Genomic DNA, 144,179 nt, shown 5'->3' with positions numbered 1-144,179 from the left:
AACACAATTTACTTAAGTCGAGGTATATTAAAAACAATCTCTCTACCCACAAAGGTAAGGGTATGTTCTACGTCCACCACCTTGTTCAGACTTCACTTGCGAGAATATAGTGAATATGTTTTTTTTTTTTTAATTGTTTTTTTAATTACGTAGGAGGTAGGGAAAAGGGAAATGGAGGAGGAGATTATAACGTGGGGATTCAAACATTCACCAATAAGATGAAAGTTCAGATAGCCAATCAACTGAGCTACTAGATCCCTACCTATAGTGGGTATGTTGTTATTGTTGTTATCACACGTGGTGAAAGCACACCCTACCACAAAATAGTGCCACGTCGACGGTTGTAGATATTGTCGGGGACAGTTGAATCCCGAATATCGTGGCCTTTTATTATTCGTAGAACCTTTATCTCCTAAGTCGGTTACATTCATAGTATATTATGATTCACAGTTTTGACACATCGCAATTGTCACCAGTGAAATATAAAAGACATGGTGGGTCCTGCTAGCTGACGTGGAACATCGTTACTCTCAAATCCAACATTAGCTTCCACTTGTCTAAATCCATCCCTCCATTTTCCATTTTTCTGTAAGAATAAAGAGGAGGATATTATGTTGAATTGGAGATTTTCTCTTTTGATGAGAGTTAAGTGGACCCCATGGAAATGAAATTACAACTTTTCAATCTGATAGCACTGAAATTGGTCACATTTGGGACATTTTTGGGCCTTGGATAATTCATTTCGTTTAGGTGCATTTCATTGTTCCCGTATTTTAGGGGAAGTTGCTCCATTTTTAGGTCTTCCAGTTTTTTTTTTTTTGATAATTTCTCATCCGATATCCAATATTCATTTTGGGGATTCGATGCTAATTTGAATTTGCGCCGTGTTAGGTTCATTCAAGAAGAAAGTGCTTCCTATTATAATTTTTTTCATTTTTAGGCTTTGAACGCAAAGTTTTTTATTATGAGTGGAAAAATTATTTACATCTCATCAAAATCTTTGATGGTCAATCTTTAGATCCATTGTCTGCATCAAGAAGCACACACTTTTTGCTCTCTCAAACCTAATAAAATAGACACATTTAATTTAGCGAAGTTCAAGAATAAAAACCCAAATTTTTGGTTTTCCCTTTTAAATTTGACACTAATTTGATGTAAGTCTGAACCGTGATATATAATAGTCTATATAAAATTTTATGGTTTAAAGCAGGAAAAATTGTTACTTAAAAATAATGGGTATGATTAAGAATTGGCAAACAAAAAAAGGGATATATATTTTAAAAAGAAAAAGGGTAGTCTATTTAATTTATGGCATTTGCATTGCAACCTAATAAGACGTACAACAAATTATTTTTCCTGATACTTATTAATCATTTCCGGCAAAGGTACATCATTAAATGAAAATCAAGTTCTTTCGTACAACATTATTGATGATGTAATTGGTCCTCAGCATTGAAAATAATGTGCTTTCTAACTAAGGATTATTTGTTCAAAGAATTAGTTGCAATTATTGTTTTAGAAGAAGTGAGCGTGAGCCTTATAGACTCTGGTGGGACATTTTACCTGGTGTAGGACAAGACTTGAGCTTTGAGATATGTTGTGAAATCCCATAAGTAATTTATAACCTTTACTATTTTATATAAATAATTAAAATAGCGGAATAACACAAATTAAAATATGTGAAACAAACTATTAGTCTTAGAAAATATAAAAAAGTAGTTGTTGGAATTTTACCTAAATTATTGCGAATTAATTTTAATATAAACAATACAATGAAATAAAAATTATCATTAAAATATATGAATCAACTACTTTGTCCTAAACAATACGAAAAATAAAAAGCAAAAACATCAAAATCTATTTTAAAGTATTATCAAGTTACATATTGCGCACACACAACACACGCATATTATATTATATAATTCCCTTATTTTATTTTATGTGATTCTATTTGATGGGCGTGAAATTTGACTATCTATATTTAGAAGAAAGGTTCTAATTAAGAGAAGCTATGTTCACATGATATTAGGGCTAATCTTCTCAAACTTCATATTTTGAGACACGTAAAGAGGAATTTTGAGTTCTCTAGAGTAGCTAGTAAAAGTCTTTTTTTTTTTTTTTGAAGATTAATAATTCTACTAAAAATATCTGCGCATGATTTTATTAGAAATTAGCTGGATGATCTTCGAGGGATGGGGCTCCTTTCCATTTTCACTCTCTCCATTTTTCCCAAATTTCTATTTGGATGAAAGACACATGTCATAATTAATAATTAATGGTTGAGATTTAATTGCCCAAATCAAGGTCCTAACTTTTGTTTATTTACTCTAAAAAGATTTGACAATCCCAAAATTCTAGCTAAAACATTATCTCGTCTATAAATTAATACTAAAATTTTCTTTCTTTCCTATTTATTACGTGTCATATAAATGACTTATAAATTTTCTTTTCTTGAATTAAAATTAAAGCACGAAGTATACAAAAATAAATAAATATGGGGACATATCCAGATGGACATAGGGGGGGAAATTAAGAAAAACTGTACAAAAAAAAATGGAAGAGCACGTAATAAATAGGAAAAGATTTTTTTTAGGATTAATTTATAGGTGAGATAATGTTTTAGTTAGAATTTTGGGATTTTCAATTTCTTTTAGAGTAAATAAAGAAAAATTGTTATTGTAACTATGGTTAGGACCTTGATTTGGACAATTAGATCTCAACCATTAATTATTAACTATGACATGTGTCTTTCATCCAAGTAGGAACTTGGGGAAAATGGAGAGAGTGGAAATGGAGAGGAGCTCCATCCATTTTCGAGCGTTTGCACTTGGAGCGTAAGTTTAGCGTGACAAATGCATCCTACACGTGCCATGAGTTATTTTCCAACCGCTTCGCTTGGTTGGACTAAACCATTTAAAGATACACTCAACATAATGTTATATTGTCGTTTATGGATCAAGCGCGCATGGTGCATAAATTTTCTCAACATGTCTCACATTGTTAAGAGTACCGGTCCACCTTATATTATATAGTATGTAATTACTCGCTATCAATGATTCAATATAGGGCACACCCAACAATGCCCCGCATCGAGTCCAAGGCAAGTTTTAAGAATTAATGCCGTCTAAACCTCTGGTTACATACTTACATGTCGAAATCAAGATCAATGTGAAATCATTGACCATTGCTGTCCATGAATTCTTAGTTAGTTAAGAGTGTTGTTTTGTTAATTCAGGATAGTTTGGTAGAAGGTATAAGCTGGGATATCCCAGTACTAATATTTATACCATGTTTGATAGAAGGTATAAATTTATCCTGGGATAAATTTATACCTTGTACCAAACATGGTATAAAAATTAGTGCTGGGATATCCCAGCTTATACCTTCTTATCCCACTTATACTGGGATTATTTTATACTATCTTTTAGATGGTATAAAATAATCTCAATAGATGAAATAAATTAGTCCCGAAATTATAATCCCGAGATAATTTCGACTATCTACCAAACGACCCCACAAAGTCTTGCGATAGATGTTGATTACATAGAATGAACAAAAAGACGTGTAACTTACAAGTGTTGTACATTGAATTCGGAGCGATTGTTACCACTGCACTAATTACAAACATTATGAAAACTTAATTAAATAAGTGAGGCCCGGGGCGGATCTATGTAGTGGCGTGAGAGTGCCACGCCACCCGGTCGCCTTGGTGGAAACTATGTATGCGTATGTATATATCTACAAGAAAAGGTATAAATAAGAAGTATGTCACCCGGAGTAAAACTGTAGCCCATGGTGCCAGTGGTTAGGCACCACTTTTTCCGCCCCAAGAGATGCCAGTTCGAATCTTGCTGGTGTCTTTCTTTTTCTTCCTCCTTTTTTTGTTTCCTGACACGTAATGTGATATCCTTAACATATGAATAAGGTTTTTTATTTATCTTCTCTCAACTTGTACTATCTTTCTTCCTTTTTATTTTAACCATAATAAATCACCTAAAATCTTCTACCCTCTCTTCGTCAAAATTTTAGTAAAAATTTTCCCTGCCATCCAACTTCTCTTCGTTGCTGTTCTTATCTTTAATTTTCATATTAATTTATTTTATTTAAATGGTTTAACACAATACAAAAGAAAAGGCTATGTTGAGTCTTTGTTCACGCTGATTTAAAAGAGAAATTTTCTTTATGTTGTGCTCCCTTCATCTCAATTTATGTGGCACCTTTCGGATTTCGAGATTCAACCGAGTGTTACTTTGACTGCAATTTTTTCATGTATCTTTTAAATATTTTGAATTGTCAATTATATTGACTATAGTACTTTTTCCGAGTTCATGGTCAAAATTAAAAGATTTGAATCTCAAAATCTAAACTACGCCACATAAATTGGGATAACTTGTAAGCTTGAGTTTATATAATATTTGGAATAATATTTGTCTATGTAACTCAAACAAATAACCCGAACCGCAATTCAAAGTTGATCAAACCGATCAATTGCTTACTTTATTTGGACCATGTAAATTACAATACGTCTACATTTATATCAGAATGGCACCCGGAACCTCTAAATTCTGAATCCGCCTCTGAGTGAGGCTGATCTGGCGCATTTTCTTTATGAAGGGAAGCGATGTGACAATTATTTAAAAGACTAAAAAATAATTTCCAGAAATTGTTCAAAATAAATACAAAAAGATGTGAAAGATGTATAAGTGACGTTGCGTTAAAATGGAGTTGATATATATGTGTGACCCCCGCTGTCCCTTTCATGATCTTCATATTTTGGTCAAACAGGAAAATTCCACCTACCCCACCCCCCTTGAACTGTCACATTTGTTACTGACTACTCTCAATATTGTATGTATTTTCCATGTTTTGTGTAGAGAAAATACCACGATATTTAAGTTGGGGCTTAACGGTCCAAAGATACTCTTAATATGATGTGATATTGTCTGTTTTGGGTCAAACCCACACGATTTTCCTCAAAAGGCCTCATATCATTAAGAGTATCCAACTATTTATAAGTAGCTTTTTTTTCTTTCCAGCGACCAATGTGGTACTTTGTTCGCACACCCAACTGTCACGACCCGACTAGGGGCCATGACGGGTACACGGGGCTAACCACCGAGCATCGCTCATACTACTATTCATCATACTTATCCTGCGCTCATTCATCAATCTCATGCTTCTAATCATAGAGAAACCATTTTCCACTTTGAAACATAATTACCTTTATATACATAAGCCGTTTGGCTACCAAAAGAATATACATATACAAATGGGAAATCGTGAGACCATATTACCCACACATACATATCTATGAGTCTCTACTAGAGTACTAGACATATGGACGGGACAGGACTCCGTCGTGCCAAATATATATATATATATATATATATATATATATATAAACACACACACACACACACACACACAAAATGATAATCGATGGCACCTCCGGAACGATGGAGTGCTCTCAAAGTCTGTTAATAGCTCCTACGAATCTGGATCACCTCCCTGTCTACCTGTGGGCATGAACACAACGTCCAAAGAAAAGGGCGTCAGTACGAACATTGTACTGAGTACGTAAGGCATGAAAAGAAACTGGCATAATAAAGAAATCATGAACATGAGGTAAAGATATAACTTGCTTAGCCTTTTAAAAGTAAATGCCTTTTATACATATCCCATGTACCATCGTCGTTAACCCGCGTCCGGGGTAACTATCATACGCCGCCTACTAGTGGTGTCATGTCCGGCCCTCTAGGCACGGTATAGTCATAAGCAGCCCGCATTAGCGGTGACATGTCCAGCCATCTAGGCACGATAGAATCATATGCAGCTCGCCTCCGCGGTGACATGTCCGGCCATCTAGGCACGGTAGAATCGTATCATCGCATACATCTCATAAACTCATCATAAAACATATATTAGAATCCCAAGATAATCTATAACCATATCGGGGTAACGTAAGGTCGAGAACCCCCGATTCTATTATGGGAAAAAAATCACAATCATCATACCTCACCTTGAAGCAACTAGTATCATAAGGCGGGTCTAGCAATAATAATTAACGTCATATCATAGGCTTTAGAATCTCCAGGCTTAGGCTCCTCATTACCATTATCGGATTCATAACGCATCTCTTATTCTTTGTCTCAAAAGGAGCTTTATATAACGTTGACTCATATTTTTCGGAATGTAAGAAAGTCATGGAAAGAAAAGGGAATTCATTTCATGAGAATCATGCCTTAGAAAGAAGGGACTAGCCTTACATACCTTTTCGTTTCGCTACTCTATCGCTTGAACGTTCTCTTCCAATGCTCACGTCTTTACCTTCAAGAGAGTCCATATTAACATTAGCTAATCGATCATATGAACATGCTTAACTAAGGCTAGAGAAAATTGGGCAGCATTTCCTCTGTTTATACATCTTTCTCCATATCATATATCAATTCCCAGGCGTCTATAATAACATTCACAATATCCTAAGTAATAATCTCCATTCACTTACATTATCCACATTTCCCAATTACATTATCGATGCTGACTGGTGTCAGCAGTTTCCCGAACTGCTTCGTCTTGCTCCGATTCGATTCGTTTCACTTCCAGTTTCCTCGAAATGTCAAGAATACATACTTATACACTTGTACACGTACCAAACAGAATATCCCATGACCAAAACTCTGGTGCGGACTACCGTACCGAAGGTATACACCACCAATAAGTCGAAATCTCTTTGAAATAAAATGGGAGGTGGAACAGCAACAATCTGCCCCTCGAACTAAGTTCCACATAACTCATTACCATAACTCACTAGTCAGCGATTCAACATGTCTGTGTGTCACCCACATCGTCAAAGTATTTACGATCACCGAAGCCCAAAGGCTGTGTATGCGTCTTCAAAGCTATGGGTAAATGTCGTAAACCAGCTCATAGACTGGCAAAGGCACTAAGCCGGGCCCCACGCTACACTCCACCGTGTTCATACTCGTCCCGCCAAACCATTAGCTCTGATACCAGTTGTTGGGCTTAACGGTCTAAAGATACTCTTAACATGATGCGATATTGTCCGCTTTGAGCCAAACCTGCACGGTTTTCCTTAAGAGTATCCAACTCCTTATAAATAGCTCATTTTTCTTTTCAGCTACCAATGTGGTACTTTGTTCGCACACCCAACAGTTTCATCTCAACTAACTCAACAGAATGATTCCCAAAAAAATGATAAGAGTGATTTTGGGTTCACCACATATTTAAATCCATGACTAAATTCAAAACAAAAAGAAATTAAGAAAATGGATGCAAGAATACTTAGATGCAGAGAAAAAGAAAGAGCTGTCGTAAGAGTTGTTGTGGTTCTCCCATGTGTATTTAAGATTGTATGACGACAAGTAGCAGAAATGAATTTTGTGAGTCGAAATAAATTTATTCCATTTGAATCAAATTATGTATGGATGCGTGAATATCAAAATGGGGTGTTGTTGGGTCCAAAAATAGGCGGTATTAAGGGCCGACTCCAGGACAATAGTTGATATATAGTTCATTGTCTATAAGACATTTGTACACTACCTCTGATTTCTGACATGGCCATACAGTCTACGTACACCTTTTCTTTACATGCACAACACTGTAACGTATACACCAGCATAGTTAAACACGCTGTTACGTTGGGATAAAGTTTGGTCAGTTCTTATCCGATTATCATATCATCAGCATTCAGCAAATTCAGTCGGTATAGTACTCCCTCCGTCTCATAATAAGTGTCACCTTAATAAAAAAACACACATATTAAGAAATCAATAATACAATGTGAAGTTTACGAAATTACTCCTATATAATAAAAATAAATTATTTTTACCTTTTGATTAGAGCATGCACAAGAAGTAAACTTTTTGACATTGAGAATCTAACAATACCAAGTTACTACGTGACTTTTTCAATCATCATTTAGATGTTACTTTATTGTCTAAGGGTAGAATTGAAAAAAAACTAGTCAATTTATGTTTTAGTTTTCTAAAATGACACTTATTATGAATTTTTTTTTTGACTTAAATGACATTTATTATGGGACGGAGAAAGTACTATATAGTTAGTAGTTTTATTATTCATTTATATGAAATACACAAATAGTATAGTTCCGTGCTTGCATGTGCAACAGCAGGTGTTTTAGACAAAATTGGTAACTATTGTGGTGACATTAATTTGGTGCTCACCCGGCCCCACTCCGCCCCCAACTACCTTGTCCGCGGATTTAGAGCATAACTTACGGGTTTGCAAAATTCACTAGCTTTTATCCAAATGTCATTAAAAAATACTTCTACACTAGATATTTATGAACACATGACCATGAATTCGATTATTATTGGCTGACTTAATTTACACAAAAGTCCCCTTTTGAGGTCACCAATAATTAGTTTTAGGGAAAAGGGTCAAAAATACCCTTCTACTTTGGAAAAAGTGTTAAAAATATTCTCCAAACTTATTTTGGGTAAAAAATACCCCTCCACCCTTGCTTTGACGGAAATTATCCACCAAATTAACCCGAAATTATTTTTAAACCCGCTCCATCATTTAAAACCGACCCAACTAAATAATAACCCATAAGATCCCCTTATTCTCTCAAACTTCATACCTACGTATTGGGGGAATAAGAGAATCTTATGGGTTATTATTTAGTTGAGTCGGGTTTAAATGATGAAGCAGGTTTAAAAAATGATTTCGGGTTATTTTGGCGGATAATTTCCATCAAGACAGGGGTATATTTGAAAACTTTAAGGACGGGAGGGGTATTTTTGACCCAAAATAAGTTCGGAGGATATTTTTAGCTCTTTTTTCAAAGTAGAGGGGTATTTTTGACCCTTTTCCCTTAGATTTAGTCCCCATTTTAAAAAGTTATGCAAAGATGACCTTTGAAAAATTATCCTTCCGGATAATATTAGATTCGGATTTATTTTTGCTCATATGTTTCTCAATCTTACAGAAAAAAATACTATTAATTTGTTGTCTAACTTTAGAAACTACAAAATTTTAGGTCATGGTATAACGTTTTCTCATACGATTTTTAGTTTGTTCGAAAAGTTAAAAATAGGGTCATTTGTTAAATAGATGTGTCCAAAAGTATATATTAACTCGTGGTTATTATAGAACTCATAAACTTTAGATCCTGAATCTGCCCCTACCAATCACTCATGCACAAAACCACTCTCCTTTTTGGTAAAAATTTATCCGCTCCAGTGTTTATAGTAAATCAATAGATATATAACGTGGGTGTTTGCACAAAGATCCCTATCGCTAAATAGTTAACAAATAAATGGATCTTGAACTTAATTAATTCAACCACAAAAGCTAGCTAGCTTATTAGGCGAGAATTTCTCAAAGCATGTAAAGAAATCATTCATCCTAAAGAGCCGACATCATGATAACGAAATAGACTTTTGGCCTAATTCAACAACATAAGCTTGTTCATGAAGTGAGGACCGCCCAAAATCATATAAAAAGACCATCGATCTCACCTCTAAAGAATTGATGTGGGAACTCAACAATCATGATTAATTGATTTATATTCTAACCTCACTAAATCACTTAACCCCACTAATTGTAAATACCAAGTATAGATAAATGTTTACCACGTTCTTTTCTTTGGGCACTAAAGTGTTTTTAGAAGAGGATAAGAAGAGAGTCCAATCTGAAATCCTTGCAAGTTGCACTGAGATTGCTAGCTAGGTTTCTTCCCTAGAGTAAAAAAGAGAGCTCTCAATTGTTACCCAAAAATAGGAAGAAATTAAAGACAACTTCTGCGAAACGTCGTGATCCAGTTGGTGAAGTGTTCTAGAGGGTGTTTGATTGGCTTATTTTAAGTGTTTTTTTTTACTTTTAAACTCTTTTTAATTTATTGTGGTGTTTGAGAATAATAAAAAATGTTTTTGAGCACTTACATTTAGGCTAAAAAGGGGCAAGAATAAGTCAAAATCCCAAAGTTGAATATTCCCAAACTAATGACTTTTAGCTTATAAGTCATTTTTTAAAAAAGCTAATCCAAACACCCTCCTAATCCAATCTATATCCACAGTATGACAAGAGAGATCGAAGATTACACTTTGATCAAATAATTTGCACGAAAAATTAGTGTTTGGATAAGAGGGAATCACATGTTTGATACGATGTGCACTTTCAAAATCTAGTGGTGTCTAATACGCATCCCAGGTTAATGGTTATCCTCAAATCCCTTGCCTTTAAGATTGATTTAATTCTTTTACACTGATAGTGTAAAGAAATTGTCATTTAAAATTCTCTATAGAAAATGTGATTAATTAAAGAAAATGGAAAATAAAGTTGAATACCTTCTAAAAAAAGTTAGAATAAATTAATAGCATAAAACTTCTTTACATTATTATATATACAAGATAAATCTACAAAATAGCTTACTTTTTTCTTAAAGAAACTCTGGCAATAGTACTGTTTCTCACATTTCTCAACTTGTTGAAAATTCAGTTCCACTGGGAATATAGAATGGAGAAAAAAATAATGGTCTTATCCAAAACACAGAATGAAATATTTTTAAAATCCTAGGACCCTAAACATTTTCATGCTAGCAATTCGGAAAAAAAGAAGAGAAACTATAATTGTAGAAATATAAGGTGCAGAGATGCTCTAATCACCGATCCAACACTTACTAATATTACTAATATACTACTATTATATAAAGTTGTATTTAAAACAGTTACTAATTCTGCATTTGATCACCTATCTTTCATGATAAATTAGCTAAATAACTCATAAAAATGAGAAAATAAAAATAAACATCCAAATCGAATTTTATTGATCAATTAATCAGCTGAATTGTCTTCCCCACAAGTGTCTCAAAATGTCCAATGTTCCGGTGGTCCTAAAAAATCTCTTTCTGATTATGTATACAGGAAAAAAGTGCGGTACAAAATATATAGTTTATGGGGACGATATGCAACAAGTATTAGAGCCAGGGGCAGAGTCAGCCCTTCAGATGTGGGTTCGGCCGAACCCAGTAGCTTTTGTCCGAATCATATATTTGTATTAAATTTTTTATTAAATATGTACAAATTATTAATTAAGAACTCAATAACTTTAAAGAATTAAAACCCCGAACCCACGAGCTTTAAATCCTGACTCCGCCTCTGATTAGAGCTCGATTAAAACAAATGCAGTGGCATATCTCTAATTTTAGTTGCCGTGGCATTATGGGCATGGACCTTTTTTGATGTGATGCTACCCTTCTGACTGGTGACGTGCATGCACCTTTTTAGTAGTAGTGTTACAATTGAAGAGCCCCTTCTCTAATAAAAGGTTTGCAAGTTTCAAACAACTTGGTCAAACTAAAAAGTTCAGAACTTGGTTGACGTTGAAAGTCTTTAGCTGAGCATGATGTTCTTGTGACATAATGCAATATGGAACAAATGACGGATCTAGAATTTACACGGTGTAAATTCTAAGTTGAAATAGTAATGTATGAAAGTATATTTATTTCTATTTACACAGAATACATAGTTTACCCCTTGACGGCTTGACCTTGAGACCAAATCTCTCTGGCGCTCTCTCCAACTACGAGTAACCCGCACTCAATCTTTTAAAATGTGCCTAATGTAACACGTGTAGTGGTTTGACTGGGTTGGCACGTATGTATCGGTAGGGGAGGGGGATTCTCCTATTGTTTTTTTTTAAATGTTAATTATTGAGATATAAATTCAGTATTTTTTTTTCTCGAGTTATGACATGTGTAACAATGATTGGTGAGCGTGATACAATCTCCAAGAAGAAGTGGTTAAGCACAAAAGTGGTATATCTTAGACATTTGACCAAGTTTTTGAGTGTGTTTATTTTTCTTAAAAGTGTTTATTTAAAGAAAAAACAGACACATTTTGAAAATGTTGAATGTGTAAAGGCTTACCCATGTTAAAGAGGTTTGCCACATTAATTTAACGTCAAAGACAGAGTTAACTAACTATATATTCTGCCTTCTGCTATACTAAACTTTTTGCACATCTATATGGTTCAAATCCTAATGCTGGTTCTATCGAACACTACACGAGAACCCATGATTGAATTTACTACTAACATAAAATTGAACTTCAGCAATAATATTCGTACATATACAATTTAACGTGAATTTTCAAGAAGCTATGTAGCTAACATCTCCAAGCCAATAACATACTCTGTTTTTTTTCATTCTCAAAAACAGAACCAGAGAACATGTTGCATGTGTTGATAAATAGTACGAATGGGTCGCACCTACCTTTTTACGTGTACCTGTAAAATGTTCTAAGACTCCCCTTTTCCAGAGAAGTAATTGTACAAGTAGAAAGGTTTCGGTTTTCTGTTCTTTCAATGATATGAGAAAAGTAGGAATCCACCTTATTTAACTTTGCAAGAAATAAGATGATTTTCTAGCAACAAGCTGTGTTAATAGTCTATTTGGTCAAATTTTTGGAAAATAGTTTACCTTTTTTGTGCCTAACTTTTAGGAAAAACAATTGTTTTTAATTAGTAGAAGAAGTTGTTTTTTCAAACATGAAAAAAGTATAATTTTTTTCGGAGAACACTTTTGAAACCTGGCCAAAAACAAACTCCTGCTCTAGTTAAAAGTACCTTTCAAATTAATAAGCTAAAAATAATTTTCAGAATAAATAGATTATGAAAGTTTTGGTCAAGTAAAGCTAGAGTTGTAATTTTAAAAGAGAGGACATGTTCATGATGTAGTTATCCGATTTGTCTTCCACTAATGCCCGAAGAAATAATAGTACTGATTTGACTTTATGGCAAATTCTTGTGACACGCCTATTGGATTAGTCCCCTTATAATACAACTCTGAGACAATTGTGTCCTATTATTCCAAAGAGATGAACTGAAATTATAATTGGAAGTCTGTACTAATTCATTCTGTTGTGTAGTGTTGGTCTATTGCGATTAGAGAAAGATTTACAATTATATCCGATATAAGGTTATCTTTTCGAAGAAATCTTTTAGTGATATAAAAGTAGCTCTACATTTCAGGATTAATTTTTATTTATAAAAGAGGCCTTCTCACAATGATCCATGCGATGACATGTAATATAATGTCTTGACCCGCTCATTTGTCATCCCTATGTCTTGTGCCTAGACTTTTGATGCCATTTTCGCAATGGCCAAGCGATGCAAGACCCTTAGATCCAGCAACTTAATTCTTCCGCGATGTCTAGCGTGCCAGAGGGGCGGGTCTGTAGGCCCAATTCCATTTTCCAGATTTTGCCTAATTCACTTTTAAACCTCAAAACTCAATAGATTTATAAAGATTCATTTTTCTTATATGTAATATAATATTTTACATACTGATATATCGTTTTCGAGCAATGTACGCGGTACGCCCAAGAAAAAAAAAATATATGTGTTGGCTAGGTAAGCGTCCGTAATAAGCGGAGTAGCTTTGAACCCTATTCATAGTGAAGTTAGAACCATGATTGGTAGGGGGAAAAAACCACAACCACTGGGGGTTAATTTAAGTACAACAGATAATAATGACTTTGAACTACTCCTACTATTATTAGCAAGAGATGTGTCTTGTAACATCATTCTAAGTTATAACATCTTGACAACAAATCCTTCCAAAAGAGTTGGATGCATGCACTAAAACAAGAAAAATAATTACGAGGTTACTATTTTCTCAAGAGTTCAAACTATATACATCATCATTGTAATCCTTATTGTAAGTTTTTCTCAAATAGGACCAACCTATTATCAGCCAGCCTGCTCTTGTACGCAGATTTTTTGTACTCAAACCACGTAAACTCTTTGTACAAGCTGTCTTTTCCTTCTATTAGTGATGGCAAAGGTGCTATCTTTTCAGTCAAGGGTGGTCCTCCAAAATATATCATTGATAGTCTTGATTTCACACTGTTTGCCAATACCCTATGCTTCACACTCTTAAACCTTCCATTAGTCATCACCTGCAGGCAAATTAAGAATTTTTGGTTTATCAATTCATTTTGCTTACTGAATGCTGAATAGGTTATTTATGCATATTAAACGAAACTTTCAATATAAATAGTAGTACAAGGTTTGAGTCGGAACTACTAAGTTCTGCCGAGCCCGTAACTATAAAGCTTCCACTGTTCCATAAGACAAGTAGAAAAATGATGAGTGTTGTTGTGTACCTGCAATGAGTCACCAACATTGACGAAAAAAGAACTCTGATCAGGTGGGACAGAAATCCAGTGGCCATTTTTTAGTAAAATTTGAAGGCCGGAAGTGTTGTTGGATCTTAATACAGATATGATTTGTGGGTCAGTATGCTCTCCAAATCCAATCATATTTTTTCCATTGAATTCTTCAATCTCAGGACATGGTGGATAGTGATTGAGCCTGAAAACAGAGTCACTTTTTTGGTCCATTAATAGCTTACTGAAAACATTCTTAGGATGAATCTTTAATCCCTCTGTCAGCATTTCAAGAATCTCGCACGACATTTTCTTCACCGCTGACACATAATCATTTACTGCAGCCCTGCAATAAAAATGACAAAATCAATAAAAGATAAATAAAAATCAAGATATTAAGACATTACTTTGTTTTAATATCTTACCGAATGTTTTCTGGATTTACACCTAATATAGATGCGAATTTGAGGTAATTGAATTCAGAGTTTGTTGAAAGGAGAATGTATTCGACCCAACCAATATCGCCATTCTGTCCAATCTTTTTGTTGCCATAGCCAAAAGGGTCAGCAGGACCTGTTTTTAGTTTTTCAGAGAGGGGAAATGAGAAGAATTTGATGGCTTCAGATTCAAGTTTACTTATGAATTCAATAGGGACATCATGATTTATCACTTTGAAGAATCCAAATTCTTCACAGGCCTTAACAATGAGGTTTTTTGAGTCGGGTTTAGAGAGGTCTATCACTGGAATATCATTCAAGAATGAGGGGGCTTTGCAGTTGATTATGGGAAAGTGCTCAATGGTAGGTTTTGTTAAGACCACCATTGTTGTTTGGTGAAATTACAATGGTGCAAGAATAACTATATGTTGAAAATGGAATGACAAGATCAAAACTTGGGGTGTTATTATCAAGGACAAGTATTTGCTGGTATTTCTTGTTTCTAATTACAACTGCAGGAGTTTAGCTGTATCTGTAGGGGCTTCGCAATTTATAGGGAAATCCGTGTAACTACTCCCCCCCACCCCTCGCGCACTCCCCCTCCTTCCACACAGACACATACACCCGCACACACCTCAACCCTATACCCCAAAAGATATTAGCAGCAGGATTGGCCTAATATTCCCAGTCTCTTTAATTATTATGACTTGGTGGCCAAGTTTTTCACTGTATTAATTAATTTTAGTTATTTCTGTTAAGGAAAATTAAAAGTTCATTAATATTCCCTAGACTTGCATCATAGAGTCAATGCATCTAATTCTCACTTACAATTATTTTTTTCAATATCATCGTTGGCATTGTTAGAGTAAGCATGTATTGCAGACATGGCGGCTTTTGAGTGAAGCATCTGAAGCTTAGGTTTTGGGCCCCTCATTTTTGGGGACCCCATTTTTCATCGATATATGTTTGTTTTTGGAAAATTATAAGTATTTTGAGTATTTTTTGTCATTAAAAGAAAATAGTTAATTAATTGATAGAAAGGCCTCTAAATCAGTAAGTAACTAATAGTATACAAAATGTTCGATCAATATTTAGTATATTGATGAAAAAGATGGGCCCTGATTGACATGATTTCTCTACAATACTCAATCTACTTTGATCTTTCTTTAAACTTTAATATACTTCAACGCTTTTACATTCTTCTTTGTTTCTTCAAGAGAGTCTTTGATTATATATTTCTATAAAAGACAAGAGCTACAACGTATGAATAGCAATTTGCTATCTTTGTCTTTTCTCGGGCACCAAATATTGCAAGAGGTGTATTGAAGCATCAAATAAGTATTCTCAAATCAAGTTATCAACCTCTTGAATCAGGTTATATTATTTCAATTTTCTTAGTATTGTTTTCATCTAAAATTTGCTTGTTTTTGATATTTTACTACGTAATAGATATTGTCTTTTTAACTATTTATTAAAATATAAAATATGTCAATTAGAAAATATGAATCCGATTGTTCAAAACTCAAAAAAGAAGAATTGAGTCTTTGATACAATATCAAAAAAAGGCTCTTGAGGAAATTAGTGAGACATCTGGCATAGATCCTCAAAAAGTAGACTTTAAATGAAATAATAAATATGAATTTTTTTCTATTCTCATTTTTGTGATTAAAAAAAATTAAGGCTCTTCATTGAAGTTTGACTTTAAGCCTCGACAATATTGAGCTACCTGATTGGAGAGGGATTAGTGCAGTGAAAGATCAAAGGATAAATGAAAATAAAGTGGTCAAATAACTCTGATGGTTAATGAATAAACGGGCGTGTAAAAGGATCATACGACCAGAGAGACTATATTATATAAGCTACATAAAAACACCTCTAACACAAAGTTGTAGTAATACTTAAAAAGGAATTTAAAATCTCTAATCAGTGACGAGTACCAAAAATACTTGAACTCTTATGAAAAAAAAAAAAAATAGTTACAACTCCCTTCTGTCCAGAGTATATGGTATTTTTACTTTTATATTTAGTCCAAAATAAATGAGCTTTTACATAATTAAAAGATATTAATTTTTTTTTCAAATCTACCCTTACTTAGATAATGGAATTTATACATATAACTAAAAGGCAAGAAATCATATTAAATAGGTACTATTTAATTTGGGGTAATTAATTTATTGAAAACACCTCTTATTTTCTAGGAGTGCTCGGAATTTTTAAACGGTATACCCAAACTAAAAGCACGGTATAATATATATGGACCAGAGGGAGTAACAATTTTTCTTAGATTTACATAGTGCTTGTATATTTTTTCAGAAAAATATAAGTACCCCTAAACTAAGACCATCTATTCCAGTAACACACCTTATTTTTGCAGCGGACCTTTTCCCTATTATTCTTTTCAATTAAAAGATTACTAATTATATTATGTTGTTTTAGTCTTCAAAAAAGTTTTCTCGTGATCATTATTTTTCTAGATAGCCTTTGTGTTTGTACATGGACGGATCGAGCTAGTGTTTCACGTATGGCTTTGAACGTAATAATTTATGTCTAAATTTTGTATTTGCTTAAGAAATTGATTTAATATACACTACAAGTTATTAATTTCGAATTGAATAATTTAAAAGGACTAAATTCTTGAACGCATCAACTTCAAATACTCCACAATCTATTTGTACTACTAGAATATCAAATCTTTTGTCATCAAGATTACAAGACCTCTCATAGACATGAACAATCAAGGGTATGGAATGACTAATGAACTCAGCATCAGAATAATCGTTATTTTTTTAATTTAGAAATTGCTCTCAATATCTTTTTCCGACATTGATAGGTCATTGAATAGGGAAACAAACATTGACAAGGATTCTCTTCTTTCAAGGAACACATAGTTGTAAGGCAATTTTCACTATGTGCGGTTGTTGCCCATTGATGTTTGTGTTTATCCCAACTGCTCCTTCCGTTCCTTTTTAAATTTGTAAGTTTACCTCTTTTCACGCTTATTAAAAAAAAACACAAGATACAATTTATTAAATTACTTCTATTTATGAGTAGATATTATTTGAAAATTAAGTAGTAACATAAAAAAATTTAATTTTGAGAGTAGAATTAGAAATAATTGACAATTTTAATTTTGAAATAATTTTTTAAAGTAAGGATTTTACTTTTTAAAACTTGAACACTTGTAAAGTTTGGGCATTGGCAGCATTTTTGGCCAAAACAGGATGTAATATACGTATTTGTTTTTTTGATTTTCCACTCGGTGTCTATTAATTATAGCCCGATTATATTTGAATTTGCGCCGCATAGAACCCATTTTTGAGGGGAAGCACTCACTGACACATTTATATTTTTCCACAATATACGTATTTGTTGATCATAAAGAGAACACCATTCTTTGTTGCAGGTGAACTTTAGCCAGAGTGACGTGGCTCCTTATTTTTCGTTGGCCAGCTTCATAGTATTCTTATCGGACGTACCCAACTTGGAACATCGTTATTCTCGAATAAACGCAGTCTTCAAGTAACTTCCACTTCTGCTAAATCCACCTCTTTAATCTTCCAGCCGAGGGTTAATGCTGTAAATTCATTATGAATTTGGATTCAATAATTATGATTCAATTTTTATACTCCCTCCGTTTTATTTTACTTAGCCTTTATACGAAAAATAGATTTTCTTTTTATTTATCCATTTTAACAAATCAAGAGAGTTTTATTACTTTTCCGGTACTACCTTGAGTATTAAATAACAACATAAAGTATAATAGTTAAATTTAGAGTTCCAAAACATCATTAATAAGATTGGCTTAGTAAAATATATCCCTAATAAAGCTTTCTCAAGGAATGTGCGGAGTTGGCATGGGCCAAGTAAAATTAAACGGAGGGAATATGTGATAAAAATCTCATTAATTAAATAAGAGAATAGATTTTGTATTTGAACTTATAAAATTCAAATTGTATTGAGTCTCTGGAGAGCAAATTATGTTGAGGTGGAGTTAGCCTCTGTTAACGAGAGTCGACCTCTTCGAGATGAAAATTAATTCTGAAAATGATAGAACATAAAAACTGGTCCTCTTAGATCATAATTGGGTTGGCGACTTGGTGTAGGTGCATTTCATTGTTCCCATAATTTAGGGGAGGTTTGCTCCATTATTTGCTCTGTTACTCTAGGTGTACCTATACTCGTCCTAGTGTCCTTGTTTGCTCCATTATTTGCTCTGTTACTCTAGGTGTACCTATACTCGTCCTAATGTCCTTTTTCTAGCAGCATACTCCAACCTGAAGGAGCAATTACTCATATTTTTCATACTCTGCAACCTAAATAGATAGACACAATTCTTTTCTTATCGGAATTAAGACCGAAATCTTGAATAAATAAATTGGAACGTTCGACAAAAGAACGTTCTATCATGTTTGAAACAATATAATTTAGCTCTAGTAGTTTAAAATTAGTTTGAAATGTTTAATGGTACGAAACTGTTGCGAAATATTAGTGTAGTAGTACATAATCACACACAAAGAAATAAAAAAAATAAAAAAGAAGAATAAAACATAGTAAGAAATTAACGAAGTTTGGCCAAGCTTTTTTTCCTGGGACCAGAAGCAAGCAGAGATAGTTTCTACAATGAATGAGAAGAAACAATACATTACTTTACAGAATTTTTAAATTCAACGTGATTTCAATAGTCATTATAAATAATTTCAGCTATTTGTGTATCCCCACGGGCCAGTAAAAGTACATTATAAAGACTAAAATCATGCATCTTACGACAACATTATTGAAGGGACTAGAGTTTTTATTTAAATCTTCAGAATGTGCAGTGTGCTCTCTACCTTACAATTATAGTATGAACTGTTGTTTCCATGTGGAAATCAACGTCAACGACAGGTGCCAATGAATTTTCAGTTAGTTGAGAGTCTTGTTAGAAGTGTTCCGTTATTTTAAACTAAGGAAAAACTATTTGCAACTCATATATGCATAAAGAAGAATGAAGAAATAGACGTGTAACTGACAGTTAATTTTAGGAGTCACAGCAATGATAACTGTAAAAATTTGGAAACCTTACTTAATGTAGCGATTAAAATGAAGCATTTATAGTGTACAAGGCGTAAAAGGCGCATATAATAATTCAATTGATTTGTTCTCCCACTTGTACCCCAAAGTCTTTTTTTTTTTTTTAATTTTCCATTCGGTGTACGGCATATGTTTAGCTCGATTAATCCGAATTTGCATCACGTAATTAAAAGGATTGAAGAATCGCTCATACCACAAAAAAGAAAATCATTCACAGAGTTGAATCCCATATCTCCTATTAATGATATAATTTTTTTATTCATTTCACCACAATCTTTTATTGTCGTACTTTAGTTATGACAATTCACAATCACCCACTCCATGCCCACAGCCCATACAAACACTTTCTCAGTCTTTATCTGTTCCTACATCAACTACCTAGACTAATTATATTTGAAGTTAAGAACGTGCAACAATAACAAACTCATATTTTACTTGTAACATGGGTCGGTAATATTATGATTGAAGAAACTTGATCTTGAGAAAGTTTTTCTAAAAATGCGTTGAGAAATTAATTTGAGCAAAGAAAAACGTGTTTGGATAATACTAGATATTTATGAGTGGAAGAAGATTTTTAATTGAGTTCTGATTCTTCTTAGGAATAAAGCTTTTGAAACTTTGTTAAAAGGAGTTATCGAAGAAATTTACCCGTTTGGCCATGAGACTCACTTTTTTTTTTTTTTTTTCGCTTTTTTCGCCTCATAGTGTTTGGCCATAAAAGTTTCAAATACAACTTGAAATTTGAAAAACAAGCAAAACCTTATTTTTCACTTTTTTCATTTTCTGTTTTGGACCTTTACTTTTATTTTTCTGTTGTCAATTTTTACCCCAAAATTTTTTATATTGCTCAATTTTTACCCTAAAAGTTCATACAACTTTTTTCACTGGTCTGAGACAACTTATGTTACTCAATTGATCTCCACTCCAACAAACATTGAACATCATGTGCCAAAAAGCCTTTTAAAGAAAAGAAGCAGGTGGGAATTTTGCAACAAAGTCATATTTAGAAATGATTTATTTTCTATGTACGCCAGTAAGCTTCCCAGTTGTAGCCTTTTGATGGAAAGAAACGATCAATCTTGAGCACTCAAAAGCTGATCTCGAGTATGGTTGCTATATTTCACGCACTGATTATTTTTATTAATTGTTTTGGGTGATTTTGCTAGTTTTTAGAAATTCGGGGGGTACAAATCATATTTCATGTTTTTTTAAAAAGTACATTTCAACAACCAAATATTATTTGCAAAAACTATGGCCAAATACAACTCCAACTCCAAATCCAACTTCAAAATTCCATAAAAAGTTTTTTTTTTTTTTGGTTTCTATGGCCAAACGCCTACTTTTCTATTATATACAAGTGCCAAAGGAGGACCAACACAACATTACAAATTGTACATAGAGGATTCCATATTATACCCTATTTAACTGGTGAAGGACACGTTAGATTGTACAATAAATTTTGCCAATTTCATTAATGATGACTGGACACGTGTTTGTACAAAAAGTTTAGTAAATTGTACACTTTAACCAAAAAAAAATTTCATTCCACTTGGATATATGTCATGGTACTGAATATTTATTCTCTTGACCTATATACACGTGTATGAACTTCATTCTAATCCTCCTCTTTTGAGTGACACATATTTACACTCTCCGATTCGAAATGATTGTTTACTTAACCTTTTTCACGACTCTTAAAAAAACATTAGCTTCTACAAAAAAAATAGGTATTTTGACTAAACTATCCTTAATTAATAAAATTCTTGCTTATTTATTGTCTTCAGTAAATAGAAGCAAATCTGGAAGAATACAATTAATTCCTTGATTATGTAAGTTAACACTTACTTTGAACTACAGTAAAAAAGTTAATTGGACACTTATTTTGAACAGAGTACCTTTTTATTCCCTTTTTCCTTCTTTGACATTACGACAAGTTGTACCAAAAGTCTTATAGATTGTACTATAAATTTTGTCAATTTCATTAATGATGAATGGACACGTGTTGGTACCAAAAGTTTAGTAAATTGTATATTTTGACCAAATTTCTTTTTCATCCCACTTGGATATATGTCATGGTACTGAATATTTATTCTCTTGTCTTATATACACGTGTATGCACTTCATTCTAATCCTCCTCTTTTGAGTGACACATGTTTACACTCTCCGATTCAAAATAATTATTTACTTAGCATTTTTCACATCTCTTAAGAAAATACTAGCTTCTAGAAAGAAATGAGTATTTTGACTAATCTATTTTTAATTAATAAAATTCTTGCTTAGTTACTGTCTTGAGTAAATTGAGGCAAAGCTGGAAGAATACAATTAATTCCTTGACTATGTAAGCTAACGCTTATTTTGAACCGCAGTAAAAAGGCTAAGTGGATACTTATTTTGAATGGAGTACGTTTTTATTCCCTTTTTCCTTTTTTTGACATTACTTTACTTATTTTTATTCTCCTATGTGTTCTCTGATTATTGTTTCTTTACATTTATAAAATTTAAAATTTATTACTTTATATTTTCATTTAGGAGTTTGATAATTTTACTTATGGATTATGTTACACCCCGTACTTCCATATGAACGTTCGCTAAGTTTAAGTACAACTACGTGGAATTATGATCAAGATGAGCCGTCTTTCGGGTTTACGGAATGGTATAATTATTAGGTATACTTATGGATAAAGTGATATATGAGGAGTACCGAGAAGTCTCACGACCAAATAGAGTTGAAGAAATAAGCTATTAAGAGCTTGGATTTTATGAAAAATATGAGGGGCAATTTTTGGTCCAACTAATACAGGAAACATGAGTTACAGTTTGGTTCACTTGGTTCCCGTAGGGTGCCGAGTGCCAGTCACGCCTTACCAAGGTTGGGGTGTGACAGATTAAAACTATATATTTTCATTTGAACCACAGTAAAAAGGTTAAGCGGACATTTATTTTGAACGAAGTACCTTTTTATTTCCTTTTTCCTTCTTTGACATTATGACAAATTATACCAAAAGTCTTATAGATGGTACTATAAATTTTGTCAATTTCATTAACGATGAATGGACACATGTTTGTACCAAAAGTTTAGTAAATTGTAAACTTTAACCAAATTTCTTTTTCATCCCACTTAGACATATGTCTTGCTACTGAATATTTATTCTCTTGTCCTATATACACTTGTATGCACTTCATTCTAATCCTTCTCTTTTGAGTGACACATATTTACACTCTCCGATTCAAAATAATTGTTTATTTAGCCTTTTTCATATCTCTTAAGAAAACACTAGTTTCTAGAAAGAAATGGGTATTTTGACTAAACTATCTTTAATTAATAAAATTCTTGCTTATTTATTGTCTTGAGTAAATAGAGGCAAATCTGGAAGAATACAATTAATTCCTTGATTATGTAAGTTAACATTTATTTTGAACCACAGTAAAAAAGCTAAGTGGACACTTATTATGAACGAAGTACGTTTTTATTCCCTTTTTCCTTCTTTGACATTACTTTACTTATTTTTATTCTCCTGTGTGTTCTCTGATTATTGTTTCTTTACATTTATAAACTTTAAAATTTATTATTTTATATTTTCATTTAGGAATTTGATAATTTTGCTTATGGATTAAAACTCTATGATTTACAATATTATGTCTATCTTTCTAATTTTGATTTTTATTTAATTAATTTTAAAAATATTTTATTAGTTTTTCTTTTATGAAATCCAATGAATCACAGTAAAAAGTCTAAGTGGACACTTATTTTAAACGGAGTACCTTTTTATTCCCTTTTTCCTTCTTTGACATTACTTTACTTATTTTTATTCTCCTTTGTATTATCTGATTATTGTTTCTTTACATTTATAAAATTTATTACTTTATATTTTCATTTAGGAATTTGATAATTTTACTTATGGATTAAAACTCTATGATTTACGATATTATGTCTATCTTTCTAATTTTGATTTCTTTGTAACAATTCTTTTAATCTATAATTGTTAATATAAAAATTCTAATGTATCTGATTTACCCCTTATTAACTTATTTTTTGTTTAATTAGTTTTAAAAATATTTTTTTAGTTTTTCTTTTATGAAATCCAATATATACAATAATAGTTCTTATGTTTAGATATATGAACAATTAGTCAATAGCGATGAATATCAACTTGTCGAGATACATATTACATAGTAAAAAATTAAAAAAAAAAATAGAATCAAAATATTAATTTTTCCTCAAATTCTTACTAATTTTCTTTTTCCCATCAATGAACAACTTTCATTGATATGACAACGAGGAAATAGTCCAACTCTTTCCATCTCAAGACTTAATTCTATCATACATGTTTAAGATTTCAAAAGAAAATGATTTAAAACACATGAACTTATTTGCATTAATGTTAAAGTTAGAAGATATATTTAATTTTTAAACTCCATTTTTTAATTTTAACTAAAATGATGGTACGTTAACAAATCTTAAAGATTAGATAAAGTAAATAACCAAATTAACTTTGTTAGGCACCGTGCATCGCACAGGCATGCTTTGCTAGTATAAACACAAGTGGCGTATTTGATTTCTATCTATGTAAAAAAAAAAAATCTTTGTACGAACATATGCCTCCCGAAAGGTCTATCACATGCAGATAACAAAGTAGAAGTAGATCTTCCGTAGGATTTTTCTTTTTGTGATTCCCGTACAAGAAAAAGAGAGGTGAGTTGAGATTGAAGAAGCAGAGCAACGTTGAAAAAAATTTGAAGAGGGTGATCAGAGCTAATTCAGATCTTGAAGTTTATAAATTTTGTCTTAGAGTTTTCATGAACCCACACCTTAAGGGCTAAACTGCCTATGGTGATGTTGGTCCCAAAAGATAAAAGAACTAATCTTTCTGTCTCATTTTATGCGTAATTAATATAAATCTAGAAATATAAAAAAGACTTTTGCATATTGCATTTTCAAATTATATATTTGTATATATCTATATTTTCCTGGAAATCTTGTCATCATAAACATGAATGAGAATGTAAAAATTAATAGGAAGGTGATTTTTTTTAGACAAAACTAAAAGAAAAGTAAGATACAAAAATTGAGGCGGTAACTTTTATATATTAAGGGGCCCTTTAATTTGGTTCGGGGGATAAGATGGGATATTCCGGGATTAAGTTTAGAACTAAATTTATATTTTGTTTGGTTGAAGGAATAAATATATACCAGAATAAATTTATACCTTTTAATCAAGCAAAACATAAATTTAATCCTAGCCGGATATCTCACCTTATTTCATCAAATTTCGTATTATTTTACTACACCTCTAAAGGAAAAATTAGTCCGAACATTATAATTGAAAGATCATATTATTCCGTGATAACTTGATCCGCGAACTTAACTACCCTACGGTATAAAAAGCATCTTTTCTAATAACTTAAACTCATTCGTTTTACGAGTAGAAATTCTTGCGACTGCTCCTTTTGGGATAATTATTAATTAGTAAATGATTCTCATTTTATTTTGTCTCATAACTTATACACTGCTTGGACTACTATTCTAAAGATTCCTCTCAAGCAAGTTGAAAATCATAGTAATGTTTTGCTGGTGTCGATGCACATTTGTATAAATTTTAAGAATAATGATCCAATATTTTTCTTTTTTCACCTCTTTCGTGGTTGTAGCTTGCAATTATTGAAAGTTGGGTGTTAATTATTTTCACAGTTTCATGAGTTTATAAACATTAGACTATGTATTATATTTTATATTTATATATACATAAAACATTAGACTCGAAAACTAGCCGACAAATCCGACAACACACCGTTGAAAGTCAAAAACATTTAAAGACAACTACTGCCACGCCCACTCAGCCGCCACCTATTCATAGCTACAGCCTACACACTACTAAGTTTAGTGTATTAATTTATCAAAGTACTGTTCGGGTAAACTTTAGTCTGTTCTTATCCGATCAGCATTCAACGGATTCAGTCAAACACGTTCAATTATGCATATGCTTTCTACAACAATTTGACGACTCCACCAATTTCTTTAAACATTTCATGTTCAAATATACCGATATCAGGTGATCACGTATACGCATACAAGAGTTGCATGTGCAATGCAAGAGCACATATTTAATTTGGCAGCCATGCGATATGAAATCATTACTTCATATTTTAATTTCAAATAAATGTTTATTTACTTCATTAGTTCATTCTTTCCATATTCTTCTCATTTGTTCTCAATTACTAATCAAATAGCACTCAGTTCATATCTTTAAGTTCAATCATTGATAAGGTTCAAAGAAAGGATGGATCATTGATAAAGAATCGATGAAAAATCACAATGCTAGTAGATGGCAGGCCTCCGCTTTTCTTTTCATTAATGAAATCCGCCAGTCATTATTATTATGAACTCAAATAAAAGGACACACAATTTGGATTTTGAAGGCTTGTTCAAAAGAAAAAAGACGTGGGTGGCATTATAACTGGGGTAATTTACATAAAATTTCAATTTCATATCATGATTTCAAATTTCAAAATTTTCAAAAAGGTGGGATTTAGGGATTCCAAATGATGATTTCAATTTTTTTTAAATGTAAACTTGACCCGTGAGTTTATATTTTGTAAAAAATGATACATACGTTTGTAGATATATTTACCAACCATGTTTACCAATTTATATTAAATATTAAACGATTTGCAAGTTGGTAATATATTAATAAATTTTCCATACCATGTGAGAGGGTATTAAAGAATAGTTACACCACAACTCATGATCATTTTTTCTTTTTATTTATTGATCTAAAGTTCGATCAATTGATGTTGTATTTTTTAGAAAGGTCTTCTAGTAGTGTAGGTGTATTAATTTTGTTATGAACTATGATTGCTCATTTGGTAAGATTGTATAATAATTTGGAAAGTTTTGATGATTTTCACAACTTGTGAATTTTTATGATTATGGAAAAAAATACAAACTTAAAAAATTCAAATTAAATTGCATGTCCAAACAAATTTCAACTTCAAATCATCATGATTTCAAATCATTTTCAAACGGCTCCTTAGTAAGCTTTCAGCCATAGCTTCCAAATATTCCATTTTATTTTGCATGTATGAAGTCAATCGGAGTTGATGATAAGAGGTTGTGTTTTGGTTACATGTATTTTTTGCAAAGAAGAGAATAGAACATTTTATTTAAAATTTATGAAGATGAAATTGAAAAACATGAACTCCAAGTTGAATTTGAAATTTTATAACCTAACACTGATTTTGAAATAAAGTAAAAATTATTCCGAACACAAAGTGAATAAATCTCACGGCAAAAGGAATCCTTAAATTGACACATTTTATTCCATGAGTATTTAAATTTTTGTTTAACCTTAATTATTCTTTGTATTTGACATTTTTATAGCCTCGATCCTCTTAACTTATCTCAGCTGAGAGGGTGAGACACGCACCGCGATGTGGTATTTTTTGAAAACAAAATAATATTAGTACTTTCTCTATTTCAATTAATGTGATCTGATTAAGGGTAAGGATCAACTAATTCATTTTTTATGTGATTTTTTTCTTAAAATAATTGTTTTTTATTACGTAGGGATAGGGGAAGGGAAATGGGGAGAGAGAATTACAACGTGAGGATTCTAACCCTCACCAATAAGGTGAAAGTTCAGGTAGCCAACCAATTGAGCTATTAGATCCCTATTTTTTTTTATGTGATTTCGAACATAAGATCTTCAGTTTTTTAAAATAACATTTACGTATTTAGAAGCTAGATAAAAATTACTACAAGTCACAGTAACAAGTGTAAAACATATTTGAAAATAATTATTGTAAAAAAGAAGCATTCTTTGAAACTCGAAATAGTAACCATGATCATCTTGTTTAGGCCAATTATGTAAAAGTACGGAAGAAACTCGAGACTCCATTATTTAGGCTGAACTATTTTTTTATTCAGCTAAACATAATGGAGTCACAGGCACTCTCAGCCAACTTCGAGCTCTATTATTGGAGCTTTCCAAGACCAAATACATTTTGATGTAATTGGCCGGTTTAGCACACGTGAGGATATTTTGTATGTAATGTCGAAGTGACCGTCCAGTGAATCAGAGGAAAAAGGTAAAATCTTAATTGGAGTATCGAATCCATTAGCAATAATATTGGATATATCCACCTTTTCGTGCAAAAATGATTCTGCTTTCACGTTTTTCTTTGGGCACAAATGGATTTTTATAAAGAGGATAAGATCACTATAACAAGTGCAGAGACTGCAGTACTTGTTCATAATAATTTTGACGAACTTGGTGTTTTAGATAAGTCCGTATTACAATTGACACGTTTGGTAATTAAGGCCTCTCAAATTCTAGTGGTGTGTATGCATCTTACTACTTTTTTTTTTTTTGCTGTGGTTAATAATTATCCTCTTAAAATAGATTTTGTTTTAATATATGGTGTAAAAAACTTATTTAATTTATATACATAACTGATACACCATTCTTGTTTCAAGAAACTAAACGGTACTACTCCGCGCACAAGAAGGTACGTTACTTTTCTCCTCAAGAAAACGTTAATTCAAACTAATTTTCAGAAAAAATAAATAAATAGAAAGAAATTAGTTGGGTAGAAAAATAGTACAAGTGCGTTATCTTATAATAAAATCCACATTAAATTTAATCAACCTCAAAAATTAAGATATATTATGAGGTGAAGAATGCCAAACATTGATGTAATTAATACCTTCCATTCGCGAAGTTTGAACTCTAGAGCATGGACAATATTTTATGGAATTCAATATTGAGCATACAAAATAGGGTTGTATTTGATACTCTATGTTAAGAAATGAAATACCACCTTATCTAAGATCAATTTCAAAAATTAATTTCCAATACGAGAATGGCTTAAAATCATATAAAAAGTCCATGAAGATGCCACAAACATTCTAACACGCTTAGATTTTTTTATGTACATAAACTGTTAACAAAGTTTTGCTTTTTCAGAGACAGTGACCTGTTCAAGTTCTAAGATTATAGTATACCTCGCTATTATTTGAGGTGCCAAATCAACTAGTAATTTTCTGCTCTGTAAGCAGTTCTACGATACTGAACCCCATATAATTTTTGTTTCTGATATTAAACTGTCTCCCATTAGTCTTAATTTTACGCTTTTGTCAGAACACACCTGCTCTGGTTCACATGCAAGCACGCAGCTCTATGTATATTCCTTGATATACGTAAATGATGGGAAAAAAAGTATACATTGCATGTGTATAATTGGTGAAATGTAGAAGATACTGTATATGTGGTATCACCAGATAGGTCACTATTATTGTCTGTTGAACATGAAATGTTTGGTGGAATCAAGTCAATTTTTTCTGAAAGAATTTTCTTAGTGTTGACATATTCCAGTGTCCTCATCAGATGAAAATGGGATAAAGTTTATCCCAACAGCAACTTGATAAATCATGTAGGTGTTCGCTCAGGTTGGAACAGTGTGTGTAAATGAAAAAGTGGCGAGATTGCGGGGCATGACAGAAGCTGTCTCCAAATGTTTTATACATTTTACTATTTCCTTCGTTTCGATTTTTTTTTTTGTGTGCTTTCTACACGGTATTTATGTTGAAGTCCCCACTAATTCCAATAAGCATCACATGAGATCCTGGTAAAGAAAAGTTCTCCTTCGCAAGATTTTTTTCACCAATATAATTAAAGTGGAGAATTATATCCGTCTCATCACAATCCTTGTTGGTCTTTAAATTGATTGTCAGCGCTAGAGTGAATGAGCATTTTTCTATTTTTTTTTTATATTTATACACTTCAAATATATTTTTATGGTTATAACTTATATTTTTATATTTTTTCAATTTTTTTTATAGAATTAAACTTGATATTAAATTTGTTTGGTTATAAAAAATTGACACTAAATATAAAATGAGAGATTTAAGTTCAACAATTCTGAACTAAAAGACGTATGGTTCTTCTTAAAAGGACTAATATATAAAGGGTTAATTTCATTAAAAAAAATCACTTTGCTAGTCAATTTTTATTTATATATATATATATATATATATATATATATATAGCACTCAAAGTTATTAAATTATCTTTTTAATATACCAATCACTTAAATTTACTTAAATAAAAGTCACTAATTTATTTTTGATAACAAGGACACTTTGACCAACTAAAATACAATGGTTCCCACCGGAAGGGGGACAGGAAACAACCATCTCATGTTAATGTTGTGAATCGATGAAGATTTGGGCAAAATTAAACTAGGGTTCATGTGAAATACGAGAGAGGGGAGAGAGAGTTTTCAGGAGCCCTTGTTTCTATTTTCATTCTTTCAAAAAACTGATCTGTACAAAGTTAATGGGCCCGAGTTATATGTGTACTGGGCCAAAGTAAAAGATACAAGGAAAATAAAGATATCAAGGAAATCTGTACACTACAAATGGGCCTAACTAATAAATATAACTTGGCAGCCCAAATGTCCACACTATGTAATTCCAACATTCCCCCTCAAGTTGGAGGGAGGAACCACTCCCAACTTGCCAAGTAAGAATCGATGCTGCCCACCTGTCAAATACTTAGTGAACACGTCAGCCAACTGAGAAGAAGTAGGAACATGATGTAGGGATATAAGGCCATCAGCCAACTTTGTACGAATAAAGTGGCAGTCTAATTCGATGTGTTTGGTCTGTTCATGAAATACCGGGTTTTTAGCAATGTGAAGGGCAACAGAATTGTCACAAAAAAACAGGTACAAGTGCTGAAAGAGTGAGGCCAAGATCACCTAACAATCGAACCAGCCATACAAGTTCAGCAACGACTTTACTCATAGCCTGATATTCAGCCTCAGCAGATGAAAGGGAAACAACAGCCTGTTTTTTCGACTTCCAGCTAATAAGGCTACCTCCCAAAGAGACACAAAAACCAGAAACAGATCAATGCGACTCGGGGCAAGTAGCCTAGTCACTATCACATTAAGCTTGCAAGGAAAAATCAGGGGAATTGGTCAAAAACACCTCCATGTCGTGGGTGCCCTTCAACTTCAAATACCGCAAAACATGTAGAGCAGCAGACATGTGAGGGACACGAGGAGTCTTTAAAAATTGACTCAAATGTTGTACAGCAAAGCAGAGATCAGGCCGTGTATGAGTGAGAAAATTGAGCTTGCCAATCAAACTCCTATAGGACTCGGGTGTAGGCAATATATCCCCACTATCAGACCGTAGCTTAACACATAGTTCAAGAGGAGAGACAACACTAGAGACATCAGTGCAACCAAATTCAGTAATAAGATCAGAAACAAATTTCTTTTGATGGAGCAGAACTCCTAAAGAGTGATAGAGGATTTCAAAGCCCAAGAAATAGTTGAGAAGCCCCAGATCTTTTATTCGGAATTGAGCATCCAAAAATTGCTTAAATGCTGAAATCTCACAAGAATTATTACCAGTCAAGATTATGTCATCCGCATACATCGCAAGAAAAACAGTAGTAGAATCTGTGTGCTTGATGAAAAGTGAATAGTGATTGAGGGAATGAGAATATCCCCTTGAATAAAGGGCTTGAGACAACTTAGCATACCACTGTCTTAAGGCCTGTCTCAGCCCATACAAGGACTTTTGAAGTTTGCAAACTAAAAGTGGTGCAGACTCATCAGACTTAGGATAATCAACAGAAAGACCAGAGGGAAGCTTCATATATACCTCTTCATCCAAGTCACCATGGAGAAACACGTTATTGACATCCAATTGGAATAGAGATCAACCCTTTTTAACAGCAAATGCAACCAAACACCTAACAATGCACATTTTGACAACGGGGGAAAAAGTTTCATTAAAATCAACACCCTCAACCTGAGTATCACCTCTCACCACTAGCCTAGCTTTATACCTCTCCACAGACCCATCAACCTTGTATTTGATCTTATACACCCATTTACACCCAATAGGTTTCTTCCCCTTAGGTAGCTGAACAAGTGACCAGGTCTTATTGTCTTCTGGAGCCTCAAATTCCTTTCTCATAGCTTCCTGCCAAGCAGGGCTCGCAGCGTCCTGAGTATAAGAGCGAGGCTCAACATCAAGTGAATGAGCAGCAGTAAAGGAAGTAGAACTAGAGCCACTGAGAGAAGGTGGAAGTTGAACTAAAAATCTGAGAGATGGGAAGGTAAAGCATGAGATCTAGTACTCTTTCGAACATCAGGAACTGAAACAGTAGGGGAAATAGGAGCTGAAACAGTAGGAACTGCAGGTGAAATATTGGAAGGAGTAGCTGAAACACGTGAAGCAGGAGCTGCAGATGGAATATGGGAAGGAGTTGGTGGTGAAACAGGAATTGGATCATCAGCAAAAGGAAAGGGTTGATGAGAAGTGGAAGAAAAAAGCAGGAAGTATGTAAGGGAAAACAGACCCATAGAAAACTACATCCCTAGACACCAAGAAAGACTTTGTAGACAAGTTGTACAATTTGAAACCTTTCTTACCAAAGGGATAACTAATGAACACAAAGGCAAAGCTCTTGGATCAAATTTGGCCCTATGACACTTAGGGACAGTAGTGTAACAGAGGCAGCCAAAAGGTTTCAGATGTAAATAAGAGGGCAAAGTGCCATAAATTTTTTCGAAAGGGGTTTTATGATTAAAAACAGTGGAGGGAAATCTGTTTATATAGTAAGTTGCTGTGAGGATGCAATCACCCCAAAATTTTGTGGGCAGTTTGGATTGAAATAACAATGCTCCGGCTGTCTCAAGTAAATTCCTATGTTTTCTTTCCACTACACCATTTTGTTGGGGGTGTATAAGAGCAACTAGTTTGATGGATAATGCCATGATCTGAAAAATATTGTATGACAGTGTTAGACAGCCCAATTTCCAAGGCATTGTCACTTCTTATAGTCTTAACAGTTTGCTTGCATTGTGTTTGGATCATGGCTATGAAAGCTTTTAGTAAAGTGAAGGCATTACTTTTAGAGTTCATTAAATGTGTCCAAGTAGCTCTACTATGATCATCCACAATGGTAAGAAAATACCTAGCATCAGAGTATGTTAGAGTATGGTAAGGGCCCCATGTATCAACATGGATGAGGTCAAACAAGGAACTAGAAGTAGAAATGCTAGGAGAAAAAGGCAACCTGCTCTGACATGCTAAAGGGCATACAGGACAAATGAAAGTTTGTCTAGAAGATAAAACACCATAAATAGAGGAAATGGATTTCATTTTTGTAAAAGGTATGTGGCCCAATCTATGATGCCAAAGCACATCATTTTTATTCACATTATTCGTATTTACATGCTGCACATCAATACATGGAATTATAGGAACAAAGTGTAAAACACTCCTAGTAGGTGCAGCTATTCTAGAAACAGACTTAGTATCAATAGAAGAATGATGCATATTATTAGAAGAAACAGGGGAGGAATTAGAAGGAGCAAGCAGGAGATTCTTATCCTGAAGAAGCTTATAGAGTCCTTGGTCCAATTTACCAAGAGCCAGAAGCTTCCTCATGGAAAGGACCTGGATAAGAATACAAGAGACAGAAGTGAATAAAACCATGCAATGAAATTGCAGAATAAGTTTGCGCACAGAAACCAAATTATACTGAAATGAAGGAATATATAACACATGATGAAGTACTAAGGAAGGGAATAGGGTAACAGAACCAATAGAATTAACCTTTGCCTTGTACCCATTGGGCAAAGTCACCAAATAAGGAATAGGAAGAGGAGTAAGGTTAGAAATGATGGTTTTGTCAGATGTTATGTGATCAGTGGTCCCACTATCTATAATCCAAAGATTCTTACTAACACCAGACAACAAGCATGTATGAGAATCACTATTATAACCAGGCATAGAAAAAGTATCAAAGGAGAAAGTACTGCCAGCAAAATTTGCAGATCCCATCACAGTGGCAGATTCAGAAGTTGAACTAAGATGGTTGCGTTGAAGGAGAGAGATGAGCTGAGAGATCTGCTCTTTAGTCAAACCAGGGATGGAGTTTTGTCCCTCTGGTACAGCACAATTTTGAGGAACAACATGAAAACCTTGAGGTGGAACACGAAAGGTACTAAAGTCCCCAGTAGCAGTTGCTGTTGACACCCAATTTTGTCCCACCTTTTCTCCAAAATACCTATTTTTCTCTTCTAATATTTTGGCAACTTTAAAAAATAATTATTTTCATTTTTTACTATAATTAGTTTTTATTAATACCGACATTTCATTATCCTGTCATTATCTTTTACTACCGTCCTTACTACCATTATTATTATTATTATTATTATTATTATTATTATTATTTTATTACTATTATTTATTATTACTAGTATTATAATAATTATCATTTCAACATTTTTACTGTCTTACGCACATGCATCGCATTTATCTTCGCACAATTAAATGATAGCGTTTATTTGTTTTCGAAACATTATTGCACAGCTATTACAACGTCGTATAATTTTATTACCTGAGGACTAATAATTACATATTTTATATTTTAGCACACTTAGTATATATTTAATTAAAATGAATCTTTTATTTGAAATTAGAAACCCCAATTGGTTCTTTCATCAGCCAAATTATTAGTCCAAATACGAGCCCAATTCACCCCCAATATTTTCGGATTAACCCAAAACAATTTTCATAGCCCACTACCCATTTTAATTCACCCCAACCCACATTTAAAATTGACCCAGTCCATTAAATCATTTGACCCGACCCAATTCCATTTGAACAAAAAGGAACCACTAGGGTTCCTTTCATTTCCTCTCAACCGCCGCTCGTCTTCTCCCCTCCCATCTCTTCTTTATCTCCCTCTCTCATCGTCATCCCATCCCCACCACGCCGTTCTCTCCCTGTGTTATATCCCGTATTTTTTTACGTCGGATTATTTGTAAGCTGAGGTGGGGCCCACACATCGAGATTTTTTTTGGACATCTGAAAAGTCATATGAATCACATATGTGAAGTTAAACACAACTCAAGAAGGACCCTTGGGCCAAATCAAAGTGGAAGTCCTCCAAACGAATATTTTTAAGAAAATGTTTTCGGGTGATCTGACTTTTAGGGGCAAAAACGGTATTATAAGTTTGGAATTGGGAAAAATACCAAGAAATAGAAGTTGTAGATAATTTAATTAGCTTTCCAACCATAGGTTGTGGGTTCTCAGGTGACGTCGGTACAAGGAGATATGGACGTTTTAAGGTCGAAAGGTCAGTGGGCTAGGCCCAACTCGGGATCAACCGAGTTGGCCCAAAAAAATAAAAGACGAATTTAGGCCCAAAAGTGATGGTGGCCGGCCATACCTGGCCCAACCCATGTCACTTAATTAATTTTTCATGTGATAAATAAGACTAGAAGGGATCATTAGTCTTAGAAACTTCAAGAAAATTTGAGAAAGAGAAAAACAACAAAAAGAAGAACAAAAGCTTAAAGGCCATACGGCCATAGCTTGCAAATTTTTGCCCTTTGAAATCTTTCTCCAAAAAATATTTTCTTGTGGTATTTCTACTAATTCAAGGGTCCTTTACAACTTGGTGTAATTATTTTGGAAGAAAGAGCACTTGTTTCTTCAAGTTGACAACTTGGTCAAGTGAAAAAGATTGTAGAAAAAGGTTAGAATTAATCCCTTTTTATTATGTTATGAAGGTTGGTTTATGTTGTAGTATGTAGAAATGAGTAGAATTTATGGAAATATGGAAGTTTACAAAGTGGGTGTGCATATATGTAAGTGGACATATATGTATATTGTTATATAAATAGTATGAGTTGAATTTTATGTTGTATTCTAGTTGTGGTTATTGTGAAATTTATATTGGAAATGGAAGAAAATGGTTCAAGTTGGCATGGAAAATTATTGGAAATAGTTATAGGAAATTATGTGATTTTAATGAAGTTTTTATGTAATTATAGAAGTGGAGTTTTAAATGTGAATTATTATGTTAGTTGGTGAATTTGGAAGGATAATAGTCCATATTGGCATGAAAGATTGGTTGTTAAGTGGTTATGAGAAGTTTTGTGATTTTATGGTAGATTTATGTAATTATGAAAATGAAATTATTAAGGTGCAAATTATGATTATGGTTGATGAAATTGGAAGATGGAAATATGTTATGAATATGTAGATTGAAGATTAGAAGTTTTGGATGGATTATGGTTTTGGTGGAAAGTTTGTATATTTTGTATATCTTGTGAATATTTGGTAGAAACGATATGAAATGCTTCCGAATTATATTGTAATGATCTTGATTAGTAATGAATGTAAAAACATTGAGATTGGTTTGGAAATGTGAAGTTGGAATGAAAGCTATTGCATTATGTTGGAAAGAAGACTAGTTGTGTTATATTGTGTTTTGTAGTCATGGTTGTTGTCATTGTGTTGATAGTTTGGCCGGGTTGAATTCCCGGATTGTTGTTGATAAAAAATTGGCTAAGTTGAATTTTGGGGATGGTGTATTTATAGGGGAGATGCTGCCCAAATTTTTGTAGACAAGTATTGGTTAAGATTGAAATCTTAAAGCCTTACAATTAACATTTGGTAATTGTGACCAAATTGTAGATTTTGGCGAACTTGAAACTTGATTTTGGAGACGTGTATGAAGCGGAAAAGGTATGTAAGGCTTCACCCTTCCTTCTATGGCATGTCTTAAACGTAATAAGTTGGGTACGAGCCTCGGGGACAACTCTATTTCCCGGAATCCGCACTTAAAGTTTCCCCTTTTTCATTCAGTAGAATTGAATTAGAAATTGTGTAAAATATTGGAGAAACTTCCTAAACATCTAGAACTGGCATAAATATGACCCGACTACCTTAAAACCCTCACAAGTGACGTCATGAAATATAATGTACGTAAATTTGGTACGCCGCCTCATTTGACCCGAGGTGGGCCCATTGTTCCCGGATTTTCCCTATTGCTCCGTTTGACTTATTTTGGGAGTAGAATTCAAAGGAAACTTTTGATCCTCGTTCCGATTATCAAACGATAAGTACTGTACCATTCTAATGGAAATATGTATATGTATATAAAATATGTATATGTATATAAGATATGTAAAAGTATATCAGACATGTATATGTATATAAGATATATATATATGTTTATAAAATATGTACATGATATACGTATATGTATACGATGAAAGATCCAGAGCGCTATAGACGCTGATATATGTATATGATACACGTATATGTATATGATAAAAGATCCAGAGCGCTATAGTCGCTGATATACGTACATGATACCAGTATATGTATATGATAAAAGATTCAGAGCGCTATAGACGCTGATATATGTACATGATGTATGCATATATATACGGGGAAGATGGGAATAAGGGCAGAGCGTTATACACGCATATCCACCTGATCAGTTGGCATTACATGACATGATATCGTCCCGGACGCGGGATGCCCGGACGCGGGATGTGTATTTATGGCTAAATGGATCGGCTGCAGACGCCTCGGCAATATGACATGTTCTATTTTTATATATATATATGAACAAGAAAAGATTTTCAACGGAAAGCTAAGCTATGATATGATACGCTATGATACGCTATGCCATGATATAATACGCTACGACAAGCTATGCTATGATATGATAAGCTATGCTACGATATGACAAGTTACGCTATGGCATGATACACTATGACACACTATACTATGACATTGACATGATATAACACGATACGACATGTTGTAGTAAGACATGACATTACACGATATAATATGCCATGATAAGACACGATAGGATACGACCTGATATGCCACGATAGGATACGACCTGATATGCCACGATAGGATACGATAGGGCACGATAGGACACGATACGACAAGATACGACATAATATAAGTTCTATTTTCTACGTTCATGGAGGGGAAACGTTTTTAAAAGGGAAAGACAAGCCATGCATGATAGCCGCCCAAAAAGGGGCCTTCCTATGTACAGGTTACTTTCTTGCCTCGTTATATGTCCTGTGACTCCATGATATTATTAATCGCACTCTATGTTATTGCTTGCATTGTCTTCCATGCCTTACATACTCGGTACACTATTCGTACTGACGTCCCTTCTTGTGGACGCTGCGTTTCATGCCGCGCAGGTCAGCAGACAGGTGGACATGATCCTTAGAAGCTCTACCAGCCGCACTTGACAGCGCTCCAGTTGTTCCGGAGCCTCACTCCAGCGGTACTATTTTATGCATATACATTCGGGCTTGGTAGCACCCCGGCCCTTTCTATGTATAAGTGTAGTATGTCTAGAGGCTCGTAGACAGATACGTACAGTCAGTCATGTACAGATATATGTATAGTGTTTTGGCATGTTAATATTGTTGTACAAGGTAATAACGGAGTTTATTAGTTTATGTTCAAGGAAACAAAAATGGCTCGGTTTACACGGCTTGCTAAGAGGTACAGGTAATACGATAGATAAGGGGTGCTCGGTACAAGTATCGGGTACTCGTCACGGCCCCTAGTCGGGTCGTGACACCCTGCTCCCCGCTGTCCCCCATTTCCCTTTGTCCCCCGCTCTTCTCTCTCTCCCGCTCCTCCTTCTCTCTTTCTTCAACACAAAACAAAACCCTATAAAAGGGTGGCGGGTTGAATCGTTTAAGGGAGGCTTTTGGAATCGCAAAAACCCTCCCTGAAAAGCAGTTCTTCAACTTTGAATACTCCTGAAGATATCAGTCCCTAGTCGTACGAATTTCCCTTTTGAATACTAGTTTTAATTTTCTAGATATCGACTCAAGCATTAAATTCTTTTTCTGTTTTGCCCCTTATTATTCGTTTTGAATCCGAGCATCGCCAGCCCGGACTTGATAGTTTTCGAGGTAGATCGGAGACTCAATCCCGCGCCAATTCGCTGCACCCGAAGCAGGTGATTCCCCTTTCCCTTTTATTTTTCGCATTTACGTGTTTAATTTAAGATAATTAGTTGTTTTTTTTGTTGTTTGTTTAGCTCATCATGTCTAGTTGCTGTTGTTTGGTTCTTCTCATTTTTGTTGATATATCATATCTATGGTGACTGTTTTTTTTTTGTTTTTTTTTGTTTCATTCAGCTTATGATGCTTAGTCCATGGAAGTTAGTTCTATAGTCTTGCTTAGCTTGTCGTGTTTAGATTATGGTGGTGGGTTTCCTGTTTATCAAGTTTACTAAGCACAATTACCGGAAATTATTTCCCCTGTTTGTTCAATTTCTTTTTAGTTACCCTTTTGTCTTGGTTCAGTTCAATACGCTTTAGTTTGTTTGCATTTCGTTGCCCAGTAGATCTAAAGTATTTAGTTTGTTTAGCATAACTGGTCACTGGCCGGGTCTATTTTAAGCATGGTCTTTTGTCATTCATGCATGTTGTGTGTCTTGTGTTGACGCGTTTCTTGAATCAGATGAGAGCATGTCGTTAAATCTGCCATAGCTGGAATGCTTATCTTCTATTATGAGATTAGTTTGTGGGATGCCAATGAACAAATGCTTCGGGCTCAACTGATTGATTATTGTTTGTTGACATTTGGATCTCAAGCACCACGGACCTTGACTTAAATATTTCTGTATAAACTGTGTGACTATGATTTGGATCAGTTAATGAGTGCTGGTAGTGTCATGTTTTGGTTCAAACAGGTGTGTGTCCAGTATAGTTCGTTTTTTGTTTTGTTGGGATATCCCAGGACATGATAGAGGTTGTGCTCCAAAATGAAGCATTATGTTGATTGAGATTGGAATTTGTATCACTAAGCTGAAAAGTCTGTTTCTTGAAGAGAAAAAGGCTCCATTTTTTCTTCGTTTTAAAAGCTAAGTTGGGTACAGTCTTGTCCTAGGCATGAAGTTCGTTATTTGACACTATTCTGAGTTTTGGACTACTGCATTGAATTTTTCTTGATTGTTTGTTTGGGAGCTGAAATGCGTAAACTAGGGGGCAGTCCCCTGTTTGAATTAAAATTAGTAAGATGTTGATGATGTATATTCCTTTACCTGAAAGTGTCCTGTGAGCTAATTAATTATGATGTATGCCTGTGTTTGCAATAGCCATAATATTATCCTATATTACTTGTTTCAAAAATGACTTTGAGGCCTGTTACTCTACCTGTCTGTGTGGTGTCCTTGACTCAGTGTCTTGTTTTCCTCTTTACATGCTCATGATAAATGAGAAATTGATTGTATAATGTGAACTGAGAGGCGATGACACTTTGCTATAACTTTAGTATTATAAGACACTGGCAGAGATGATTTTTGCTATAACTATTGGAATTTTGCTTTGTTAATACGAAGAATATGAACTGGAAGTGTGCTTAAATGCCATAAATATCCCTCACTGTGGTGTTTTCAATTAATGAGTTTCCCCTTTCCTTTCTGAATTTGTTTAAGTGATTTTCCTTCTTCCTTTCATTTTACAATCCTGTTCTTCTATGTAGTTTGCTTTGAAATAATATCGCTCATGTTTTTAGCTTCTTTTTGTCGTTTTCTATACTGGGGTTAAAGTGAAGAAAGAACTAATTAATCTGTTACCATTTCTCAGAACAATAATAGCTTTTTATCACCGTTGGATGCTAATCTTTATTTGTTTTCCCCTTTCTTTTACATGTACACATCGGAGCAAACGGAGTCTTAATTCGGGACTTTATCAAAACAAAGTCTCAAGATGAGACTCGGCACACCCATCCATAGAGTCATCTCGTTCCGCATTTCTCAGATCACATCGGGCAGGCGAAACTCGTCAGAGGCCGCCTGTAACATTTGTTTCTTTTTTTTTCCTTCCTTATCATTCATTTTCTCTCATCCATTTTTTATGATTGCTAATTTATCTGCATTTTGGATTGCGTGTGGCTTAAAATTAGGTGGAGAACCTACGATTCATGTAGGATTAGAAAGGGGTAGATTCTATCATTTAGGATTACCGCTCTGAACATTAAGTACTTAGTTTCACCATATAGAGTGCATCATTCACATAATAGTATTTTAAACTTTGTTAAGTATAAGTTATCTTTTTTCTTTTTATTTTTTCAAGGTTATTTTCTTAAATTTTAAATCTTAATTAATTAACCTAAGTTTGGCCAGATAACCGTAGTTAACGGATTCTAAAGGATATCTAACCCCTTCCCTTTAGGATAATATAGAACCCTTACCTAGAATCACACTGATTAAGCAGGCTATTAACGGAGGTTTAGTTAGCTTTACCTTAGTTAATAATTAGGTGTCCTAATTCACCGTAAAATCAATTAGGTGGCGACTCCTTAAACGGACAATTTAGGAATCTCCAATATGTTGTACTCCGCTTCAACCTGGTTAAAATGGGGTATAACAGTTGCAACCATCTTCTTTCCCTTGACCTTATAGTGAGCTGGATAGCCATGGAGCTTATAACACTGCTCAATCAGATGACCTGGTTTCTTACAGTATCTACAAAAAAGACTTGCTTTAGACTGGTCAAAATCAACTCTCTGATTATATGGTGGTGCATAAGGCCTAGGTGGCCTAGGATTCATGCTTCCAGAGGAAAATGCAGGAGGAGGCCCCTTAGTGGTGTATGAAGAAGCATTAAAAGAAGCAGCTTCAGGAGCCATTTGAGGGGTACATTGAACCTGCCTCTGATTCTCATCTTGGAGCAGTATGTTGTAAGCATCGTCAAGATGAGGAAGAGGATTCATCATAAGTAGACTGCTTCTAACTCCCACATATACCTCATTTAGACCTATAAGGAATTGGTAAAGTCTATCCTCCTCTTCATCCTTTTCAATACCAGATTTAGCAGCACAAACACACGAGTTACTATGATTCTTACGCATAGTTCCTAGTTCATTCCAGTATTTCTTCAGTTTATTGAAATAGGATGCAACATCAAGAGATCCTTGTTGAGTTGAGGCCAACTCTTTCTTTAGTTCAAAGATCTTTATGCCACTAACAGTCCCATACCCACGTTCTAATTGTTTCCAAATACTCTCAGCAGTTTCTGAGTATTGGACGCTTTAAGTAATATTTGGTGAAATGGAACTGGTCAACCATGAGATGACCATGTTGTTACACCTATCCCATTGACAATTTTTTCAGGTGTGTCATCAGAGTTAGGTTTAGGACAAGTCTCGTCTACGAAACCTAACTTATTTTTCGCTGAAAGAGAAATTACCATTCCCCTCTTCCATCCCCCATAACCACACCCAGAAAAAGGTATCCTGACTAAATAAGTACCCGGAATGAACGAAAAGAGGGCTAGAGGGTTTAGGAGAATACACAGGGTTCGTCATTCTTTAATTCGTAATCTCAAATCAAGAAATTATACGAGAGTGACAGAAACAACAAAAATAAAAATAACTCTTATGAAATCCAAAAGAAATGAGGGTTAGGGTTACCAATTTTCTTCTTTAACTCGAAGAAACAAGCCTTGTTTACCAAAAATCACAAAAACTTCACCAAAACGAAGAGGACCACCAGAAAATATCTTTGTTTCACTGGAAAATAACTTCGCTCACCAGAAAATAGCTCCGTTCACCGGAAAGTTTTAAAAAAAAACAACGACGCGGAAGCAAATATTGAGATTCAAACTGCGAGGGTAACATCGATCGATAGAGAATCAACCGATCTATCTGATTCCCCGCTCTGATACCATGTTAATGTTGTGAATCGATGAAGATTTGGGCAAAATTAAACTAGGGTTCATGTGAAGTACGAGAGAGAGGAGAGAGAGTTTTCAGGAGCCTTTGTTTCTATTTTCATTCTTTCAAAAAACTGATATGTACAAAGTTGATGGGCCCGAGTTATATGTGTACTGGGCCAAAGTAAAAGATACAAGGAAAATAAAGATACTAAGGAAATTTGTACACTACAAATGGGCCTAACTAATAAATATAACTTGGCAGCCCTAATGTCCACACTATGTAATTCCAACATCTCAAGACCGCACATCATGTCCTACAAGCAACATCGTCTTTGAGGTCAGCTGAACAAGCTCGGTTAATAATCTAATGACTTTCTCTATTTCTAAAAAACAATTTAATTAATTTAATTTATTGACTTAAGTCGATGAAGTAAGAATTAAATAACTATGCATAAATGAACACAATATAAAATATAATGCTATTCTTTTCCGACGATGGGAGTAGAAAGCTGTCGGCCTAATAGTCGGCGGTAAACGGAATCCGACAGCACCCTTTGAATTTCGAGCTAGTAACATGTATACTGCTTCATGTACACAATGTTGAATACACTAGATAATTGCAGCTGTACAACAAATAATCTTATGGAAACTCTTATTTGCTATCAGCTGCATGGTGAAACAATAAAAGAATATTCGTAAAATAGACATGTGAGTAATAAAGAATGTGTTTCAGGTAGAACTAAAAATAAAAAAATAGAGTATTAGAACGATAAATTTCATTCAAAGACCACTTTTAGAAACAGAGGTTTTGTCGGTGGGAAATTTGTGCTATAAAAATATGATTTTTCTACCTCATTACCACCACACAGGCTCACTGGAAAAAACACATGGCGGGAAACATGTTTTCATTGAAAAGCCGAAAAACTTCCTAATTTTTTCGCATGAAAACACTACTATTTAGGTTTTTTCTATCGACATTTAATGAAAAATAACCACAGAAAATTTTTCAATGGGAAAATAGAGATTTTTTATTGGTGGACGTGATACAAATTTTGAAGGATATGAGTACACTGCCTTTTGTTGTGGACATGAGAAAATCTATTAAAATTTCAACTTAATTAGAATTCGTAATTATTTTGAAAGTACAATAAACTCAGAGTTAAAAATCTTAAAGATTAAACCCGATTTTAGAGACTGAGACTCTACGTGCTCTCCCATTTCATATGTTGGATCAGGCTCCACATTCCAATATACTACAATAATAATGGTGCATACTCCGCCTAAGCGAACCCAATCATCTATGTACCAAAATTTCAGAAAATGGGACCAATATTTTGCTCTATCATTTTCAGAACGGAAAAGGGCCAAAATTATCCCTAAACTTTCAGAATTAGTTTATTTATACCTTTCGTTATATTATTGGGCCAATTGTGCCCTTACAGTTTTACTATGGGCCAAATGCACCCCTGAACATTCGGAAATAGTTTATTTATACCCTTCGTTATACTATTGGGCCAATTGTGCCCTTACCATTATAGTATGGGCCCAATGTGCCCTTAAGTTACCAGGTCTGTCACGTGCCACAGTCACAATGGCCCAACCCATTTACCCCCTATAATTACACCCAGATTTAAATTAATCACCTGATCCGACCCGTCACTTTATTTAACCCAACCCGTTTTGTTTAATTTCAAACCCAAATAAAGTATCCGTACCCGTTTTGTTTATCTCATTACAGGTTTCATTTCTGTAAAACATGGTAGTATACAAAATTAAAATTCAAAATGAAGGATCATAAAATTATGGATAACACGATGACTTTTTGGTTTTAAGTGTCACATAAATGGTGATTCTTAAAACTGCAATTAAGCGATGGCTAGTATGTGTTGGTATTTTCAATAAGCAGGCTACTTGGTTGGCGGTCCATTGATGAATTAAGTTGAGAGGAACAAACTCGACTACTCCATGATGGATTTCCTAGGATAGAATGGTTTTTTCTGTTTCTTTTATCTTCTTCTTTGCCTGAGTTCTTTGCATTGTTTTCATTTCTATGAAGAAAAGGATAAATTTGTTTTTGTTACTGTAATGAGCCTATTAACGTGGTGATTTTTTTTATTTGGGTTTTCATTTTGTATACTACCATGTTTTACAGAAACGAAACCTGTAATGAAATAAACAAAACGGCTACAAGTACTTTATTTGGGTTTGAAACAAACAAAACGGGTTGGGTGAAATAAAGTGACGGGTCGGATCCAGTGATTAATTTAATCTGGGTGTAATTATAAGGGGAAGTGGGTTGGGCCATTGTGATTGTGACACGTGGCAGACCATGTAACTTAATGGTATATTTGGCCCATACTATAACAGTAAGGGCACAATTGGCCCAATAGTTTAACGAAGAGTATAAATAAATTATTTTCGAAAGTTCAGGGGTATATTTGGCCCATAGTATAACGATAAGGACATAATTGACCAAATAATATAACAAATGATATAAATAAACAATTTCTGAATGCTCAGGCTAATTTCGGCCCTTTTCCGTTTTCAGAATTAACTTTCATTTCTAAGTTGTCTCCACTCAACCTTTTTCAAAAGAGACATTTCCCTTTCACCATAAATTCTTCTTATTTATACTTTATAGAGTAAAATGGAGGAATGGAATTAGACAAGTGGAAAATCGACAAGTGGAAAATCGAAGACTGTTTTGGATTTTTAAATAATTGAGAAGAACGATGTTCCACGTTGGTGACTATAGCTAGGGGTGGGCACGGTACGGTATATACCGAATACCATACCGATATCGAAATTTTTAATATCACGGTTTTGGTATTACGGTATTTGGTATGGTATTTGGTATGAATTTAAATTTTCTTTGGTATTCGGTACGATGCTTGATATTTATAAAATAAATACCGAAATACCGTATACCGTACCGAAGTTTATACTACATATATACAATCCATATGTCCTCAGGCAGAATGACTTCTGGAATTTGGGGTGGAGGCTTGTTTATAAAGGTGGATGCATTGGACCAAAGGAAAAGGACTACCAAGGCAGCGATCAGTATATGGCATACAAGTGTAAGCAAGTGGTACTCAAGCAACTCATAAAGCACCCAAATTGCAGTGGCGACAGGATCGGTTAGATCTTGTTGGATTTTGGGTTTGTGAGTGTCCGGTTGGTGATGATATATACGTAAGTCGAAGTTAAATAAATTATGGTTACCGAAATACAGTACCGTGAAATATCGGAATCAAACTTAAAAATACCGAACCATACCGAATTAATTTGGTATGGTAATGGTATCGTATTTTTAAAAACCGAATACCGAAATTACCGAACCGAAATTTCAAATACCGTAGCATACCGTACCATGCCCACCCTAACTGCAGCCAATATCTGTACATGTTACTGTGTGCATGAAAATGAGAGAGTTGTCTCTGAATAATAAGAAGCCACGACACAGTGGATTAAAACTTTTTGGTTTGTCTCCGACCACATATACACGTGTCGTTTTAGCAACGGTAGTGGGCTTTTAACACGTGTCAATTAATTTGTACCAACAAAAAGTTAGCTTTAGTGTTGTGAAAAAATAGAGCCGACAGAATTTATGACTTACGAGACTGAAAAAAAAAAAAAAAAAAAAAAAAAAAACATTGCTGCCAGGAAATAAGTCGCCGATTGCGGAAGAGGGAGGACGAAAGAACTGACCAAAGTAAGCCATCATAATAGTTTTTCTTTAAAATTTACAGAATTAGAACAAATATATTTTACAGTAACGTATTAAACATTGTTTTATTAAAAAAATTTAATGTGAAAAAAAGTTAGTGATTGACGGTGTTAAAGGATAATACGTACTCGTGAGTAATGTTTTACCTTTAATACGTAACTGAGAATAACGACTCTAAGAATCCAAGTACAAATAACTTTTGTACGAAATCTGACAATGATTTATTTTAAAGTTATAACTCAAAGTTACGACTTTAGGCTAAAACGTAACTAACAATAACGTTTCTACAGTGATCCAGTGAGCTGAGTTTAATATTTTGGTCTCAAAAGAATGAGATAGATCACTTTCATCCAGTGAACTTATGACAATGCAGGCTAAAAGTTATAAATACGTCATATTTCATTTTATCTGTATTAATTTAATTAGATACGAAATTTTAAAAAAATTAAAAACCTTGTAAATTTTGTGGTTTTAATAAATATATTATAATATTTCTTATATAACTTTAAACCTGCTATGTTATATGTCGGAATAAAAAAAATAGTTTTAAATATAAAAAGCAAATTTTTAATAAAATACATAAATTGAATTGGAATGAATCTTAAAAGACCCATTTTATAATGTTCATGAGTACATATTAGATGTGTTTCATTGCTTACACATGACATATTAATTGTCATCATCATTTTAAAGTGAATTGCAATTCAACGATAAAATATGCACCGCTAATGTATATGCTTTATGTGACGCATATAAGCGAGATATCATACGTATAAAATCAATAAAAATTGTTATGCAAAAACTTGAGTTTTTTGTATACATCTGACTATTTAAGTCAAATTTAATAATTTATGCTTACTTAATGTCATTTCTATCTTTTCTTCTCAAAATTTATCTTAATTTAAAATTGTACAATAGAGGTTATGGTGGTTTTTACATAAGTGTGGCCAAATTTGAGTCAAATTGGTGTGACAATTTAACAACTCTCAATTAATTATTGCCCGCCTTTTCAAAATGAGAACAAAACCTTAATTACTGTTTGGTGCCTTTTCCCTGTGGTTTTTTATTTTGGATGGAGATAAAGAGAGAAGCATCTTTTGAAATGTGAAACTATTAGGTAAACTGGAAAGTCAAGCTATTTTCTTTTGGGAAAAGAACATAACTAGACAATGGTTAAAAAAAATTTGCACAGTCATAGCAGAGCTAATTAGTTTTCAGTTCGTAGGGGAACCACCCAGTTTCAAAATCAGAACCTGGGTAGTATTTAATTAATATGTAAAAAAAACTACACTTGAGGGGAGGGCTTAAACCATACCCCTATGACATATGAAACGGGACATATCCAGTTTGATGCATGAAGGCAAGTGCCTTGTACAAGTCCTATAAATCAACTATATGATGCATGCTCTAAGGAGAGGGGGCTGTAGCTAAAGTATGCAACTAAACTTGATGCATGAAACCTAGTTGCAAAGTGTAGTCAACTCTTATCTTTAGTTAGAATTGACTATCCTTTACAGTACAAAAGAGAACTAATGCCGACACAACTAATATTTACAAGTCTAAAAGAGCTACTATGAAGGGTCAAAAGTGAACAGCATATTGCATTGTAATCTCGACCTGATGTTGGGCAGGCCCCAGCTGTCAATATTAAGAATACCTCTAACAGCTTATGGCAATTCCTGAAAACTGGAATATGTTACATCATTAATGTGAGAGTGGTTGATTTGTGCAAGCTTGTCTGCAGCTTGGTTTGCCTCTCTAAAGTAATGTCTGATGTGAATTTGATGCTGATTCTGGGTCCTTTGTATCCAGTAGACAATTTGAGCAATGTTCCATGGGGGTTTACATTTCTCCTGAATTGCTTGGGTTTTCAGTTCGTAGCAATTAAATATTAACAACTTCCAAAGAAAAATCCTAGAATTCAGGTGTGAACGAGAATAAATCCCAACTCTTCCTATTTTCTTGGACATAATATTTATCTTCCATATGTGATAAAATCATTCAATTTTTCTTGGTCCTTGCCATTACTAGCGTCCTTTTTTCCGATTTTTCTTATTTCTTCTTTTGGTTCTCTTATTTGGAATTTAAATCTGGATATTAACATATCATTTATGTATATATCTAATTATACACATGAACATACATATATATATATATATATATATATATATGTAACATATACTACATAGATACACTTGGTATTTTTTTTTTTTAAAAAAGGCACTATATGTATACGTGATATTTTCTCAAAAAATATATTTATACCACAAATATATGTGGTATTTTTTCAACTGAAAGATATTTCCAATAAAAAGGTCACAAACATTAAATCAATATACATAGTATTTCTAAAAAAAATATCATACCAGGTATATATAATATTATACCTTATACCATTGCAATCTATGTTAAATTATACTATGTATAAAGTACATCAATGTGCCTCTAAAAATAAATTGTACCATGTATATATAATATTATACCTCAATAAAAATTATAATATAATTAAATTATACCATGCATATTGTAATATACATTGGTAAATAGAATACCTCTAAGAAATTGACAGTAAATAGTTTTAGTTGCATAGTAATTAAGAGAATAAAGGGAGTTTAACAGTTAAAGAAGAGAGAGACAAGATAATAAACATTAAGAGATATAGGTGAATCCAAGTTTAGTGGGATCTAAATTTTACAGTTATTTTCTGATTAACAATATCACTTTTCTAATTTGTCAAATAGGTAATAAAAGCTGCCTTTTTTGAAGAAATTTACGGGTGGTGATAATTATGATGTAATCCTTAGAAGCGTGACTAGCCGCGTAAATTTCTCTTTTCTTTTTTTATGCTGGAAAGAGATATGGCTTCATTTTGGTATGTTTTTTGTTAGACAGTTTTAATGTTTAGCAATTTTGGTATGTTTATTTGCATACTTCATTTGTTTTGAAAGGTAGTTATAACATATTGCCCCGAGAAAATAAAAGAGATATATTTATACGAGGATGCCACATGATTTTTCACAAATATAAACAATCTAGCAAACAGTTGAATGTACTTTCCATTTTGTCAGCAGAAACTTTATACACTTGATTTGTTATCAATATTAATTACTGATACACTACTCATAATCGTTTTTTTTTTCACTGTCATTGTTAACATTCCTACGATGGAGAGCAAATCCCAAAAATTAATACTCTTTAGAACATTAAATTGTATAGAGAAATGCATTAGGAAACAATGTGATTAATTACGCTATACATCGATCCATTTAGTCAATTCTATCCCCAGTTCAAACACTTTGTTTGTCCTATAATTTTCATCTGGGTGCTGCTGTTCTAATTTTCTGTTTAACTAAGTTGGGTTTATTAAGCACAACACATGTTGCTTTGTTTCATTGTTCGAATTGCTTATTGAGATCTAACCTAATAGTAGTTGCATTCGTCCAAGGAATGAAGAGAATACTTGGATGAAAGCAAGCATTAGTTTATCAGTTGTAGAATTAAGAAACATATATTCACTATTAATCTGTTTTTTAAAACTACAGCTTCCGAAATTAAATCCAAGCCCGTGAATAAATCCTTCACAATGTCGACTTATTTCAACTTTAATTATTTACATTAGTTTGAATAGCATTTGAGAACTGAACTTGTTGTGTAGGACTACATTGAGAATGAAATTGGTTTTGGAAAACCAGGTTTGTATTTGGAACATGTAGAATAATTACCAATGTAAGATGAATGTTGGCTTCGATTGTTACTACTTCTATTGGTTGAATTTATACCATGAAATGTTCTTTCTTCTCTATTCTCTAAACCGTCAATTTACTCGCGATTGATTTTCTAAAGAAAAGTTTCTCTTGCCATTTTGCTAACAATAATCTTAATAACATCAAAGAAGGCTCACGAATGTGTTGGATATGTTCAAAAAGTCATAAGTTTTGTTGATATGTTCAAAAAGTTATAAGTTTCTTACCTTTCTCTTCATTTTCAAGAAAATACAGTCGTTTCAATATTTACGAGTTATTTATGTTTTAGATTCTTACTATTTTGCTATTATTATTATAATACAATCACTTTTTTACTTCATTCATATTTTAATTTATGCGCCTTTATTCTTTTATTCTTAAATTTTGAATTCAATCGACCTGTGCCAAACAAATTGTGGCGATGAAGTTCTATTTTACTTTTTTTTTTTTAGTCAAATAAGTATTTCTTTAACAATAATTATTTCCAATTTTTTCTCAAGGATTAGAATTATAATACATTTTAATAAAGTTTTAAGTATGTAGCTTTTCTTTTAAATTTAAAAAAATTAATATTTATATTCAACACCAAAATTATGTATTCAAAACTTGGTATTTTCAAGCTATGTTTAGGTTTCTGTATTGAGGGGTTAAACACATTTAGTATTTCCATTGCACAAAAAAATGCATTGCGAAGGGTGGAAAAATATGGTGAACCGACATTGAAAAGTAAACATTGTAACTATTAAGCTTTCTCACAAATAATTATTACTTTTTTTGCATCCACACTATGAAATTGACAATGATTTACTAGCCATCCTAATAAGCAAGATGTATCTTAATCAAATTTATGTACAACTTCTACAAAACATTTTCATCCGATAACAACTTTTTGATATGCATGCAATGGTAGAAAGAAAGAAGCTACAAAATCTTAAAGAAAGTGTTGAAACTTTAAGATGAGAAACTTTTGTAACAGTAGCTAATGTTGCTCATGCTCACATTTAAACGGTGTTGTTGAAAATATCTAAAAACTAGAAAACAATCTAGATGAGTTTTTGATATATTATAAATTTTGTTATCGTTACTTTGTTGCGTTGAGTTTTATCTTCAACACTATATTAACGATACATATATACAACACATAATGGGTAAACTAAAAAATGGATTTTAACTAAGTGACTAAAAATGATACCAACTCAAGTGATTGTGCACAAGTAAGAAATATATCAGTGACCGAAGTAGAAAAAAGTACAGCCAAAAAAATGTCTCTTTCTCTCCAGATTTTACTTTGTTGTTCATCTTCGTATTATCGACAAATAAGGTACGATATGATGATTAACATAAACTTACTTTATTCTTTCGTATATAATTATTTACTTAAAATTTTATTTTTATAATATTGATATTAATTTTTCAGCAACTTTTATTACGAGACTCGGCATTCACACGTGCGACTCGCGTGCAGAGAAATTAGTATGTTCTAAACATAGGCGGAGCCATGATTTAAAATTTAGGCGTTATGAACTCATCATGAAATGCACAGCTCGTTTTACTAATTGGTTTGCAATTAAAATCGTTCTAATAAAATTGATCTCTCTCATTCTTTCGAAACCAAATGATTAAACTCGCTCACTAGATAACTGTAGAAACGTTACAGTCAGTTACGTTTTAGCCTGAAGTCGTAACTCTGGGTTACGATTTTAAAATCAATCAATGTCAGATTTGGTACAAAAGTTATCCGTGTCTGGATTCTTAGAGTCGTTACTCTCAGTTACGTATTAAGGATAAAACGTTACTCACAAGTACGTATTATCCTTTAACACCGTCAAGTACTAACTTTTTTGCCCGTTAGTTTTTTTTAATAAAATAATGCAAAATACGTTACTATAAAATACGTTTATTTTTGATCTATATTTTTTTTAAATGTATTATTTTGATAAATTGATTTAAATAATGATTTATTTCAGTCAAAAACTCAGAAGGACGATGCTGTATTAAATTCATGTAGAATGAAAAATAGCAGTAGTACGATAGATAGAGAATACACGTGAAGGAAAAATTTGATGATACGTGTAACGTTGTTTATGGATTTGCATGTCAATCAAACTTTTGTTCTCTTTTTAGATTTCTTTATTTGCTTTCTTATGTATCGGAGCAGTTCTTTTACCATTTCATAGTATTGTTTTTTGTTTTATATTTCTTGCTTTCTCTTCACTTCTGAATACGAGCGACAGTGGGTTAGGATTACATTGGTGTATCTATGGGGTCTTCAGGCTCATTTCATAGTATTGTTTTTTTCTTTTCACTTCTGAATATGAGCAATAGTGGGTTAGGATTACATCGGTGTATCTAGGGGGTTTTCAGGTTCACGTAAAATCATGATTCAAAATATAATAGATGTGATGGTTACCAGGTGTGCATCTTTAATTGAGGTTAGAATCGAGTATAAATCTTATGTCTATTTTTTTTTTTTCTTTTAATTTTTTTTTGGTGTAAAGTGATTATTGAAGTGACTTTCTCATTTTAGTTTTTTTTTTCCCCTTTAGTTCATTATTTCAAAGTTTTCAAGTTTGACACATTGAAATTCCTATTTCTTTTGTCGCTACAAATAACTAAACCAAATGTGTATATCAAATTAGTAGTAGTTGATGATGTAACATATAGACAGTATAGTCAACGGATTCAACTGAGCCCAAAAACTTCGACATCAATTATAGCTATATATGATAAAAATAATAATTAACAAAATATTTAATCTTGAACATATAATTACAATAGTGTAACGATTCAATAGTAAGAACCTCATAATTGAATCAGTCAAATTTATATCTTGAGTCCACGTCTTCGTAATAATGCAACCATCTTATCAAAATTCTAATTACGCCTCAGGAAATTAAGGAGCAAATAGAACATATCGCTTGATGACTGAAGATTATAAGTTGAATACAGAAAACTCAAAAAGTAGGAGAGGTGCAAATGAAACATATCATTTGGATTGAGATGAGTTGAGTCGGGAAGGAAAACTTGAAAAATCGAACAGGTTGAAAATACCTTAATCTTCCAACCTAAATTTGAATACAATAATTGGCATAATTGGCTAGACAATTATAAACTTCTAATTTTACTACATATGTGTTGACGGGGACCAACAATATCCTTTCTCGTACGTAAACTATGAAGCAATGTACATGGGCGGACCCAATACCGAAAGAGGTTCATTCTAATCTCATTTGTCAAAAATTACACTATATACAAGGTGATTTTTTTTTGTTTGCATATATGGTAGATTCGATGTTTAATCCCTTTAACTTCTCAATATATTCAAGTGTTTATATTTTGAATTGTCTTAGTGAAAATTCTGGCTTCATCACTGCTCATTAAACTAACAAAATAGACAAAAATATTATCTGAATGGAGAGGGGGGAGGGGGGGCATGACATTGCCAATGTTATGAACGTGGGTTGACAGTGACGATTAGTCAGCCTGTGAAAGAAAACTGATGAAGGAGTTGGTTAGATGCCAGCTGTATACAGTTAGTTAGGATATTAAATTAATCGTGTAGATGAATTAGTAGATTGAGAGTTAGTTATTAGATTAGTTCACATTGTATAAATAGGTGATCAATCATTGTAAATGTATAAATTTCTCATTTCATTTCATTGAATGAACACAATTCTTCTCTACTTCTTTCTTCCTTCTTCATTGCATTTCATGCTTGCTTCTGCCACTATTGAGCTTATTTAGCATGGTATCAGAGCTTTGGATTAACGCATCCTAGCTCAGTTACGAATCGATTCTCTATAAAATAAATCGAAGTTGATTTTGTTGAGTTTGTTGTGTGTTTTTTCAAATCAGAAAAGATCGAGTGATGTAGAGTATATATCTTGAAGATGTTGATTGTTCTATACTTAATTCAATACAAATTTGATTGTTAATCACTATTTTCTGGAGAAACAACCACAAATACTAAAGAAACTGAAGGAAATCGATTGAATGCTGCTGCAACTTCAAGCAATGGTCAAGAGTACTATCAAGTTCATTATAATCATCCATTGTATATTTATCCCTCAGATACACAAGCATCTGTCCTTATTTCTGTTCAATTGCAAGGTTCCGAGTTCAATTTGGAGTAAGTCTGTGCACATTATTTTGCTTGGAAAGAATAAACTAGGATTTGTGTTAGGCACTTGTAAAAAAGAGTCATATGATGCCAGTTTACATGGACTTTGGGATAGATGCAATGCAATAGTTTTGGAATGGATTATGAACATTGTTTCTAAGAGTTTAATTAGCAGTGTTATATATGCTTCTAGTGCTCATGAAATCTGGGAGGATTTGAGAGAAAGGTTTGATAAGATCAACACATCTAGGTCCTTCTACTTGCATAAGGAAATTGCTAGGTTAACTCAAGGTGTATCTTCTATGTCAGTTTATTTTTCTAGACTGAAAGAACTTTGGGATGAATATGAAGCCTTAGCACCTCATCCTAACTGTAACTATCTTGAATCAAATTAAAGAGTACTGAGCATTTTAGGAAGTAGAAGTTATGGCAATTTCTAATGGGACTCAATGAATCATATGAACCCAGTAAGAACCAGGTGTTGATGATTAATACTTTGCCTAATATCAATCAAGCTTATGCCATTATACTAAATGTAGAAAGTCAAAGATTGAACACTCCAGGATCATCTAGTAGTGCTGAATTTTCAGAATCCACAACCTTGATGATTAACAGGGTGAATAATGGTGCATATAATCATGGTTATAATAATCAACACAGAGGTGGCTATAATGGTCAGCCTGGAAGTAGCAATGGTGGTCAGACTAGTGGTTATGGGGGTCAGATTAGTGGATACGGGTGTAGTCAAACTAGTGGTTATGGTGGTCAACCTGGTGGAAATGGTCATCATGGCAACTCTGGTGGTTTCAGACATAGAAACAACTCTGAAAAGAGTACACTGCAATGTGATTTCTATCATTTCGAAGGTCATACAAGGGACAATTGCTATAAACTACATGGCTATCTTTCTTACTTCAGGTATAAGAAAAAAGGACATTCAGCTCACTCAGTTAGTTATGCTAACAATGTTGCATCTCAAGGGCCACCAACAGTAGTTGGTCCTTCAACATCCACATCTGGCAATCACTTTGTTAATGCTCCACAAGCTCCTATTTTCACTCAGGAGCAGTATCACCAGATTGTCAAATGCTGAACAAAGGAAAACAACCAGAAAGTGTAGCTAATGTAGCAACAATAAGTACATCAGGTACTATATTTGCTTTATTATCTGAACTGCTTGGTCCTAGCTGGATTGTAGACACAGGTGCATCCAATCACATAGTGCATGATGAGCAATTGTTGAACAAAACTAGAGTTAACTTAGCTAAAGCCAAGGTTAATCTACCTACTAGTAAGAAAGTTCCTATAAGTCATATTGGTGAATCTTCTATCTTCAAGGACAAAACTATACAGAATGTCCTATATATCCCAGAAGTCAGATACAATCTCCTATCATTGTCAAAGATCACAAAGAGTTGTTTTGTGTAGTATTTTTTTATCCTGACTTTTGTCTATTTCAGGAACTCACAAATGGGAAGGTGATGAGGATTGATAAAGAGGACCAAGGACTCTATATCTTGTAGAATGGAAGATCTGAAGATATTGTAAATACTAATAAACATGTTATGGTATCAGTGGATGTGTTTCCTAGTAGTTTGAATGCTAATAACAATACTGTGAGTTGCTCATCTGTAAATACCTCTGATAAGACTGCCTTATGGCATAGGAGATTAGTTCATGCTCATTTGAAAGTGCTTAGAAGAATAAATGATTTGAAATGTATGCAACCGAATGAACATGATTGTTCAGTCTGTTCTATTGCTAAACAATTAAGGTTGCCCTTTACTCAAAGTACTTCCGTTTCTCCTGCTGCTTTTGATCTTTTGCATGCATATGTTTGGGGTCCATATATGATCCCAACTCATGATGGTAAGAGATACTTTATGATCCTAGTTGATGATTACTCAAGGTATACTTGGATATATTTGATGAACAACAAAACTGAATCAGTAGTCATTCTCAGAAACTTTCTTCTTCTTGTTAGAAATCAATTTAATTGTGGTGTCAAAACCTTAAGGTCTGACAAGGGAAATGAGTTCTTTAATGAGCAATTTTATAGACTTTTAACTGATAATGGTGTACTTCATCAAAGCTCCTGTGTTTATAGTCCCAACAAAATGTAGTTGTGGAAAGAAGGCATAGGTATATTTTAGATATGGACAGAGCTTTAAGGTTTCAAACCTCTATACCATTGCAATTCTGGGGTGAATGTGTGTCTAGTGCTGTTTATAATTTGAATAGGCTAGCAACTATTCTACTACATGGTCTTTCTCCTTTTGAAAAACTCTTTCATAAAGCACCATCACTTGATCACTTTAGAGTCTTTGGAAGCTTGTATTATGCCACCAAAGTGAGGAAACTGGATAAATTTAGTCCCGGAGTTGTTCCTTATGTCCATTTAGGATACTCTTCTGTTCAAAAAGTTTACGTCCTATATGACTTGTCCTCCAAATCATTTTTTGTCAGTAGAGACACTGTCTTTAAGGAAGATATTTTTCCTTTCAAATTTTTCTCAGATGATGTCTCACATTTATTTTTTGTGCTAGATTTCACTGATTCTGATCTAGTTTCTTGTTCTAGTCCTACTATTTCATTATCTATGAGTCCTACTACTTCTACATCCTCTAGTCCTTCTACTTTTGTTTCTCCTCTTCCTTCTCCTACTTCTCCTGTATCTTCTTCTACTAATAACAGTCCCTCTATGGTGCATAGTCCTTCTCTTGATCCTGATCCTGTTGTTTCTTAGGCTTCTCTAATTCCTCTTGCGACTAAAAAATCCTCTAGGCCCTCTAAACCTCCTATTTAGATGGATGACTATGTTGGTTCTCTTTCCACCAAGTCTAGTTGTCTATATTTTGTCACTAATTTCATTAGTTATGATCATCTCTCCTCTCTTTATAGAGCTTATTTAGTTGTTTATTCTGCTATATCTGAACCCTATACTTATCAAGAGGCTAGCAAGCATCCTCAATGGGTTGACGTAATGAAAGCTGAAATTTCAGCTCTTGAGGACAACTGTACTTGGTCCATTGTTGATCTTCCTGCTAGTAAGCATCCCATTGGTTGTAAATGGGTGTATAAGGTGTAGTTTAAGGCATCAGGTAAGGTTGAGAGATACAAAGCAAGGTTGGTGGCAAAGGGGTATAGTCAACTTGAAAGGTTGGACTACAAAGAAAAAAATTCACCTGTTGCTAAGATGGTGACTGACAGGTCTGTAGTTGCTCTTGCTGCAGCATCTGGTTGGTATATTTACCAAATGGATGTTCATAATGCATTTTTGCGAGGGGATCTGCTAGAAGAGGTATACATGACCATTCCATATGGCTTTGCAAGGTAGGGGGAGTATGGGAAAGTATGCAGGCTTCATACTTAAGCAAGTCCCTATATGGACTTAAGCAAGCACCTAGACAATGGAACATCAAACTAACTGAAGCTCTAGTGAGTATGGGATTTGTGCAGTCTCACGATGACTATTCACTATTCACTTTGAGAGTTGCTGGTGACTTAGTAATTGTCCTAGTATATGTAGATGATTTGCTAGTAACTGGTACTAGCCAATCGCACATTCAAATGGTGAGACAGGACCTCAAGAAGAAGTTTAAAATGAAAGGCTTAGGAGAACTTAAATTCTTCCTTGGTATTGAATTTTCTAGATCCAATGATGGCATACTAATGAATCAGAGGAAATATGCACCTGAGTTAGTTGCTGAGATAGGATTAGCTGGTAGCAAACCAGTATCCACACCACTAGAGTTCAGTCATAAACTCACATCTGTAGAGTTTGACAAGTTTGTTCAGAATGATTCTACTGTGGTTGATGAATTACTTAATCAAATGGTAGTTGGGAGACTGCTGTATTTAACCATGACCAGGCCTGATATTTCCTTTGTAGTTCAGGTGTTAAGCCAACATATGCATATACCAAAGCAGTCTCTTATGGATGCAGGCGAAAGAGTCATCAAATACATCAAAGAAACAACAGATTCTGGCTTGTTCATGCCAGCAGTACAAACAAATCAGTTACTAGCCTATTTTGACTTTGATTGGGGGTGCATGTGTGGAAACAAGAAAGTCTGTTACTGGGTACATTTTCAAGTTTGGTAATTTTATTGTATCATGGAAGTCAAAGAAGCAAAGTACAGTGTCCTGGAGCTCAGCTGAATCAGAATTCAGAAGCATGGCAGCTGCTGTGGCTGAAGTCACTTGGTTAATTAGACTGTTTAAGGAGCTTGGCACTGATGTTTCATTGCCTGTTCAACTCTTCTATGTAGCAAAGCAGCAATTCAAATTGCAGCTCATCCCATATTCCATGAGAGAACAAAGCATTTTGACATTGACTGTCACTTTGTAAAGGAAAAAATACAAGAAGGGCACATACAAACACAACATGTTAGGACTAAAGAACAGGTTGCTGATCTGCTAACCAAGAGCCTATGCAAACACAACAACAACAACAACATGCCCAGTATAATCCCACCAGGTGGGGTCTGGGGAGGGTAGAGTGTACGCAGACCTTACCTCAACCTTTTGCAAACCTCAACATGAATTTCTAGTTAGCAAGCTAGGGATGAAGAACCTGTTTTCATCCTTTAGCTTGAGGGGGAGTGATGAAGGAGTTGGTTAGAGTTAGTTATGCCAGTTGTATATCAGTTGTATGCCAGTTGTATACAGTTAGTTAGAGTTTGTTAGGATATTAAGGTAATTGTGTAGATGAATTAGTAGATTGAGAGTTAGTTATTAGATTAGTTCACATTGTATAAATAGGTGATCAATCATTGTAAATGTAAAGATTTCTCATTTCATTTCATTGAATGAACACAATTCTTCTCTACTTCTTTCTTCCTTCTTCATTTCATTTCATGCTTGCTTCCGCCATTATTGAGCTTGTTTAACAAAAACTCCTCCTTGGTATGGCGCCCCTCCAAATTATTTTCCACTCACTTTCCAATCCTAAATCAGAAGTATTAATTAGAGAAAGAACGTCTAAAGTATTTCTACTATTTCTTGTTAATCACCATTCCACATACATGCATGCATGTGAGATCAATAAAACGAAAGTATACAACGCGAAGAATATTAGGAGTATTATTTTTCGATTTATAACTGTGTGCATATAATCAACTTGAAAAGCGTTTGTCATATGGAGTATGTACATGTGTGTGGGTTTTAGTCAATGAAAAGGTAACGTTTTTGTAAACCTTAATCTTTTCCTTATGGAAAGTATTGCCTTAAAACAAAAATTGTACCTCTATGTACATAGACCAATCCAGAAAAGTGTCTTTAATCATAGGTCACATACATCTTCTGATAGTTTAGGTCTCTCAAATTTCAACTATAATTGAAGTCCTAATCTGTTATAGTGAAACACCCAAATCCTGACCAGGGATAGTAAATTAAAATGAAATGAGTTGGATGGTTTATGTACGACATCTTCTCATTAAATGGGATCCTTCGCCACTACAAAAAAATTGATAATTTTCGGAGGTTGAAAGTTCCAATTCGCAGGGGTTTTATCTTCCGCTATTTGCTAAAGGAAGTTAAATAAAGTAGGTTAAAACCTCCACGAATTTCAACTTCAATGTCACGACCCAACTAGGGCCGCGACGGGCACCCGATACTACCATACCGAGCACCTCTTATCTCACGTCTTATTCTTTTTACTAAGTGGGTCGTGTGAACACTACCGTTATTAATAGCATAATTGTAGCGAGCGCCAATAAACTTTACTAACATATTATACAACGACGAGGACAACAAGAGTGCAAACCATCTGACTGTACATATCTGTCTACGAGCCTCTTAACAAAGTACATATAGTCACAAGAAGGGCCGGGTTCTGCCATGCCCAATATATACACAAAAGTAGTACCAATAGACTGAAGCTCCGGAACAACTGGAGCGCTCTCAATGTACCGCTGGTGGGGCTCCTAGGAATCGAATCCGTCTACCTGCTTACCTGCGTGGCATGAAACGCAGCGTCCGCAAGAAGGGACGTCAGTACGAGCATTGTACTGAGTATGTAAGACATGAAAAGTAACATAATAAGGAATATTAAATACGAGCAATAACATAATGAAATCATAGGGCATATAGAGGGTTAAGAGGGTAACCTGTACATGTAAGTGCCTATTAGGCAGATGCCATACATGCTTATCTTTCATTTGAAAAACATTTCTTGTTCATATACCTATGAAAATAGAACATGTCATAGCGCCGTAGTACGTCGGCTCACCCACATATGGACCGCGTCCGGGCATCCCGCGTCCGGGATGATATCACGCCAGCTGACCAGGTGGTAATGCGTTTTTAGCGCAACATATGCCCCCCCCCCCCCCCTCATATACATATATATACATATCATATAAGCAGCATGCATGAGAGCCCGAAGAAAATCGTGTATCTATCGGAGTGACGTAAGGTCGGTAACCTCCGATTATATTATGGAATCATCATGGTCTTCATGTCTTACCTTGAAGGGACAACTATTATAAGGCGAGACTATCAATGGAGAGTAACACCACGGAAAAACATAGAACAGGATCATAAGGCATCGTTTCACATTCTTTGGAATCTTTAAAATAGTCATTATCCATAAATAGAATTGAGAACTCAAGAAATAGCTTAACATTTTCATTATAAAATCATATTCGTCATTTTAGTCATAAAAGCTTTCAACCTCTTAAAACTTGGTTTTTTGGAAAATATGGACGTTTTGGAAAACAAATATGAACTATTAGGAAAATACTTATACCTTGGAGTCATAGACTTCTAACTTTTGAAAATAGGGAAATTATGGAAGCATTCGAAAAACTTGTGACATAGGGATCATGCTATAGAAAGAAAAGGGACGAGCCTTAACATACCTGTTATAGATCAACCGTAACCAAGCTTGCTTCGTCACCCCTTTAGCCTATTAATATGAGAATAGCTCTATTATTAATAAACTACGACTTCCCAAACTTATAAATCTATGACCAATTACTTATGGGAATCACTTCCTAATTTATACTCCTTGGTTAGTATTTTGATTGGTTAAGAACTTAACGGAAATCGGGCATTATTTCCTCTATATGACTTGCCTAACCCGAACTTTTAATTAATCTCCGATTAGCACACCAACACCAACAAAAACAACGGTAACAACATCAACCACAATCTGTGCACAATAAAACTACTTCAATATCATCTAATACAATTTAATCTCTCCATACTATAAGAAGATAACCCATAACCTACTCATGTACAACTACTATGACTTGAGCTACCGTGAGTTCTTAGAAAATAATTACCTTAAATCCATGCTTGAAAGCAAGACGTGAGAATGATTTCCAAGATTTATTTCAGTAATTAATAGCAAGAAACTCACGTGACAACATCAATACGGCAGCAAGAACCACTCCACCCTTGTAGTGTCTACATATTTACACACATTAACTACTAAAGGAAGTGCAATTATTACAGGCGGTGGTTTCCCTCTCTTACTAAGCAAAATCCCCTCCAACTCGTTATTCTCATAACACAGGTAAATAGGTAGATAAAACAAATTGCTAGATAATGTTAAAGGTAAGGCTATTGGGTGCTGGACACAATAATTGTCATCTTTATTTCTTTGGAATTGTTCAAGAGTATTATATGCACGTGCAACATATTATAGGATATAAGAAAGTAGCAGGTTTTTCCTAGTGCCCCTCTTACGTGGCTAATTTCATCCAAGAAAATATAGGTGAGTTGATTACTTCAACCCCTATGATGCCATATGGTCTCCCCACGTGAATCATGATACCGCTTTAAAACCATAATTAAAGCTCTTTATAATTCATTTTCATGCACGTATTATATGGACTTATCCCAACAATTTAGCCAATTACACATGTAATTAATATCTTGATTCATCCACTTAAATAGTGCTCATTTTTAATAGACTTCATATACTTATTTTCATGATCATGTAACATAGCACTAGTCCATACTTCTTTTGGTACACACAAAATATTATTTTCAATCACCGCTATTTTTTTTTTAGTCTTAAATAATTTTGGCTACTATATCAAAACTAGTTGATTGCCAAATGAAGAGCTGAGCATATTTATATAAAGAATGTTAGGCGGTGCAAAATATGTACCCTATCAATTGGGAAAAGAATGGTGGCCGCTAACGTGTTTACTTTTAGAGAAAGAAAGAAGTTGTTGTTATTTTGATACTGGTGGACACATCCATACGTGTAAATGTATCTAGCAAGTGCTTAGCTGACACTTTATAATTTACTAAAGTACATGTCCACTATGGGAACACTATCATATGAATTCACATGGAAAAGTCAAGGTAATTAACAAAGGTAATTAACAATTCTATTCCTATCTCAAGGTACAATTATTAGAGTATAAAAAAAAGAAAACATCACATTTGCCTAATAAAATCAACACATACGGTATTGTTTCACTAAGACATCTACGAAATATATATTTTATCAAATTCTAACAATTTTTTTTTCCAACCTAATACCAAGCGTACAAATTTTTGTACTACAAGTTCTCAAAATGGTAAAAAAGATAATTTTCTTTTCTTGGAAAAAAAAAATAATTCATATCTTTATGATAAGGAAAATCCCTTTTTATAAATTTCCTCATATCACCTATATAATTTAAAGCATATCAGGAAGTAGTAATAGTAGTTACCTGAAATCATACTGATCGACTCTTTACTAATGGTGTACTCAAGAAGAGATATATATATCAAGGCGATGCATAACGGGATCGTATTTCAATTTTCTAGTCTAAAAATACGGGATATAACATTCAACCTCCGCAAATTACCCATTTTTCTGTAGTGTTCCTTCTTCCTTAATCAGAAGTCAAGTGTTCAAGCCCTGTTGGGTACGGAGTTGCCTTTGTTAAGGAGATTTTACCCCTCAGACATGTACTTTCAGGTATGAATTAACATTTAGTAGAACCCAATTCTGTACCGAAGACCAGTTGGGAAAAAAAGGGATCCCTTGTCACAAAATAAGTCTAAATTAGTGATATTATCTTGTACCAATCATTTGATACCCATTTCATTCCCTGATTGTTCTTGTCAATCAGCTTTCTTTTCGAACAATTATTCTTGATGGCAAAAGATTTTAATATTCAAGCTAGTAGCTTACGGCAAACACAAAAGCTGTCTAGAAAACGATGAGCATGCACGATAACAACAGGCTGAAAATAACAGAGATTAAATTGTTACTCTTCGTTGAATTATAGAAGAATCGCAGTATTAAGTAAATTGGTTTTATAATATTTTATAATATAATAATAATTCTACTTTTTAAAAAATGTTATCTTCATAAAAACGGAGTATATTATTCCATCCGTGTATAACATAATCATTTTAATGAATAAGGAGAGTGAAACAGTGCTGTTTTTAACTAGAATTTTTTTTAAAAATTCTATAAATACTTTCGACCAAAAATGTTGCACCTTTTCAGTTTCTTAACAATGTTGGTACATGCCGACAATATTGTCAATCCTCGGTCCACAGTCCATTGCACTCACCCACATAGTACTCCTACTAGAGTTGCAGATCAAAAAAGCAAATCTTGTTCTATTTTATCCGTATCCTTCTAGAGGTCTACAAACTCAATTGACAAATCGTATCAAATTGATAATCTGAATCAAATTGAAAAAAAAAATCGACTAGTAATTTGGTTTGACTTGGTTAGGTTTTAAAAAGAAAAATCCAACTACAATTAGTTTGGTTTGATTTTAACTAAAAAAAGTCAAACCGAATCAAACCAACCCGACATTACATTTATAAAATTTCAAACATATTTTATACATAAAAATATTTATTTATAACGTAATTTATAAATAGTTCTTTAATTTTTTCATAGGTTTTTGTCTTACATATTATTTCAAGTTTGGAATTAAATTTTTGAATGGTCCAATAAGTTTTATAGTCCAATAATATTTGTAACTTAAATAAAATTCAGCAAAAATCAAATCAATACTAATGCTAACAAAAATAATTTATATCTAACACTGGAATGACAATAATGTTGATATCTATTCTTTAGTTTTATATTAGTTTAAAAAGTAAAAATACAAACTTAATTTTATTTTTTCTTTAATATCTAGTCATGTAATTAATACTTATTAGCCGTAATTATTTTAGCATAACTTAATACTTTTAGATCATGATCATTTTGTACATGCCTTATAAATTAGTCGTATTTACTGTAGCATGACTTAGTACTTTTATTTTATGCAATTTCATTAATATTTTTTCATTGAATATTTTAGTACAATATCATCTCTCATCTCACGTTTTGTGTTATTTTCTTAATAAGTATCTTAATTAGATAGTCGCATCTTACTAGGACTAAAGAAATATTTGAAGTACAAGTTATATGTTTTGTATGATTTATCGGAAAAAACCTAGAAAACCCGAGGTTGAAAAACCCGACTTTTGTTGATTTGATTTGATTTATAGATTTAAAAATCCGATGTAATTGATTTGGTTTGATCTTTAAAAAAAACGTACCAACACGATCCATGTAGACCCTATCCTTCTCTATTCAAACTTGGTTATGCATATCTTACACTCCACTTTATTAATGTGCTCGAGTTTAGTACCTCCTCAGGTCCCAAATTTACGTGGCGGTGGAACCACTGAACACAACTTATTTTTTAAAAAAAAAACATTTATGATTTTAAACAAGTCATAAATATGTCTATAAATTTAATTGGGCATAATAAGAAAAGTTTAAAATTAAATTTTTATGAGTATAACCTTAAAAATTTATAATTCTAAAAATAATACTATATTTTTATGGCTATAAAAATTGACACTGAAGACAAAAGGAAAAATTCAGGTTCAACAATTCTGAATTAAAAGACATGGTTCTTTTCAAAAGGACTAATAAGTAAAGGCTTGGGTTCATAGACTATCACTCTGCTAGTCAACTTTTATTTATTGAAGTAAAGTAACTAAACTAATTTTTAATAAAAAAGGTACTCAACTCTATTCAAGTACATGGGAAGTCACTAAATTATTTTTTGTGATAAGGACAGCTTTCCTCAACCGATTAAAATACAACGGGTTCGCCACGGGAAGGGGGATAGGAAATGGCCATCTCAAGCCCGCACATCATGACCCAGAAGTAATATCGATTCTGAGGTCAGCTGAACATGCTAACAATTAATAATTTGATGACTTTCTCTATACTTAAATAAATTTAATAATCTTTTATTATTAAAAAGAGAGTTGCTAAATTGCCACACTAAATTTGATTCAAATTTGGCCATACTTATGTAAAAATCACCATAACCTTTATTGTATAATTTTAAATTAAGATAAACTTTGAGAAGAAAAGATAGAAATGACATTAAGTAAGCATAAATTATTAAATTTAACTTAAATTGTCATATGAATTTACCCTATTTGGATCATTGTGACCAAAATAGTGTGATCAAAAGACCTTTCCGTATTACGTATTAAAAAATTAGTAATTTAATTTACTTATTGACTTAAGTACGATGAAGTAAAATTTAATGATTATCCATAAATCAACCCAATAAGAAATTAATGCGATTCTTTTCCGACCATGAGAGTAGAAAACTGTCGGCCTAGTCGGAGGTGAACAGAATCCGACAGAACCCCTTTGAATTTCGAGCTAGTAACATTTTGCCTGGTTTTTGGTTGCTTTGTGTACACAATGTGGAATACACTACTTATGTAATTGCAACATCTTATGGGAACTCTTCTTTGCTACCTGCATGTGAAAGAATATTCGTAAAATAAAAATGGTAACAAAGAATTGGTTCAGGTAGAACTAAAATAAGATGGAGTATTAGAGCGATAAATTACGTTCAAAGACGTGGATCCAAATTTTAAGGACATGAGTACACTATTGTTGTGGACTGTGGGTATTCGTTCATCTTAACGCATTACTTTTAACGTATACATCTAGATGAAATGAGATATATATATTGTACTTTTACAATTTGAATGGAACAAAAAGATCTTTTCAGATTTCTTATGTGTTTTTTTTCAGATCACTTATGTGTAAAAAATAAAAATTTCTTGTAAATTAAAGGTCATAAAACTATAAAAAAAATATATAAAGGGCTACAAAACCATTTCTCCGATATATATACACATACAAGAAAATCTATTGAAATTTCAATTTAGATTTGCATTCATAATCATTTTAAAAGTATAATAAGTTTAGAGTTAAAAGTCTTAAAAGTTAAACCCATTTTAGAGACCAGGAAGTACGTGCTCTCAGGAGCGACACCGTCATTCGAGTTACGAATTTGGCATAATCCATTAACTTTGGTTCAAATTCTACTTTTGCATGTAAAAATTCATTTAATATACATAAATAGTCTATGTAAAACTCAATAAATCAAAAAAATTACAATTTGAAACTCATAAAATAAAAATTCTGGCTCCACTTTCCCAGAGATAATAAAGGACTAATTAGAGGAGCCTACTTCCCCAAAAATATGGAAACTTTGAAAGGCACCTAGACGAACCCAATTTTATCATTGAACCATTTCAGAAAATGGGACCGAATTTCTGTTCTATCATTTTCATAATTAACTTTCACATCTAAGTGAGTGTCTCCACTCAGCTTTTATCAATAAAGACATTTCCCTTTCACCTTAAATGCCTCTTCTTTAATTATTCTTATACAGTAAAATGGAGGAATGGATTTAAAGATTTGAGAAGAACGATGTTCCACGCTGGTGGCTACAGCGACATGTCTCTACTGTTACAGTGTGCATGAAAAAGAGAAAGTTGTCTACGAATAATATGAAGCCACGACATAGGGAATACAAATTTAGTGATAGTAACACGTGTTAATCCGTACCTATGAAAAGTTAGTGATAGTGATTTCTGAAAATCGACAAATTTAGCATTCGTCCCCATTAATTTAGCCTTATAGGAATACACTCTTACTAAATCTCTCTTGACAAAAAACTTTTTCCTTTCTCTACCATTGAAGATTTCTAATGTCTTTAAAACAGTTATTGGTGTGTTCTTTCATTTAGCAAAGAATAGTCTTCAATCAAAACAAGTATTTTTGACATTTTTATTCCCTCTGCCATTAATATGAAATTTTTAATTTTTTTGTGTCTTTGAAAATCATTTTTCCATTGGTGTCAAATTTGAACTTTTATGTTCTTTGAATAACACTTTTCATTAGTGAAATGTGTAGTCAAATATGCAAAAATTTCACAGATCTTTTTATTTTTATTTTTTTAAGAAGGCAAGATCAAGAGAAACAACTGGATTAAGACAATCCATTAGACGTTGTTTATACACTTTATACAAGGAATAAGCATTGTATAGCTGATGTATAATTATCATATTAATATATGTATAATTAATGTATATATTGATTATATGTGTATAACTAATATATACACTAATTATACGCTTCTTATACACTCAGAATGTACCTAGAAAAAAGAAGAAGAGAAAACATAAGTTGACAATGAACCAATATAGAGAAGCAGCGAGAAAACTTCGCAATACTCAGGGGTATACATTAACTATATATCAAATATGCATACATTAGTTATATATCAAATAGTATACGTCGATTATACATCAAATATGCATACATTGATTATACATAAAATGGTACCCCTCACTACCCATGAAAATCTTGTTTGAAAAGAGTCCTCAAACTTCTTGATTGATTTAGCTGATGATAGGTCTAGGTTGAAAATTTAAGAAGGATTATAATAAAGGAAAAAAAAAAAAAGAGTAGATTGATAGAACGAAGAAACCCGTTTAGATGGATACGTATGGGAACAAAAAAAACTCATTTTTTATGGGTATTTTAACATAATCCCTAAAATTATGTTAATTTAAAATTAATATTCCTATAATTTCTCCTACTACTAAAATGGCTAAAACCAGAAAACAGGGTGTGGAAATTGATTAAAATGGGTTTAAAAAAATAAAATAGGGTTATTGAGTTTAAAATCAACATGGCCCGCTAATCAAGTAAATTTTGCGGGGGGCCTTACTCGACACCGTACTAAATTCAAATAGAATTGGAAAAATAGAAATTTAAGATAGGAATGCATGTGAAGGAATTTGAGTGTTTCAGTTGTTGGTATTTGATTATTTGATTGGTCTATACAAGTGCAAATTTGGGAATAATTTGAATTGGCTTGAGGTAACATTTTTCAGGATTGGTCCATGGAATATCAAAGATACCAATGAGGAGACTAAGGATATGAGCAGATCATTTGATACTTTTCGGATCGGACAGTGTTACAGAAAAGCAAATAAACTTGTAGATACTTTGGCAAACGAAAGAGTGGATATCTACAATATCAAATGGTATTATAGTGTGCAGGAGCTCCCAAATCAGGGTTTATTATTTCTGGACAAAAATCACACTGCAAATTTTAGGATAAAATAATCCAAACATTTTTTTTGGCTGAATCACCGATGATATTTCCCTATGTATTCTTATTTTGGGTGTGGCTAGTTAAGACCTCATACGAATCAGGATGTTGTAACACCTGCCAGAGTTCACGGTCACATAGGATTAGGGGTGTTCACGATTTGTTAAAAATTGGTCCGAACCGAAGATCGAACCAAACCGATTAAATAAATCGAGATTTATTTGGGTTGGGTTTGGTTTGATTTTAAATTTCAAAAAACCGATAATATTTGGTTTAGTTTTGGTTTTACTAAAAGTAAATCGAAGAAAAAACGAACCATACCGACAAATGTTATACACAATTTTTATGATTATATATGTACAATACATTAATTTTTATAAATACTTTTAAATAATTTGTATATTTTTTGCATAAAAAATTTATTTATCTTTAATAGGCTAATGAACTTTATACCTTAAGCCTATTTCTAAAAGGAAATCCATGATTCGAACTTTTTTTGTACAAATAAACAACTATGAAATTTATCAATATTTGTATTTTTCATATTATTCACTTAATTAAAACTTATAAATCTTAAGACATTTTCTTCATAATCCAAGAATATTATGGCTACCACAATAAAAGGATAATAACAAATTATAAGTTGGAAAATAATAGAAAATTCCCTCCTAATTGTAGGAAAAAAATACATGAAGAGGGAAATAACATTAGTTTTCTTAAAAACCGAAACCAACCCAAACTAAACCAAACAGACTACAGCCAAACCGATGAATATGTATTATATTTGGGTTGGTTTGGTTTGGTTTTAAGAATTTAAAACCGACTAGAATGATTTGATTTTTGTTTTGGTTTTGACACAAAATAGATCCAAACCGACCCATAAACACCCCTATCTAGGATACATATCTCTTATAGCTTTTATAGGGTGAAGCCATGTACTACTAGAGAATTGGATAGGCCCGATTCAATTTTTGCTATTGAAGTGATTAGGTTAATTTTATGTCTCTTCTTTATGTATTTACCTTTTGGATGTTAGTTTATCAAGTAGGCTCAAGGACGGCCACCTTTTGGACACTGGCAATGTCATGGACACCTCCCCCCGGGGCCCGCGCCTACCCTCTTGATTTTTTGGGATGATAGTTTTTCGTCTATATAGTTTTGCACTTCCATGGCCTCGTAGTTTTTGTATGAGAAAGGATGTTACAGTTCCTCATCCACATATAAAGAAACATTAGATGTTTGTAATTATTTTCTAGACACAATTTTGCTGTGACAAAAGTGTTGTGATCGAAATAACAGGGCGTCATGTAGAAGCTATCAATTGCAAACCTTGATGATGATAAATCAGACGACAATAGAAACTATAAGCAAAACTCTCAAAAAGACTACATTGTGAATACTATTATACTGTGTATGAGAAGAAAATATCTCCTATTTATAGAAGTTCAAAAAGGTAGATATGGTAGAATCTTTTTTCACAAAGAAAACATTTTCCACCAAAAAACCATTTTAAAGTAAAACACAATTATAGTAGAATCCTCATAAAATAGGAAATTCAGGGCAAACCCTAACAAAAAAGAAAATAGAAATTTCAATATGTCAGATTTGAAAATTTTGAAAGAATAAGAAAACGTATTTAATTAAAACCCAAAAAGTCACCCCAATAACCTCTTAAAGAGGTGTACCTAATTATTTCAGAAGAAAAAGAAAACAAGATAGACATAAGATCTTGAATTTCTAAACCTAAATTAGAAAGGTATACTTCACTACAAGAAAGTAAAGAAATCGCAACAAAATTTTTTATATTTGGCAATAACTTAGATTTATTGTTGGCAAATGATTTTTTTGTTGCTAAAGAATTTAATTTTGTTGCTATAGTATCGATTGTTGTTGCAACAAGTACTTTTGGCAAAAAAAAAAAATGTTGCACGTTGTTCCAATAACAGCCGTTGGGAAAAGTTCATGCAACAAAATATTTTTTTTATTACCAAAAGTACTTTTTGCAACAATAATCAATCTATGGCAACAAAAAAATTATTGCTAGATATATTTTTTCTTGTAGTGCATAATAACCATGGCATTACATGATACTCTAAGCTCGGGTAAAATTAAATACTATAGTACCAATAGATGAGTTGGATGGTTTATTTACAAAAGTCTTCTCATTAAAAGCGATCATTATCGATATATACTTTTCCAATGACCTACCATTGTCGGGAATAAGTCAAGTTGGTGATATTAATCTTGTACCAATCATTTGAATATATTTCTGTTTCATGCCCTGAGTTTGTCAACCAGCTTTCTTTTCTAGCTAACAATTCACAATTGTTCTTGATAGCAAAAGTTATATTCGAGTACCTTACGGCAAGCACAAAAGCTATCTAAAAAGGATGAGCATGCACGATAACAAAAGGCTGAACATAACAGAATTTAACTATTGTACTCTTAGTTGAAATGTGGAATAATCGCAGTATTAATTAAATTTGTTCTAAAATATAATATTAAATTTACTTCTTTTTTTTTTCTAAAAATGTAATCTTCATAAATACGCAATATATTATACCAACCTAATATGACAGTATCATGTTAATAAGGAGAGTGATTTCACTAGGATTTTTGAAAATATTCTAAAAATATTTTCGACAAAAAATATTGCAACTTTTCAGCCAGTTTCTTAACAATGTAAATTCTAGTTCTAGCAATTAAGAAATTTGACTTTGATTTACTTCGTTTCTGGGGTTAGTTTCATGGTTACTCATTCAACTTTCTGTATCATGAAGAGAGGAAACTATTTTTTATAATAATTAAGAAAGTCGCTTAATTTTGTCTAATTAAGTACACATGACTTCTACCGTTAGTGTGAGAGGCATATTTGAACATTTTTAATCGTTCATGGGTATATACTGATACATAAAATAATATTGGGGATTTGAGCCAATTGATAGGCTCTCGAATGATATACATTAATCACATGCTTTAGGATATTTTTTACCCATTTTCTTTAAAAATACAAAGAATGTGAAAGAAGGGTATACCATATTAGCTTGAACTAATTCCTCCCGTGTTCATTATGTTCCGAAAGAGTATATCCAAACCGGGGCGGATTTAAAGGGGAACCCCCAAAAAGTTTCTGTGTTTATGTACATATATAAGTTTTGAATATTCTGAACAAATTCAAAAAGGTTAACTCAAGTCGTCAAGGTTAACTCAAGTCATCCAGCGTGTTCAAAATTCTCTCTGGCGTCCAGGTTCAATTTCTAGGGACAATTTTTTTTTTCTTTTTTATGTTTATTTTTTTATTATTTTTTTTATTCAACCCTCTAAGTAAAAATTCTGGATCTGTAACGGATGCCGAAGGACAAAGAGTGCCATGTGGGTGGATAACTGAATTACGAAGTGCTCTGAGTTTTTGGTCTGGAATAGAAATGGTGAATGCTGATGTTGTTCATACTCTGCAATGGATCAAACGAAGGAAGTGGTGGCTGCTTTATGGGGTGCTATGATCTATTATACATGCTAAGCTAGAAAGTGAAAATTGTTTAGTAATTCAACTGAAAATATAAAGTTTATAGTTACATAGATACAAAAGGAACTGAAGGAAAGGGTAGATTGGTTAAGTAGATCAAGGAAGGCTAGAAAAAGTTCAAACTTGATACAGAAAATGTGTAATTAGGTTGATAAGTTTTTTTTTTTTTTTTTTGGCTGGGGTTCGGAGGCTGAAACACCCTTCCTAGAAGGTGGTTAAGCCCCAGATGCTCTTAGTTTGTACTCACTCTATTTTGTTGGTACGGTAATACTTCACCGTTTATTGCCAAAAGAAAAAAGAAAAAAAAAAAAAAAGAGTTCCATGTAAAAGCCATAATTGGTTCATGTATCAGTTGTCTTGTGGTGAAAGGGCACGCCTCTTTTTTATTACAACTTATCATGAGGACAGTTTATGTGGTAATCGTGACTCAGAAAAGGTCAAAAAGTATAAAGAAGAAAGGAAACAAGAAAAAGGATCGTATTTGATCTTGGTACATGTCAACAGACTACAATATTGTCAATCCTAGGTCCATAGTTCATCGCACTCACCCACATAGTACTTTATTGAAAAAAGCATATTCTGTTGTGCTTTTATCCTTCTTACTTCCAATTTGGATATCCATATGGACCATATCTAATACTCCTCTTTATTAATTTGCTCGAGTTTACTACCTCCCTCCATCTCCTAATTTATGTATGATGTTTAATTTGACTGAGCATAAAATTTTTGAATTATTTTGTTAAAAAAGAAATTGATGATCTAAAAAGAAGTGATAATGATTTGTGTTTATAAATCATCTAAGTAAGCATAACAAGCAAAACTTGAAATTAAATCGCTACTAAATAAAGAAATGTGACATTTTTTTTTAACAAATTAAAATGAAAAATATGTCTCATAAATTGAGACATATGGATAACTTATTCCCATACATTGCTTTGATTAGGTGTAAGGACATAATTATCTGTAGATTATGAATCTACTAACGTATCCCCCCTCCCCACACCCTCCCCCACACACCCCAATTATTTTTATTACATCGGGGAAAGGAATGAGAAAGGAAATATTTTATATCTCAACTGCAGAAGGCAGGGAGTTCACCGAATGAATTATCCCTCTTTCTTCGATTTCAATTTTTATTTCTAATATTTTTCACAAATATCATTCATTCAAACTCATTAACAAATCAAGTCTAAATTTCCTCCAATACTTTTCTTTTCGTCGTAGTACTCCCTTCGTCTCAATTTATGAGACTCCATTTGACTTGGCACGGAGCTTCAGAAAGAAATGACGACTTTTGAAATTTATGATTCAAAACAAACTTTAGATATTTGTGTGGTTGTAATCTATCTCATAATACTAAATTGTTTCTAAATATAGAAAGATGACATTCTTTTTGGGACAGACTAAAACGAAAAGTGTTGTCACGACCCAACTAGGGTCGTGACGGGTACCCGATACTTGTACCGAACACCTCTTATCTCGTATCGTATTCTTATTACTAAGTGGGTCGTATGAACATCACCGTACCTTTTTTTTTTCTGCTTAACATTAACATTAGTAGCATAATTATAAACATAGGCTAGCAAACTTTACTAGCACATTACACAGCGACGAGGACCATCAAAAGTACAAAACGTCTAACTGTACATATCTGTCTACGAGCCTCTAAGCATAGTACACATATACATAGGAAGGACCGAGTACTGTCGTGCCCGAACATATATACACAAAATAGTACCAAGGAACTGAGGCTCCGGAACAACTGGAGCGCTGCTACAATACTGCTGATGAAGCTCCTAGGAGTCAAGTCTGTCTACCTGCTGACCTGCGCGGCATGGAACGCAGCGTCCACAAGAAGGGACGTCAGTACGAATAGTGTACCGAGTATGTAAGGCATGGAAGATAATACAAACAGAAACATAAGGTATGATTAACAATATTAAGGGATCATAGGACATATAGTGATACAAGAAAGTAACCTGTACATAGGAATACCCTTTTCAGGCCGGATACCATGCATGCTTGTCTTTCCCTTTTAAAAAAAAACATTTCTTTTTCATAGGCATAGAAAATAGAACTTATATCATGTCATGTCTTATCATATCATATCATACCGTATCATATCATATGAGATCATGTCATATCATATCGTGTCATATCATATCATTTCATATCATATCAGGTCATAGCATAGTACCGAACAATGTCGGCTCGCCCACATAGCACCGAAATACCTCGGCTCGCCCATATATCCCGCGTCCGGGATGATAAGCCAGCTGACCAGGTGGCAATGAAACATGTTTCCCTTCCCATCCCCCATGTATCACTTCCCCCACCCCATGTACATATTCATATCTCATATACATATGTCATATAAGCATGCAGGAGAGCCCAAAGAAAACCATGTATCCATCGGAGTGACGTAAGGTCGGTGACCTCCGATTACATTATGGTATAACCGTGACCGCTTTGTCTCACCTTGAAGGAACTAGTATCATAAGGCGAGACTATCAATGAAGAGTGTCATTATGATAAAACATAAAATAGGGTCATAAGGCATCGTTTCATATACTTGGAACCTCTAAAGTAGTCATTACCCATAATAGAGTTGAGATATCAAGAAATAATTTAACATTGTCATATTGTCATATTCATAGTAGGAACATATCGTCAACATATCTATCATAGACATTTGAGACTTTACGACTTGGGGATCATGCCTTTGGAATCTTTAGAAGATAGTGTCATAACCAAGGAATAGAATTAAAAATCAAGAACTAGTTTGATACTTTCGTATTCACATTGGGTCCTTAGCTTAAGACTCTTAGTCATGGACTCATTCTTGTCATACTTATCATAGACGTATTCTCTTCCTTAGCATCATCGTTATCATGGTCATCATAGACATATTTCCATTAGAATGGTACGGTATTTATCGTTTGATAATCGGGGCAAGGGTCAAAAGCTTCCTTTGAATTCTGCTTCAAAATAAGTCAAACGGAACAATAAGGAAAATCCGGGAACAATGGGCCCACCTCGGGCCGAATGAGGTAGCGTGCACAATTTACATATATTACATGTCATGGCGTTACTTGTGAGGGTTTCAAGGTAGTCGGGTCCTATTTATGCAAGCTCTAGATGTTTAGAAGGTTTTTCCAACATTTCGCACACTTTCTAGTTCAATTCTACTGAATGAAAAAGGGGTAACTTTAGGTGCGGATTCCGAAAGATAGAGTTATCCCCGAGGCTCGTATCCAACCTAGTATGCCTAAGACATGCCAAGAAAGAAAGAGTAAAACCTTACATACCTCTTTCCGCTCCTTATGCTATTCCAAATTCAAGTTGCAAATCCACCAAAATCTACAAATTGGTCACATTTACCAAACTTTGATTAGAGCATTTAGAAGTGGAATCTTAAAGTAGCATTTGTCTACCGAAATTTCGGCAGCACTTCTCCTATAAATACACCATCTCCAAAACTTCAACATGGCCAATTTTAATCAACCACAATCCGGGAATTCAACCCGGCCAAACTATCAACAACAATGCCAACAATCGTACTAACAATTTCAATAACCAACTCAAGATACATTCTAACACTTCAATTAACATACTACTTCCTTCAAGACTTTCCAACTCCAATAAAACAATAACAACCTAATAATTTACGCACCAACAACATCATACTAACAACATTACATTCCATACATGCAAGAACATCATATTCCATTTACATAATCTTTCAAAACAAGCCTCCAACTACTAAAACTTCACTAAGTTCATTAAGCTTTTATTTGCAACATAAAATCCACAACACAACAACCAAAATACTAAATAAAACTTGCTCACCATTCCTTCACAATTCAACACATATACACGGCCAACACCAACACACTAAATTCATGGTTTCCATGCATTTTTCATTATGGAATTCACAACACAACAACAATCAAGCTACTACATGAATTCAATCCAATTTTTCCATACACATGACCCATTCGGCCATCACAACATCATCAATATTTTTCATGAATTTCATCCTTTTTCACATACTACAACATACACAAACATCCACAACATATAAAAGAGGATAAATTCTTACCTTTTCTCTTTGACTTCCCACTTAGTTATGCCTTGTAACTTGCAAGAACATGAAGTTTTCTTGCTCCAAAGACCACTTCACTTTACTAGGAGCCCTTCAATTTGTAGGAAATAATTTTTGAAGAGAATTTTTCCCAAGGTTGTTGTTGATGTAGCTATGGCCGAATGGCCTATGGGTTTTCTCCTTCCTTTTCTCTCCTTCCAAGTCTTGAAGTCTCTAGAAAGAAATGTGAGTAAGATGACTAATTTGTCATCTTTTAAACTTACTTACTTAATTCCCACATGGGCTTGGCCCATTAAGAAGGGAGAGGGACGGTTAACCCTTGGCCCAATGATCAAGCCCACTATTTTTTTGTTCTACAATTCATGAAAAATTATTTTCCAAATTCCAAATTACCCTTCGTCTTCCTCCATATTTCCACGAGTCATATTGCGAATTTCCCTTTATGCCCTTGACCTTTCCTAATATTCCCACTTCAAAAATTTTATAAACAACTTGTACACCAAACAAGATCAAAATTATAATCTTGCTCTTAATCTCCCGCAATTACCTTAAATTATCCGAATGCGAAAAATGCGGGATATAACAAGTGTGTCACATAAATTAGTAGAGAGGGAGTATATGTTTATGAAGACAAAGAAAAGAAAAATATTTAGGTCATTCCTTTCTTCTAAATTATACTAGTGTCTGTGTTTCATGCGGTCATAAACCAAATTAAAAACATGTTCATAATTACTCTCATAATTCTTTTAAAGTTATTAATTGGCCCTACTATATAATTCTACTTTTCATGGTCATATATGATTCTACTATTTTTTTCATGATTCTTTTAATGAAGATCATTTAATGTTAAACAAAAAATAATTCTTTTAAATTAGAGCATATAAACTTAAATGAGTAAAAACATAATTAAATAATAAAAAAAAAGATGGTAATATAAAATGTGGTGATGTAAAACTGATATATATATATATATATTGCAACTCAATTTTTCTTCCTCTACTCAAAGAACACTGTTCAAGTGGCAAATTCTCGAGAGACATTCTTGATCCAATGTATCGCTTACAAACCATATATATGACAAGTCACGGTCTAGATCATTCATTTCAATTTACTATTTCCTGTTCTTTTACTCCCTTAAGCTCGTGGATATAATTGAATTAACGTCATTCTTCTTTTCTGGACAACAGATAAACTAAGAAATAGAAATTCATAAAATTAATACATGAGTATATACTGCGTTAATAAATGGATATAAAAATATACTTAATAAGTATAAATTACTTGCAATTTTTGCATCACTTTACCTCATATTAATATCCCAAAATTTAATGTAGAAACCTATAGCACTTCCGTGAGGACATTCTTAATTTCTGATTGGCAGAACATTATCGTCGTCAATTCTCACTGAAATTCATTGAACAACTTATTTAGTGTTGAAACCTATAGCACTTCTGTGAGGATATTTCTTAATCCTTTTCTCCACATTTCCTTCCTTTTTAGTCATCTACAGCTTATACAAATTATACTCCCTCCAGATAAAAAAGAGTGTCCACTTAGCCTTTTCCTCTTGGGTCAAAAAGAGCTTTCACTTATCAAATCAAGAAAGAATTAACCTTATTTTTTCATATTTGCCCCTGTTAAGTGTTATGTGTTCAAATCCCAATACCTATTTAATTAGGAGCAGTTTAGTCAAATTACCTATTTTTGTCTTAGAGTTAGTATTTTCTTAGAAGTATGCAAATGGCTAAGTGGACATTTTTTCTGATCCGGAGAGAGTACTTTTTATGCATATGTACATAGGAGTATGTCATTTCTTCATGCAGAACAACCTATTTAATGTTTTGAACTCGAAAGTTATATCAACTTTTTTCACAAGTCCCTTTTGCCAAATGAATGAGTAGTATAAAATCCAAAGGCAAATAGTCTTTTTCTTAGAAATCAAGCACAATAACAGTATATTACAAAGGATAAGATTAATTCACATCCACTCTTTTCACAAGTCCCTTCTGCCAAATGAATGAGTAGTGTAAAATCCAAAAGCAAATAAGTTTTTTTCTTAGAAATCAAGCACAATAACTGCATATTACAAAGGACAAGATTAATTCACAGACCGTAAGAAATTTGCATTTTATTTCAAAAAAATTCAGCAACTTTTTCAACAACCAATTAAAATTGAAAGGAAAGAGCAGATTGAAAAGATACGTAAATTCCTATTTGTTGGACGACTATAGCTTGTAATTCTCTGTATGGATATTCTTCTGGAGCTTCTTTTGAATCACATCTTAATCTTGACTTGTTTTCAAAATTTTATAGAACCTTTTTGTTTCACACGCATGCTGCTTGTTGGATCAATTTTCATCCTAATATTTAATATTTATAGTAATGAAAGAGGTTTGCAACATTAATATTATTATTGTGGTGCTTACTAATAATAAATGGCTGCCATTGGAAATTCTTAGAGAAAGCAAATGACAATTACAAATACACACACTCCACTGCAAACGGCAACAATAGGAAAGCAAACGGACAACTTTAATTTTTATTTTATGGGACTTTAATATGTGGCTTTTAATTATACGTACAATGAATGAAAATGAAGAGGTAAACACAAGCAAAAAGTTAAACCAGAAATGAGTGACTCTTGAATTTTCATTAAGACAGTTATGTTATGTAGCTGCTACGTGGGTTGATTCAGGTGAAACTGTTAATTGGGATTTTATTGCAAAGGTTTGTCATAAAAAGCATTCTTAGTTAATTTTTATTTTTTCATCAGAAAAATGAGGTAAAAGGACAAAAAATTGAAAGATAAATACTAACGCTGGTCATAAAGAGATGTCACATCGCCTTTTCTATTGTTAGATTTATTATATATATATATTTTGGGACCCGAAAGTATTTTGGGGTGCGGTTATGGACTCGGAAAGTCCTATAAATAGCAAAGCAGGGGTTGCTTCCAAGTGTTCACTACTACACAGCTAAGATCATGCTTAATAGAAACGAGAAATCCTAACAAATACATATTAGTGATTGATAATAGCACCCCAAGTTTCAATCTTTTCATTTCCTTGTCAACATATTACTATTCTTGTATCCTTGCACATTTCATATTGCCAAGTAGTAATTACTATGATGGTCTTAACAAAACCTGCCATTGAGCATCTCCCAATAGTCAAGAACTCTTGCAAAGCCACCTCATTCTTCAATGATGTTCCTGTAATAGACCTCTCTAAACCTGAGTCTAAGAACCTCATTGTTAAGGCCTGCGAAGAATTCGGGTTCTTCAAAGGCATAAACCATGATGTCCCAATGGAGGTCATAAGTAAACTTGAATCTGAAGCCATTAAATTCTTCTCATCTCCCCTCTCTGAGAAACTAAAAGCAGGTCCTGCTGACCCTTTTGGCTATGGTAACAAAAAGATTGGACAAAATGGCGATATTGGTTGGGTCGAATACATTCTCCTTTCAACTAACTCTGAATTCAATTACCACAAATTCGCTTCTATAATAGGTGTAAATCCAGAAACAATTCGGTAAGATATTAAAACAGAACATATGATATATAACTGATATACAGATTTATCATTTCTTGATTTTTTATTTTTTATTGCAGCTCTGCAGTAAATGATTATGTGTCAGCAGTAAAGAAAATGTCGTGTGAGATTCTTGAAATGTTGGCAGAGGGATTAAAGATTCATCCTAAGAATGTTTTCAGTAAGCTTTTAATGGATGAAAAGAGTGATTCTGTTTTCAGGCTAAATCATTATCCACCATGTCCTGAGATTGAAGAATTCAGTGGTAAAAATCTGATTGGATTTGGAGAGCATACCGACCCGCAAATCATATCAGTATTGAGATCCAACAACACTTCAGGCCTCCAAATTTTACTCAAAAATGGCCACTGGATTTCTGTCCCACCTGATCCGACTTCATTTTTCATCAGTGTTGGTGACTCATTGCAGGTACACAACAACACTCATCATTTTTGTACTACTTGTCTTATGGAACAATGGAAGCTGTATAGTTATGGGTTCAGTGGAACTCAACAACTATGTTCAAACCTTGTATTTGTGTTAGAAGTTTCGTTTGATATGAATAAATAATCTCTTCAGAACCTAATAAACAGAATGAACTGTCGTTCAGAGCCCATAAACTAAAAATCTTGAATTTACGTGCAGGTGATGACCAATGGGAGGTTTAAGAGTGTGAAGCATAGGGTATTGACTAACAGAGTGAAATCAAGATTATCAATGATATATTTTGGAGGACCGCCATTGACTGAAAAGATAGCACCGTTGCCATCACTAATGGAAGGAAAATACAGCTTGTACAAAGAGTTTACATGGTGTGAATACAAAAAATCAGCATACGATACTAGATTGGCTGAGAATAGGTTGATTCATTTTGAGAAAATCTCAGCCTCATAGTGATATTTTTTCTTGAGTAAGAGCGAGAAGCAGATTCAAAATTTGACGCTTATGGGTTCTGAATTTATTATATATACATAATCAATAGATTTTTTTGACAAATATATAGTGTTTGAATCTTAGTGGATTCTACCGAACTCGTACTTAGCATGCTAGCATCGCCCCTGCTAAGGTCCACCTTGACTTGTTGGTCTAGAGGATATTTGATAGGATTTTCCATAGTTGATCATTCTCTCAAACTTTCCGGAAACAGCATCCCTCCTAAGGTAGGGGTAAGGTCTGCGTACAATTTACCCTCCCCAGATCCCACATTGTGGGACTCACTGGGTATGTTGTTGTTGTTGATCATTCTCTCAAACTTTTATAACTACCGGTCTTGTGTTTATTTATAATAAATAGAAGTTCGAAGTCATAATTATCAATTTATCATCAATGTGTACTCTTAAAACTTCTACTAATAATTTGTACCGCAGCTGAAATGTCTCGTTTGAGTCGGAATTGCTATGTTAATTGCTTCAGCATAGAGTGACAACGGAATATAAAGCAGTGTATCTATTTCATGAAACTGAACTCTAAGCAATTTAATTAAGTCGATAACGAAGTTGATGCATAAACAAGCTTTAATTTTTTTTTTTTTCTGATTTCTGTTTGAAAGAACTTATTGGAGAACGTTTCACAAACAGACATGCATTTATGCAAGGTAGAGTGTTACAACCAATGAAGTGACGTTCATGAAGAATAATACAAATTCAAGATCAAGCTATCAAGTAGTTGAGCATAAAAAATCAAATGATTTCCTTGGATCATGTAACAATTTGTCGTCTGATTAAACTTGGTTTTTCCTAGATGCAATATAGGAACCATCGCGATTCCTTTCCTCCACCGATAAAGGTTAATTTATCCCGAGTCACAAGAGCAATCTTTCTTTTCATTATTATTCTCTTTGGATTTGTAGATTGAAGGTAGTATAGAGATTTTGACCCTCATTATTTTCTTGAATTTGTATTGCAATTTATTTACTTTATTTCTTCTCTTTCATTTTCAGACTTGAAAAGTTTGTGTACACTGAAATTAAAGAGAGATTTCTTTCTGGATAGGGTTATGAGGAGGAACTTATGAACAAATTTGTGATAGCGTGTACTATCATCAACCAAGTAATATACTGCTACCTTTTTGTACATAAAGTAGAAGAATGATCTTGTATTTATGCTTCTGATCACAATATTAAATGGCATCAGCAATGGAACAAAAATAACATCACCAATGATTTGATATTTAATTTACAGCAATTCTTTATTTCCTTAATATCTACGAGATGTCCCCCTAATGCACTCTCACTCAACCAGCAGTAAAAATGAAACGTGACACTGTACAAAACATAAATAGAATTGAAAAAACTCTGAAATACAGCGAAGTTCATTGCTTAAATGGTCTTCAAACTATTAGAAATAAATAAATAAAGACATTTGGTTAAATAAAACGAATTAAGTATTTTTTTACAATGTGTATGATGAGTTAGGTGGTGAATTACCTATCTAATTAAAGGTAATTGGTTCTAGTTTCCGTAGCCGCAAATCATTCTTTGAGCAACTATGCAGCTATGGTCTAAGCACTCAAAGAACCATATTCTTTAAGCAACTATGCAAGAAGATAAAGTTTCTTTATGTGCTACACTAATGCCCAAAAGCTCCAAAATTACAAGCTTCATACATGTAATTGCTTTTTGGTTGCTTAAATTCATATAGCCATAGTTCACATTTGAATTTTGCTGCTAACAGAAACAGTTCACTAATTAAAATTAGATGTCCCATTTAACTTAGATATTTTGTTTTCCGTTTCTTTTAACTTAAATCACTGAATTAAAATATATTATTTTAGATCACTTAATCATCAGCCAACAAGCTCTTACCAAAAGAAGAAAACTAAGTCAGCCAAACCTACTACTTTTTGTTCAAGATTTAACAAAGCAAGAATACAGTTTGTTATTTTTGTCAAGGGAGCACTGAGTGGTATAGATTGGTGTTCCATTTCGTTGGAAGCAATTTGCACGATTCCTTTGCTGGGGGTGGTCTTTAGTTTTTGCCCCTCAAATTGCTGGTCTTTAATTTTTGGCCTTCGTCTAAAATATCCCGAGGTTCTGGGTTCGAACCCCGACTTAGTCATAAAAAAGAAAAAAATCGCAAAGCAAGACTTTGCAAAAAGTTTTGCCTTATGCGACAGACTTTGCCTTACGGCAATAACTAAAAATCTGCCGAAGAGGACAGAACTTTGCCTTATGAGGCAAACGTTTAGTTATGCCTTAAAGAAAAACTTTGCCTTATGGGGAACTAAAAGTTTGCCCCATAATACGGAACTTTTCCTTAAGGCATAACTAAAAGTTTGTCTTATAAGGCAAAGTTTATGCCTTAAGGAAAAGTTTTGCCGTATGGAGCAGACTTTTAGTTATGTCTTAAGGCAAAGTATGCCGCATAAATTTTTGTAAAACCTTGCCTTGTGGTTTTTTTTTACTTAGCGGGGGTTCGAACCCAAAACTTCAGAGCATTTTCAGCCACCTTTTCAAGCGAAGGACATAACTTAAAGACCAGCAATTTGAGGGCCAAATTTAAAGACCACCCCAAAAGAAGAACAATCCGCGCAAAAAAATAGATTCAGGAGAGCTCTTGCATTCTGAGCCCAATATTGACCCAACAAGGAAACTCTGTAGTCATCCCCAAAGTAGCCATCAAATATTTGGCCCATTTTATATATGCATATCCATTAAACGTTAATTCTACCGCTTAAATATGAAATTTATACTATGTTATTTTATTTATGTTCAAAATTATTTAGTGAATTATCGTTTGTTTGTGGAGAACTTTCAAATCTAGAGAAAATAATCTTTCAGCTGTTTCTTAAATAAAACTTTTGCTTACACTTATAAAACACTGACAATCGTACTAAAAATTAACTTATTAATTCCTATTTTTTCATTTTGCACAAACTCTTCCCCACCGAAAAAAAAGAAAAAAAAAGAAGAAGTTGTTTAAAGGGAAAAAACCTAGTAAATGATTACAAACATTATGAGATATGCTGATAAGCATCTTTACTCTTTAATAAGCATATTTACTTTTTGTATCTTGCTATTTGTTGTCTTATTTTTCTTGAAATCCTACGTTGACTACGTTTCTTTTGAGCCGAGGGTCTATCGGAAACAACATCTCTATCCCATAAAGGTAGAAGTAAGGTTTGCGTACATCCTACCCTCCCCAGACCCCACTTGTGAGATTACACTGGGTATGTTGTTGTTGTTGGTTAATAACATGTGCTTCATTAAAATAAAATTTGAAAAAATAAATGAAGAGTGCTGACCTTTGAGTAAACTCAATCAACTTTCTTTTTGTATATTTTATTGTTAGTTTAATTATCGAATAATGTAGAGAATCTTATTTATCAGTTGAGCAATTGAATAGAAAATGTTCGAATTTGTACTAAACAATTAAAAAGTAGTATTAACAATTATCCATGAAATAATAATAATAATAATAATCATCCAAGTACTTACCAGCTAATGAATGATGACGACGATGATGACAACAATAACATACCCTGTATAATGAATGACGATGATGAGACATTTATTTGCATGTATATATGATTTTAAGCAATCAACCAATGCGTGATTTCTTTCCTTTTTAGCTTTAGACATTTTTGTTTACTAAATTTAATATTTTCATAATTACGTGTTATTATTATTATTACTATTATCATTATTATTAATTTGCCTGCATATATGATTTTAAGCAATCAATCAATGCATGATTTCTTTCTTTTTTTAGCTTCAGACATTTTTTCCCTAGATTATTATTTTTTATTATTGTTATTATTATTATTATTATTATTATTATTATTATTATTATTATTATTATTATTCAGGAGTACGTTAAGAATAATTCTAAAATTATGTCATTTTGTGGAAATTAATATACTTGGTCTAAGTAAATTCAGTAGAAAATTAAACTAATACGTTGATTAGCTCTTTCTTTCTCTTTATTTAATCTTTTTCCTTACCTACAATGAGTATTATTATCTGATTTTTTGGGATAATAAGTTAAGTAGAACAAAATATTCCTGCTGATATAGTCGAACCAACATTACACCTAGTTCTATATTTTAAACTTAAGTCCAATTTAAATGCAGTCTCATAATTTTTGTTCTCAAAGATAACATCTCATTAATTAGAAGTATAAAAAAACTGTGTCCTTAAGTAAAAATATAAAGGTACAAAACATAAAACATGAAAGGTATGATCCATCCAAACAAGTGATGAGTGCTGACTGTGAATTATTAATAAAAAAGTTGAAGAGAAAAATACTTACTTTAGTGTTGACACATGACAAGTGACGCCTATATTTTTCTTTTTTTTTTTTAGTTATATATTTTTGGGGTGAGATCTTAGTATTTACAGTCAGAATATTTTTGCACAATATGCCATTGCATATCTTATTTCAGGCTTTATTTGTCGGTTATACCTCACAAATATAGTTTCAAAACAATCTACGGTAGTTTGAGAATCAAGTAGAATTGTTTTAATCTATTTCATTGACAGAGGATGATTATTACTAATAGTAAAACATATTCAAATAATAGTTACAAAGCAAACTTGATAAACAAAGTGTCGCATTAAATATCTATATTTAAAATAATATACTATATGACATTGTAAGTGCTATGATGTTAATTAATGAGTAGAGGTTCGTTGCCTCGTATAGGATTGATAAGATAACGTCGTGCCCCCTTGCTTATCTCTATTAAAAATTTTATTTTTATTATTAATAAACCCGCTAAATGCACTATCTAGTGATGTAACATTTTAACATTCTAAAATAGAAGGTGTCAGAAATATTAGAGCAAAATGATATTGAATTAATGATTAGCAGAGTTTACTTTTATTGTTTTTGACTTATATATATACGGACGACGTAATCTTTTTGGACGTTATTGGTATTTTAACTTGTAGCGCATTATATGTTTTGTTGTTTTAGTGATTACTAATTTAACTTATTATGGACAGTACTTGTAATTCTTTTAAAGGAGTTGCTAGCAGGGGCAAAACTAGTGTATTGGTTATGCGTTCGGCCGAATCTAGTAACTTCGATTTAAACTCTGTATTTATCTTAAGAAATTTATTAAATATATATACATTATTAATTCAAAACTTTGTAACTTTAAAAAATTGGAATTCGAAGCCCATAAACTTTAAATTCTGGCTCTAACTCTGTTTGTTGGTGTACAACCTTTCTTTACCCTCTATATGTATGGAAGTTAAACCTATTTTAATATTTTATTAGAGTTTAATTAGTCTTTATCTAATCCTAATCTCATTTCGCTTTCTCCTCTATTTTATAAGCATATAAAAAATTGAATTCTCTTTGGTATATTTTCTTTCCTTTTCTTTACCTACCCTTCACAGTTCCTAACAAGAAAGTCCTAATTACAAGATCCACCTCATTGCCTAATCATACCCGTCCACGTGGCTTCTCTTTACATTATTGGAAACTCAAAGTCCCAAACACACCTAATGGACCCCACATATTCTTAACCCTACAAAAACATCATTTGAATAATGTTCCCCTTTCTCTCATTCCTCTTTGTCCTCTTGATTACTTAAATAGTCCCTCCCATTCAAAATAAGTATCAGCTTAGTATTTTTGATGTTATTTAAGAAAATATTAATTTCTGAAAATTACTAATATAATGAAACTATTTTAATAATTAATTAATAAGTAAGACTCTTACTTATTTATTGTCATGAAAAAATAAAATTAATTTTTGCTTAAATTTGTAAATGAACACTTATTTTTGAACTAAAATACAAAGATTAAGCGGACACTTATTACGAACGGAAAGGATTATTTTACTCCCTCTTTCATCAGTATCTAACGGTTGTGATCTTCCTGACCTGAGTGGGTCCAGTCTAATAAAGCTACTAACCAATAATAGCATGCCACGTGTATGAAGATACAAAGAATTTTGATGTGAGTGAATATACATGAATTTACCCTTGGTCTTAAAGTGTGAGAATGGCAGAAGGGGTGGGAATTGAGGGAAATGTAGAGAGAGCATGAAATGAGCTATTGTGTTTTATGTCATGTTGTTACCAACTAAGGAATCAAAGAATCTTTACTGAGTTTTAGACTTGTTGTAATAGAAGAAGAAAAAAAGAAGACCTACAAGAGTCAAACAAGAGAGTGACATGGTCAAACTTGTCTTTTAGATTTTATCCATCAAAGGAAAAAAAAAAAGGTATGTTGAAGAGCTACCTAATCTTTATTTGGTTTTACAGTTTTCCCATGTTTGTTTTTACATATATCTTTATTTTTTTCATCTGGGGTTTGCTATTTGTTAATGAAAATGGGTTAAAGATTGGATTTTTTAGACATGGTGTTGATAAAGATTGGGTTTTTTTTGTGAAGTAAATTTGTTTGTGTTGTACTGGCATTTTATTTTCAGAATGCCCCTTTTTTGGGTTCTCTTACCAGAGCATTTAGTTAAGTATATGAAATTGAAAAAGCTGAGGTTTGTTTTCCTCTTTGAGTTTTCAGTTTAAGTTATTGGTTGGTAAAGACTGGATTTTTCTTTGGCAATCCCCTTTCTTGATTCAAATTGTTACCCTTATTTTTGGATGTTACGTACCAATTAAGCTGCTAGGGAGTTGTTTAGTTGGGTCCTGCTTATCTAATTTGCCCCCATTTTGGGTGCATATATAGTGGAAGTTACTGAAATTTATGACCTATAGTTTATCTGGATTAGTCGGGCCACAAAACAGGTACTGGACACCTGGTGGGAAACCAAAAAAAAAAAGTATATCGTCTTTAAGATTGTAATAAAAGAGTCATTTAGTCGTTTGTTTTCCGAGTGACTGAGCAAGGAAATCTTCTCTAAAGTTATTTGTTCTCTGAGTGAATGACAAGTTTGTATGGTTAGTTTGAAATAATTCCTGTTTCATGAAGTTAAGACACAAATAGCTAGTATGTTTTGTATCTGCAGATTACTATATACTCTTCTCCGACTTGCGTCTTATTATGTACATTGTTGTCTAGGCGTTTGGTATGTGTCTTTCTAGAGTTTATGTTACGAGCGTAATCAGCTTACTGGAATAGGTACTTGAATGCGTCATCTTTAACGGCTGCACTTGAAATCATGTCCATGTAAGGAAACCAATCGATCACATAATTTAGTTGGTGTATTTGTTTGCAAGGTGAGAAGGATTATGAATAACAAATGAACAAAAGCCGGTTTCTAATTTCAGTTTTATGTGACACCTCCAGATTCACTGAATTTTTTGAAGGAAACATGTGACTAGTTGTTCTTTTCACACTTTAGTTATTATTTTTTGCTAGTAGGTGGTCTGGTTCTTATCAGTTCCTTTTGTTACTTACTGACCGTGCTTCAAAAAATTAAAAAGGTTCATGAGGTTCCTTTAAGGCATATGGTTCCCCTAAGAAGTGCATGATTAATGCCCTCGAATTGCATAAACCGGGGTTAATGCACTTCTTTGCATCATAAGACTAATGGAAACAGTTAGGAAAGAGTTATTCGATGCAGAAATTCAGTCTGTTGAACTAGTTACATAATTGCTCCGAAAAGTTGCTGCCAGATCGCTGATGTTGGCTAAAGATTAAAAAAGAAAGAAAGTAAATAGAACTTTCAAGTGCAAAGATACAAATGCATTTTGAAGTTAATGTAAATTGGAAAATGGAAAGAGAAATTTGGGGGTGTGTTATCGAGGTTTGCAAGAGGGAGAAATTGTAGCTTGCGAGTTTATGCTTGCTTCAAATGTAGTAATGAACATAACTCATCGGCTAAAAACTTGCTGAAAAGAACAGTGGTTCTAACTTGCTGGAAATGTGTATTGGCTCTTTCCAACAACAACAACATACCCAGTGTAATCCCACAAGTAGGGTCTGGGGAGGGTAGGATGTACGCAAACCTTAACCCTACCTTTGTGGGGTAGAGAGGCTCTTTCCATTTTGCTTATTTTATTATTATTAATTCTTTTTTGAAAAGCTTGCTATTTCTTTTTTCTCTCAGCGCTTACTTTGTTCTCTAATAAAATGTGTAAAACAAAAGCTATTCTGTGTCTCCTCTAAACTTCAAAATTGAGAAGTTCTTAAGCGTTTAGTGCTCTATATGTTCTATCAGTTTTGGATGTGTAATTGTTATGTGGAGTTCAGTTAAGGTATAAAAAAGTGAGATGTGAAAATTATTACTGGGCTGTCAGATAATTGTTTAAGTGGGAACTAAACCTCATAGTTTGGTACGTAATTAAAACGTCCCTATAGGTCCCTTCGGGGACATCCAATAAAATTGGAACGATACAGAGAAGATTAGCATACTTTACCCAAAAAAAAAAAAAAAATTAAAACGTCCCTATAGCGAGACAAGCACAATATTGATGGCGAAATTTAGTTTTTTGTATTAGGACACCAAGTTTAGATCTTTTACGAATGGAAACTAAGTATTCTTCAACATGTTAAGGTGTTACTGGAGAATTGGCGGCAGCAAGTGATACCTAAAGATATAAAATAGATATGGAAAACTATTCCACTGTGCATTTTCTAGACAAGAGGAACAAGGCTTCCTTTGATCGGCAAAGAAATCACATTTTTAGAACTAAAAATAGATGTTTACGAAATCTGTATTTTTGGTGTAAAAGTAGCCTGCTAACTAGCTTGAATCAGTCCAGTAGGCTGCTTATTTGGACTCTGAGTTTTGCCTTTTTCGTACCATCTTATTAAACTTTGACCTTATCAAAAAAGTTATTGTTCCTCCTGTCTCAAAGACAACATTGGTGTGCATGATAGCCAAATTTATATGATCATGGCCATGAAACTTAAGTGATTTTGCATCAGTTCTAAATCCCAGTTATCTTCTAACAAATAAAACAAACTTGAGCTTTTTTAGTTTGTTCATACATAAAAACTGAGTACTCATTTTTTATTAGACAGTTGTTTATTCTCCGAGGTTTATTAGATAAAATCATTTTGCAAGGTCGCTACTTCTAGAATATCCAAAGTTTGATACTTCTTCCTATAAGAGATATGGGGTTAATGTAGGTTGTTATTTTTTCTGGTGCTATACATTTCGACTATTGGCAATATATTGTTTTTTCTTAGTCAATTTGGGTTACAATGATAACGCTCCTGCTTGATTTCACAGATAATGTGGTGCTGGAATCGTCTTACAAGAACATTACAAAATCTTGCTGCCGGTTTACTTCGGCTTTTGTAGCTTGGTAGATCAGGCTGCAAATTGAGGTTAGCAAGTTAGTTGGACATGAATTTGCTGGTGAGAACATGCTCGAGCCAAGGGAAACCGACATTCCTGTTTTGTTTTTGGTCTTGGTAGTGCTTCCCCTGGTTTCTTATATCCTTCTAGGCAAATGGAATGAGGCAGCCAAAAAGAAAGAGAGGGCTGGTCTGCTGGCTCAACGGGCTGCTGAAGAAGCATTTAAGGGAGAAACTTTGCCTGCTGTAAGTACTATCCCTATCCCCCTCGTGCCTTTGCCAAACAGTGCAATTCATCAGTGTGCAAGATGCCATAGTCCAGCCACAACTCGCTGCTCTCAGTGCAAATCTGTTCGATACTGGTATGCCCAAATTCTCTTAGTGTAGTTGGATTCTAATAGCATGTTTGGCCATGCCTCCAAAATCACTTCTTGTGAAAAGTGCTTTTCGAAAAAGCAATTTTGGAAAATAGCAATTTGTGTTTGGCTAATCAATTTGGAAAACACTTTTGCCAATATTAGAGCAACAATTTGTGCTTGGTGAAGGTTCCAAAAGTGCTTGTGGGTAAAAGCTACTATTTTCAGCTTCTATAAAATAGCTTCTACTACTATTTGAACACACTTATACTTTTCCTTAAAGCTTGGCCAAATACTTCAACTCTCTAAAATAAGCACTGTTTTTTTTTTTTTTTTTTTTTTTAAAGAAAGCACTTATGGCTTCCTAAAAGCTTGGCCAAACGGGGTATAAATTGTATAAAGTTATGTACAGCATTAGTAAAGAGAGGAAGGCAGGATGTACCAAAAATTGGAATATTTTATTGTCTAAGGTGTAAAATGGCCTGTCTTCTTTCTCATTCTCTTCTCCCTTTATTTTTAATTTCTCTTTTTTCGTCTTGGATAGGTAAGATAGCTTGTGTTGTAAGTTCATAGTTATATTTCATCTCAACCCCTTTTAAGGGTGCAAAAGGCACTCTGAGTTCTCAACCGAGGTAAAAATAGTAAAATCTTAAGTCACTACAGGATGACTAAACTCTTTGCAGAAACTTAGGTGACAACTATATACCCATCAGGTCATTGTTGTGGTTATATACCCATAAGGTCATTCTTGTGGTAGTTTAATAAACCCGCTACATGTGTTTCTTAACATGAGTATACATTTTCAACAAAACAAAAAAAAAGAAAAAAAAACTATCTTTAGCTATGTTAGATTGTCACAATAAAATTTCTCTAACACTTGTTTTTTTCTCTATTGTTTCATCAGACTTGTGAACCAATTATTATTCTTATCTAATGATGAAGATTGTGCAGTTCAGGGAAGTGTCAGATTCTCCATTGGAGACAGGTTCACAAGTTAGAGTGTCTTCCATTGGGTAACAACTGCAACAACTCATTCTCTAAGCCTATATTGACTGATGAATTCCCGGGACAAGTGTCATTTGATAGCTATATTGAAGCGCAGTACAGCGATAACAACCTAAATCAGACATGGCTTGGCAAAACTTCTCCAGATGATGTCACTGACACACCTACTATCACACCGCTTGCCCCTATTTCTGTTAGTGTGGCAATGGATACATCAGTAGCTCCAAAAGTTGGGAGACGACCTGTAGACAAGAGAGCATATAAAGGCAGTAGAGACATATTAAGAAGAGGGGAAAGAACCATGTCCGAGAGTTCTGAGCAAGAGTCTTCAACAGAACTTTCTATGAACCAGAAGGTTATCTCTTTTCCAATAGAAAGTCTGAAATTTTTGTTTGCTTCTTAATTTGCCTAAGCTGAGTTGTCTTTGGTTGCAGTCCAGAGAAAGTGATTCCATGCTTTCGGAACATGATAGCATCGTGGATGAGTTCAATAGTGAACATGGTGATTTAATGAATACAATGGGAGAAAGCCATATGTTACAAAAGCAAAGAGACCGCATCTCAAGAAATCATCGTCACGTTTCAAGTTCAATGAATCTAGAAGGCCATGAAACGAGTGCATCCAAGAATCAGAAGGAGTTAATTGATGAAGAAAGTCTTCCACAAGAAGGCGTCGTTACCAGCAATTGTGCTTCTGGAAAGATTCCAACAAGGAGAAGCAGTAGAGCTAAAACTGCATCACATTCTCAAGGAACAAAGTCCCATAAAACGCCAAAATCAAGAGAAGAAATGTGTTCAGGTTCGGAAGGGAAGGACCAGAATATCGACGAGTCGAGTATGTTTCCTTGATGATTATGATATGTTAATAGCTGCATGTTGCTTTTTCATTTAACTGAGTCTTCACAATGCAGAAAATGCTAGAAGAAAGGATGCCGTCCCTTCACAAGCGGGCAGTGGGGTTGCAAACTTGGGAATTATGAGAATGTTTGGTCTTGTTAAATCATCAAGACATCAATCTTTAGAATCCAGGGCTGACAAACACAAGAAACTAAAGGTCAGTTTTTATTGAGAATCACTTATGTTTGGAGAAACTCTTAAAATAGATTAAACAATGACATGATGCCATTGGCTTGTTTGGGCATTGACATGAGCCATTAATATTTGTCTAATGAACAGATGCTGTTTCCTTATGAAGAATTTGCGAAGCTATTTGAATATGAAGACTTCACTTTGTTGCCTAGAGGCCTCGTAAATTGCGGGAATAGGTAATAGCTCAGATGTTTTTATTCTTCTGTTTCATTTATATTTGCTATCTGAGATAAATTTGTTTATTAAAGGAAATGAATACATCCTTAACAGAAGTTTGTGTAATAGGTAATTTTGCCTGAACATTAGCAAGTCAATTACAGCGGTTTGTTCATTCATTTTGCAGTTGTTATGCCAATGCTGTCTTGCAGTGTCTGATGTGCACAAAGCCTTTAACAATCTACCTACTTCGCAGATCACATTCTAGAACTCGTAATTTCGCCCCATTTTAACCCCTTTAATTACTTCCATTCTGTTTCTTTTTTCTATTAATTGCAAAATCATCTATTACATGTACATCAGACTGCCGGAGAGATTGGTGCCTTATGTGTGAACTTGAGCAACATGTGATGATGTTAAGAGAAAGTGGAGGTCCTCTGTCGCCAAGCAGGATTCTTAATCATATGCGGAGCATTAATGGCCAGATTGGCAATGGCAGTCAGGAAGATGCTCATGAGTTTTTAAGGTCTGCACTAAACAATATTTGTTTATCTCTCTTTGCTAATCTTAATGAAGAAAACAAAATACACATGCAGCCTGACAAACTTCTGTTATTGCGTAATTTCTTTAAACATAGAAAATAAGTGTTTTCTTTAATGAATTAAGTGGAAAGCTTGAAGATATTTTACCTATTTGCTTCTCAATGTTTGTTCTGTATGTGTGCAGGTTTCTTGTTGCTTCCATGCAATCTATCTGTTTGGAGGCATTAGGTGGAGAAAATGCTGTCGATCCAAGATTGCAGGAAACAACCTTTATACAACACACTTTTGGAGGGCGACTTAGATCTAAGGTCTAAGATTTCCAGTTGTTTTGACTTATTTCGAATTGGAAATTTGGAAGAATTTTGTGCTTTCTTTTGTAATTTTACCTAGTAACTTTATGTCTTATTATGACCAGGTCAAATGTCTGAGATGCCACCACGTGTCGGCGTGCTATGAAAATATCATGGATCTCTCATTAGAGATCTTTGGTTGGGTTGAGTCACTTGAAGATGCATTAACACAGTTTACAAGTCCGGAAGATCTTGATGGGGAAAACATGTATAGATGCGGAAGGTATGTGAGCTTGGGTTACTGCCAATTAGACATCCATATTACTTATGGAAATTGAAGAGACTTATATTTCTACTCATATTTCCTTAAAAGGTGTGGTGGTTACGTTCGTGCACAAAAACAGTTGAGCATACAGGAGGCTCCAAATATCTTGACTATTGTCTTGAAGAGATTCCAGGTACACTTTTTTATAGAGGTCACTTATTACGCATTTGTTTTCCATCAAAAGGGTTGTTTTGTTTTTTCTAAACCAAGAAATAGTGTTAATTTTCTCTTTGCACATCCAGATCCTCTATAATTTTTGCTGGTTCTCCGACAGGATTAGAAAACAATGCCAAAGCCATCTTAAATGTCAAAAAAATCTTTTATTATATACCTCTAATTTTAACAAGCCCGATTTCTAGTTATATTGGAACTACTGTTTATGTCTCATTCCGGAATGTCACGCTATTGGATCTACTATTTATGTCTTATTCTTAAAGGCATGCTATTGAAACTCATGGCTGAGTTTTTTTTTTTCCTTTTAAGTTCTGGGCACTTAAGAGCCTTACGTTATATTTTTTTGATGACTTTAATATTATATTCTATTCATTGCTGTTGTTTAAATCTCTCTTCTATAATTATCAGGAAGGAAGTTATGGGAAGATAAATAAGTGCATTTCTTTTCCGGATATGCTGGATATGATCCCATTTATGACTGGGACAGATGACATTCCTCCACTTTACATGCTTTATGCTGTTGTTGTGCACGTGGATACCTTAAATGCATCATTTTCTGGGCATTACATATCCTACGTGAAGGATCTACATCGACAAGGCAATTGGTTCAGGATTGATGATACTGAGGTAATTTGATGGCTGGAGCTTCTTATATTCATTTGTTATTATGTTTGTGCCCAAAAAAAATGTATACTGTGTAGATAATGCGCAATGGGCGATGGAAATGAATTTAATCACTTACTACATGGTAGTCATTTGATCTCACTTTACCAATCATTAAAGAAGAAATATTTGTTCTTCATCAAAAAAAATTGCTTGGGGAAAAACAGAACTTTCTGCTTGTCATGCTTCGGTTTTCTCTGTTTCTTGAACTAGTTATGCTAACTTGTGGGTCATTTCGTCAAGACCTAATGTTAACGAGGCACACTACTCTCTAGGAAAAATAGAAATTCCAAGAGTTAGTTGTATGCTTCTTGACCTGCCATGCCATGAGAAATGTAGCTACTATAGAAAGAGGCACGCTACTCTCAGATGTATCTGATCAATATTCTTTTTAGCTGATAAAAAAGGTAGTGCAGCAAGAGACAATCCTTTTTTGCTGATAAAAATGAGCCTGTTTGTTTGTTCTTGAATCACTTGTGTTGAGATGGGGAAATCCATGATATCAAACTATTTGGTTTTTAAGTTGGGCTGTTTGTAATGCACGATATGGCAATTGTCTTTCTACAAAACTTGGTTTCTTGACACTCAGCTTAGCTTCCTGGTGCATATTGAAATGTTTATTGTAATAACCCATGCAATAATAGAAAAGTTGAATTAGCACCCAAGGGTGTGACCTCGTGGTCAATGAACTGGGAGGGGAACCATGAGGTCTCGGGTTTAGTTTCCGGTGGAGGCAAAACAACACCAGGCGATTTTTTCCCACCTGCCTAAGCCTTGGGGGAAGAGTTACACAATACCTGTGCTGGTGGGAGATAACTGGTATCTAGTGGAATAATCTGAGGTGCGCACAAGCTTCCCCGTACACCTCTGGTCATAAATAAAAAAGGAAAAGTGAATTAGTACATATACAGTAGTTTGATGATTGACTGCACTTCTGGGAATCATGCTTGTAAGGTTGAATGTTAAGATTCATTCGTGCGTGCTAATGTCTTTTGAGCCCACTTTCTTGTTGAGGAATTACGCACCTTTGACGATAATGCTAGTAGATAACCGTGTCAAAGGTGAATTCTATGATTTATTGTGCTTGTTACTTGTATTTGCTCTAGTATCTTGTCATGCTATTCTCATAAGTTGCATGTTCTGATACCAGGTACACCCTGTATCCATGAGCCAGGTGATGTCAGAAGGAGCATATATCTTATTTTATAAGAGGTAAAGCACCACAGAATTTTGACCTTACTGTAGGAATTAAAATTTAGAGAACAATTTGCCAATTCATACTTGTAATTGGATTCTCAGAAGCTTGTTTCACAAACTTACTAGATTTCTAAGATCATTCTGATGATTGACAATGTGGTATTGTCAAAAATGGGAAAATGAAGATGAGGAGGTAATGGGTGTTTTCAGTGTACTGTGCATCTTTTAAACCTACCTTAGTTTATTTGATAATTTTCTGAAAACGTATTGGTTTGTTCACCTTTCTGGATATTACTTCATTGATGGCAATAAACTAATGAATCTCTAAGACAGATTCTTATTACGGCATTTGTGTTGCTTTTGTTAGCATTGTCTCTTATTTTAGCTTCCTCACAATCTTATGATCCCAATATTGAATTGGTATGAAATTTTGTAGATCATCTCCACGGCCAGCAAGAAAGAGTAGCCGAAGACAAGCTCCAGGAATTGCCAAGCACTGCCCACCAAAATCGACAAAGCAGACAAAAGCAGATCATCTATTTGTTGGTGTGGATCCTCATACAAATCATAGACCGGCACTGAATGCTAATAAAAATAGACCACCGGTTGTGGGAACCTATACTGAGTCAATGGGCACAGAGTTTTCTGATGCTACATCAAGTGATTGGTCACTCTTTACAAGCTCAGACGAAGCGTCATTTACCACTGAGAGTACTAGAGACTCTTTTAGTACTGTTGATTACGCGGATGCAAGCGCTTCTGATCCATTCTCTTCGATCATCAACAGCTTATGCGCATCAGAGTATTCCTCTAACAGAACTGTCGCGTGTAGTATGTTTTCAAGCAGTAAACCACATACAAGATTCTTTTCAGAAAGGAAGGGTTCTGTTTTGTATTCAAGTGATCAAGTCCACGGAGATAGACTTCCGAAACAGGTCACTGTTCCTTATTCTGAAGGTTTTCGTAGTGATAGTAGTACCAATGTACATGTAAAATATGGTAGTGAGCCTAGATGTGGACCTCATCAAACTTACTATCCATCTAGTGTTTAGTTTCTTGGGATTCCAAGTCATTATATGTCTGAAATAGCTAGGTACAAGTTGTGCTTCTATTTTGCCAATCAATATTTCATTGAATGGGAGCACATCAATCATTTGTCAGTTCAAGGGAACAAGTGATCCTTTTTTAGTAATTCGAAGTTGTACATATGCTTGCTGTGGCTAATTATCTTGACAACTTGTACATTAAATAATCTGCATAGTTGCAGCCTCCCCCATCCCCAAAACCAAAAAGAATAACAAGTAATGGGAAAAGTCTTTGGTGTTTAGCATCTTGTTGTTTGATTCTCCTATTAAAACGCCATTAATACTAAGGTGGTAAATGATCTTTTTTATATTCACACATCCTTTCACATGACATCTTATTTTACTCGCTAAATTGTTGCAAAAGGCAGCCCAATGTACGAAGCATCTTGTATTCATGTAGGATTCAGAAAAGGGTTGCATTCTAACGGAGTGTAATGTAGGCAGGTTATGCACGTATCAGTGGTTGATTCCATGGCTCAAACTTATGTCTATAATAAGTCACAGAGAGACAACATTATCGTTACTCAAAGGTTGATATCATGGCTCAAACTTGTGCCTATTAAGTCACTGAGAGACAACTTCACCGTTACTCATAGGCTGTCTTCAACTTGCTAAAATGCTGTAATTGGATTATTTTGAAAGATCATGACCACACAGAGGTGTCTTAACCACCAAATTCTCAGAATAAGATTGTCTTATACAACCTGTCTTATTTACAATATATAATGTAGCATTCTGGTTATACAAAATTACTCGGACTTCTCAACTATCCTTTTGATAATACAAAACAAGAAAGGAGATAGTTTCAGGTTCTCAAATGTCAAAGTTCAGAACAGGAGCATCTCAAATGGCAGGTGCTTTGTCCAAATCAAAAGTAAACCATATCTCATTAACTCTGTTCTTGAACTCAAATGGAGAGTTGTATTGCGCCACTGTATACATCGTGGTATTATCTGCACCCTGACTTTTTTCAACGGGTGCTGCCCATTTAGTATCAGCAATACTGGCACTCAGGGCAGCAGCTTCTTTTGGAATATCATCATCAGCTGCAAATCCACTGAATTGCCTGACCGCGACATAAGTTTTGCCCCATTTTTGGAGGTGAAGGCCTTTTGCTGGAGGAGGATTTGGCTGGTTCTTCTTGGGTACATAGAAACTCACAACAAACGAGGAAGCACAGAAAGGTCCATCACTTGGTTTCACTTGAGTGATAACTGGTGCTGTCATCTCTATTGTCTCGTGGTAATTGTTCTTCCCCTGAATGTAATTAAATAGCCTGCCAAAATCAAAAGTTTATGTATAACATTTAACAACAACAATTATAACTTCACTTCAATCACTGACAAGTTTGGATCGGTCATATGAATATTCACTCACCATGTCACTCCTTTTTAGCTCACATAATAATAAAATACTAAAAATTCTCTATTTTTTCCTATTCATGACATATAAATCTCAAATATAACCAAAAGATTCTGGAAAGACGTCAGACCTCAAGTAGGAGTACTACTAGCGTGACTAAAACAGAGTCAACTAATATATGTATATCTTTCGAGACAAACAACTATATATATATATATATATATATATATATATATATATATATGCGTGACTAAAACAGAGTCAACTAATATATGTATATCTTTCGAGACAAACAAATATATATATATATATATATATATATATATATATATATATATTAAGTATCAACTAAGTATATAATTGAATAACTGGCAAGTATCCTGAGTCAGAGTAAATAACTTAAATGGTTATCTTTCATGCATCGACTAAGTCCAATTAACAGAGATTTAAGTAAAATAAAGAGCAGTTAAGTGTGGCCTAGTGGTCAATGAAGCGGGTCGAAAATCATGAGGTCTCTTGTTCAAATCCAAGTGAATGAGAAAAATACTAGGTGATTTCATCTCATTCCCAAGTCTTGACGGACAGAGGTGGATCCAGAATTTAAATTCGATGTTAGAAAACTTTAAAGTTCTTGAACCTATTATATTATTAAAGTTATGGGTTCATACCTACTATTTGCTGTAATTTCAAAAAATATTTACGCATAAATTTATGCTCCGCGTAAAAAATACTATCGTAACTGTGCATCGGCCCATGTTAGTGGACAGAGCTACCGGCATGTATGTACCCGTGAAATTAATTGAGGTGCAAACAAACTCAGTCAGACACCACAATTATATATACAAATAAATTATGTAAAAGGGAATTAGAGTGGGAGAAAGAGGGAATATATAGTAATAAACCTGAGGAAACCAGTTCTGGTGGCGGAATGAAGGGAAATATCATCAATGGGAGAAGTAGACATCCACATGGCCGAATTATAATTACGAATTTCATAGTCTTTACCAGATTCAATCAACTCATACTTTGGACACTCAATTCTTTCGCAAGATGGAGGATAAAAATCCAACTTCACTTGATTTGTTGAATACCCATTGCATAATTTAGAAACAAGGATCACAAAGAAACACACCCTCATCAACAAATTCATACTAACACCCAACATTTTAATTTCTATTTGGTGTTTTAATTCGCTAGAAATTATAGAGCATGAAGTATGCAGAGAAGTGAGGAGTGAAGATGTGTCCACTTATTTATGGGAGAGTTTTTGGAGTACTAATAGTAGTAAAAAATCAATCCACCGTTAGGCCTTGGTTATGCCACGTCTTAGTATTTAGACCAAAAAAAAAAAAAAATCTTAATACTTCACAGCATTAAAGATATGCGGATACTGATGCACCACATCTTTTCCCATAATTAAAAAAAAAAAAAAAAAAAAAAAAAGGAAAAGTTTCATACTTCACCGATGGAAAGAAATAATTATATCCGTGAAATAATTTTTCCGAATGCGTAAAATTTTAGTTATTTTATTAAGTAATTTGTAAATTTTCGTTTATGAGTTCCGCAAGATATATATGTCAAGCCAAAATCAATATGAAAATTTAAACAAATGAAATTCATATGAAAACGATCAATTAATTCATTATAAAAAAGAAAATGATTCTGAACTCTATTCATTATAAACCATTTATTATATTTTTAATTAAAAGTGTGAATAATTTTTTTCAACGAAACCATTTATCTTCTTTATTTGTATTTTTCTATTATATATAAGCACGGTGGGAGGACGAACACAGCTCCTCCAGCTTGTACCATAAGCTTTACCAATTGTACACGTAATGAATGCTTGTACTATAAGCAATATAACTTGTACACTTTATCCAATTATTTTTATATCCCACGTGGACATATGTCATAGTACTTAATATTTATTCTCTTCTCATGTATATACGTATGTACTTTGATTTTAATTCTCCGACATATTTATTTCCTCTGTGCACTTTTACTTGTTCACTTTGACTTTTCGCTTTCTTGCTCAATATTTGTTCTCTTCTCATGTATAGACATATGCAGTTCAATTTTAATTCTCCTATACAAATTTATTTCTTCCGTTCCGACACATTTATTTCTTCTGTGCACTTATACTTATTGACTTTTGACTTTTCAAGTTCTTTAAGAATTAATAAATGAAGTACTCCCTTCATCCCTTATTACTTGGCCACATTACTAAACTACTTTTTTATCCCACGTGGACATATGTCATAGTACTGAATATTTATTCTCTGCTCATGTATATAAGTATGCACTTCAATTTTAATTCTCCGACACATATTTATTTCCTCCGTGCACTTTTACTTGTTCATAAATGAAGTACTCAACATTGCTAAAAATATATGTCCAAATTACTTGTTCATTTACAGAACCAAGTTAAAATTAATTAAATCTTTCACATCTTATCCTCTCCGTCCCATAGTACTTAGCCACATTACTAAAAATATATGTCCAAATTACTTGTTCATTTACAAAACCAAGATAAAATTAATTAAATCTTTCCCATCTTACCCTCAGTAATAAATGTTCTTGAAAATAGTCAATTTTGATTAGAATGTATTTATTGGAAAGAGATAGGGGTAAGATAGTAAAATACATCTTTTATTTCTGATTTCTTAAGAGGCGTGCAAAAGGGAAAGTGACAAGTATATATATTTTACCATAATATTCATATTAATTGGTGTAAGTCTCAATAGCCTTCGAAAATAATTTGAAAATGAGCAATTAATAAGAAGGGTAAAATTAATAATTCCATGGAAATTAATGGCCAGCCCTTTCCGCATGATTCTCCCCACTCTTCTTGCGTTGCCTAGCTTGATGGTCTCCATGATAAATAAACGAATACAAGAAAAAAGATAACATGTATACAAATATGTAGGCCTATAATATATGCGTAGTCGTTATCTTTATACACAATCGACATAATTGAAGTTTCATACTAATTAATAATTACCATATTGATTTCTTTCTCTTGATATGTTAACGTGGACAAGTAAAAGTAAACATAGGAAGTGACTTTTATCCCCGTTTTCCTTCTTTGTCAATACTTTAAATGTGAAGAGAGGACGAACAATAGCAATGTAAATTTGTACCAAAGTTATTTTAATTCTCCTACACATAACTTGTTCACTTTTGACTTTTTGCGTTTTTTGAGAATTAATAAATGAAGTATATATTTTATCATAATATCCATATTTATTGGTGTATAGTCTCAATAGTCTCAGAAAATGATTTGAAAATGAGTAATTAATGTGAAGGGTAAAATAAGAAGAAGAATTTTTTTTTCTTTATATGTTAACGTCAACAAATAAAAGTGAAGGGAAGGAGTGACTTTTATCCCCGTTTTCCTTCTTTGTCAATACTTTACTTATTTACTCTCCTTTGCAGTCTCTAATTATTGTTTCTTTACATTTATAAAATGTATTACTTTATATTTTCATTTCAAAATTAAAATTTGGTGATTTACGACATAACATATATCTTTCTAATTTTGATTTCTTTGTAACAATTTGTTTTATCTATAATTGTTAATATAAAAAATTATAATATATTTTTTAATTAATTTGATAAAAATATTTTATTAGTTTTGCTTTTAAAAAAATCTAATATATACAACAATGGTTCTTGTATTTGGATCTGAACAGTTACTTAATTGAAATGGATATCAACATGTCGGTATACATATAAGATATTAAAGAATTTAAAAGAAAAAATTTAGAATCAAAATATTAATTTTCCCTCATATTCTTACTAATTTCCTTTTTCACATCGATGAACAACTTTCATTATAATGATACTGAGAAAAAAAAATCTGACTCTTTCCATCTCAAAGACTTAATTCCATCAACTCCATTTTTTAATTATAACTAAAGTGATGGTACATAAAATACATTTTGTATATGTTTCTATATATAATAACAATTAGAATGTTTTTAAAAGTTATTTTCAAAATACAAACCTTAAAGACTGGCTAATTAAAGTGAATAGACATGTTTGGCCCGTGCATCTCACGGGCATGTATTGCTAGTCATAATAATAAATACCTAAAAACTTTTTATTTATAATTTTAGTTTACATTTTAATAAATATATTGAATTATGATTAGTCAATATTATAACTTATAGTACTCACGAACGTTGGGGTAAGGTCTGGGTACATGATAACCCTCTCTTGTGAAATATTGGGCACGTTGTTGTTGCATTAAATTTTATAGTGGGTGTAAATGCGTAAGTATTAGCTTTTCATAAAACAGAAGACAGTAAGTGCTTGATTTTTAAATATAGAAATGTATCTTAAATTGACTCATATTATATTACTCTCTTTATTTTATTTTACTTGATCCATGTTACTTGACATTCCCCTTTAAAAGTATTTATTAAAGGTTTATTTTGCTAAATTAACCTTATTAATTATGTTGTAAAAATCTAAATTTGACAATTACTATTCTATGTAGTTATTTACTGATAAGGGTAATATTGGAAGAAAATAATAAAGCTAAGATGAACAAGTAAAATTAAAGCTTTTTATGTAAGTTTGTGCAGGAGGGTCTAGATGGCAAGGAATTTGAAGATAAAATGTGTAAGGCTATCATTGCTCTTATTCCTAAGAAAGATAATCCCTCTGTTATTTCTAATTTCAGACCTACTAGTCTGGTTCCTGTGATCTTTAAAGTTTTGATGAAAATCCTTACCAATCGGTTGCAAGTTTGTCTCCTTACTTTGATTAGTAGGATGCAAACTAGCTTTGTTCCGGGACGCCAAATTGTGAATAATATTATCATTGCTCAAGATGTTATTCACTAGGCGAAGGAAACGAGGCTATAAGGGGTGGATAATGATTAAGGTTGGTCTAGAAAAAGCTTATGATCTTCTTCGTTGAGATTTTATTTATGATACTCTTGCAGAGATTGGGTTACCTACTGCCATGATTAATGTGATCATTAAAAGTTGGGCGGTAAGTAATTCGAATTTAATTTGGAATGGAAAACTCACTAATTCTTTTATTCCTTCAAGAGGAGTTCGGCTGGGTGACCCATTATCACCTTTATCTTTTTGTGCTTTGCAAGGAAAGGTTATCTCATGGCATTAATAAAGCGGTCACTGATGGTGTTTGGCGTCCTATTATGTTGGGTAGACATGGGCCCCCTTTATCTCATTTACTCTTCGTAAACAATCTTGTCTTTATTGTGGAGGCTTCTTTGGATCAGTTATAGGTAATTTTGGGTGTGTTGGGAATTTTTATACTTGTTCTGGTCAGAAAATTAATGTGGAAAAGATGACTTTTTGTGTTTCCAAAAATTGCACTCGCGAGCTTATTTCTAGCCTTCAACAGCTTTCTGACTTTAAACATTCTAACAATTTGGGTCACTATTCAGGTGTACTCATTCTTCATGTCCGGCTGGTTGTAGGTACTTTAATAACTTGGTGGACAAAGTTAAAAGTCGTTTAAATGCTTGGAAGTCTCACTCCCTCACTTTGGCCATGCAATCTTGTGAAATTCCTATAACTATCTGCTCTAAAACTGAAAAGTTGTGTCGGAAATTTGTTTGGGAAAGTAATACGGATTCTCGAAAATTGCATCTTGTAAATTGAGACCAACTTCACTTGAAAAAAGAGAAAGGAAGTTTTGGCATCAAAAGTCTTAGCAAATTTAATGACACTTTTATTGCCAAGCTTTGTTGGAGATTTATCTCGGAACCTCAGGCCTTAAGAGTCTTGGTGTTAGAAGGAAAATATGAGATTAAGTCTTTTTTTTCCTTTCTTCTCGGGGTGCAAGACTTATGGAATCATATGTGCAAGCTTTGGCCTTTTGTCTGTCATAATCTTTGTGGGTCAATTGCTAATGGTAAGAATTGTTCCTTTTGGTATGACATTTGGCTGATGGATAAACCTTTAATTGAGGTTATTGATAACAAAAATTCTGATCATATTTTGCATTGGAGGTTAGTGGATGTTGTTGGGCATAACAGAGATTGGAATTTGCAGCTCCTTTCTCTCTATGTTCCACAACAAATAGTCAAATTACTTGGAAACTTTCTGCCTCTTAGTGAACAACTTAGAGATGATGAATTTTTCTGGAGAAATAGTACTAGTGGTTCCTTCACAGTTGCTTCGATGTATGAGGTTCTTAGCAATTCTGAGCATCTTCTTTCTGATAGAATCTGGAAATTAATTTGGGGCTGGTCTAAGCTTGAAAAAATCCGAGTGCTCCTTCGGTTGTGTGACAAAGGTAGAATCCTTACAAATTTGGAGAGATATCGCAAACATCTTACTTCAGAGGGTACTTGCACGACTTATGGAGCAGAGGAGGAGTCTCTGTTGCATGTTTTGCGAAATTGTATTCATGCTCGGGCTATTTGGGGTCACATTCTTGACCCAGATAACATGTCTCGGTTCTTTGCTCTTGATATCCATAATTGGATTACTGACAACTTAATGTCTAAATTCAAGGGAGTTGCAGATGATGATTAGAGAATCTTCTTTGGATACACCTGCTAGAAAATTTGAATGTGGCATAATAATGCTTTTTTTAAAATGAGTATCTTTCGACGGACAAAAAGATAACAACCCTTGTTAGCATGCTTAAAGATTGTGTTACTTTTCAGCTTTCGTTGAAGAATATTGGGGAAGTGTCTAACAACAAGCATATAGTTTCGTTCAGCTGGTCCTCTCCTAGCGTTGGGTGGGTAGCTTCGAACACAGATGGGGCTCTTCGAATAAGTATTTTGATGGGAACTGCAGGCGGTGTATTTTATGATTCTGCTAGCAGGTGGCTTGAAGGGTTTTCAGTCAAAATTGGAGTTTGTACATCATTTAGAACATAGCTATGGGGAGTCTTCCCAGCCTTCAGGAAGCCTGGGATAGGGGGTAGCGCCGAGTTGCCTTGCAACTTGATAATGCTAGTGTAGTTCAGGTGGTGCGGGCTGGAAGAACTGTGCCACATCGGACTGGTGATATTGTCAACTGCATTCGTCACCTCTTGATTAGGAACTGGGTGGTCTCTATTTTCCATATTTACAGCGAGGCTAATTCGGTTGCGGATGGTTTCACCAATTTGGCGGTTAGTCAAGAGTCTCGCTTTGAATGACATTCACACGTGCCTTCTAACATTTCTTCGCATGTTGCGGGAGATGTTGTTAGGGTCTCATTCCCTCCTTAGTTTCGGGCTAGTTTCTTATTGTTTCAGTACTCTTTCAAAAAAATAATTAATTAAAACTCTATTTTTAGTATTAGGGCAAGGTAAAATGAAACGGGCGGAGTAGTGTTTCCTAAAAATACAAAACGGAAAAGGGCCTAAAATACCCCTGAACCATGGGATTTGGTATAATATTACCCTCCGTCTATCTATCGGGCCAAAAATGCCCATGCTGTTAACGTTTTGGCTCAAATTGCCCTAAAGACTAACGACCCACACCCAATTAAAATATTTCAAAATTATTTAATACGTGGAATTACATTATTGGCCTAATTTTAGGTCCCATAATAATATTTTTTTTTATAAAAAAGGTGTTTTCTCTCTACACTCACGTCCCCACCCAACTCCCTTTATCCATTCTCTTCTCTCGCCCATTTTAGTCCGCTTCCTCCCATCAACCCCTCCCTCCAATATTTTCTCTAATTACTTATTTGTTTGCTCATTTTTTAAAGGTAAACCATTTAATTATGCAAAATTATTTTGATTAAATTAAATTAGTTTAAGTTTAAAGTTGATCCTAAGTTTTTATTGAGCATATTTGTGTTGAAATTTAGTTGAATACTGCAACAAAAAAAAATTGTTTAATCTCATGAAACCTCCATAAAATTTGGACATTCATTGATGGACATTGACCTCAATTTGAAAATTTAATTTCGAGATTTGTTGGCGATTTGAACTTGGTATGTTGGAATTTGGTTCTTAAGCTCAAGCGTGATTGAGTATACTTGGAAAAAAAAAATCCACGAAAGAAGTGAACTAAAGCTGCCATTGAAGGAGCTTTTCGAAGCTTGCTTTAAATTTCTACATCTGTAAATTTGGGTGTTAAATCAATTGGGTGATACTACTTTTAAAGTTGGTAGCATGAATAACCATCGAATCAGGGATTAGAACCTGAAGAAAGAAGCAGAAAATTCCATGGAAGTCATTAGTGAAGCTGTGAAGCATCAAGTTAGAAGATGACACAGCGGTGGTAGAGATTTTCTCACACGGCCCGGGTCAAAATATGAGTCATAGATGTGTTTTTTATTTATTATTTTAATTTGGGAAGAGTTTAAATTTCGGCCAATCAGATCTGGCCACGTAATAAATAAATATTTAATTATTTTATTTTAATGTGACAGTTAAAAATAAGGGCAAAGTAGACCCAATCGGTTAATGACGAGACATTTTTGGCCCGATAGATGGACGGAGGGTAATACTGTACCAAATCCAATAGTTTAGGGGCATTTTAGACCCTTTTCCAAATATAAAATTAAGCAATGTTAAAAAAGGGGAAGGGTCAAAAACACCCCTCTACTTTGGGAAAAGGCCTAAAAATATCTTTCATTATAAATTTGGGTCAAAAATACCCCTCCGATCATTAAAATTTTCAAATATATATCCGTCTTAAGGAAAATCTCCAACATAACCCGATTTTATTTTAAAACCAATTCCATTTAGGTTCGACCCAACTAAATAAAAAAACTCATATGGGTTACCGCTCCTGTGCCTAGTGACTCCATATGTAGTACTCGGGGACAAGTCAGTCGCATATGAGTTTTTTATGTAGTTGAGTCGGGTTTAAATAGAGCGGGTTTAAAAATAAAATTTGGTTATGTTGTGAATTTTCTTTAAGATAGGGGTATATTTAAAAATTTTAATGATAAGAGGGATATTATTGACGCAAATTTATAATGGAAGACATTTTTAGCCTTTTTTTCAAACTAGAGGGCCTTTTTAACCCTTTTCCCGTTAAAAAATGGTAGTAGTTGTTGCTAGTTTAGGGTCAAATTTGGACATTTTACCTCAATTTATAGACAGATTAGGGTTTCATTCTTGATTGGAACTCTGTCTGCCGAGGCTGCAACTTCTTTCTGGTCTAATTCTGCTCTGCTTCTCCTCTTTATGTTAATTTGCATTTTTATTTCTTTTTCTGCCCTCTACTCTATGATTTGCATTGATCTTAGGAAGCCAGGTTTTGGTTGTAAATGAGTAAGGGAATGGTTATGTTAAAAATCCAATCTTTTTTGGCCCTTCATTGATGCCAACTAAAAAATGATTTAATCTTGTACTAGTATTAATTTATGTGAACATGGGATATAGAGGAAAATGATGAAATATAGCAGGTACTTATGATGGATTTTGTGGCCAGATTGTACTCCTGGTGCAGCCATGTTTGGCTGTGCTGAGCTTCTAGGACACATATATATATCTGGTTGATTATCTATTCAAATACTTGCTGATTCCTTCTCTATTCTGCTCTACTACATTTTTAGCCTTTTGAGTCTTTTACTAAATGGGTTATTGCTAGTAGTTATTCCTATTGCTAAACTGTCAAAGAATCTTCTTGTTCTGTTGAGTCCCCCATTGGTGGGAATTGGAATTATGTGTTTCTTTATATGGTATTAGACTATCCTCACCTCATGAGTTATCTTTTGAGTTACGCTCGAGATCCATTTTTTATCATGTATTTCCTCTTTCTTTGCTACACTCGAGCCGAGTGTCTTCGGGAAACAGCCTCTTTACCTCTCGTGGGGGTAAGGTCTGCGTACAATCTACCCTCCCCAGATCCCACCTTGCGGGATTACACTGGGTATGTTGTTGTTGTTGTCTTTCAATTGTTGAATGACTTTAGGGTCATATTGGAAGTGTTTGAATTGAGTTAGTGAATAAAATGGAAAAATCAGAATCAAATTATAGTCTTTGAAGTTTCTTAATAAAGTGGAGCAAAGGTTGCATTACATAATACATGGAAGCTGGAAATACATCAACATTGACCAGAGGTAGAAAAACATTTGGAAATCATGTTTTAGTTATTTAACAAACATCAAGTTGATTAACTTGTTCCGCACACTTTTTGTAATGTCCCTCTTACATTTTTCTCTCATCTTTAATGTGATGATTATTATTGTGTCACTGATGCCAAGAACGATATGAATAAAGATCGTCTTTTGCAAATTTTATCAGCCTTTAAGGTCATTGTGGTGATGATTGGAACTGGATGATGACGCCGTAGTATTTGTAGCCTCAAGGTTTTCACCTAGTGAACCCTTCTTCACTTTCTCCCTTTTCACGATTTCTGCATCTATATGTATATCTTCATCAATTGTCAGAATGATAGCTTTTGATCCATCTGGACTGGCTATGACGTCTTTGTGGACCTTCATGTGTTCATCCACTTTCACGATATGAATTCCCTGAGAAGTTTTCTTGTTCCTCTTCTTAAGGAAGCAGCACAGAGCGACTGAGAGAAATGCCAGAAAGAATAGACCACCGAGCGAGACAAATATAATGATGATGGTATGAGAATGATGTCCCGGTGGAGGTGGGGGCGGAGTTGGAACAACAGTGTGCTGGTGGTGGAGGATAGAAGGGGCGAGGTGGTGGCTTAATTGGTGATGGAGGTGGTATTGAATGACTTGGTGGCTTTGCTGATGGTTGCGGACTAGGATAGTGATGTGGTGGTGATGGTGTAACCAGTGGACGTGATGGCGCGGGTGGTGTGACTGGTGGATGTGGTGGGGCCACTTCTGGTGGTGATGGAGTAACGGGTGGACGTGGTGGGTCCACTTTTCGAGGGGAAGGAGGTGTATTAGATTGGTGTGGCGGTGACACAGTTGGAAGAAATGGATAGTTATGAGGTGGGAATGGAGGGAAATAGGGGAAGTTGAAATTTTGAGTGTTAGCCATTGCAATGGAAGTTTTTTGCTTTGCTAAAAGCTCAGTAAGCTTTGTGTAAGATGACGCTTATTGTTAGTGTTTTGTATATATATTAGATGTTAGTATGATAATATGTAAGGTTCTTATGAGGGCCTGGTGGTAATTGGCTTGAGCCTTGGGTTTGCTCCCTTTCAAGGTCTCAAGTTCGAAACCCATTGGGTGACAATTTCTGAGGGCCATCGGACTGGGGTAAAACCCTGAATTACCCGTGGTGCACTTGCGGGAAACTCTTTGCCGAGGGCCTGTGCACCCCCGGGATTAGTCGGGGGTCAAAGAGACCCGGACACCCGATGCTTAATCAAAAATAAAATAAAATATGTAAGGTTCTTATGACTCGACTCTCGGGCTAAGTTTTGCCAAGTTGTCCTTGGTTGCATTCCAAAACACTCATTTCTTCATTTTTCTCAGGCAGGTCATGCTGATCACAGGTTCATGCCATAATCATACCTCTGAACTGAAACACAATTTTCTGTTATGACATGTAGTGAAATGTTCCTTTCTTTTTATCTTGCCTAGGGGTGAGATCTCATTTCCAAAACCCATTGTGCATTTCCTAATATTACTGAGGCGAGATGTAATTTTATGTTGAGAACATGGGGTTGAAGCTCATTTAGTGGGCTCCTTACCTTCTTATGATATAACATTCTGGTCATACAAAATTACTAGGACTAATCAAGAAATGAGATAGTTTCATGTCCTCAAATGTCAAGCTTCAGAACAGGAGCCCCGCAAAAGGCAGGTGCTTTGTCCATATAAAAAGTAAACCACATCTCATTAACTCTGCTCTTGAACTCAAATGGGGAGTTATATTGCGCGACTCTGTAAATCGTAGTATTATCTGCCCTCTTGCTTTTGTCAATGGCTGCTGCCCATTTAGTGCCAGCAATACTGGCATTCAGGGCAGCAGCTTCTTTTGGAATAGCGTCATCAGCTGCAAATCCGCTGAGTTGCCTGACCGCGACATAAGTTTTGTCCCATTTTTGGATGTGAAGGCCTTTAGCTGGAGGATGATTTGGCTGGTTCTTCTTTGGTACATAGAAGCTAGGGGTAGGCATGGTACGGTATATACCGATTACCATATCGAAATCGAAGTTTTTTATACCTTGGTTTTGGTATTATGGTATTTGATATGCATTTTAAAAAAAAATGTTATTCGGTATTTATAAAAAATATATCGAAATACCGAATACCATATCGAAGCATATAGTTACATATACAATTCATATATGTTAGTATTAAAATACTAACAACTATATAATCTAGTATTAGTACAAAATTAATTTTTTAGATGTTGGAATTTGACTAATTAAACTTGATTGAAATACCCTTTTGGTCCAATTAATTTACGAAGGTATTGCTTGTGCTTTCTTTTGAATATTTTACATATGTAAGGTGTTAGCATGGTATTATTGAGGCATTTCTTAAATAGCTGAAGTTATAATTCTCTATTATATGTTATTATTATATGAGTATATCTAAGTCGAAATCGATCAAACCATGATTACCGATTTACCGTACCGTAAAATACTGAAATCGAACTTCAAAATACCAAACCATACCGAATTAGTTTGGTGCGGTAATGCTATAGTATTTTTAAAATCTGAAAATTGAAATTACCATACTAAAGTTTTTAATACCGTACCATGCCCACCCTGTTAGAAGCTCACAACAAATGAGGAAGCACAGAAAGGTCCATCACTTGGCTTCACTTGAGTGATAACTGGTGCCGTCATCTTTTATTTTCTCACGGTAATTGTTCTTCCCTTGAATGTACTGGAATAGCCTGCCAAGACAAACTTTACAAACCACCTTTGTTACTTTTTGGGAAAATAGATACACTTAGCATTTTATGAAGATTTAACAACTATAACTCCGCTTCAATCCCAAGCAAGTCTCAGTCGGCCTAGCTATTTGAAGCCTCATTGACCATGTCTGCATGTCGCCTTTTAAGCTCAAATAAGGAGTAATAAAGTACTAGAAGTTCTGCGACTGATGTATCAATTTCAAATAGAACTAAAAGACGGGAAAAAGTAAGATCAAAAGTAAATGTACTAACGTGACTAAAACATAATCAATTACCAATATAAATGTGTCACACATATAAATTCATTTCTGTTATGAAAATATTAATATGTGGATGTCTATTACTCCTCTACATATAACTCTCACTACTTCAAGTTCATAACTCTTGTAGAAGTAACTCTCATTACTTTATGATCTCTACTCCCAAACTTTATTTCTATAATCTCCAAATAGTTACTACATATGTTTATGACACACCCTTTGGTGTTCTCAATGTATTTTTTATAAATAGCTGGGTTGTATGTAATAGTTGGTGACTTGAACACATTTTGGATGAATAAGAAAACTCTTCTCTTATCTCTCTACTTCCATTTTTTACATCCTTTACTATTATTAGTCATTTAGCTTAATTTTACAACATTTTCTTCTATTGTGCTCTATTTTTTTTTACTTTCTTCAAGTGGTAGATTCAAAGAGACTATATCATTTGAGACAAACAAATACATGTAACTGTATATTATATAACTAGTAAATTTATCTGCGCTTCGCGCGGTCTTAAAAAGTATCTATAAATTTATAAAAAGATAATCAAACTAATAATAAGTTCATATATTATCCCTCTTTTTATGAGAAACAAAACACTAACATCTTTTGGAAGTAATTCATATTGTTTGCCTTCTTCTATATAATGTATAGTTTATCATATATTATTGATAAAGTATATTTAAGTTTAATATATTAAGAATGTCCAACAACTAAAAATAGAAATATCAAAATTACTAATTACATAGATAAAATTTAAATTATTATCAGTGAAACCCATCTAAAGCATTTTTTATGAAAGCATGTTATTATTACGTTAGATATAATAACAACAGTTGAGGAAGAAAAATTAGTGAGTATCCACATAACATTTGAAAATTATAAAATGTCAAACATTTTTTTTGGTTTCCCATCCGGTTTTCCGTAGCCACGTTGGAGCCCAACTATATCCGGCGCCGCGTAGGGCCCATTCGGGGATAGCACTCCCTACCAAGGATTAAGCACATCAACAAAAAATAATAGGCCAAAGTCATAGATGGACCCTTGAACTTGTCCTGATTTTTCATTTAGACCCTCCAACTGAGGGTCGTGCCATATGAACCCTTCAAGATAACTGTTAATGTGCCACTTGAACACAAAATTAATATACAGCCAAGCATTAAAAGTGCGTGCATTCACATGCCAAAACAACCAATAAAATGGAGACACGTGGATTTTAATTAAAAAAATAAAAATTACAATAAATAAATAAATTTGGTCTCTTTCTTCACCAAATAGCCTCCCACCCCCACGCCGCCCTTCCTTCTGCTTCTCTTTCACTGTTCACTTTCCCCGTCGAGCAGCTTCACCGGAGCAACCATTAATCCACACCCATTCTTCTTTCTTCTCCCCTCATCCCTTTCCACTCATATTTTCCGGCGACTTCATCAGTCACCATAATCAACACATTGTTATCTTCCTCCATAACAGTGCACACACTCACAAATAAAGTTGAACGAATCATGAAATTCCTAACATATCTCTTTTCCAAAAACGATGAAAAATCATGAAATTTCTAGAATCTCAAAAATGAATTTGAACAAAAAAAAAAACTCGAGCTCACATTAACAGTTAAACGGACGAGCACTTGTCCATGACGACAGTGGTAGAGCTAATATCGTAGTGGTGGTGATCGATGGGTATGGGTTTACTCGAGTGTGTGGGAATGAGTATTTTCTAATTGATGGTGGTTGCACTGGTGGGTGTTATAGCTATGGATGAAAAGAAATATTACTATATTAGCCAGAGATTTTAGTCTCTAGAGCATAACATTGCTGGCAATGGCAGTGGCGGCAGTCACGTTACCATTGCGGGATGACAGTCATTTAACAAGGAAAGTAGGGATTGTAACCGTGGTGGGGGTGTGGATGCGGTTGTTACAATGGTGGTGAGTATTGGGATGTGCTCGGTGGTGGCGGAGGCAGTGCTCCGATGGTGGAGGTGGCAGGGAAGTGGTGGTGGAGGTAGTGGCTATGGTGGGGCTAGATGCAACATGAAGGAGAAAGAGAAAAAATAATAAAAAAAAAAAAATATTTCTTTGGTTTTTTCCCTGTTGATACGTGTCCTTAGGGACCCACGTTAGTAGCAATTATACATTTCTTCACGCTCCTATGAGATGTGGGAGACACGCACACTGATGTGTGTCCAACTGGAACAATAAATATCTTTTTGGAGGGTTCAAGTGGTACGGGTCTCAGTTGAGGTGTCCAAATGGAATTTTTGGACAAATTCGAGGGTCTATTGATGACTTAAGCCAAAATAATATCGTTAAAATTCTTTAAAAAAAAGATTATTGTCTAATTGTTGATTATCATGCTCTTCACTAATAGTACATATATAACTTTTCAAAATTGTAATAGCATTAGTTAACAAATTAAACTTAGAAGAGAAGGAACAAAAACTAATTTCATTTAAAACCTAAAAATAAAAATAATTACCATCTATTTGACAAATTTATTTTCTTTTTTCTCTCAGACTAAGATGAGACTATGTACTCTTCTAAATTCTTACTTTGAACTTCTAAAATCATGTTTTCAATAATCTATAAGAACAAACAAAAATGTTAAATATGTTAAATTACCAAACAATAGTTTTTCTATCAAGTCTAATAATCACCATTTTCATCATTTAAAAAGAGCTAATAATTCAAATAATTCTCAATAAATGATTTCCACGCTCTAAATCAGAATTATTAATTATTAAAATTAGTGATGCAATGAGTGATGTTTTCTACCTTTTTAAATCAAATTTAAGTTATATGATCATATAGCATATAAACTGTTGTTACATGTTATTTTCTTAAATTATCACATTACAGGTCCTCATAGAAACATCTACAAATTGTCAACGCATAGATAGATTAATGCCTTATTAATTACCTTTTAAATGGCTAATAGAATGTTTGTATTTCTTGGGCATAACTTTTAATATGCACGATCCTCGATTGTCAAAGCCTCCAGCCTTTATATTGTCTCCCATCTTCACGAAATACTTTTCTGTTTGCAAGAAAGAGTTACTTGTTGATAAACTGAATTTGAGATAACGTTTTCGATAGAGTCTACAACATGAAAATAAATGTCAAACTGTTGAACTAAAACTAAAAGTAGAAAGGATTTTTGTGCATTTACCTTGTCCAAAAAAAAAAAAACAAAGGAAAAATAGAATTTTATCCATCTCTTTTCCACTCCATAGCCTTTGACATAAAGATAACCCAAATCATAGTAAGCAGAGTGAAGTTTTTGTAAGAGTAAGTGTAACGCCCTGTACCTTTAACCTAAGCTTTGACCATGATCCTAGACTTAGAAAACCAGATAAAGAATGTGGGAATTTGAAATTTCCTCTTCAGTTGTAAGATGGTGGTTTACGCCCATGAACAGTGACCGTATTTCAGTATACAACCCGTATTTCAAGTCGTAAACTGGTACCAAAGATTTCTGAGCATTCTGGAATTTGACACTTAGAAGTTACATCGTTAAATACGGGACCGTATTTCAAAATATGTCCCGTATTTCAAAACATATTTAGAATTTGGGAAAACTTCCTTGATGGAAGTTGTAGAGCTTTGAAACACCTTTCCAACGGTATATTATAAGGGTCAAATGGACATCTTTGCAAAGAGTTATGACCATTTTACTGAAGAGACGCAGTGCAGTCCATACGGAATACGGACCGTATTTCAAAATACGGCCAGTATTTTTCTGGACGTAAAATTCAATTTTCCAAAACAGTATATATTCGTCCATATCAGTTCAAATCATTATTTTTCATTCCTTCAAGCCCTAGAACGACCTCCTACCCTATTCCATCATCAAGAATACCAAGGTAAGCTTACTCTAATTATTCCAACTCAATTCTAACATATACTCTAATAATATAAGCAAGAAATCATTCTTCCTAGTCTAGGGTTTTCAAGAAAACCCATCTCAAGGTTCAAGAATCAAGATTTAGGAAATCTTCTCCAAAATTCAAGTCTTTAATTCAAGTTTTGGAGCAATTAAGGTATGTAGAACTTTCATCCACATGTGGGAATCTCTACGTTCTTCCCCATGCTCCATTTCTTGATATCCATGAAGTTCAAATCCTAGGGCATTAAACCCAACATCTTGATAGCCCATATTTATGTATTTATGTACATGAATTTTGTATCTATATTCGTTATTGTATTCCTAATCTTCCATTACGGTTATTAGGAACCCTAACTTAATCCATGAATCATGAATTCTTCCTCATGTGTTCTCATTATGTTTATATGAAACTTTATGATTTTATCTAGCAAGTTACAAGCATGTTTTCAAGTCAATTATATATATGATTATGAACTATTGTTATTACTCATGAATCAAGAACATGTTTGCAAGACTATGATAAGTTATCTTGTGAAACCATATTACAAGATATTTTATGAAACCATGTTACAAGTTATTTTGTGAAATCATGATTACAAGTTATTTACAAGTTATTTCACGAAAATCATGGGTTTCTTATCCAACTATATTATGTTCATATTTTTAGGATTTTCTTAGTTAACCGAGAAGGCTCAGATAGCCTAAAACTACATAGCCACGGTAGGATAAGGGTTGTCAGCAAGGAGGCAACACCTTCATTATGCAGTTTGGATCCTTACATGCTTATTATTACTTAAATCTCATATCCCTGGGAAGGTGTGAGTGTTCTGCTGGTAGGACGCAAGTACCAGATCATGTTGTCGGTTATACTATAGCATTCCTCACGTTACAAGCAGTTTTATATACATGTATTTTCATTGATTTACTGTTTTCAGACTTTACTCACGTTTCATGCTCATGTTCAAGTTACATGCAGTTTCAGTTCATGTCTTATGCCTATGTTGTGCCATGTTCTTCGTTTCAGTAGGTTTTACATACTAGTACTATTCACCATGTACTAACGTCCCTTTTGCCCGGGGCCTGCACTTCACGGTGCAGATACCGATTTTCAGGAGCATACACCTTCGCAGTAGGATCACCTCAGTTATCAGCTTATTGGTGAGCCCCACTCCTCTCGGGGTTCAACATGGAGTTTGCATTAGTATTCAGTTATGGTAGTCCAGGGCCATGTCCTGGTAGTTAGTATTCAGACATGTTTTAGAGGTTTCATAGAAAGATGTTAATTCACAGAGTCAGTTATGTTTTCATGCTTGCAGACTATTACATTTTCATGATTTTTTATGCCATGAGATAATTTCAAGACTTTATTCCGCAAATTACATTTTCATGATTCATTTAAATTGCATCATATAGAGTATATTGTTTTGATGCCCATGTTGACAAGCAAGCCGTGAGATTCGCTCGGACATATGCAAAAAAGGCCCGAGTGCCGTGTTACGCACAGGCCATGGTTCGAGGCGTGACAAAGCTTGGTATCAGATCCCTAGGTTCGAGTGTCTTAAGGAGTCTATGAAACCGTGTGCAGTGGGGTCACTTTTATATGTGTGTGGCGCCCACATATATAAACAGTTGACCAGCAAGACATTTAAGATTATCTCACTTCTTTCAACTCTAGATCGTGTAATAGAGTTATGTTCTCAGAAATCACTCGGACTCGTGTGTTGTTTCCCATTCTACCGAATACACCACGTCTCAATGGATGAGAAAAATATAAATCTAATCATTTTCGATGTGTTTCTTTCAGATGGGGTCATCATGAATTATTCTAACTCGTGCCATGAAGCTTAGAGTAGTAAGTAACATTCTTTTTCCATCGAATTCTGAACGTATCAAATGTGTAAGCGGCAAGAATAAAATTTGAGGCTCAAGATTAGCTAAATAGTGCATGGTGTGTTTATCAGGTGATAGTACCATTTGAAAGGCAAGTTTCGATATGGTAGTACACGTATGTTATATACCCTATAGAATAAATTCATTTGGACTCTTTGACCATAGAGGTATAATATAAAGATGCTGGTTCAGATTTAAGATCCCATGAGGTAACATGTTATGAAGTTAACCGCAGCAGGCATAAACTTCCACGGTAGTTTTGAGCAGGAAATAGCCTAAGAGCCAATCACCTGTAATACTAGAAAGTCTCGACTTTTTCAAGAATATATATATTTTGTCATATGATCTATGCACATGGCTAGTAAGGGACTGATGCGATAAGAAAACCACGAGCAGACGATATTGAATTTTTTCTAGGGTTAGTTTTAAATTATTTCAGCTTATTCAGATCAGACCTAAAGAGTATGACGTCAGTAAGCTACTAAAAGAAGCAAATATTACTATGAGATAAAAGATATGACAATTCTCTCTTAGGTTATGTGATTAAATATTTATCCCTGATGTGTATAGTATGATATAAATTTTGAAAGTGTATAGGGAGTTTGAGGTTAGTTATTCCAATTCCTTGTTTGAGACAGATGAAATTTCCCTAAGTGTGATCCATGTCTATAGTTCAGAAAGATAGTATACAACCCCAGAATAGAGTCAGATAAGGAGGAAAAGTTAGAAATAACCTTATGCTTCACTTTAGTACTCAGAGAAGAATTAGAGAATATAATGCTAGCAAGTGGTTAACAGAAGCATAGCAAGTAAGTTTGAATAGATACAGTAAATTAGAAATTTTCAGCAGAGTTAGTAGAAGTACGATTTGAGTACTTAGACAAGTTAGCACTACTAAGTGGGTAACTGTCTAAATACACCGAAGGCGTGTTAGAACCCAAAGGGTTTAAGTTAAATTTGAGGTATAGAAATTGGCGAAAGAAGAAAACCATCTAAGCAGTAAGAGAGCAAACTACAGAAGAAGAACCTTTAAGTATTATCAGAAAAGACTTTTCCTCAAGACTGGCAAAGCTAGTATGCCAGTTATGTACATTAGAAACCTGTTCATTTAAGTAATCCAGTTTTCCAGTAAGTAAGACTTGCTTGAAGTAAGCTGAAGAAATGAGTCATCAGTATGTTAGAAGAAATTAGCGGAACCACTAGATTACCACTTATCGCTAACTCAAGGGATCTACAGGCTTTAAACGTCAACTTTTGGACTAAGAAGGAGATCGTGCGATAAGGTGCCGATATAGATTATGTGTTTCGTAAGTTGATAGGTATTAAGGAGATTATGTCAGAGGATGACAATTTCATGTTGCCAAGATAAGGTACGTAAAAAGGCGATTTTTGTTATGCCCGTTGAGATCAAGTACTAGGTACTTATGTTATGAGATAAAGTTCTAGATCGAATATCGGTTTCTAAGGGTATAACGGTTCCAATTCCAGAGTAATTCATGTACTATGTGGTACTAATATCCAGACGTACTCTACTCGTGCCTTTCGTACCCATATCATGCCCATGTTAGAGTTTTACACTCCACGTTTAAAATACAAGAATTAAGACTTCATACGACAGTAAGCTATGCAAGGGAATGTCCTTTCATGTCTAGCACTTCAAGTGTGCTCATGTTTAAAGTTAAAAATCGCATTCAGGTCTCACATATCTATCATGCTTTTATACTCATGTCCATGTTCTAGTATCTAAGTGCTTTTCAAATCTGATGATGATCTTTACCCCTATGATTATGTTATCCATGTTACCACATACTCGTGCCCTAATTCAGTTCGCTATGCATTCCACTTATAGCGGTATCGTAACAATGATTTTGTGAGATAATAATGAAGGTGAACCAAGATGGATGTCCTACCCATGATTCTATGTAATTTGTGCTTATGTTCCTTTAGCTAATATTTTATGATCATGATGACATGATTCCTTTTTCCTTTTGCTAATAATCTAGGCCTCGTTATATTCAAGGTGACTTTCTACCCATCTCTTAGATGCTCGAGGAACGAGTTATACATGCCTATAATCCATTCTTTCATGTGCCTTATTTTTAACAAGGGCGTTTACTTACGGTGATAAGAGTAAGCTATGTTGAACCATGTCCTATTCTTTCGGTATATCTAAATTCTAAAGGTAATGGTTTATCCATGCCTTATGTTTTTGACCCAAGAGTGAGCCTACAATTGTACTCCACGCAAATCACTCATGTCTTATTATTAGCTCAATACTCATGAAATTAGGTCCAGACGCCATGATATGCATCCATGATGTACTCATGTAAATGTCAGGTTGCTCATGGTCCCATGCCCCATGTCATGCTATTCACGTTTCATGCCATATGAATCACGTTCCCATGTACGTATGTTCCACGTTACGTCCTCCATGGACAATGCACCATGTCATGTCTGTTCTCTAAAGCAAAGTATCTCATGTGAATAGTACCAATAATTCCTTTTCTCTCAGTCCTCTATAATTCGCTCATGAGAATGAGCAAGATGAGCTAAGGTATTCATAATCATGATTAACAACTAACAAGATAATCAGAAGTAAGGTGCATTCCTATATTCAAATAGATATCTTTTCATGTACCCTGTGGTACTTATCTCAGAAGTATTCTACTCAGATTCGACGCGTTCATGTCATGCCAATGCTAGAGATTTATGAACACCCATGTTAGGATCATATTCTTGTTATACGACTCGAGTCTGTCGCATTCACATCGAGTTGCGCATACATTTAAAGCTTGAGTCATACTCCTATCTCATATTACCATGGTGACATACGGATGTCTATGATTAATTCTCTAAGTATCTAAATCCTACCCGCACTTAGTATTTAACCCTCATGTTGTAACAATCATGTTTTCGATATTCAGATCCCATGTTACGATATCCATGTTTACACGTATTCGTATCTCATGACAATTTAGCACTCATGTATTCATGTCATCCAGTCTTCGTGTATTTATGTCCCATGTCATGCATCTCACGCCCAGGTAATCATGTCATGTTCGTGCCTATTTCCAGTAATCATGTCATTCGTGCCTACGCATTTCTTCCAAACACCATGTATAGTAATCATGTAATCATTCAGCCAATATCCGTGTGTTCAAGCCAGCTCAGTATTTATGTTAGATACATTCAAGATTCAGTAATCACGTTATGTCACATCATGCGTATTAAGATGCTATGTGAGTTGTGTGTTGGTACTTTAGTTAGTTGGCAGGCGTTTGAGAAATGTCGCGAGGGTCCGAATTATGAAGGAAGTCCTGCAACAAATTTTGTAGATTCTAGAGTTAGTAGCGATTCTTCACCACTAGTCATAAATTGAGGACAAATGTTTCATGATTCTCATTCATGTAGGCGCTACTTAGTTTCATGTTCCCCATGTACATGTTTCCATGTAATCACGTATTCAGTTTTCATGATCCATGACCATGTTCCCACGTAACCATGTCAAACTCTTATGTTTTACGTCATGTTTCTTTCATGTTCATGTATTCAAGCCATGTCCAGCCATGTTCTTAACCATGACCCATCATTTGAGGACAATGATCCCAAGGGGGAGATATTGTAACACCCCGTACCTTTAACCTAAGTTTTGACCATGATCCTAGACTTAGAAAACCAGATAAAGAATGTGGGAATTTGAAATTTCCTCTTCAGTTGTAAGATGGTGGTTTACGCCCATGAACAGTGACCGTAGTTCAGTATATGGCCCGTATTTCAAGTCGTAAACTGGTACCAATGATTTCTGAGCATTCTGGAATTTGACACTTAGAGGTTACATCATTAAATACAGATCGTATTTTAAAATACGACACGTATTTCAAAATGTATTTGGAATTTGGTAAAACTTCCTTGATAAAATTTGTAGATCTTTGAAATACCTTTCCAACAGTATATTATGGGGGTCAAACAGACATCTGTGAAAAGAGTTATGGTCATTTTACTGAAGAGACGCAGTGCAGTCCATACGGAATACGGATCGTATTTCAAAATACGGCCAGTATTTCAAAATACGGCCAGTATTTTGCTGGACGTAAAATTCAATTTTTTAGAACAGTATATATTCGTCCATATCAGTTCAAATCATTATTTTTCATTCCTTCAAGCCCTAGAACGACCTCCTACCCTCTTCCATCATCAAGAATACCAAGGTAAGCTTACTCTAATTATTCCAACTCAATTCTAACATATACTCTAATAATCTAAGCAAGAAATCATTCTTCCTAGTCTAGGGTTTTCAAGAAAACCCATCTCAAGGTTCAAGAATCAAGATTTAGGAAATCTTCTCCAAAATTCAAGTCTTTAATTCAAGTTTTGGAGCAATTAAGGTATGTAGAACTTTCATCCATATGTGGGAATCTCTACGTTCTTCCCCATGCTCCGTTTCTTGATATCCATGAAGTTCAAATCCTGGGGCATTAAACCCAATATATTGGTAGCCCGTATTTATGTATTTATGTACATGAATTTTGTATCTATATTCGTTATTGTATTCCTAATCTTCCATTACAGTTATTAGGAACCCTAACTTAATCCATGAATCATGAATTCTTCCTCATGTGTTCTCATTATGTTTATATGAAACTTTATGATTTTATCTAGCAAGTTACAAGCATGTTTTCAAGTCAATTATATATATATGATTATGAACTATTGTTATTACTCATGAATCAAGAACATGTTTGCAAGACTATGACAAGTTATCTTATGAAACCATACTACAAGATATTTTATGAAACCATGTTACAAGTTATTTCGTGAAATCATGATTACAAGTTATTTACAAGTTATTTCATGAAAATCATGGGCTTCTTAGTCAACTATATCATGTTCATGTTTTTGGGATTTGCTTAGTTAACCGAGAAGGCTCAGATAGCCTGAAACTACGTAGCCACCGTAGGATAAGGGTTGTCAGCAAGGATGCAACACCTTCATTATGCAGTTTGGATCCTTACATGCTTATTATTACTTAAATCTCATATCCCTGGCAAGGTGTGAGTGCTCTGCTGGTAGGACGCAAGTACCAGATCATGTTGTCGGTTATATTATAGCATTCCCCACGTTACAAGCAGTTTTATATACATGTATTTCCATCGATTTACTATTTTCAGACTTTACTCACGTTTCATGCTCATGTTCAAGTTACATTCAGTCTCAGTTCATATCTTATACCTATGTTGTGCCATGTTCTTCGTTTCAGCAGGTTTTACATACTAGTACTATTCACCATGTACTAACGTCCCTTTTGCCTGGGGCTTGCACTTCACGGTGCAGATATCGATTTTCAGGAGCATACACCTGCGCAGTAGGATTACCTCAGTTATCAGCTTATTGGTGAGCCCCACTCCTCTCGGGGTTCAACATGGACTTTGCATTAGTATTCAGATATGGTAGTCCAGGGACATGTCCTGGTAGTTAGTATTCAGACATGTTTTAGAGGTTTCATAGAAAGATATTAATTCACAGAGTCAGTTATGTTTTCATGCTTGCAGACTATTACGTTTTCATGATTTTTCATGCTATGAGATAATTTCAAGACTTTATTCCGCAAATTACATTTTCATGATTCATTTAAATTGCATCATATAGAGTATATTGTTTTGATGCCCATGTTGACAAGCAAGCCATGAGGTTCGCTCGGACACATGCAAGCAAGGACCGAGTGCCGTGTTACGCCCAGGCCATGATTCGGGGCGTGACAGTAAACCGCTTTAAATGCCTTCGTAAAGTTTTCAAGAACTTTCTTAGATCTCACCTTGTCCTCATGCCTCAGCCCCCTGAATCACTAATAATGATAAATGGAATCACTGTTAATTGGTGGATGATAGTGTGAAAACAATTATATAGATATGAGAGAGCATAGAGTAAATGAGATTCATCCAAAGAGCTTTGTAACCAAAAACCCACGTTGTTGAATAGTTTTGTGATCTTTCATTTCCTAAACGTTTTTGGCATTTAATTAAGTAATTGAGGAGATTATGTTTGAAAATTATTTAATGCTATAAATATAAATAGCAGTATTGTCATACCCCATTTTAACCCGGAAGAGTTAAAGTTAGAAGTACGACATATTGGAGATTCCTATTTTTGTTTTATTTTAAGGAGTCGCCACCTAATTATTTATGGTGAATTAGGACACCTAAAGTTTGTTAAAGTAGTTATCTAAAGTTGATATTATTATAAAGTCTACGAAACCAAAAGATTCTAGGTAAGGGTTCAATTAGTCTAAAGGGAAAGTATTAGGCATCCTTTAAGACCCATTAACAATGGTTAACCGACAAGACTTAAAATTAATTAGGCTAAATGTAAATATAGTATTATAGAAAAAGGATAGTAATTTTGTAAGTATGGCTAAAGTTGTAGATAAATATGTAAGAATGCTATTTAAAATAGAACTTGTAAAATAATAATAATTTGTATAAAAGAGTACTTTTAATGCTATTTTGAAATACGACTTATAAATGTTGTTAAAATTTTAAACGAAAGTATAATACTTGTGGAAAGGTAATAGTTGCATAAAAGAGTTTTAGTCAAAAATAAACTAAAAGAAAGCGGGACATGTAATGTTTATATGTGGAGGAAATGACTAAAATTTAAAAGAGTTATTTTATAAAGTTTTAAGGGTTATCTTAGACAAATATGTATTTCAAGTGTTGGAAGGAATTAAAGTGGAAAGTTATCCGTTGAAACTAATTTGCCTTTTTTATTTCTTAGAATAAGCTAAGTTAGTGTAAAACTTTTAGAATAGTAAGTATAATTTGGTTTCCTTAGTCAAAAAATATATAGTCATGATATTTTGAAAGTCAACTATTCTAAAAGATAAATATTATAGATACTATAAATAATTTTTGACATAAAAGGGGAATGAAACCCATGAAGCTAATTGTTAGTTTTCTGTTTGAATTAACCACCCATTACTAAAACTAAACCCCTTAATGTTACTAAAGTTTATCTTAATTAACAACCACAAATGTTAGTTATCTAGTACAAATTAAATCCACGAAGTAAAATAAAATAGAGAAGTGAAACGATTTAAATGAGTTTAGCCCATTTAGGACTGCTGCTGTTCACTGCTACTGTTATGGGCCTTGGACCAGCAGATTTTAGTATGTCGCTGCGGATGGCTGACGGGCTGACTCGATAGAGAAATTACGTTGGGCTTTGCCCAACGCCGAATGCGGAAGATGACGAGTCCCTTTGACTCGTATGCGAGATCATCATGCATAAAAAGGAAAGGAAAAGAATTAGTACATAATCAATGAATAGGACTAGACATGTATAATGTAAATTCAAAGAAATACCCAGTCCAAAACAAAAGCTTCAGCCGTAACTACTGTTTTATAAAACAAATGAAATGGGCAGTAAGTTTCCAAACTAACGACTCATGTATATACCGGGTGTATTCTCATATACGCATCATAATGTGCACATGAGTTTCACATTCATGAAGTGAACAACTGCCAGTGCCAATACAGACCAAAATAAGATGGTTTATCCGAGAGTAAAGGGATCTACAGTACTTGGAAAATGCTGATACTATGTTTGCCACAGACAAGATAGTTATACAACTAAACAAACACGTAATTCATAGAAGAAGTTTTTAAACTATTTTGGATATAGCAGGACCAAAGTATAATTTTAGTTGCTATGGTCTGTTTAATTTCTAGTAGATGGATAACAACATCTGAGAAATTTTGCTAAGTCTGTTCCCCTCTTTAGTGATATTTTGATTAACGGGTGTGATGAACAATTGAAACATGATTTCCAGTACAGAAAATACCCATTGATAACGAGAAAATAAACAGATGCAGATTTTTACATTCCAATAACAACTAAGGAAAACATAACACTGAATAAAGAAACAGGCTGACACTCGAGACGTTTTACAGTTCTGTCCCTATACGACTAAGTTTTCTACGCAGCCATTCAGGGGGGCAGAAGACAGTAAGCAATTATTCCAAGGTTCAATCCAGAGTCAAGCAACATCACTTGAGGCCTATTAATAATACCAATTCTTGCAGTTGGATATCATCCAATTAAGGAGATGGACAATCAAGCAACAATTCAAGTAACATTTAAAAGGGATGTTTCAGTCTGTGATATTCTTATTAACTGGTAACACTACCTAGGCTGAGCTTAAGTGATCAGGTTCAAACTGAATCATTATCAAGGGATTGGGGTCGACACAGGGCAATACATTACATTCGTTAAAGTCGACCATCCTACGGGCGAATCACATATTCCCATTAGTAACTAAAACTAACAAAACTGAACGTGAAAACCAAGCCAAACAGGGGCGAGGAATATTCTGACTCTTCTAGCATATAAGCATGATAACATACATATTTTAGTTCATTTTAATTCCATAATTTGGACAAACAAAGGATGGATGAATGTGGAAACAGATCCAGCTCTAACTTAGCACAAAAGTTTGAAAGATTTAGAATCTTAAAGATTTTAAAGATAAGCCAGCCAACTGCATAAATTCATGCATAACAAGCCAGTAGCAGGACAGTCATTTCGATCTGAATTGAATACAAACAGTCTAAAGGGAAAAAAAAGAGGAAAAAACCATGTTCACCAGTAGCAGGTCCAAACAGCATATATGTTTCCTAGAGATTTTGGGGTAAATTGATCACAAGCAAATGTATTTGGACCCAACAGAAATAAATTCCTTCTTGACTTAAAGGAGACATTACACTTTAAGCATAAGCCAACATGTAGGGATCTTTCATCCGAACTTATTAAAATGTATTGTTATTAAATCGTATCTAGACACAGGCTAACAGATCAGAATAAATTCTCAGAGCGCGAAACGCGGAAGGCCTTTACATGTTACTATCTGTTTTAATCATATACACAATATACCTAAGATATACACACCACGATGTGTATATCAGATGTATATCGAATGCATACTTTCTTCTTACCTTGATACCCATTGTATATCCTATGTATATTTGATTTTAAATAGGTTCCAAAGTTTTGGGAATTCAATCTAAACATCCAAATTACAGTATACCTCTTTCAAATTCATTTCGGCGATTAACGTTTTATCCTAACAGCTCCCAAAACATCAGAAGATAATATGCCGACAAAGAAACTACATAACATAAAAATAGCAGAACCAGCTACAAATTTAACTAAAGAAGAAACTAAAGACTCGAAGTAATAAATGTATCGAAGTTTACCTGTTTTGTGCGCAATGAACTGGGGCGTCGAGGCCTCGGATCTATTCTCTTGGTCGCGGCTAAAGTTCACCGGAAAGAGGAAGAATTAAGTGTGGAAGGTCATTCGATCTCTGGAAATTTTGAGTAATTCGTTGTTTTTCTAAGACGTTGAGTAACCCTCCTCGCGGCTAAAGTTCACCGGAAGTTTAAGAATTAAATGTGGAAGATAGTTAGTGTCGCTAAGCTTGCGTATACAAGTACAGAGTAAAACAAGATGCTTCATATTTCAAATCAATATCAGGAAACAAATGAAATTCGTTGGTATTTTCGGTGATTGGGGCAGCTAATCAATAAAAAGCTCTTTCTCCCAAAAATCCCCCCCTTTTCTTGTTCATCCCCTCTTTTTCTAAAACGATCTTCCATCCCCCTTTTGGCTAAGAACTAAAGACATATTTATAGGAAAAGATTAGGGTTTTTTGTTTTGTATTGAAGAAAGGAGAGGAGCGTATGAGAGAGGGATGGAGGAGACAAGCGTGGGGGACAGGAGAACGTGAGGAGCAGGGGGGCAGGCATGGAGATGGCAGAGGCGGGTGAAGAGATGAAGGTGGAGAGGAACGTGGGAGAAGAGATAGAAGAGCGGGGTGGGGGTGTGCGGCGGTGAGGATGAAGAAGGGAAAGAGAGTGAGGGTTTAGGGTAAAAGAATAAGGGGGTAGGCTGGACCGGTTATTAAGAGATGTGGGCTGGTCCAATTAAAGTGTGGGCTGTTCCAATTAAAGTGTATTTTAGTTGGGCTGAAAATGTGGGGTTGTTGATGTGGGTTGAGTATTAAAATGTGGGTTGCTTATTTGGGTAGGGAAATAATATTGTGTTGGTATTTTGGGCCATTAATTTGGCTGAAAATTGTTGATCCTTCCTCCGCTATTTAATTATTTTTGGGCTTCTAATTTAATAACTGGTAAAGATGATAAATAATTAATATGTAAAAAAAAAAAAATTTTGCAAAGTGTTGTCTTGTAATTAATTTAATGAGTCCAAACCCGAAAACGAAACGATGACTAACCGTTCAAAATTTGTGATAAAAGTAGTGATATTAATAGTAGTAGCAAATAAAATATTGTGAAAAATAAAGTATTTAACTCGTCAGTAAATTTAGAAACCCGAGTAAATTAAATAAAAGAGGGACAAAATTGGGTGTCAACAAATATACATTTACAATTTTAGGAACATGTTAAATTATTTTCTTTTAACTCCTCTTATTGCTTAAGAAATGTGAGAATTTGAAAAGTTGCAATGAATATATGTAAATGTCTGATACAAATTCATTCGAACTATTCAATTCACCATCAGATTTAACCTCTGAAACGTTTTTGAGTGGGTTTAAAGACAATCCTTTCAACCATTAATGCACTTTATTGCTCTTCTTCGTCATGTTAATTATTTGTCATATACGTCTAAAGTAGATAAATTCACACCCTCATTCAATTTAATACTGCAATTATTGCTTCCTCGATTAATAATGTAATTTTAATCATTTTGTCACTTTTAGATTTTTAAAAATAAGTTAAATAGAAATATTAGGAGAAAAAGGCAAAAAACCCACAAAAAAGATAAATAGCAATGGTGGCCATAATGAGGTGTCACATCACCTTGTTTATGCCTAGCTTTATTATATATATATATATATATATAGATTGTAAACTAATTTCTGGCAAGTATATGTCCTGAGTCAGTTTTATTAACTTAAATTAAATGGTTATCATTCATGCTACTTAATAAGTGACATCCTAACAATGACATAATATATACTCTTGTTTTTCTGTTAACAGTCGGTTAATTCCAATTAAGGGAGATTTAAGCAAAACAAAGAGCATCATTCAAGGTGTGATCTAGTGGTCAATAAAGTAAATTGGAAATCATAAATCTAAGGTCTCTCGTCCAAATCTTAGCAGAAGCAAATACACCAAGTGATTTCTTTCTAACTGTCTGAATCTTGATAGACAGAGTGGAAGGTAGCAGCAAAATTAATCAACATGCAGACACTACTAAGTAATCTCTATTTTTCCACTAAAATTTTCTCAAATGGCTAATTCCTATAGATATTTTGATTGAATTAGTGGGAAAATAAAAATTAGTAGTGTTTTCATAGGGAAAAATTAGGAAGTTTCATGTCGTTTCAATGGGATCCGGGGTCCACTGTCCTGTCCGGAGCATTCTACCCCACTTTTATTTTTTTCCTGGGTGCCACATCGGATTGGGTCTGGGTTTGGCTCTGATATGATGTCAAATTAGGTATTGAGACTAACCAAAGACGGACCCATGTATCAATTTTTGGTGCTCAAGCACCCATTAACCATGGCGGATGCTCTATGTAGACATATAGAAAATATTGAATTTTTGGTATAAAATAATAAATAACACCCAATAATTAATAAAAGACCTTGGTGCTTTGGTTGAAAGGTGGTATTAGGCTAAGCCATGGAGGAGTAGTTCGAATCCTACTCAAAGCAATATATTTTTTGCTTATTTTAAGGTGAGCACCTAGGACCGTTGAATTCTAGGTCCGTCACTGAGCCTAACTCACACCCAAAAGCTAGCTCAAAGGGAGGAGAATTGTCCAAGCCTTATAAAGAGTCCACGGTTCTTGTCCGCCACCGATATGGTATATTTTCTTTGAGGTGGGAAATCACATTTTATAACACAAATTTCCCACTGATTCGAGATGAAAAAGTCTTTATATCTAGTAGCGAGACAAGCTGACCCGATTATTCAAAAACGAATGGAAAAACAGAGAAACAAATAAATTAAATGTAAAAGGTCAGTGGGAGATGAATATATGTATGAATAATAAACCTGATGAAACCAGTTCTGGTGGTGGAATTAAGGGAGATATCATCAATAGGAGCAGTAGTATCCACATGGCTGAATTATAACTACGAATTTCATACTCTTTCCCTGATTCAATCAAATCAAATTTTGGACGCTCAATTCTTTTGCAAGCTGGAGGATAGAACCCATTGCATAATTTAGAAACAAGGATCAAAATGCAACACAGTTTCACCAACAAATTCATACTAACACCCAGCCCATCATCTTTTTTTTTTCTTCTTCTTTTTGTTGTTTTAATTTGCCACTGAAGAAGTGAAGTGTGTCCACTATTTATTGAAGAAATTTTGGGGGTTTACTAATGTAAAAAAATCCATATCAGATTAAAGATCTTTTCCCAGTTAAAAAGATGGAAAAGTTTCATAAAGATAATTATATCAATGAAACTATTTTACCGAATACCTACAACTTTTTTCAATCAAAGACGTAACATAGAAGTTTTCAAGTTTCAACAAAAATATTCATCCTCTTTTTTGAATTCCATAAAAATAAATATGTAACAAAAGTTTATTTATAATTTTAGTTTTGTTTTTTCAATAACTAGTTTAGTGTAGGTGCTTTGTCGTGAATTCTACGTCAGTTAATAAAATAGCATATAAAAATACAAAATAAAACTAAATTACGTGTTCTCATTTGTCATATCAATGAGTACACTATTTTTTAAAATCACATTAATATTACTATTAAACAATATGTTTGAATTATTAGATAAAAGTAAATTAAAAAAGTATAAGCATGAAAGATATTAGACATCAATTAGTTTTGGCAAAGGTTCCAAAAGATTTTCTCGGAAAAAAGCCAGTATCTTACCGTTCTGAAAATAGCTTCTGCTATTATGTCAAAGTATATTTTTCAAAAATTTGACCAAACACTTTAATTCTCCAAAATAAGCATTTAAGGAAAAAAAAAATTGTAACTTCCCAGAAGCATGGTGAAAGAGACTATTAGGATCGATTAGCGAATGAAATAAGTGTTTCCAACAATAATAATACAAAATCAAAAAGGCAAGTCCAATATAAGCCTGAAAGAAGTAAAATCTTCAAAACATCTAATTAGATTAATAAAGATGAATAATTTTAAGATATTTTTGTTTCAACTCCTCCCCAGGTCACAACAAAGGCGAAAATACAAAATAATTTTATAGCTTAACAAAGAAAATGGTTTCTTAAAAAGGAAATCAAAACAGTAAAGCTAGTTTCTCAAAAGCTAACAAAATTATTTTTTTTTAAAGAAAAATTAACAGACACAAGTGTTTCTGAAAGTATTGTTTTCTATTACTAATCCGAAGCTATTTTTTTCAGAATTATTCTAAGCCATTTAAAACTATTTTTTAAGACTAAATCAGAGTTGATCCCAATTAAAAACTATAAGTTAATTCAAGTACATACACAAATGAAAAAGGATTCATAAACCAAAAAGTAATGCGTAAATAGCAATTTTAGTTCTTGAGTAAATGTCTAATTATTCTTGTATCATTTCACTTAACATATCAAACCTTCAATTAGATTAAACGTGTGATCTTGATCCTTGAGACTATTCAAATACTTGCTGATTCCTTTTCTATCCTATTGTTTAAATCAGCTTCCCTGTACTGCTCTACTAAATTTTCTATCTTTCTTATATCCTGATGTGTTACTGCATATGTTTTCATAATTGTTGTGTTTCTGCATTACTTGAGCCGATGGTCTATCGGAAACGACCTCTCTACCTGCCAAGGTAGGGGTAAGGTCTGCGTATACTCTACTCTCCCTAGATACCAATTGCGGGATTGCACTGGACATGTTATTGTTGTTGACTCTTTTGGTTATTTAGTAGTATTACGTTATAGTAGTAGCATGTTATTCCAATTGCTAAACTGTCATGCTTTCTTTATAAGGTTTCGGGTTGAGTTAGGCGCTTTGAATTGCTGACTGACTTTAGGGTCATATTGGGAGTTGTCTGAAACTGAGTTAGTGAATAAGATGGAAAAATCAGAATCGGATTATAGTTGTTAAAGTTTCTTAGTAAAGCAGTTCATAACAACGAGAAGGGTTGCATAACATACACAAAGGCTAGAAATACATTAACATTCACCAGAGGTAGAAAAAACATTTGAAGAAATCCTTTATTGGTAATTTAACAAATACACACTTGTTCTGCACACTCTTTTTGTGACGTCCATGTTACATTTTGTCTCTCATCTTTAATGTGATGATTATTATTGTGTCATTGATACCAAGAACGATAATGAACAGAAATAGTCTTTTGCAAATTTTATCATCCTTTGTGGTCATGGTGTTGATGATTGGAACTAGAAGATGACGCCATTGTGCTTGTAGCCTCAAGATTTTCGCCTCCCAAATTGCCTAGTGAACCCTTCTCCAATTTCTCCCTTTTCACAATTTCTTCATCGATATGTATATCTTCATCAATTGTCAAAATGACAGCTTTTGTTCCATCTGGACGCGTTACGACATCTTCATGGACCTTCATGTGTTCATCCACTTTCAGGATATCAGTTTCCTGAGAAGTTTTCTTCTTTCTCTTCTTAAGGAAGCAGCAGAGAGCAACTGAGAGAAACGCCAGAAAGAACAGACCACCAAGCGAGACGAATATAATGATGATGGTATGAGAATGATGTCCTGGTGGAGATGGGGGCGGAGTTGGAACAATGTGTGGTGGTGGTGGAGGATAGAAGGGACGAGGTGGTGGCTTGATTGGTGATGGAGGTGGTGGAGGATAGAAGGGACGAGGTGGTGGCTTGATTGGTGATGGAGGTGGTGGACTAGGATAGTGATATGGTGGCGATGGTGTAACTGGAGGACGCAACGGTGCTGGTGGTGTAACCGGCGGACGTGGAGGTGCAGGTGGTGTAAGTGGTGGACGTGGTGGTGACGGTGTAACAGGTGGATGTGGGGGTGCTACTTTTGGTGGTGATGGTGTAACCGGTGGACGTGGTGGGGCCACTTTTGGAGGTGATGGTGTAAAGGGTGGATGTGGTGGTGATGGTGTAACTGGTGGACGTGGTGGTGCTACCTTTGGTGGTGATGGTGTAACGGGTGGACGTGGTGGGGCCACTTTTGGAGGGGAAGGGGGTGTATTAGGTTGGTGGGGTGGTGACACACTTGGTGGAGGAAATGGATAGTTATGAGGTGGGAATGGAGGGAAGTAGGGGAAGTTGAAATTTTGAATATTAGCCATTGTAATGGATGTTTATTTGCTTGCTAAAAGCTTGTACTGAGTAAGCTGTGTGTATGATGACGCTTATTGTTAGTTTCGAGTTGAGTGTATATATATTAGGTGTTAGTATGATAATACTTGTAAGGTTCTTATAACTTGACTCGTAGGCTAAGTTTTGCCTAGTTGTCATTGATTGTATTCGAAAGCACTCATCTATTCATGTTTCTCTGGCAGATCATGTTGATCACAGGTTCAAACAATAATCATACCTCTGAACTTAAACACAATGTTCTGTTATGTCATGTAATAAAATATTCCCCGCTTTATATCTTGCCTGTGAAACGAGAGCTCCTATTTCCAAAACCTATTGTGCATTTCCTAATATTAGAAAGGCGAGATGTAATTTTATGTTGAGTACTTGCAACATGAAGTGTTTTTATAAGTTGGTTAATGATTTGGTGTGTATATCATATCATATCATTATAAAAGTGAAAAACTTCAAATGTTAAAGTTGGATTACCAAAATGGTCATTTTAAAGTTGAACGACCATTTTACCCTCCAGTTTGATAATATTCCTTTAACATTTTTGTATAAAAATGTAAATATACATTATAATAAATAACAAAGATAAAATTGATCACTCTCATTTTATGTACATATTTGAGACATTTACTCTTAATTATTACTATAATCTTACGTTTATCTTTCATCCTACTTCATTACTGGTGCAAATTTTCTAAGTTGGGTCATTATTACTCAATTGTGAATCATAATTATTAGCAAGTCTCTTTCGCTACCCAATATGAATATACGAATAGAGTAATAGCGCATATAATGTATTTGCCGTAAATTATGCTTACGCATCAATTTGAAAGGATTTAATCATAATCTGAATCTTTTACCCTCCTAAGCTAAAGAGTCTCATGCGTTCAATAAGCATTTAATTTGTCATGTCATTATTATCCATTAAGAAATTAAGCCATCAGCCACAAGATAAAATTGCTAAATAATTATATGACAAATAAGACTAATCAAAACATTGTGTACGGTGCATATTGCAATTACTTCCAACTAGAAGATTAACAAATTGTAACGCTTATATACGAATTAGAATAGTTCACATTAATTATCTCTTAATCATCATGCCAAAGTCAGGTTCAATGAATCTTTAGCAAAATATGCGGAACAAAAGATGTGTGTATAAGGGGTTTTGAGATAGCAAAGAACGTGAATGGATTGGGGAATTATGCTCGGTGCTCTCAATTCTCAAGTTTGTACTCACCTCATGGATATATTCTCTAAATAAATCTATACTATGTAAGGTTTTATTTATTTTTCGCAGTGACTGAAAATTCATAGTTAGCAACTTGCAGGGTAGTAATGATATAAATCGTATTTACTTATTAGTTGGAAGTTGATTTAGCGCCGGTAAAGTAATGCCTGACTTTTTCCTGTTGAAGCTTTCATGATAGAGGCCGAGTGGCTGAAGAATCGAACAAATAACTCATGAACAAGTACTTTAGTCTTTATATCTTCACCCATATCAAATCCGAACCTATCGACTCCAGATTCTTTTCTGTGTACTTCATAATTTTCATTTGGTACTTAGTGATTGTTTTCATTGAAAAAATTGATAGTGCCAGCTAGCTATTCCCCAGAGCAACTCATTTATTTGAGATTTTTTTTAACTAAGAGAAGCTTGTATTATTTTCTTCTTAATCGTTAATTTTCTGAAACTTCTACAGTGTGAAATTCTCAAGGTGAATATATTTGGCTATTTTCATCCCTAATTGGTGCTAAATCAGCCAACTTTACATTTTTAAACTATTAAGTTTGATGTAGAAATAAGTCTTGCCTCATGTATTAATGCAAAATACATTTCATTTTTGACCTCTTAAACTAATTAATAGAACTCTCTAATTAGAGATCAGAAAATGTAATACTCTACAAACCTCTTTATTATGGTTTCTTCATTTTTAAGAGGATAAATATCTTAATTTTACAGGAATTTTCAATTTTCATACTCTCTCTGTTTCAATTTATGTGAACCAATTTGACTGGGGCACGAAGTTTAAGAGAAAAAAAAAACTTATAAACTTGTGGTGTAAAATGAGGCACATATATTTTGTAAATTATTGCATAAAGGTAAATCGTTTTCATATATATGAAAAAAGGCTCATTTTTTTTTGGCACAGACTAAAAATAAAATAGGTCTACATAAATTGAAACATAGGGAGTATGTTTATTATTTAATACCAACTCAAATACAACTATTAATATTATTTGTAAGTTTTAAATTTTTTGTATTTATTGATAAGGGCTCAACGCACCCATGAAACATGGATATAGAAGGAACTAAGTGCAGTACCTGAACATGACGGTTGGAAATTCTAATCTTTCTCACTTTCACAGCAAAACCTCTCGTCTGATGTTTCATGTTATTCCCCTCAATATCAGAATATTATACTAATACCTAGTAACAGTCCAAGACGTGGCCTGTAAATAAAATAGTGGGTCTGGCCCACTTATTTACTTAACTGATTTCCCCAATTCATTTATTATATCATATAACCTATATTTTCCAATAAATATATATACCTACATATAATATGAATATAATCAATACCCGCTCTGATATGAAACTCGTTAAAATTAGTAGGCTATAATTAAGAAAATAACTCTAAAATTCACTCGAAAAATATCAGGCTGTTACATTTTCTTTCTTCCTTCGTTCATTTCTTATTTCCCTTTACGATACCATAGCTTGCTCGTATGTATGTTTATTTCTCGTATATAAGTCTTGTTTCCTTTATAATTGTATCTCTATCCCAAGTCCACTGTCGTATGCCGTCACTGTCTACCCTTGGCCAACCTTATTAATTTATTAAACTTCCTCTTATAGTCGCCAATCACATAACTTCCTTTAATCAATTCATAACCGCACTTTCTCGTACTTCTGTCCTGAAGGTCCTCCTTGATTTCCGTTGCTCTTAAAGTGCTCTTTCCCATTTGCCACTTAATAATATCTACCTAGAAGTTTGCAGAACATTCCACTATGAGTACAAACCCATCTTAATCTCGTGTATATATATATATATATATATATATATATATATATATATATATATACTTCTAGAGTGGAACTTTCCCGTACTCGTTAACTTTCTTTCCCATATCAATATCTCTTTGTTATCACTTACTAACTAATCTAATCTATAAATCGTCATACTGTATTTGAGTTCCTAATGTCAACTTTCTTTATGTTTCCAATAGGTCCCAATCCTTCGAAATCTCGGATGTAACTCATCCCAGTTTCTTAACTACTAATCATTTTTCCCTCCAGGGTTCCTCCTTTAAATTAAATTAAAATCACTCTAAAACTTCTCTTTGAAAGCATCGCATAGTTGTTCCTTCAATCATGACTTAGCAAAATACCCATAATATCTTGCTCAAGTTCTTATATCAACGTCTATCCATATTAATAAAACAAGAAACATACCTTTCGAATGAACAAATTAAATTCTCAACAATTACCTTGTAGCTGCATAATCAACTGTTTATCCATGATCAAAACATTTGGGGTTAAAATTAGGGATATTATATCCTATGATTTAGCTCTATGGCACGATCTAAAATAAGAAATAAAGGTCAATGGTTCCTAAATGTCCTGCAGCCTCTTGTTTATAAGTGTGGCATGCTTCACACCCATAAACAAGACTCTACTGGACACAGCTCGTAGACATTCTCTAGGACGAACCTGGCTCTGATACCAATTTTTCACACCCCTACCAGGCGTATAATGGGCTCCGACCCGTAGCCCGGGAACCACCTGGCTTATCCGTTACTTTGAACATTATAAACTATAACTCAAAGAACACCTGCACGTAGAAAAGGCCCAAAATAGAAATATCTGCTCATTCAGCACATATGTACATATGCAGACCGACACGGTCGCCACAACATAACGTATATCATAAAGTCGGCAAGGCTAGCAGTAAAGTATAAAGAGCTTAAAATAAGGCCGACAAGGCCACTGATATACTATATAACAATATGAACCGGTGGAGCTATAAAACATCTAACAGTACACACACGTCTACGAGCCTCTACATAGAACACAAATGATCATATGGACAATACCAAATAGACTGCAAATCTGAAGTAAATGGAGTGCTCCTGAGAATTCGCTGATAGAACACCTACGGGTTTGATCCGTCTCCCTGCCTACCTGCAGGCATGAGCGCAGCGTCCACAAGAAGGGACGTCAGTACGAATAATGTACTGAGTATGTAAGGCATGAATAACAACATAATATAGATATGAAAGATAACATGGAATATGAGAGATAACCTGTACATCTGGATGCCTCGTAAGGCGGTGTCATGCATGCTTGGCCTTTTAAAAAAAATATTCTTATACATATATATAGTACCATGCCCGGTCATTAAGGCTCAGTGTCATATATATAGTATCATGTCTGGTCATTAAGGCTCGGTGTTATCATCATTAGCCCGCGTCCGGGGCAATATCGTAATATGCCCACTATAGTGGTGTGCACATCTATGTGCCATGCCCGGCCGACTATAGTGCGGCGCGGTGTGAGAAAATACATACATATATATAAAACATGCATGAGAGCCCCATCAAAAGCCACAACTATATCGGAGTGACGTAAGGTCGGTAGCCTCCGATTATATTATGGATCAATCATCATCGTTTATCCCACCTTGGAGAAACAATTATTATAAGGTGAGATCAACAACAATGAATAAAATCGAGAAAATCATGAAATAAGCTCAATAATCTCATAATAGCATTAAAATCATAAGCTTTGGAATTTCTAGAATTAAGATCATCATCATCATGTTCATCATAGAAAACATCTCATCTTAAGTATCATAAGAAGTTTTTAAGAATCATGAACTTCTAACTTTTGGAAGTAAGAGAGTTATGGAAACATATATGGAATCATAAAATAGGAATCATGTCTTTTGAGCAAAATCATAAGATGAGATCAACATTAACAACTATTATCAAAAATCTTGAAACCAGCTCAGTAATCTCATAATGACATTAAAACCATAACTTTGGAATCTCTAGAAATGGGATCATCATAATTGTCATCATGGTCCTTATAGAAAACCTTCGTCTTTAGCATCATAAGGATTTTGAAAATCATGAACTGCTAGTATTTTCGGAAATAAGGTATTATGGAAGTCGTGTATGCGTTTATAGGAAAAGAATCACGCCTTTAAAAGAAAGAGGAATAGCCTTAACATACCTTTTGGTCTCCTTAACTACTCAACGTTTATCCTTCCAAGCTCGTAAATCTACATGTAAACCATTCATATTATTGTTAGGCACATCATTATACGCTCGTCTTAAACCCTCAATTTATCCATTTAGAATTTACCGAAATTCGGGCAGCATCTCCCCTATTTATATGCCTAGCCCGAAATTATAATATCAACAACCAATCAACAACAACAATACCAACATCATCAATACCATTATCCATACCAATATATTTCCTAAAACATCCCACATGATGTTTTTCAAATTTCTCAACTAACTAACTTGTGATACTACTATTTAATAACTTTATTTCCGTAAAGAAGCCGAAATTAATACCAATAAGGAGAGATTCATACCTTGACCTTGTTAGAATAGTAATATCTCCAATATCCACCTTGAATCCAAGCCGAAATCCACCGCAAAATGATACTATAACCGCAACTATGCGTTACCCGAGTCTTGATTAGCCAAAAATCACTTCAAACTCTCACTTTTTATGACATATTTGCCCCTATATGTGTGCCGGGCTTTCGGATCTGTTTTTGGATCTGAAAAATGGTGTCTTGACCCTTTTGTAGGTGGTTAAAGTCGGTGGCACTGTAGCAGTTACTGTAGCACGCATTTCTGCTTTGTCAGCCGAACTTGTAACGTCCATAATTCTCTACTCCGATGTCCTATCGATGAGCGGTTTGTTGCGTTGGAAACAGACTCGGCGAAATTCATTTTAAACTTTTAAAATACCTTAAAACTCCTCATATACATGGAGATATACCCCTCCAAAGTTGACCCAAAATTTTGTCCTTAATTCTGTCAACTTTTTCCAAATTTTCGACAAACTTATTTTCTTTGATTTGCTTGGTCCCAGAATCTTTCAAAACTCTCCCTACATACTATTTATCATTTATTATACTTGATAATGGGCATGTTCTCATGTTTCAAGGTTGTCCTTCCCGGTTATGATTTAGGAGATCGCAATTCATCCTTTACTCCATTGTCACGTACTTCGCATGACTTGTATCTTTCAAAACTTCATGGGACGTCTCCGATACTCCATTATAATGGTGAAGTACATGGCATGATCATGCTCTGAAAGTGCGGGGTGTAACATATATATAAAGAAAGATTTGGTTTTCATTTTGTCGTGTTTTTGGAAGAGAATATACACCAATTATACACCAATTATAATACAAAGGCAAATTCATATTGTATTTGGGTCAAAAAACGTTGTAATATTCATAACAGAAATACAAAAGGGCATTTTAGGAACATTACAAAGTTTTGTCATTTAAATTAACTTATGTTATCAGAAAATCAAAACATGGGAGGTAAATGTAATATTGCAAACCACAAGGGAGGTTAGTGTTATGAGGCTAAACTTTGAGGAAGTATCTGAAATTATCCCTAATATTTTTTACACATCCACAGAACATTAATTCTAATAAAGTTTTCATCCTTTAGATAGTAGTTTCATAAGAATGATAATGTCATTCTAAATATTTGGTTTTTCCAGTACTCGATCAAGCAATTATGTTTATTTTCATTATAACGTGCAATATTTATACATGTATCTTTGATTTATCAGGCAGCCAAGTGGTGGGTGCTATATTTACAAATGGTAATTCAGAGCATAACACTAGTATATGTAGATCTTGACTGCATTCCAGAGCTTGGTTGTGGTGTACGGAGATATGAGAACGTCACCCATGTACGTTTACTCAGGTACATTCTCTAATGGAATCAAACACGAGGACAACATAATTGGGGTTGTCATGACTCAAAATACGGATCGTGCGGGCACCTACCATATTACTATCCGATAGGTGAATCCTTACCAACCCAACCCCTTTGTAACGTGTTTTGAAAACAAATGCAACCGACAATAGTAAATAGAATGAACATTACAAGGGCATTTCCTTAATTATATAAAAACAGTTTCACTTTCCCAAGGATCTAGTCTAAACTGGTACAAGAGCTTCTAATTTACAGAGAGACAACATAAGTAAAAGACACAGCTTCCGCCTTCGGAATGAGATGTATAGAAGCTGAAGTAAGATATCTGCCACTGCAATTAATGAAACGTTTAAGCAAAACCTGAAACACATCTACACCAAAAAAGGATGTAGCAAGAGTAGTATCAGTACACCACACACACTGGTAAGCATCATAAGTCGACTAAGATTAGTTCACGCAACACGATATAAAATCAACCAGGATCAACAGATGAGTATAATCGTAACACCCTTTCAAAATCCTACCCATACTTTGTTGACACCCAATTTTGTCCCGCCTTTCTTCCAAAATATTTATTTGCGCTTCTAATATTTTGATAACTTAGAACAATTATTTATATTTTACAATTATTAGCTTTCTATTAATGTCGTCATTTTTCATTATCTAACTATGGTCATTGCCTATTACCATGATTAATACCGTTATTATTATTATTATTATTATTATTATTATTATTATTATTATTGTCATGATCACTTTTAATATTTTTTATTTTATCGTGTTATGCAAAAAACGCATCGCATTTATTTTATACAACTAAATGATAGCATTTTCAGTGTTATACCTTATAAATACCATGGTGTGAATATCATGATATCATACAATTTTTACTGCTATGTAGCTACTAGGCATTATATTTTGCATTATGTAATTTATTCACTTAAGCACATATTAATATATGATTTATTAAAGGATGTTAAATCATTTTTAAAGGCCAAAGGGATTATGGAAGAAATAATGCTAAACAAAGCTACAGCCCATTTCTTTTTAGGCCCAACAAAAGACCCTTTCAGCAGCCCATAATTTTTTTCCCCGCCCTAATTTCATCCCAAATATGCAGCCAAACGTCTCCTTCATCTCCTTTCCTTTTGAAACAAAGCTTCAGTACCCTACATCAATGGCAGTGGCTTGCCCTCTCCGTTTTCGTGAAAGTCTTCAGATCTTGGAGTGTTCACTGACAAAAGGACGACTCGTTTCAGCATATTTGACCAAGATTCGAAACGTTGGGCTCTTTTGAAGCAATGAGACAAGAGTGAAATCTTCTTCTTTTTCAATTTAGCTCTCCTCCTCACCACTTTCGAAAAAAAAAAAAAAACTCTCTGCTCACTTCACTCTCTTTCTTCCTTCGTATCACTTCCCAAGATCTCGTCAAGGACGATTTTCTGAAATGGTACACCCGTGAAGACTCAACCGTTTGAATTAAAAAACGATTTTTGTGTGAATCCCGCCCAAGAGTGCCCTAGCAAACCCTAATTTTCTACTCCTATAAATACTACCTTTAACTCCAGCCGAAGGCAAGCTGGGAATACCATCAAAAAAATCTCTCTAAGACTTGTATTGTTCAGTCTCGTTTGCTCGTATTTTGTCAACTACACTAGTACTGTTAGTTTGATGTTAATTGCTTTTGTGTTTCGACGTTACGAAAAAATAAATACATAGTAGAACCTTAGTTGATCATTGATTCAAATCGACATCCTATGTTCATTTCCTTCTGTTAAAAAAATCACATGTTAAACTATTTTTAACCGCTGTCCTGTTTTCTTAAAAAAAATCACGTGTTGCGGCGAGTTCATTTCTAGCTGTATAGACTATTAGATGCTCAAACAAATATGTTTTTGCTCCGTGCATATTGCGAGGGTGTCGTTGGCTTCCTTGTGTTTCATATTTTGAATGTAGAGTTGAGAATTCAGCATGTCTCCTGTTGATTTTTGATGCTTCAAAGTTCTATGTCACCATTCTTGTTGATTCGATTATTAGTCTAGATTTCAGTTTAGTTTCGAGAGATGAATTCCTATCTGGTAGTTTAATTATTAAGAATTAAGTTCAGTTCTTTCTTATGTTGTAGTTTTCGAAATCATGTCCTTGTGTGCCCATTTTTCGGTCGGCTATGTCGGAGTATATTCTTGATATAGATAAATTTAAATTATGCGAAGGATACATTTCCTCTTATCTGTGACTCTAAACCTTCGCATACGCTTGAAACTGTGCCGTTAGGACCTGTGATTATTGTTTCTGAATCATTATGTGGAACAATCTGTTTTCTTTCATATAGTCTTGTTGTATGTAAAATATATGATGTGTAAGTTAGCATCACACTGAAATCACACCATTGCGTTTGTACTCCCGCTGAATGTTATGTTAGAATATTGTTTTAGAATTCTTGCTTTTGTGGTAAAAAAGGTATTTTTCTTTCCACTGTTAATAAAAAGGGTGCTTTCTTTCCATATGTAGTTTAAAAAAGGGGTGTTTTTCTTCTATATTAATTAAAAAGGGGTATTTTCTTTCCAGATATAAAAAAGGGGGTACTTTCTTTGGTGTCGTATTACTTTACTGAGGTGCTAATCGCCTCTTGTCACTGCACATTTAGTTAGATGTCAAGATGAACGAGTCTTGCTTAGGTTACAAAAGCACCATGCTCGGCAGATTCGTTTTAATTTTTACTTGAAGTTATGAAATCAGAATCTGTTTGTTTAGTGCGTTGCATCTAAGGTTCTAGGCCAAAGTTATTGTTGTACTTCATACGCCGCAAATCCGAACTTGTGCTTGTACAACTGGAAAGTAGAAACCATGACATTAAATTCATTGTTCTATTTTTTCTGATGTGTTATCTATGGCGTGCTACCTTAAATTTTATATAATTTAGTATCCATAATCAGTTGCTATGAAGGAAAAGCCATTATAAACCCCTGTTTACTTTAATGTGACTCTTGTCTTAAAAATAAATTACAGAGTTGTTAACTCTTTGTTTGCCTAACATAGGAAGAGAGATGTTAGAGTTAATCTACTGTTTATCGAAAAAAATGCATTTTTGCTGGAATGTTTTCATCGATACCTCGCTTCCCATAGTCTGGCAATAAAATGAGAATTTATTGCAGCCTGTTGTCTAAATGATTGTGCTATCTATGGTAGGGAACTTAGCAAATTAGGCAGAATATATGCTATCTCACCTTATTTGTAGATTCAAGATTTTGTTGCTTATTCTGTTAAAAAAAAAAAAAAAAACACTCCATACGTGTATTCATTTTCTTTTGGAGCAACTGATATAAAACTCGCCTTAACTGTCGTGATATTTCATGTATTGAGAAGTCATGCGGTGCCTTTAACTCGCCGTCGAATATTTGGGTGAATGGAAGAGTCATTATATTTAATCTATAGCTTTAATGTTTTCGATAGCTGGTATTAAAGTGTTTGAGACGCTGATCTTGGAATTTGTTTAATCCTAGCCTGATTTGTGAAAATGCAATAAAAGACAACTGCCTTTTGATATGATAGGTTGAGTTTTAGTTATTCTTGCCATTATTTGTTTGAGACAGTTGAATTTAACAACCTGGAGTTTCCAATTATGTCTTTGAACCATGTGCTAATTGAACTAATTGATTGAAGTCTCGTAATCGGTTTGCTGGGCTTTGCTTAATATCGAGTCATAAATTGAAGTGTGTTATGTATTTAAAGCTATAGTACCACCAAGAGCCTTTCCACAGTTAACTGAGTTAATGTTAGATGTTGAACAGATACGTTTGTATGCGTATGTTATCCATGTAAGATTATTCCTTCGCTGTCTAATAAGTTTTTGTTACCAGTTTAATGATAAGGTGCGTTGCTTTGGGTTTAGTTTAAGACTAGATTGTATGAGATGTTTGTCTAATGTTTGGCATACCAAAAAATACTACCCAAAAAATTCTTTTGTCAACATATAGTTATAGCAGAATGCATGTATTAGTTAGGTGTCCGAACGATTTTAAGATCTGCTGCAACTTTCTTTATGCCTACTGTTAACAAGTGTATTTGGAAGTTTAACACTCATATGTGTTTATATTTGCCTTATTTAACAGTTACGTACGTTTCTAATCCTTATTATATTTTCCTTTTCATGTACACTGTGGGAGTAAATGGAGTCTTCATAAGAAAACTCTCGCCGCCACAAAATTTCTCATTTCGAGATTCGATATCGCCGCTAGATTTTGAATCCATGTCTATTCTACATTCAGTTCTCTCCTCTCTTGAAAACATCTGAATAAAAGCACGGAGAAGAGGGGAGAAGAAAGGAGCTACTATTGCATTTTGCTAGTCTTAAGAGTACTAACTGTTTTTTTTGTTTCTTATTTGTGAATGTTTTATTTGATTCCCGTAAGATTATTGACCTTAAAACACTTAAATTAGAGGGGATATGGGGAATATTATTTTAGTGAGTATAGAAAGTAATAATTCCCAGAACACTATTCCAAGCTTAATTTCTTAAGGGTCTCTTTATTATATGAGTCGAGATTTTTTTTTTTTTAGAAGAATAAGCATTTGTTTAAGAGTTAATTTATTCTAAATGTTCAAATGAAAGCATTTTTTCGCTCAATTTGAAAGACGAGCATTTGGTCATTTCAGCAGGAAATATGTTTCTTTTCTTTATTCAAGAGGTCCACTTTATTTTAAGGGAATGATCCTTGAATGGTTTTTCTGAGTATATCTCTAGCTCAAAGATTTAACATGTCAAAACTTTCTAAAATTAATCTTTTCTAGCTCACTTTTTTTTTAACACTTGCAGTTTAGCACCATATTTTGGGTCCATTAGACCTGCCATTGCCTTAAAATATTAAATTAACTTGCACTAATTTCCTTGGCATTTCAATGAAAGTAACTATGTTTTATATCTTTCTTTTTATTTTATTTTTTAGAGCCATGTTCCTTGCAAGCAAGTAAAACATTTTTTTTTTTTTGCAAACGAATGCCTTTAATGCTCTTTCTAATACATTCAAAATCGGGTTTTATCTAACTTGAACTTCTTTTGGGAATGGACTTTACATTCACCTCCGTTGGGATTTATTGTTAAATTAAGTGTTTTAGATGTTGGCATTATCCTTTTAAGCTAATCTGCACCTAGTTATTATAGATAATATTTAAAAAAAAAAAAACATTTATTGGCATATTTTAACTCTTTTTTCATTAACCTAAGTTTGGTCGGTAACCTTATTTAATGGATTCTAATGGATGCTTAACACCTTCCCATTAGGATATTTAGAACCCTTACCTAGAATCGTTAAGTTAAGTAGACCATTAATCGG

General features: G+C 33.9%; 6 protein-coding genes, 1 long non-coding RNA gene and 1 pseudogene across 8 annotated transcripts; 4 read left to right on the top strand and 4 right to left on the bottom strand.

The window, feature by feature from the left end:
* Nucleotides 1–13,515: 13,515 nt before the first annotated feature.
* LOC132617231 (gibberellin 2-beta-dioxygenase 1-like) lies at nt 13,516–15,148 on the bottom strand. Its single transcript, XM_060332190.1, has 3 exons — nt 14,579–15,148; nt 14,151–14,499; nt 13,516–13,943 (listed from the first exon to the last, which is right to left on the bottom strand). The coding sequence occupies exons 1-3, from the start codon at nt 14,974–14,976 to the stop codon at nt 13,698–13,700; spliced, it is 993 nt and encodes a 330-aa protein (XP_060188173.1). The 5' UTR covers nt 14,977–15,148; the 3' UTR covers nt 13,516–13,697.
* Nucleotides 15,149–78,816: 63,668 nt separating this feature from the next.
* On the top strand, nt 78,817–80,661 carry LOC132617863 (gibberellin 2-beta-dioxygenase 1-like). Its single transcript, XM_060332934.1, has 3 exons — nt 78,817–79,364; nt 79,445–79,793; nt 80,010–80,661. The coding sequence occupies exons 1-3, from the start codon at nt 78,961–78,963 to the stop codon at nt 80,256–80,258; spliced, it is 1,002 nt and encodes a 333-aa protein (XP_060188917.1). The 5' UTR covers nt 78,817–78,960; the 3' UTR covers nt 80,259–80,661.
* A 5,657-nt stretch (nt 80,662–86,318) lies between these two features.
* Nucleotides 86,319–96,544, top strand: LOC132618781 (ubiquitin carboxyl-terminal hydrolase 15). Of its 2 annotated transcripts, none has more exons than XM_060333793.1 (14): nt 86,319–86,540; nt 89,457–89,886; nt 90,832–91,240; nt 91,320–91,719; nt 91,796–91,938; nt 92,061–92,149; nt 92,317–92,402; nt 92,493–92,655; nt 92,856–92,979; nt 93,087–93,244; nt 93,335–93,419; nt 93,869–94,087; nt 95,274–95,335; nt 95,757–96,544. In XM_060333793.1, exons 2-14 carry the CDS (start codon nt 89,594–89,596, stop codon nt 96,370–96,372), a joined length of 2,847 nt encoding a protein of 948 aa, XP_060189776.1. In that variant the 5' UTR covers nt 86,319–86,540; nt 89,457–89,593; the 3' UTR covers nt 96,373–96,544. The 2 variants fall into 2 exon arrangements, with proteins under 2 accessions (XP_060189776.1, XP_060189777.1); XM_060333794.1 differs by lacking the exon at nt 86,319–86,540 and adding an exon at nt 86,618–86,813.
* Nucleotides 88,580–88,669, top strand: LOC132620544 (U6 spliceosomal RNA; annotated as a pseudogene).
* A 537-nt stretch (nt 96,545–97,081) lies between the features above and the next one.
* On the bottom strand, nt 97,082–99,019 carry LOC132618783 (uncharacterized). Its single transcript, XM_060333795.1, has 2 exons — nt 98,670–99,019; nt 97,082–97,681 (listed from the first exon to the last, which is right to left on the bottom strand). The coding sequence occupies exons 1-2, from the start codon at nt 98,930–98,932 to the stop codon at nt 97,249–97,251; spliced, it is 696 nt and encodes a 231-aa protein (XP_060189778.1). The 5' UTR covers nt 98,933–99,019; the 3' UTR covers nt 97,082–97,248.
* Nucleotides 99,020–106,713: 7,694 nt separating this feature from the next.
* On the top strand, nt 106,714–109,071 carry LOC132618626 (uncharacterized). Its single transcript, XR_009574230.1, has 2 exons — nt 106,714–108,790; nt 109,035–109,071. It is a non-coding gene; the product is annotated as an uncharacterized LOC132618626 (long non-coding RNA).
* A 338-nt stretch (nt 109,072–109,409) lies between these two features.
* On the bottom strand, nt 109,410–109,766 carry LOC132619402 (uncharacterized). The gene has a single exon (XM_060334319.1). The coding sequence runs from the start codon at nt 109,764–109,766 to the stop codon at nt 109,410–109,412; it is 357 nt and encodes a 118-aa protein (XP_060190302.1).
* Nucleotides 109,767–130,916: 21,150 nt separating this feature from the next.
* LOC132619400 (protein TRACHEARY ELEMENT DIFFERENTIATION-RELATED 7-like) lies at nt 130,917–131,840 on the bottom strand. The gene has a single exon (XM_060334318.1). It carries the CDS (start codon nt 131,838–131,840, stop codon nt 130,917–130,919), a length of 924 nt encoding a protein of 307 aa, XP_060190301.1.
* Between the last annotated feature and the right edge of the window lie 12,339 nt (nt 131,841–144,179).

The sequence above is a fragment of the Lycium barbarum genome, chromosome 11 (assembly GCF_019175385.1).
Source record: "Lycium barbarum isolate Lr01 chromosome 11, ASM1917538v2, whole genome shotgun sequence".
NCBI lineage: Eukaryota > Viridiplantae > Streptophyta > Magnoliopsida > Solanales > Solanaceae > Lycium > Lycium barbarum.
The sequence above is the reverse complement of the archived record's forward strand: the minus strand, read 5'-3'. Positions and strand labels throughout refer to the sequence as shown.

What these genes read in the sequence shown, in the direction of transcription:
- LOC132617231 (XM_060332190.1), bottom strand. Translation starts at nt 14,976, where the DNA reads ATGGTGGTCTTAACAAAACCTACCATTGAGCACTTTCCCATAATCAAC. An exon ending in GTAAATCCAGAAAACATTCG is followed by an intron (nt 14,500 to 14,578) that starts GTAAGATATTAA and finishes TTTTTATTGCAG; the next exon opens with GGCTGCAGTAAATGATTATG. An exon ending in ATGTTGGTGACTCATTGCAG is followed by an intron (nt 13,944 to 14,150) that starts GTACACAACAAC and finishes ATTTGCCTGCAG; the next exon opens with GTGATGACTAATGGAAGGTT.
- LOC132617863 (XM_060332934.1), top strand. Translation starts at nt 78,961, where the DNA reads ATGATGGTCTTAACAAAACCTGCCATTGAGCATCTCCCAATAGTCAAG. An exon ending in GTAAATCCAGAAACAATTCG is followed by an intron (nt 79,365 to 79,444) that starts GTAAGATATTAA and finishes TTTTTATTGCAG; the next exon opens with CTCTGCAGTAAATGATTATG. An exon ending in GTGTTGGTGACTCATTGCAG is followed by an intron (nt 79,794 to 80,009) that starts GTACACAACAAC and finishes ATTTACGTGCAG; the next exon opens with GTGATGACCAATGGGAGGTT.
- LOC132618781 (XM_060333793.1), top strand. Translation starts at nt 89,594, where the DNA reads ATGCTCGAGCCAAGGGAAACCGACATTCCTGTTTTGTTTTTGGTCTTG. An exon ending in ACAAACACAAGAAACTAAAG is followed by an intron (nt 91,939 to 92,060) that starts GTCAGTTTTTAT and finishes TCTAATGAACAG; the next exon opens with ATGCTGTTTCCTTATGAAGA. An exon ending in AACATGTATAGATGCGGAAG is followed by an intron (nt 93,245 to 93,334) that starts GTATGTGAGCTT and finishes TTTCCTTAAAAG; the next exon opens with GTGTGGTGGTTACGTTCGTG.
- LOC132618783 (XM_060333795.1), bottom strand. Translation starts at nt 98,932, where the DNA reads ATGTTGGGTGTTAGTATGAATTTGTTGATGAGGGTGTGTTTCTTTGTG. An exon ending in ACCAGAACTGGTTTCCTCAG is followed by an intron (nt 97,682 to 98,669) that starts GTTTATTACTAT and finishes TGATTTTGGCAG; the next exon opens with GCTATTTAATTACATTCAGG.
- LOC132619402 (XM_060334319.1), bottom strand. Translation starts at nt 109,766, where the DNA reads ATGCCTACCCCTAGCTTCTATGTACCAAAGAAGAACCAGCCAAATCAT.
- LOC132619400 (XM_060334318.1), bottom strand. Translation starts at nt 131,840, where the DNA reads ATGGCTAATATTCAAAATTTCAACTTCCCCTACTTCCCTCCATTCCCA.